Consider the following 124,439-nt stretch of genomic DNA (forward strand, 5'->3'; position numbering starts at 1 on the left):
ATTTCGTGAATCATAAGAATCTTGTGACACTGAAAAGTTTCGAGCGCTGAAAATTCAGCTTTGCCATCACATGAATGAAATATGATCATTTATATATCATGAAAAATGTACATAGTTATTATATACATTATGTAAATATAAATGTAGCTTTGATTGAGTATGAGCTTCACTTAAAGCGTTTTGCTGAAGTGTGCATATGAAATCCCATTTTATAACGCACCTCATGCTTCCTTCTGTTTTATAATGAAGACCAATATTAAATATTAGACCACTATAAAGCTGTTTTCACAGAAGACATTTATTACATCATTTCAAACCAAAAGGAAAAACTCAACCGGACATTAAAGTGGAAAGCAGTACTTTATTTCTAATTATGCTACAAGTCAATGGCAAAACAAACAAAACAAACAAACGAAAAAAAAAAAAAAACTTTAACCAGTTTTTTTTCATCTTTTTTTAACCCCTGAGCACCACAATCCAGCTTTCCCATAATGCACTGGATTTATCCAAAGTGAATAAAAGGAAAATAAGCTTCATACACAGCGTATAATAGGATCTAAAATCTACCAGCATAGCATCGTTGACATCATAGCTAAACAAGGTAAACGACATGTTATTCTTTAAGCACATGAGTGAATCTTTTTTTTTTCTTAACCTTTATTAAAATGATAGTCTTTTCTTGTTTGTTTAACGAACAAATGTTCTAACATTGTCATCAGTAAGCCTGTGAGAGTGGTTTGGTTAAAGCTTTGGTTATGGAATCGCTCTGACTATGCTTTCTCTCTCCAGAGTTCGTCCAGGATTTGCGCTCGAAATCTCTGCAGTTTGGTGAAGAGACCACAGACAGTCATGTGAAGGAATAGACTGTGCCACTCCTGGGACAAAATAAGTCTCTTCATAAGCTGATCAAGAGGTAAATTACATCCAACAACAGGAATCAGACAATTGTGCATTGATTGTGCCCTCTGTAATTCCACATAAATATAGACTCTATATCTCCATTAATCCTCGCACCTATACAACAACAACAACAACAATATGATGGTCAGGTTTACTCCTTAGGTTGTGCTAAAATCCAGAAACGGCGATTACATTCTTAGATTGCCATTCGTGCGCTGAGACTCACTGAATATACAGCTTGGCCTTCTCTAAAACTTTTAGACCCAAGTGCTTTATAATCATGTTTTACCACAGCAGGATCAAAATCGAAACATTTCTCTGCTGTTTGAGGGTTAAAGTTAAGACCGACAATTTGAGGTTGGAAACTGTCAACCTGACACTATTGTCTCATCTTTGGTATTTGTAAAAATAAGTCCTGTTCTGAACATGTCTCAACATCAAATCCCATTAAAAGAAACTAATAAGATTTAGTTTGTTTTGATTTAGAATAGGTAAAAGCCACATTAGGTTGTGAAGAGAAATGAGGACTCAAACACTGGCATCGATGGAACTGCTGCAAACCGTGAGCTAAAACACTTGCCCGAGGTCGCAGCTTGAAGGATTTGTTCACCAAAATTGAAATTCTGTCATCATTTTGCTCCACCTTATGTCATTCCTAACTCATCAGACTATATGGAAAAATCTGATCACACTTTACAATAAGGTTTTGTTTGTTCATATTAGTAAATCTATTAAGTAACATTAACTAATACAACATAATACAACCTATAATTTCCATAAAATATGATACATTTATGTCCTTTAACTGAAGGTCTATTCAACCAAAAACTGAAGCTTCAAAGGATTTATGAAGACTTCAAATTTTTTTTGCTACAAACTGAGTAAGTCTTATGCGTTCCACACCACTGAATAAAAAAAAACATTCATAAAGTTTTCGAAGCTTCATGGTGGTCACTTTTTGGGCCCTCTTCAACATTTATTTAATCTTAAGTCAAATGGAGGCCAGCTAGCAAAGTGCTTTGTTAGAGCAACCGACTCCCATGCAAAGAACCGCCAGTTCGAACCCAGCTCAGTGGGTTTCACGTGGGGGCTCGTCCGGGATAGGAGTGAGGTTGAAGGGGGTAAGTGTAATGAAGGCCAGCTAGCGAAGGGCTATGCAGGTATCCCTCACTCCTCTGACCTCTAAAGGTGCTCTAGCGACAGACACTAGAGGCTTTAGCCTCCTTGTTAGAGCAACCGACTTCTATATAATGAATCGCTGGTTCGATTCCAGCTCAGACCGGGTTGGGTGCAATTGGATCGGTGGGTTAAACGTTACATTAGCATGGATAATAATAATTATTAAAAGACTCTGTAATAGCTGCTTATTCTGCAACGTTTGCACAATAGAGAGTACTTCATATTTAATCTTAAATCAGCAAACTCCTAATAGTGGACACCCGGAGGGTTTAACAATGTATAGGCTAAACTAAATGCTTCAGGAATGACAGACACATAAATAGGAAAGTATATTGTCTAAATAGTTTGAAGCCTACAGAATATGACCAAACATGATAGTTGATAACTGATTGGCAGAAGTTTATTTACTATTTTTGACCAATTTAACATTACAACACCAAACCTTCCAAGATTGCATTGTGATTTATTTGCGCCTGAAGTGTTGCCATGTCTTTTTATTTTAATCATCCGTTGGCTTGTTTTTTTAAGCTCTGCTGATAAATCTATCAGCTTTAATTAGAGTTGCTAAAGTGGTCAAATGTGGACAGTGATATATTGGTATTGCTTTTAAATAATGTATTTGGATTTTCCTCTGTTTTTAATAGACGTGTTATTGATTGTGATTTTTCCACCAAGATCTGACAACAGAAACAAGTTACGGTTCGTACATCGCTCTGTTATTTCACACACCAAGTCTGTCCAGCTGATTGTTGTGCGCAAACAGAAGAGGTTTTCACTCTTTAATTATTGCACAATTTCAAATTCAGGGCTCCAAACTTGCTGATACAACCGGCATTGGGTGGGGTTGAGCTTCTGCTTTTGAACAATGTTAATATATGGATAAAAGCCCAAATCAATTCTGTTCATCATATAAAGCAGTCACGTCTCTTCAAAACCCTTGAAATATACTGCTTGATACATTTAGATTTATTTTACAATGTGGTTTTGTGGCATCAGAGTTTTGGGTGGACAATCTCAACAGAAACAATAATTATGTATTGCCTCTTCTTGCTGAATTGCTGAATGCCTCCTTATATGTAAGTTGCTTTGGACAAAAGCGTCCGCTAAATCCCTAAATGTAAATTACAAATATCTTAAACTGTGTTTCTAAGAAGAACAGAAGCTCTTATGGGTTTATAACGGCATGAGGAGTATAAACGATGACAGAATATCCATTTTGGGGTGAACTAACCCTTTAACTTAAGATATGTTTCAAGAGATGAATTTCAGATCTGACTCAACAAATATCGATACTGTACAAATGAACATCGATCAAATGAACATCGATCTGACCAGTTGTATACATAAAATAGAATCCTTCTGATAGTTTATTTTCCCATGCATAAAAATGCGATTGACAAAGACAAACAAGCAAAGCAGATGAAGCTGTGAAACCCAGTGTTCTCCAGCCTCTGGTTCACACAGGCGTGAGGGAATCTGGACCAGAAAGGCTATGGTTAAAAACTGGCTGCTGTGATTATGTTGTTGGCACAGTCTATAACAAATGAGGTAGATGTGTGTTCACTATATATTCCCTTCTTTGGTAAAACAATACAAATAGAAGAAAAAAAAAATAATCCAGTGATTAGTTGAAAAAACATCATTTTTCAAGTGGCTTCACAATAAAAATAAGAGAAATGAAATAAATGAGGTATATCTTGTTTTCATCATCGATCATCTGTGTACAGGTTTGCAGGATTTGTGAGGTATTGGGCTGTAATATGACTTTCCTTTCTTCTTTAAATAAAAGCGATGTTGCTGAAAGCAGCCCAAGGTTCAACACGAAAGCAAGAGGATAAAAGTAATAATAATAAATACGACTTGAAATCATCTACTGAATTCTAAAAAGAAAATGACACAAGAACATCCTCCCATTTCTCTGCCGCCGAGTGAAAAGAGAGGAAAAAAGAAAGAGTTTGAGCAACAAAACAAAATGGAGAATGGAATAAAGGACGAGAGGTGAACTCTCAAATGCAAGTGCATTGTTGAAAACTTGATGAAAAATGAATTCTATTCACAACAGAGATCTCGCCTCATGAACTGATGCCTACGATGAGCCACATTCAGCCTATTCACACCACATAATCTTCTTCCCAAGAGCCTGTCAGCTAGTTTTTATGATCAACGTCCAGCTCAGTCACACGCCCCGATATCTTTTTACCCCTGACTTCTGAAACCTGTATTAACCGGTGTGACCCGTTTTTCCCGTGTACTCAAACCATTTAATGAACACTTTGCTATAAAACACGAGCTGAGGTGGTGGAAAATCTTTAAACATTGTCGACAAGTGTTCCCCAAATAACTCACCAATCAATGGAATATATTTCGCCACGGCCGCAGGCCAAAACCAGTCACGAGAGCAGACATAATCCTGTCTGCTTTCTTCAATATCAAGATATACATCTTGCAAATACGGCAAGCGTTTATGATTCTCCCAGTCTTGTAAATGGGTGTGATAATAATACGTTAAATAACTTTTTCTCCCTGACGATTTGATGCCCAAGTTAAATGGGATGTGCTTTGATTCAAATCGAAACGCTTGATAATTACTGTAACTATGGCGACTGGTAGTTTGCAATGACATCAGATTTGTGTGATAAAGTAGATTTAAAAAAAATTTACAACGTTGCTCTTATTCTCTTTGGTAATAGCTGATAGTAGCTCTTGCTGTTTGATTCAAGAATGCAACAAGTGAAGGCGAAGAAGAGTATGGACTCCTGTGCCAAAAAATTCAGGATCTGTGTAGGAAAGTGAAGATGAAAGCAGGTCGGTGCCCGTCCTCTGAAGCATCACTGCGCTTCTTGTGTTCATGGCATTGTCACGCAGTTTAGTCGCTCCGCACTGAATACCGCGTCCTTAGAAAAAAACAAAAAGCTGCAACTTGCTGCATATGTAAATGTAACACACTTCAAATGTGCGGCTATTAGCTGTTTTAATGGAAGTTTTTTTTTTTTCGAGTGATGGACGCTCCTGTCCTGATTTGCAGAGGGAGGGTTAAAAAACAGTAAAAAGTGTACATTGTACATTGAAGGAGACAGAAATAAGTGGTCCAACAGAATGACCTAAAGACCCTGCCTTGTCTGCAGCCGGCCGGTGGGGGAGAGTGAGTGAAGTGAGGTGTTGTGGGCCGGGAAGGGGCTCATGGGGAGGTGGCTGGTCCGTGTGAGGAGGCGCTGGAGGAGGAAGAAGAGGACGGCTGAATGTGGCTGCTGAGCCCCGGGCTGTTGCTCTTTCCCTGAGAGCTGTGTTGGTGATGGACTCGCTGGCTGCTGGGCATGAAGCCAATGGCTGGCTTACGGGCAAACAAAACCCCTGGAGTCACAGGACAAAGGTGGAGTTAGTCTGAAGTTACATGTAAGATGTATGAACATAAACAACATCAGCGGCTTAAAGGATAGTTCAGCCAAAAAAAGAAAATGAAGTCATCATTGAACCACCCTGGAGCTGTTTTAATGGCATTTACCTTTCTTTTGTTTTTGTTTTTAACCACAAAATGAGAAATTCTAAATTGCTCTGCTTGCACTCGTCCTTTTAATGCTGTTCAAATATTCTGGTAGAAAATCAAGTTATTTTATTATTAAATTTCATTTATTCATTCATTTTCCTTTAGCTTAGTCTTTATTTCAGAGGTCGCCACAGCGTAATGAACTACCAAGTATTCCAGCATATGTTTTCACAGCGGATGCCCTTTCAGCTGCAACCCAGCACTGGGAAACACCCATACACACTCATTCAGACTCATACACTACGGACAATTTAGTTTACCCAATTCAACAATAGCGCATGTCTTGTGTGACTGTGAGGGAAACCGGAGCACCCAGAGGAAACCCACGCCAACATGGGGAGAACATGCAAACTCTACAAAGAAATGCCAAATGGTCCCAGTAGGGACTTGAACCAGCGGCATTCTTGCTGTGAGGCGACAGTGCTAACCACTGAGACATTGTGCCACCCTTATTTCATTTTATTAAGTATTATTTTGTAAAAATCAGGACTGTTTATTTTTGTCTTAGTCCTGCATTCTATCAATGGCAATATTAACTACAATTTGTCCCAAAAATCCCTCAAGTTGGGAGAAACCATGACAATTAGAAATCCCACACAAAATAAAATTCACGTTGATTTGTTGTGTTGACTGGTCAACTATCATTTGGACAAGTTTGGCGTGAATAAATTCATTTTTCATGAAGACCATGGACCATGCACATGTGAGCCTTTTCTGGCCAAACTGCAGCTCTAATAATTTTTTCAACAAACAGTTGTGCACAAGCAAGTTTATCCCCAGAACATTTATACATGTCGTGTGACATTGTATGGGGCCATTTTGTGATACTTTTAGTGCAAGCGTTTATTTTTTACATTTCTCATTTTGTGGACTGAACAAAACTAAAAAAGCTAAACGTCATTGCAGCAACCTCAGGCTGATGATGTATAAATAATAACTACATGTTTATGTTAAATAACAATTCAAAATATATCAAAAATATTATTCAAAATTAAATTACACATTGAATACTATCATGAAAACAATAAGGTTCATTATTATCATTACCACACACTTTATATATATTTATATATATATATATATATATATATATATATATATATATATATATATATATATATATATATATATATATATATATATATATATATATATACACACACACACACACACACATATACATACACATTATATATAACATAACACTTTAAAATGTTCTAACGGTACATTTCTGTATGTGGTCCATAATGCTAACAAACAACACATCACAGCACCCCCTTTATATTCCGTATATTAATGAGTATCTCACTTTTTATTTAGATCTAAGAAGATGCTCACTAAACACACACTAATATAGTGAAAATATGTGAAACCTAAATTTTTAATTGAAATATTTTTGCAATAATTGCAGATTTTTTTGGAAAACGGGCCTTAAAGTGCAAGTTTTTGAAACTGATGCCATCACTGATTACATACTGTACAGTGTTTTTTTATTTTGCATATCTGTACAAACAGAGATCAATGTGACAATATTGGCTGTATGCAAATCTTTTCAAAACCACAAAGTTTTTAGCACTTGATTGTCATGTAAACTTAAGATTATTTCACAACTTAAGAGTAAACTTAAGAGTATTGTAAGTAAGTAAAACACAATTAAAAAAAGACTGTTTTATTATCATAAACCTGCTACTGTATATTCATTATCTAAGTTTGTCAGTTTAAGCATCACATCAGCTTTTCAGAGTTTTCACTGGATTTAATGAATTGTTTTACTTTTATTTTTCTGAGTTCACTTTAATTAATTTAAACATGCGAGTTTAACTTTTAAAATAGCCACTTTTTTGTTCAGAGTCTGATAAATGTAGTATGTCTCTGTATAGTTTAGTTGTATTAAAATTCTAAACAAAAGCATTAAATCATCTGCAGTAGGAAAAGTTCCAGAGCTGTGCATCTTTACAGAGAACAAACCATCGAGTGGAAAAACGGATGCCACTTCAACTTGATCTCCCGAATTGTTCCCAGCAAGCTTATGAGGCATCTTCTAGTAATTACTGTCTCTCGCACATCAGGCACAAGCACTGTATCTTGCTAAGGCGCAGGGCCTTTCTCTCGGGCACGAAAGACAATAAGCTCCATCGACCTCCCGGCGCCCAGGCCCAATTTGAAGATATTTAACTTTTTTAACTCTATTGGACTTGCCACTTCATTACGATGGATTTTATAGCAAAGACATCAAATTGTGTGGAGGACTAAGCGAGGGGGTGCTGCTATAACTTATTGAATTTCCTGCCTGCAATTACATCAGCAAACGGCGCTCTATTTACCTGTGTAGACAACCCCATTTATTTCTATTGACATGTTGATGCTGCTAATGCCGTTGGTAGACAGGTTCAATGCAGTCTCTTGTCTATCATCTGTCAAGAGAGGAGCCAGAGAGCGAGGAAGAGAAAAACTCAATATGAGCATTTATAAAAGGAACACAAGAAGCAAGAGAAGCGTGCCACCAACTATCGGTGATAACTCATGAGTGACAGGATAAGGAGGGGTTTATTAAAAGAGTTAAAGGGGGGAGAGGGAGGTGATAACTGTCCAAAACACTTCTCCAGATAGAGAACTGCGTCATGCGTTCAACATTACTTCACTGTGATCACAATGTTAACATTAAGCACAATGCACTCATCACATATTTAAGCAGAACACCATATTTTCAGTCTAAAAGGGAGAAGATGAAACACAAAAGAGAATTCATATATACAAAAAAACTCTGCAACTGTCAGGACTTTCAGTTTTCACTCTGTCATTACTCTGCGTGAGGTTGCACAAAATAATATTTAATATAATCTTTAAATTGCAGAGTGTTTCTGTGTGAAAGTCTTGGCTTGTGTTCTAGAATTATGGTATATTGTCTCAGCATATAAAGAAGCTCTTGTTTTATGGGTTGAATAAGAGACATGAAAAAGACACATTGCTCATGAGAAGCCAGCAATCACCATACACGCACACTGTCATTAAGCATAGTGAAATCATCTACATTAGACAAAGCGCTCAGCAGACATCACTATTCTTCATCTGGAAAATTTCACCAAGAACATTAAATTAAGTTTGACTTTTCATTTTGGAAGACCGTCTTATAAACACTTAACCCTTTAACTACCACACCAAGAAAAAAATGTTTGGATTGCATTTCTTAACTCCTAATGTCGCTAGTTAACATACTCAATGCATTTTTTTCAACACATCCCATAATTTCTAAAATATCAGCCTCTATCAAATGGTTAATATGTCGGTTTATGGTAAAAGTGCTGGAGTTAATACATTTACTATGAAAAATCTGAAAATATGAAGTGGAAGACCAATTTATTAAAAAAATATAATCAGAATAAAACATTTTTGAATACTAAATCCCCTTTTTTTGTTAAGTATACTATAAAACATTTCATGTTATTTCATTTTACATGTTTTCTTGTTTTTTTGGGTTTGTTTTTTTTTTACAATAAACCCAAAATCAAATGTAGTAGTGCAACAGGATAATGTTTATTTGATTTTTTAAACCAACAATGCTGTGTGTGTAAACCATTATTTTAAACAGTCATTCTTTAAATGACCTTAACAGTCATTATTTAAAAACAGGGTCAACTGCTAAGTAGAAAGGCAGTCAAGGGGTTAACTTTAACAGAGACATGTTATTTTCTTTATAAATGTCTTCAATAGTGTCAAGAAAACAATATAAAACAAATCATTCATAACTGTTATCTTTGTATCAGAGAAATTATTGGTTTTTTATGAACAACTTGAATTAGTGTTTAAATCATTTTAATTATAGATTTCGTCTATATACTGTAGATGTTAAATGTTGTTTATTTAGTTTTAGTAATATCAAGTTGAAGTCAGAATTATTAGCCTACATTTGGATTTTTTTTTTATATTTCCCAAATGATGTTTAACAGAGCAACGAATTTTTTACAGTATGTCTGATAATATTTTTTCTTCTGGAGAAAGTCTTATGTGTTTTATTTCAGCTAGAATGAAAGCAGTTTTGAATTTTTTAAAACCCATTTTAAGGTCAAAATTATTAGCCCCTTTAGCCGATTTTATTTTTAGATAGTCTACAGAACAAACCATTGTTAAACAATAACTTGCCTAATTACCCCAACCTGCATAGTTAACCTAATTATCCTAGTTAAGCCTTTAAATGTCACTTTAAGCTGTATAGAAGTGTCTTGAAAAATATCTAGTCAAATATTATTTACTGTCATCATGGCAAAGATAAAATAAATTTTAAAACTATTATGTTTAAAAATGTGTTGAAAAATGTTCTCTTCGTTAAACAGAAATTGGGGACAAAAATAAACAGGGGGCTAATAATTCAGGGGGGCTAATAAATGTGAATTGATATAATTCAACTGTATATCTTTAAAACTAAATGAAAACAAGATATATTTCCATAATGTCAAGCCGAAACAAGTTTGAAAATGTCTCAAAGCTTTATTTGTAAGATGAGTTTTAAGAAAGCTGTCCAATAAATCTGATCAATTATCCATAAAAACTATCCAACTTATCTATCCTTCAGTTCGGTTAGGAAACACTAGTTGACTAATATTTAGTCACGTGTGTTTGACTTCTCCAGCAGCCGTTACCTATTAGTGGTCTTCCCTCTGCCCTAATCTACATCATCTGACCCATAATGCCCTCTAGTCCCATTATTGACTCAGTCAACAGGACTTTATGGGTCATTCAAAAGAAACACTACACTTCTACACTAGACCGTTTATTATGTATTTAAACAAGTCTACCAACTGCTGCTGTTTCATTAATCACCAATGCAGCATCTTTCAAGGAGAACACAGAAGTTTCTTAACTAAATCACACAAGAGATTTTTGTGCAACCATACAGTGTATAGGACAAATGTTCTATTAGCAGGCACTGACCTCTGTTGTTGAGCTTAATGTTCATGGGCAGCTGTGTGGCCATGGCGAAGAGGTTCTGCTGCAGTGCGTGCTGCATGATCCTCTGCTGCTCCTCTGCCATGAGCATCACCTTCTTCTCTGGTGGTTCTCCAGACTCCAGCTTCTCCCGCAGCTGTTCCAGAGCGGCCGCTTGGACCGCTGCTGCTGCTGCCGCCTGAGCTGCACTGTGATGACCGGCCAGAGACATGGGGATGCCCACCCTGTTCGTCAGGCAGCTGGAAAGCATAGAGTCCTCTGTGGAGCAACAAAACACATCTCAGTGAGAAGAACACATAACAAAACAATTATCTAACCATCGAAAATAGACACTCTTTAATGAATTACCTACAATCTGAAGTAGCGTACAGTTCACCCTACATCTTAAAATTGTTTTACTTTTACAATACATTTTACAGCGCATTTAGTTTACTGCTACTTTTGCTTTAAGATAATAATTTAACTGTTATTTTCTGATTAGTAGAACAAGTAAAAATAGCTTTTTTAACAGTTTAACACCTTTTAAAGCTTTTAACACTGTTTACATGTTTTTAAATAAGTCAGTTTACTATGAGTTCATTTATTTGATCACAATAGTAAAAACAGTCAAATATTATTACATTTAAAAGAGACAGTTTCTATTTTAATATGTTTTAATGTATTAATTAATCTAAGTAATAATAACAACAATGTATTATACTGTATATTACATTGAAGTTCAGTTCAGTTTCTGTTATTGTCATTTAAAACATCACAGCAGATGTAATGCAGAAAGAAATTACATTACGTCGATAACAGCAAGAACATAAAAAAGCACCAGAAAACCATTAACTGTTATTTTCGGTTTAGTTAAACAATTTAAAATAGCCTTTTCTATTTGATTAAAGTAGTGAACATGGTAATGCTCTTGAATTACGGCAACGTAATTAACGTAATTAATCATGATTAATCACGAAACGCCATAATTATTACAGAAATAAAAACACAGGCATGTAAGTGCCATTTGAATTTCAAAACAATCAATGCCAATAACAAACAAAAATGATTTCCATGTTGGATTAAGTGGACTACAAACAAACAAACACACGCACGCACACACACACACAGCCAATGCGTGCAGTACAGCGCAACCGGTGAGCAAGGGATCCCTTCAGATTCATCAACACGCACAATCGCGTTCATCAAATTTGCTTCAACTAAGCGTTCTAAAGTATGGCTGTATTTTACAAGCAAGGATTCTGACACAGCAACGTGAAGCAGACGCTTTACAAAAGTTGCGTGTAAGGGGGAAACACGTCAAACTTAATGAAACATTTGAGGACTCATGGAAGCAGCTTGAAGGCAGAGAAATGGTCTGTCTTTGACAGCTTTCGACTTCATCTGGCACTTTCACTAAGTACATTTACGTGGACACCAATACTCCGCTTTTATGATTAAGATACTCTGATTAAGAGTCTATCATGTAAGCAGCGATTTTTGATTACCTTAAAGGATCACCCGAGTCCCGAAATGCGAAGGTTTTTCTTTTCGTTCGCCATGAGGTAACAAATTCCATTAAAACATCCTGAGTGAAAATATGCTGAATGAGAGTGAACTGCTGAACTGCAGTTAAAGTCTAAAGATTAAAAATGAAACACTTAAAATTGCATGAAATGCTGGAGAAAAAGCTGGATAGCCTGGTGAAGCGACATTAATTGCTTTATACTGAAACTTTGTTTCTAAAAGCACGTCCTTGGTCTTATCCAAATTTCTTTACAAGTTAAACACACGTCGGCCCCAACAGGAAATAAAAAAACTGCATTATTTTTTTTATGCGTTAAATATTTCAAATTAATCACATGCATTAACACGCTAATTTTGACAGCCCTATCTTGAATATTATAACATTTTAAAGAACAGTTTCTAATGTAATAACATTCACTCATTTTCCTTCTGTTTAGTCCCTATCATTTATCAGGGTTCCTATCTATCAATCAACCACCAACTTATCCAGCATATGTTTTACACAGTGAATGCCCTTTCAGCACTGGGAAACATCCATATACTCTCGCATTCACACACATACACTACAGCCATTCATTCATTTTCTTTTCGGCTTAGTCCCTTTATTAATCTGGGGTCACCACAGCGAAATGAATCGTCAACTTATCCAGCATATGTTTCATGCAGCGAATGCCCATACACTCTCATTCACACACATACACTACAGCCAATTTAGTTTATGCAATTCACCCATAGCGTATGTCTTTGGACTGTGGGGGAAATGGGAGCACCCTGGGGAAACCCACACCAACACGGGGAGAACTTGCAGAAATGCCAGTTAACCCAGCCAGGACTCGAACCAGCAACCTTCTTGCTGTGAGGCGACAGTGCTAACCGCTGAGCCACCGAGTCGCCCACGGTTTCTATATTAATGTATTAATTAATGTATGTAATAAAAACAATGTATTATAAATAGGTTCAGTTCAGTTTCCTTTATTTTGTCATTCAAAACATCTCAAATGACGTTATGTTAACACCCAGCAAAAAAAGCATCAAAAAACACTATAAAAACCTAATATAATAAATACGCTTTTGTAATTTCATTAATATGTAGAAATGATGTGTATAAAATAAAAACCAATTTAAAATCACAAAAATGAACGTATAAATGCTAAATATATTTATTGCATAGTTTGTCATAATAGTTATGATGATACGACTGAAGTACTTATTTGACTGTTTGTGCTCTTTTTATTCCATATTGGCTATCAGTAAAACCAGAGAGAATCTGCAGACATCTTTAGCTATTTCTGCGCAGAATTTTGTAAAAAAAAAAAAAAATCTGCAGATTTATTTGGAATGATTGTGATGATTTTATTTAATGTTCACAATGCAAATCCAATTAGATCCACTTAATTGGTGAACAAAGCAAGTCTTTTATATAATATATCTACTAAGAGACAGAAAATATTACTGTACAAACTGTATTGTAAATAAATGAAATGAACATTTTCATGTTTGTTAATAATATGACTGAAATTAATTGAAAAACTGAATAAATTTACACAAGTAAATAAATACTCAATGACCTCAAATCCTGGTCAAAAGTAAATAAATACTCAATACTCAATACTCAATACTCAAAAGTAAATAAATACTCAATACTCAAATCCTGGTCAAAAGTAAATAAATACTCAATACTCAATACTCAATACTCAAAAGTAAATAAATACTCAATACTCAAATCCTGGTCAAAAGTCTTATAATAACAGGACACAAGACTGTCACAGAGCTGCACTGATCTGCTCCTTAAGCTTCGTTATCGAAGAGTAAGTGCACTTACACTTGTGTCAAAAATATATACAGTGCTCAGCATAATTGAGTACTCCCCACTTTGAAAATTAATATTTTTATCCATTTCTTAGTGTAAGTAGGCAATGTATTTAGGTGCATTTAAACAAAATAGATTTATTAAACATATTTTTATTAAAATTATATTTTAATCACCAAACATGTTTAGAAATTGAAAGATAATACAATTAAATTCAAGCAAAATATTGCCAAAAATAAATAAATAAATAAAAATGGCAAGCTACAAAATTTCAACTAAATATTCAATTTTTTTGCTTCTCTTGATTTTTCCTCTTTTTTAAAAAAATTAATATTTTTCTATAATGTAAATTTGGGTGTACTAGTTTTTGGACCGTTATTGTAAGTTATTTTGTAAGATAAGCTCCAGATTTGGCTTCAGTACTGACTAATCTAATGTATATGCATAAATATAATATTGTATAGCTTCCTATTAAAAATATGAATTTAAAATAGAGATTTGTGAGGGGTGTACTTATATATGCTGAGCTTAAATCCTTTATAGTTATAAAAGTCTTTGCTTCGAATGCAATGCTTCCTTGCTGAGAAAAAAAAGGTTTTGCACATGAAAAGGAAGTTAATCAGCATCATTTTATTTTATATATTCAAGTTTAGAAACATGCTGGAGTCATACATCCTCACAGGGAAGCATGAGCATGACGAATCATGCAGTGAGCACTGACATCTATTTTACCGCTGCTTTGTAAACACTATAAATACTGTCAGATTCGTGAGGGTCTTTGATCCTTTAAGACTTGCGTGACTTGTCTTTTTTCCATATGGGCACATTACTGAATCATGAAGCAGCCTGTGTGTCTTTGTGTTTCATTGCTCCTGCTGGTGTGATCCGGAAACTGGCAGAGTGGGCAAGAGGAAGTCCTGCAAGCTGTTTCCTGTCCACTCTGATGACCATTCAGGACACAACGTGGAATAAGCGTGAGTAAGAAATGGAAGTGCTATTGTGTCAGCGAGATGACTTCTCCTTTGGAGGTAATTTAGATTTGATGATTTATATAACATTCAATTTCCTGATGAGGAATATCCCCCCCCCCCTCCCCTTTCCAAAACAATCTAAAGTAAATAAAATGTTATTACATTTAGGTGGGTTTTTATTTAAATTACTTTTGAATATATTATCCATTGTATATTGGATTGTTTTTTAAACACTCAGTTTAACAGTGTGTTTTTAACTTTGTTTAATGCAGCAAAATGTGAATGCTTTTTTTGCTGTAATTATTTTTCATTAATAATAATGTGAATAATAAACAGTGAATGATGTTCTATGCTCTACATAAATATTTGCAGGACTTTGTAAATGGTTAGCAAACCAATAATCTTGAGGAAATAGCATCGCCTTCATCCTGGCTGGTGTTTTCATTTCTATTGTTCTACAGATCTGTTATACGAGGGTCATATAATGCTGCTGTTTTGATTGCGTTTGACACAGTTTCGTACAGATAATATCATGATGATCATTGTTTGTCTTGCCGAATGTAGTTTAATCAGCAATAAATTATCTGTGCCATATGATTGGAATTAAGTTCAATGGGTGAAATGTTGCCAAAAGATGCATTAAATAAGTATAATGTGATATAAACCTTGTAATTTGCAAAGAGGAATCAGAATCGCTTAATCTAACATCCTTGCTTCTACTTTATCAATTTTTAATTACTTAATTAAGTAGTTTAATTAAATATAAAAAATCAGTCCAAAAAAAAAATGCAGATAAATACTAGAACTGGCAACATGGCAGAGGTTCATCACAGTCATGAATTTATTCAATGACATCACGTGATTTTATATTTTAAGGTTTTCATTCACAGAACTTTACGTTTTATGTTTGTTCATGAAACATTATCTGAGGTCTGGAGGAGCTGGCTAAGGGCCTGAACAAATCTTTTCAATTTTTTTTCCCAATTAACAAAAATCCGTTATTCCGTTTTATTTTATTAAGAAAAAAAAATCCTGTGCACTTTAGCAATTTATATCTGTATATTTTAGTTCCAATACATACATTTAAAGGCTGTTTTCTCTAAACCAGTCAGAAATCTACACTCTAGCACCAAAATTCAGTTATTATTCATAGCTATATATCTTTACATTATCTTTATATACTATTTTATTATATTAAAAAGTGTAAAAACATATTTACTTTATATTTGTTTTTATTTATACTGTATAGTGATAAAAGTATACTTCTCAAGTCCAGTCTGTAAAATCTTTCACACTAACATGTCTCTAATATGGTGGCACGATGGCTCAATGGTTAGCACTATTGCTTCATAACAAGAAGGTTGCTGGTTCGAGTCCCGGCTAGGTCAGTTAGCGTTTTTGTGTGGACTTTGCATGTTCTCCCCGTGTTGGCGTGGGTTTCCTCCATGTACTCCGTTTTCCCACACAGTCCAAAGACATGTGATATAGGTGAATTGGATGAACTAAATTGACCTTGTATGAGTGTGTGTGAATGTGAGAGTGTATGGGTGTTTCCCAGTACTGGGTTGTGGCTAGAAGGGCATCCGTTGCATAAAACATATGCCGGGATAGTTGGTGTTTCAGTCGTCCCTGATAATAAAGTACTAGGCCAAAGGAAAATAAATGAATTGTATTAAAATTAGCTCAAATTAGCTAAAATTCCATAAAAAAAATTAAAAAACAAAAATGTTTGCAATTCTTAATGTCATCAATCAACTGGGGATGTATGGTTTTACCTATTAGTTATTTTTACCCTATTTTCCTGTAGTGTCTTGCCTTAAACACTACAGTGGCCTGTACAACAACAACAACAACATCAACTACATATATTTTGAAATTAGTAATATAGATGTGCTGTGAAAAGGGGATATCTAACCTTTCTTGATGCCGGGGGTCTGGGTCATGTGTCCACCATTGGGGGTAGGCATGCTGATATGGGGCATCTGGAGTTTGGGGGATGCCAGCAGTGTCGGGGTGCCTACGGGGGAGTAGTTGAAGAGGGTGGAGCCATAGCTCTGTCTCCGCCCTTCACGACGGTTGCTGTCGATAGCTGCCTGCAGCTCCCCAGGAGAGCTCAGCCCACGCTTTTCACATTCGTAAGGGTAGAGGTACTTCATATACCTGCAGGGAAGAAACATTCTGTGAAGGACAGAGCAATCACAATAGCACTGAGGCTCTGTTTACACTGGTATTAAGATGCATTTTCATTGATCTGACCATAAGTGGACAAAGGAGTCAAGTTACCATTCACACCTGCCATTCAATTGTGTCCCTTATGTCCATTTTTTTACTTTCAACCATATTCTGATGAGAAAGTGTCTGTGGGCTTTCTCTAATTTTTACTGCCAATGCTAGCACAACTAAAGATCTTATAAAAATCTTATTTGCTGTCAAATATGGACAGCTAAGAGAGCATTCTACTTATTTTTTGTCTTTTTTGCACTTTCGACCATCTCTAGATGTGTGGACCAGTGGACAAGCTCAATACGCTTCACACCTGCACTTGGCGTTACCCATTTGTAATCATATTGATGAATACGCATCTTAATATCAGGTGTAATAGTAGGTGATCCTAAACATTAATGCAAATAAAATAGCACATGCCAACATTAAGCCGCAGGACCCTACAGTGTAATGAAATGTAAGCCTGTACAACATAAAAAACATAATCCTTATTTCCTTTCGCTGTTTCTTGTCTACTCAGCTTTTGAAAGCATCAGCTGCACTGACCTAAGATTATTTGTCATTAATACAAAAAACATTTAGTTGGGTTTACATTTTTGGAGAGGTGAACTACTCTGTAACAAAACTTTTATAAGTTGTGCCAACTGAAATTTTTTTGTCTGCAGAACTAGAATGCCTGAAGTTGAGTGGACATAATCCTTATTTCCTTTAGTTTTTTCTCATGTACTCAACATTGTTTTTTAATTATTACTTTTCCATCTTTAATTGAGAGGAAAGCGTGGGGGAGGAAAGCAACCCAGGCTCATTCCGAGAACGTAGTCCCGGGGACGTTTCTGGAGACCGCGAAATACGTCCCGGGAGGTATTGGGTACGTTTTCGCGAGTCCGCGAGAGGCCGCTGTGCGCGCTTTTTCCCGCGCCGTTCTCGCGTAAACCCGCTGGAGGCTGCTGTCGAACGACCTTCCGCCCGTCTGCCTGTCTTCATGACGGAATGATTGACCGTGCGACCGGCCAATCGGCTGACCCGCCCTCCTCCGTCCCCAAACCCAACCAACAACGGTTCACAAAAGCCGTCCAGAAAAAGAAAAGCCCTCGTCCGGTTTTTACCACGTTTTCGGATTTTGACCACATTCTCACCCTGTGACGAACTTGTTCGCTTCATTTTTTGGATTTTGTTTTTGTTTTCTTACCTGATTCCTGGAACCGCTCTTCCCCGGACTCGAACCCGGTCGTCGTCGTCGTCGTGGTCAGCCCCTCTCTGCGCCTCAAGTACACGAAGAGCTAACCGGACAAACTGGTTGCAGCGGGAAAGCCCTCCACACGGAGGCGAGCGGCCGGCTGGCCGGCCGGCGAGCGCCGAAGGGAACGGCGTCACACCGCCCCGCAGCGTTCGCTTAAAAAAATGAAATGCAGCCGCACGTACCCCCGGCTACGTATTTCGCGGTCTCCAGAAACGTCCCCGGGACTGCGTTCTCAGAATGAGCCTGGGTTGGAGGAAAGAGAGGAAGGATCGGCTTAGGACCTTGAGGCAGGAATCGAACTCGGGTCGCCGTGAACACTGGAGTGCCATGTGTCGACACACTAACCGCTACACCATTGAACTATGACCTATGTTTGTTTGTTCTGATAATGTATTATTTCGTTGTACCAATTTCCAAAAGTTTTTGGTTCGGTCAACTTCAGACATTTTAGGTCATTAAAGTTGAGTACACGTCGGTGCAGGGGTAAGTGCGTTGCCACATGGCACTCCAGTGTTCATGGCGACCCGAGTTCAATTCCCGCCTCGAGGTCCTATGCCGATCCTTCCCCTCTCTCCTCTCCCCACGCTTTCCTGTCTATACTCTCTACTTTTCTTAAATTAAAGGTGAAAAAAAGGAAATAAGGATTATGTTTTTTGTTGATCACTCAACTTCAGGCATTTAAGTTTTGCAGACAGAAAATGTTCAGTTGGCAAAACTTAAAAAGTTTTGTTACAGAGTAGTTCACCTCTCCAGAAAACGAACAATCTTATGTTAACCCAACTAAAAGTTTTTAGTATTAATGACAAATAATTTTAGGCCAGTGCAGCGGATGTTTTCAAAAGTTGAAAAAGCGAAAAGGAAAAAAGGATTATGTATTTTTGTTGTACTGACTTTTCATTTTTTACAGTGTACTCAAAACTAACTTTACTTTTCTGAGGCAGTTTTTTACTGACATTGTTTACTAGCATTACATTGTGATTTATATAGTGGTTCTTAGATCTCCTCAGGTTCACACAGTGAACACCTCATGACACTGAGCTCACAATACTGCAATATTTTAAGCTATTAAAAAAAGAGGGTCTTATAATAATTATTGTTATAACATATTTTATTCTAAGATGAAGAAAAATTAACAAAGAAAGCACAGCTGATTAAAATGATAATAGTACGATGGACTTGATATGGTGGACTTAAATAGCCTTGAACATGTTCCCCAATGCGCATGACAATGGTGACACCACTATGTAAACATTCATGATTCTGAAAATTAATTATTAATTAAGTTAGACACACATGCCTACACTCTGTCACTGGCTACATATAAACATGCCCTTTTAACTGGTAAAATCAGACACTCAGCATTAAAAAACGACACCTTCCCTTATTAAACATTAGATTTAATGTTACATGCAGTATTTTAATTGGTTGCCTCATTTAAAAAATCTCATTTGAACTGGGCTTTGTTTTAAAATTTCTATTTAGTTTTGTTAGATTTAAATTTTATAAAGGAACATGCTGCATTAGCCTAATAAAATGACACTGTTTCAAATGTCTTCAGCCTCATTATGTAAAACATTGTGAGAAAATCCAATCATCAAAACTGTGAATCGTAATGAAACGTGAGCTGAGTGAATAGTCTCTAGGCATGACCGAATGCTTTATTTGCTCAATATTTATTTGAAGGCAACATGGATGTATTCTTTGCTGCTTATTATGTCCCACAACTGTGTGCTTTTGATTCCATGTCATATGAGCTTAACAACAAAGACAGCATATGAAGGTTATGGCTAGTGATCATTTTGTGCTTAAATGTATGTTTTGCGCGACTTTTTTCACTTTCGGTGTCATTTTTATGGAGAAATAAGTATTGTAGCTCAGTTATTACTATTGCTGCATTTCTGTTTTGTTAGATCATAAAACCATTGTGACCTGTCTGATTCGAAAGGTGTCTTTGTGTCTACATGCTGCCAGCAAAGTGATTCCTAACAGAGCAACATTGGGTACATTTACATGGACACCAATACTCAGATTTTAACATGATTAAGAAAACACTCAGATTAAGAGTCTACCATGTAAACAGTGATTTCTGATTACCTTAATCTGAAGTCATAATCGAACTAAACAGAAATCGAAGAGTATTCCTATTTTACTAGTCTTATAAAATCAGGTGCATTATAGACATGTAAACACCTTAATCAAACTATTAACGTTTTGTAGTACTTTCCACTATATTTTGCAACAGGACGCACACACAGTAGCTGTCAGGCATTTGACGACAAAATAATGAGAATGGCTTTAAGCAAGAGAGCACATTTTTGGTGCGAGCGGGAAAGGATGACTGCGCTGAGAATTCTGACGGAAATGACAGACATTATGAAGTGAAATGGCTTTAAAGTGAATGGGCACGAATGAAAAGTTAATGAATGAAATGGCAGAGATGGCCTGTTGCAGGAGAATTTGTTTCCAACCATGATCTGTTTGTACGAATAGTGTGAGAAATTAATTGCAGTTAAACTTGTTGCAAAATTAAAAACAAAACGGCCAATATCACATATGGTGCCCTGAAGAACACGAACTTTTGTCGTTTGAAATGACAGAGAAAACGAATTGCTGATGTAATGTTGTTAATTGTACTATAACATGAAAGGAACGGGATCACGAAAGAAACATTAAAAAAGCAACTCATGTAAACACCTTAATCACATTATTGTCTTATTCAGATTAAGGCAAATAATTTGATTACTGATGTCCATGAAAACATAGTCAATGAATCAAATCCAAGACTTAAATCAAGACCTAATAAATAAATGAAAATAAGGGAAAAAAATTACATTCTTGCCCAGTACTGTGAAATCCATATGTCCTGCATTCATCTGCGTACATGACCTGGATCTGATCTATTCAACTGTCTACAAAAAGAGACATTTTTACTAGGTTCATGACCAATCCTAATGACTGCGACTTCAAAAGTGATTATGTTTTCTTATGACCGCCTGCAGGGCTACAGGACAACTGGATGTCTTTGAGAGTAATGTAATTGTGTTAAATGACAGAGCTAGAAGTGGACATGCACAAACAAGTTCATGTGTTTCTCAAGCAGGTCAAGAATTTAAAAGAAAACAGAAACAGAACCTGAAAACTTAACATGTTTTTATGAAAACACTTAAATATTTGAGCAAAAAGTAAAAGGTAATAAAATGCATAATTATAAAAAAAACTCTTTAAAAAAATAGTTTTTTTTATTAATTTTTTAATCTCTTTATTAAGGGTTTAATAAAGTAATCAAACTCATATATAACAATTAATTAATTACATAAACTTCAAATATGACTGTTGAAAATTCTACTTTGCAGCCACAGGATCAATTTATTATTAAAATATACCGGTAACACTTTATAATGACTACACACTATGAATCATCTATTAAGCATTAGCATTTAGTTAATTCATTATCTGTTAAGCATTAACTCTGCATTAATAGACGTTAGTAAGCAGTTTAGAAATACAGCTACAAATGCTGTAATCTTTTATAATTTTTTAAATGTGCTTAATGATTGTATTTTTATACTTTATTAATAAATATTTTTTCATAATTAAGTACTGCATTATTAACAAACTAGTTAATCAAGAATAGTTGGTGCTATTTTAAGATCATTCAGAATGCGAAAGTAAATGATAAATAAACTATTTCAATTAACATATATCTTATTATTTAGGCATATACTAATAATGTATGTTAATAACTGCTTTATTAACTCAACTTCATCCAGTTTTGTGTTTGTGACCTAAAGTGAGGACTATTTATGTTTTGTAAATCCCTCATAAATGACAATTTAAGACTCAGTTATATATATAACCCTAACCCTAACAAGAAAAAGGTAAATAAACGACTTTATTAATTTAAAAATACACAAATGAAATTCTATCAAATGAAAACTAAACTTTTGCAATCTTAACTAAAATGAAATTACTGTACAGTTTAACCATCGCTAAATAATTTAAATATATCATTGCTGTATTTTGACACTCCTGTTATTCGGCTATGTTTAAAGTTTACAGAAATTAATTTTTTTAGATACGATTGCAAATGTTCATTGTTCAGTTGATAATGAGCCTTTAATTGTCATTTATAAGGGATTTATAAAACATAAATAGTCTTCACTTTAGATTAGGTCACAAAACTGCATGAAGTTGAGTTAATAAAGCATTTATTAACATCCGGAGTAACTATTACCATATGCCTGAATAATCATATATAAATGTTGATTTGAATAGTTTATTAATCATTTACTAACTCATTCTGAATTATTCTAAAAGCCACAAACTACGTTTAAATATAACTGGTTTGTAAAGAATGCAGTACTGAATTTAGTAATGAATATTTAATAAGTAATAAAGTATGAAAATATATTTATTAAGCACATAATAAATGTGCTTATAAGTCAAGAATACATCATTTGTAGCTGTATTTATAAACTGCCTACTAACTTCTATTAAAGTAGAGTTAATGCTTAACTATTTTCTAATGCTTAATATATGATTCATAGTGTGTATTATAAAGTGTTACCGTTATTTCTTTTAAAATATTAAGTTTTAATACTTAAAATTTCTTTTGAATATACTACTAGTATTTTATATTATTACTGTTTTATTGGATCTGTTACATGCAGGATTTGGAATAAAATTAAAATTAACCCAAACCATTTAAAAGGCAGAGAATCAATACTTTGCAGAGAACCCTCAAAAGATAATACACAAACACATTGTGTTATATATTGTGTTAGAGGAGTAAAGCGTTCAATAGGCAAAAAGCAGCTTTAAAAGTCAATATATTGTTCACAGCAATCTATTTTGCAATCAAGTTTGTCAATGTGTCTTATGTAGACTTACTGGGTCTTACTGATTTACATCATTTTACTATGAATGCAAATTTATTAGGTTAAATAAAATAAGTCATTAGTACTTTACTGTATTAAATAATACGTTTTAATAAATCTTTTTTTCTATTTAAATTAAGATTACAGTGCTTAATTAGCAGTATTTTTCATGGATCTTGGTTTTGCTATAAACTGTAAAAATATCCAAAAATTAAAAATTTTCCATATTTTGTGATTCTTGTTCTTTCTTCTTCTTCTTCTTATATTTATTTATGCTTTTGAATTGCATTGTGGGACCTTGATCTTTCCTCAAACAACCTTTGATGTTGAAAGGTTTTTTAAAAAGTGACTTTTATTGACATTTGTAATAGTTTGATGTGATATATTGCAAATAAAGGGTATAAAAAAGATTTTATATATCTATATATATATATATATATATATATATATATATATATATATATATATATATATATATATATATATATATATATATATATATATATATAATTTATTATACAATATATTGTTTCAAACCACTAAAACTTTAATTATAGTCACAGTTTTTTTTTTTTATAGAATCTTTACCATCATAAGTCGACAGAGCAGAGATCAACATCCCATAATACAATTCACAACTGTAAATAAACAGAAAAAAACTGTAAATCATGAAATACGAAACCTGTTAATTAACAGATTTTTATTAGAGCGTATAAATGCATCTCTGCGAACACTCTCAGTCTTACTTCTGCCACACACACGCAGGAAACGCTCTCCTCTCCACTCTCTCTATTTTAAAAGCAGATAATTGAATTGGACAAGACAGACAAGAATCAGCTGGCAGTTATCAACAAGTTGTTGGCGTGTGAAGTTATCTCACTCACTGTGTTCGGAGAGTGAAAGCCGCACTGGTGATGGAGGTAGGAAGGTTCAGGCCTTTGGTAATCTCGCGCCATATTTTCTTATTGATGACTTCCACTAAGCCGCCTTTTTCTGTGACAAGCTTGTAGAGAGTGTAGAGATCCAACACCTGCTTGGCCATGATAGGAATCCGATTCACTGGAGTCCCTGCAGGAGCCGGGGAAAAAAGCACAATATCCACAATCAATGCCATTAACTCAAGCTCATTGACGGGCCTCTCGGCCGCTTATAAGGCCAATCAGTCAGGCATAAGTAAAACGTCCGACAGCTTCCCACTCCACTTAGCAAAAATATCACTTTTTGCCTTCAGTCAAAGGTCTGCACTGTCTGTGCAGCAGTGAAGAGAAAAACCTTTATATCTAGAGAAAGACTGTGTTTATACAAGGAGAAAGTCAATTGTGCAAAACAATTTCTGGCTATTCGCTCAAACTGGATGTCATTTATCATGACCTAATATGTGCCATAAAGCACAAAATAATCGTTTGGACTATAAAGAGTAAATAGCTTTTTCAAAAGAGAACAAAAGTTGCATCTCATATGTCGATGGTTAAACACTGCCCTCCTTCCCTTCGCCAGTTCATTTGCTGAATGAAAAAAAAAACCTTGGTGATAATTTGTGCTCACGATTTAATGTTAGGTTGTAATGTGTGAAGAGGATAAGCCCTTTGTGTGCATCTGAGACCGCCTGACCTCAAGATAATTAACCTGTATTTTGCTGATAGAGTTCTATTGTGCCCATTGGATTTGCCATAATAGCAATCAATACGCAGAGAAATATAGAGCAAACAACAGCAAGCCAAGCCACAGTCTGAAAAGAGCAAGGAGAGCAGAGCTATGGTCTATCAAGGTAAAAACACATCAATTAAGACTTGTAATTACGGCTTCATTTTGCCTCTCTGGCATGTGAACTAAGAGACACTATTAAAACTAAAGATTTATCTGCCTTCTCTCTGAGACAATGCTGGCATTAGATCTAAAGTAGCACAAACGTCTAAAACAATCGATTGATGTTTCTAACTTCTCCTCAAACTGACCACACAAGTCACCCAGGCAAAAGTACGTATCAAGGGTCTTGATTTGGAAAAACTTCAAATGGTTCTGAGCGGTAGTTCCCAAATGGATTTGATTTAGAGTTTATACTTTACATTGAAAACCAGCAACACCAACATCATACAAACACAATCAGTAAATTCACATGTATATAACATGTATGAATATTGATACAGTATTATATAAAATCAGTATGACCATTATCTTCTCATCTATTGCATGAGGTTTTGAGTGTGTTTATGTACAGTAGAAGTCAGAATTATTATCCCCCCTGTATATTTTTCCTCAATTTCTGTTGTTTCCCAGACAGAATATTAATTTCTAAACGTAATAATTTGCATGCCATGATGACAGTAAATAATATTTAACTAGATATTTTTCAAGATACTAGAACTCAGATAAAAGTGACATTTAAACGCCTAACTAGGTTAATTAGGGTAAGTTACCGTAATTGGGCAAGTTATTGTATAACGATGGTTTGTTCTGTAGACAAAAATATTGCTTATAATTTTAATTATACTAATTTTGACCTTAAAATGTTTTTTAAAAAATTAAAAACTGCTTTTATTCTGGCCAAAATAAAACTAATAAGACTTTCACCAGAAGAAAAAATATTATCAGACATATTGTGAAAATTTCCTTGCTCTGTTAAACATCATTTGAGAAATATTTAAACAAAAGAAAAATCACAGGAGGCCAAAAAATTTTGACTCCAACTGTATTTATATTTCATGTTTGTGAAAAAAGGCAGAATTTAGCTGAAATAATGTTTCTTCATAATCCAGTGAAATATATCATTGAATAAATATTAAATAACATCTGATATGAACTCACTGAAATGTATTGAAGAACAAGAAATAAAGATATACTTTATTTTATTTAAAATAAATACAAAATTGTGTCTAGTCCTGTTAAATGTGTAAGACCAATTGTTTTAATTTTTCAGTTCAAGGTTTGAAAATAAAATCTCCAACAGATTGCTTTTCTATTTTATTTCACAAAGCTTAACTGGGATATAGAGAAAACCTTTACAGTACTTCTGATTATACCGCAAAAAGAGGTGATAATTTTGAAATCAAGATACATTTATTTTGAAATCCATATAAAGACATTAATAAAGAAAAGCATTATTATGTATTTTTTTCCAATATATAATAACTTTTATATTTCAATGGTTTATTTAAAACCTTTTAGTAATTAAAAGGAAATATTGTAAAAGAAATCACCTCTGCATATATATATATATATATATATATATATATATATATATATATATATATATATATATATATATATATATATATATATATATATATATATATGCAGAGGTGATTTATATATATATATATATATATATATATATATATATATATATATATATATATATATATATATATATATATATATATATATACCTATACATATACACACACACTGGCCACTATATAGGCATGTAGACATGATCAAGACAATCTGCTTCAGTTCAAACTGAGCATCAGAATGGAGAAATGGTTGCTGGTGCCAGTCTGAGTATTTCAGAAACTGATGATCTACTGGGATTTTCATCTCTAAGGTTTACAGAAAATGGTCAGAAAAAATAAAAAATATCCAGTGAGTGGCAGTTCTGTGGAGTGGAAATGCCTTGTTGATGCCAGAGGAGACTGGTTCAAACTGATACAAAGGCAACAAAACTCAAATAACCACTCGTTACTCAAATGGCTTCCACAGTCACCAGATCTCAATCCAATAGAGCACCTTTGGGATATGGTGGAACAGGAGATTTGCATCATGGATGTGCAGCCGACAAATCTGCAGCAACTGCCTGATGCTATCATGTCAATATGGACCAAAATCTCTGAGGAATATTTCCAGTAACTTGCTGAATCTATGCCAAAAAGAATTAAGGCCGCTATGAAGGCAAACGGCGGTCCAACCCGATATTAGTAAGGTGTACCTAATAAAGTGGCCGATATATATCCACACACACACACACACACACACACACACACACACACACACACACACACACACACATATATATATATATATATATATATATATATATATATATATATATATATATATATATATATATCTCTTCCCTCAACAAACGAAACCTTACCTCCTAACACACTTCTCACACTTGTACAATGTACAAAGTTAAATCACAATAATGCACAAATAATTATTTATTCTCAAGCACAAAAGCCTTAACTAAACGAGTCAAAAGCAATAAATAAAACCTGACTCCACAAAAGCCACCTTTGGTCTGAATCTGGACGAGGATAAGCGTCTTTACAACAAGATTTACGAGCGCTCGATTTCCTGAGGTGATGTATTCACCTCCTCTGGTCCCCTGAATAAGATGCAGTGAATAAAGGCCAGTACGAGCTTTTGTCATCCCAAACAATTTGATCTGGCCATGCATCATTATGACAATGAGTGATTGTGGAAGGCAGAGAAACACGTCTCGTAGCTGGCCGCTGTTAATTGCTCACTGGCCAAAAAGGTTTAATTGAAAATGTGCTGAAGGGAATAAGCTGGCGTTGGGGCCAATCATCTATGTGGGTGCCTTCATCAGCAGTCTGCGTTTTCATCATTCACCTCAGCCAGATAATAGACGGACAGTGCGCCTGCCATTGCTTGCTCTTCCCAAGCATGAAATGAAGGGCTAATTTGTAAACACCATGCTGGGAAATAAAAAAAACTTTATCCAAGTGTATAAAACAGGTAAATTGGACTGACCAACAAGCTTGAGTAGGTCCTCTAATAAGTGTTTGTTACGAACAATGGGTAGTTTTACAATGCATTCATTCAATAGACAGATGCTTTTATCCAAAGTGACGTTTAATAGACGCAATTCTTCAAGTTACATTTTATATTAGATGTCTTTACATTGGTCTTTTATTAAAAAAGGGTTAGGGATAATGGATTTACTGTACTGCACAACCATTTTGCTGCAAATGACATGAAAAGTTAGGGAAAGGTTTTGTAAAATGGGAAAGTTTAACCGCTACTGAGATTAAACATTTAAAATAATAAAATACGTTAAAATAAAACCCATAAAACTATAATACCCTGCCTTTTTCTAAATGTGTGTATAGTTCAATATAACATTGTTATTTTATTGAAAGTACAAAACACAAAAGTATTTCTAATAGGGCTGCGCAATATATCGATTAAACATTGATATCGCGATGTGCGATTATCCAATTGTCACATCGCTGGACATGCAATGTAGAGTCAGGATTATAGTCCAAATACATGCGCAATAGGTAAATTGGATAAACTAAATTGGCCGTAGTGTATGAGTGTGAATGTGAGAGTGTATGGGTGTTTCCCAGTACTGGGTTGCAACTGGAAGGGCATCCGCTGTGTAAAACATATGTTGGAATACTTGGCGGTTTATTCTGCTGTGGTGACCCCTGATGAATAAAGGTACTAGACCGAAGGAAAATGAATGAATGAATGAACATTTCAAGCTGACAAATGAGTAAAACCAGTCCTGAATATTATAAGGCACAATGCTCAAAATGTTGTATTATCAACATGAGCACAATAGGTGCATTGTATGAAATGAAAAATAAAAGTTTTTGTACATAGTAATTAAAGAGTCTTAAAATAAAGGCGGCCTATTCTTTCTAAGAAGTGAGTATACTGGTTTGTCTACATGCCTTCCATTTTAAATCTTGTATCTGCGTTGAGAAGGGTGTATAAAGTTTAAATACTAAGCAAAAAAATGCCTCAAAACTGAATTTGACATAAAATAATTAATCATATTACTTGCATTTTATTATTATAAAAATCAATCAGAATACATGAAGGTGCAATAAATAAATCTACATTATATACTTTGAACTGCACCAAAGAAGACAATCATTACATGCCATTTTTAAATACTGTCTACCTCTAGTATTGAGCCTAATGAAGAATGTTTTATACATGATGATGAACAAACAGCGAGACACAGTCAAAGAAACCCATTTAGAGTATTTATGTAAATTAATAGCAGCACGATGTGAATCGGTGCATTATAGTAAATAAGCAGCATCAAAATTCATAGTTTCGTTCGTGATGTTTTTACTGTCTGAGCAGAAGTTGTGCTTTGCAAGTGTTATTAAGCCTAACTTCGTTTCTTAGAACGGAAAATATGGGAGAAACTCAGAGCCGTTCTTGGCCTTTCATTCTCTTCATTAGTATTTCAGGTAACTATGAAAGCGTCAAATATTGATTTATTCAAAAGAAAGTGCTGATGCTGCCCTTAGATGTGATCAATTTATTGTTGCTTCCCTGTGGGAATCATGAATCAAAGTGGGAATTTATCAGTTTACAATGGGCAATAACACTCGCATTGTTCTATTGCTTAAAGATTAGGGGTCGTAAATGAGCCCATCACTCCAAGTCTCTTCCTCGATGGACGTATTTATTCTTCAGAAGGCAACTTTAAAGAAAAGGACACAATTAAGTGATTTACATCAGTTGTTTAAATCTCATTTCTCTTCATATAATGAGACAACCGCAGTGGAGCCTGTGTCGAACAAAGAAGGTTTTCATCCAGCCTCCATAAAGCAACGGTGCATGTTTCGCCAAACTTTCCTGGTATCATATGATATCTCCATTCTGACAGAGGCATAATTTGCAGTGCACGTTTCATTTACAGGTCTTAAACAGCTGGTCATAAATACTTCTCTCTATATAAAGCTCTCTGGGGGAGCAGCGAATATCATCTACATTCCTCCACGAGCGGAGTTAAACACAGGACTGTTTGTGTTGAGCTGTGAGGCACAGGCAGCCATTTTGATGTGAAAAAAGATACGGCCATCTCACTACACAGAGGGGCTCGCGACAAACGATTTGGTATTTGACAGGTTATGATTGATGATGGCGGGGTCCGGGGGACACTGGGAAGGCCAGCGACCTCTGGTCTCAGGCCAGGCCTACAGGGGACAACAGTCCTGGCACGAATTCACTCTCAGCGGGAGACTACCTTTCGTCTATTGCTTTTTAATGTGTTCCGGACACATAGTGAAGTCGAGACGATTTTGAGTAAAGTTTTCATTTTCTTACTATCATCAAGTTGATATTTGAGCTTGCGATGGAAATGATGTGGAACGTCACTCTGGAAGGGAAATCTTTAGCCTTGAGAATATTTTGCATTTTATGACTATTGAAAGATCTCTCTAAACAGTAAGAACTGGAAAATTTTTTACAAACTTTACAAAGTTTTTCCTAATGTCAATACCAGCAGTTGATTCATACCAATACTTGGCAATTTTATTATCAATACTGAAATTGCATGATTGCATACATAAGAACAGCAGTCTTTTGTAGCATTATAAATGGCTTTTTTTCACTTCTGGTCTATTTAATACGTGAATCAAAGTATTAATTTAAGACTGGCTTTGGTGAACCATTGCTTTGTTCATTCACCTTTCCTTACACAAAGCTGTCGTGTGGTTTAAACTGATATAGACTGATATGGATGGACTACTTTTCAAGTCATTTGGAGCGTTTAAAGGACATTTTTTGAAGCACGATCAATTAAATTCTTTCCATTGATGTAACTGCATGGGGTAAAAAATCAAGTTCAATAGAAGAAAATGTAGGAAAATGAAGACAGATTGGTCAGATCGGTCTTATTTTAGAACAAGGAACCATTTTTACTAGGGATGTCCAGATCCGATCATGTGATTGGTAATTGGGCCCATTCACGCGATTTCAGACTCCATCGGAATTGGACATTACCTCCCAATCAGGACTCAAATATATATATATGTGTGTGTGTGTATATATATATATATATATATATATATATATATATATATATATATATATATATATATATATATATATATATATATATATATATATATTCTCATTATTTTATTACACACCAATAGTTATGCCACCAAGAGTTAAACCTCTTTCTTGACTTCACACAGAAACAGCAACGTGTGCGGCATGACATCACTTTATTGGTTAAGAGCCGGAAAAATAGAACACGGAAGCAGCTTGAAGTGGAAAGTGCGAGTATGTCTGCGGTCTGGAGGTATTATAAAGTTGATGACGACAACATTGCCATATCAAACTGTGAGATATGTAAACTTGGGATTGCCTGCTGGGTATTTTAAGTTGAGGTGCTATTTGTTTTTATATTAGATTTTTTTTTTATATTTACTGTTGCACTAAAGTCCAAAAGTAACGAATTGATGTTATTTATTACTTGATTGTTCAAGCTACCTCACACAAGTGCTCTGTTTGTGAACAGGATTGTTGAATGTTAAAATAAAGTGAATTGAATAAAAAATAAGGTGCCTTCTGGATCTGTTTCTTTACTCTACTTTATTATTTTTTTATTTTAATATAAAAGTTTCGGATTGGGTTTCGGTATCGGTATATACTCAAAATCAAATGACTTGATGGCAAAAAAGCCTGATTGGGACATCCCTAATTTTTACTTGCACAAAGCCAAATATTAAAATTCAAAAGTTTTGCACTTTGGATATCTACGTGCCAGTCAACAAATAAGCCACTTATTTTCAGAGACACATGTAACATACACTGCTGTTCAAAACACATGTAAGATGGTGTGTCCTAATTGCATTCTGAAATCTTTATTAGGTTGAAGCTCAGATTGCAGTGTAACCAATACTTGTCAAAGCTCTAAATATGAACTTGGTATCACTGATCATTGACCTTTCATCTATTATAGTGTACTGCTTAAATTTACCTACCAAAATAACGGCAGGTGGATCGTTTTCATCCTGTCATTTATCTAACTCATGTTAAAAATAATGCTATTGATCTCTTTACATTAAACATCCAGTTAAGAGAAATCAAATGGCCAATTGTTTCCCTAAGAAGATAAAAATAATAACAATAAATAAAAAAATATGTATATATTAAACTAAGAAAACTCTTAGTGTTAATAATGAAATTATAACAAAATTAATTCTTACAATTATTATAATAAATCATAATTAAAATATGTCAATTGAATATGTTTGCATATGTTATTTAGCAAAATAACCAATACTTGGCAAAAGCATTACTACTCATTGAAAAAGTAGGAATAGACAGATGGAGAGAGCAAATACCTGTAGTATCAAAAATCAGCTATAAAATTTAGGGAAGGTCAGAAAGAGCAGCTTTTAATAAGAGCTGTAATGTGATAGCAGCTGTTTGTGTTTGCATCTCAGATTGCATCATGGCATTAATCTCATTCAGTCCAAATATGTCTCGAAATGCCATTTATAAAAGGCAGTATGTCATGTGTAATATGATCCTTACCAAGTTTTAAACAAGAAAAACCACTAACGGCATGCTGCCATGAACAGCCATATTTTAGTGGGGACGACGGGTTTCAAAATCTCACAGAAAAATAACGAAAGACCCCTATCCAAATTGTTGAAAACCTTTTATTTCTATTTTACTTTTGGATTTTACCCAAAAGTTTATCCATCACTATTCATCACTCTCATCCATCTGGAATCAGATAACTGATATTTATACAGTTGAAGTCAGAATTATTAGCCTCCCGTTTTTATTTGTCCCCAATTTCTGTGTAACGGAGAGCAGATTTTTTTCAACACATTTCTAAACATAATAGTTTAAATAACTCATTTCTAATAACTGATTTATTTTATCTTTGCCATGATGACAGTAAATAATATTTTACAAGATATTTTTCAAGACACTTCTATACAGCCTAAAGTGACATTTAAAGGCTTAACTAGGTTAATTAGGCAGGTTAGAGTAATTAGGCAAGTAATTGTATAACGATGGTTTGTTCTGTAGTCTATCTAAAAAAAGATAAAGCTTAAAGGGGCTAATAATTTTGACTTTAAAATGTTTTTTAAAAAATAAAACTGCTTTAATTCTAGCCGAAATAAAACAAATAAGACTTTCTCCAGAAGAAAAAATATTATCAGACAAACTGTGAAAATTTCCCTGCTCTGTTAAACATCATTTGGGAAGTGATCGTGGTAAAGAAAAAAAATCAAAGGGGGGCTAATAAATCTGACTACAACTGTGTGTGTGTGTGTGCATATGCAGAGAAATGAAAGTTTTGGTATCACTTTATTTTGATGGTCCCTACTACGCATTTTGCTGATTTTAAGTTACATTGTCTCTACATGTCAACTATTTTTCAATAGATTATAAGTAGACTGTTAGGTTGGGGTTAGGGTTATGGTTAGGGTAAGTTGACATAATCAAAGTTTTTTTATATTCAGTTAAATATCTGTTAAAGGAGCAGTATCGGCAGATATTAAGCAGACAGTCTACTACTCAAATGAAAAGTAATTGGCATGTAGTTGTAGTTGTGGCATGTAGTTGCATGTAGTCAACTTTTAGTCAACAAAATGTGCAATAGGAACCATCAAAATAAAGTCTTACCAACTTAGGATATGAACGTATCTGAGCCTAATTACAACATTGATTTTAAAACCTTTAACCACAGAAAACAAGGAAAAAATGTCATCTTTCTTTTCCCAATATCACTAATAAAATGCGATTTGTAATGTGCTCTTGTCCACAGTTTAAATCTCCCACACTACAGACATCTAGTCTTTTCTCTGGCAAAAACATTTCTGAAGTACATGTCTGCAATGTGTCATGTAATGTGAAAGACAAAGTCAAAAGCCTCATTTCTGAAGTGGATCATCTGCTGATTAAATTATCTTTGTCAGTCTGAAATATAGTTGTGGATATCTTTGGAAGCCCACACACATGTGCTCATCAATGTGCTTATCAATGGGTTCTTTTTCAGATTTAGAGACGAGGCGTTATCAGTGTCATCACCTTGTGGACAAACAAATTCATTAAAAATCAAAAATACATGTGCGAAAAAAGTTTAGCATATGCAGACTGTTCTGATGATGAGATTAGCATTAAACACGTCGCACATACTATATAAATATACACTGGCAAGTAACACTGAATAAAATTGTCTCCTAATAATGGTCTCTTGAAAATCCTCTTTATTATGGTCTCATCCCTGATAAGTCATACACAAATCCACACACTGAGTGACAAAACCTAATATGGAGGAGGAGGTTCTCACTCTATTCATGCTGTCAGTTAAAAACTATGATAACAGCAATGAAAGCTACTTGGCTACTTGACACCATGGACACATGATTGACAACACAACAGTAAAACGAGTACGGCAGGTAACCTGGATTATGTGCTGAAAGATTCAGTTATGACAAGCAAATCCATAATAGGCTTAATGCAAAAAGGCTTTATTTGAAAAACAATGGGGCAGATGTGTGCACGAACACTAAATATCTGCATGTTTTATTCAACCCCTGATGAGAGCGCTGGTTTCCTGAGTGCTGGAGTCAATACAGATTTAGACATCAAGCATAAGAACCGAGGCGGTGGGATTTAATTATATTTGATCTCATGCCTGAGCTGACGGGAAGAGCTTCACTTCGCTGCTTTCAGGCATTTTTATGTCATGGCATCAGTAGACTGGGTGACTCCTCGCTGACTGTCTCTCGGGTGGATTAGCCCGTGGCGCAATAACAACAGCGTGAACCACGATAAAACCTGCCCTGCATTCCTGTCATCACAAATTTAAACAGATGAAACAGAGCTAAATGACAACTCGGCCTTCTCTGTCATCTGTTGCCTCTCAGGGCAAATAAATCAGATATCCTGTGACCTGTAACCGCCTCCGACACCAAACCAAACCGCTGAGGTGGAGTTCTGCTTCAAACAAGAAAATCTGTTGCAAAGATGGTTTGACTAGTCAAAAATGGCCACACATGATGTGTAAACAAATCCATCACAAAAATGTGTCATTGGCACGGAAAGCTTCAAGAAAAGATTTATTGTGTATGTTGTAGAGCACACAGTCTGGAATATGGGCTATCATTATAATTAAGGATTATAAGTAGCACTGCTACAACTATTTAATTGTAATATTAGACTTTATACTAATATTTTTAAATAATCTCAGGACTTAATTCTGAAAATTATTCCACTACTGTACATTTTTCAAATATGAGACTGCTGTTAAAAATCTGGTTGAAACTACATCAGCACTGATAATATACCAAATAAGCACTGAGTGAGTGAACAGTCAGTTGTCATGATGTTGTGAGCAATTCAGTAATAATATATTGTGCTGCTGACAGGCTGCAAGGTCAGCAACACACCACAATACATCGGCACATAGATTTTGTTGAAATACTGCCAAGTTTTTTCAGTGTAACATGTAAGGAATCCTCAGCCACAGCTGTTGGAAAGGCACATCTGTCATGATCCATAGTTTTACAGACTGTTTCTCATTCAGTTCTTCTTCCTCATAACATCTGAGGTGTTTTTCTCTACGTTTTGATGAAAATTCTGCATGATGAGTTCATAATCCAACATTTCAGTCAATCGTGCTTTGAAAATGATTTAATCTTTGCTGTATTTTATACATTTAATATTTTTTTTCACAATAAACCATGTTATAAATAGCTGGAAATGATCTGAACACAATTAAATTTACTTCATTCATTCATTTTCTTTTCAGCTTGGTCCCTTTATTAATCAGGGGTCGCCACAACAGAATGAACCGTCAACTTATCCAGCGTATGTTTTACACAGCGGATGCCCTTTCAGCCACAACCCATCACTGGGAATAGATTTACTTCATTGTTTAAATAATATATTGTAGGGCTGCTCAATTATGAAAAAATCAGGGCAGCATGATATTGGAAAAAACCGACATTGTGATAATTTTTTTGCAATATCTATTGCGATATGAATATAATTTTACAAGATGATTTGAATAACTCCATTGGGGAAGAATTCATAATTTTACATTGATAGGGAGTTCAACTGCATAACATATAATAAACAAATTACAAGAATAAACTAATTCATTAGAAGAAAGTCAAACAGAAACAAACCTTTCAAACCATGCACTCCATTAGGATTAAACTTTGCTTGTATTCTGTTTTCGACTTAATTACAATCCTAACTCAACAATGCAGATCCTGAGGGGTGACTATTGCTGATTGCACACAGCAATATATCAATGCTGAAATATATTGTGCAAAAAAAAAAAAAAAAAAAAAAAAAATATATATATATATATATATATATATATATATATATATATAAATATACGCAATTATTTTGGTCAATTTTTAAAATGCATACAGTTGCAGTAAAAATATTTCCAGAGTGCTCTTTTATCAAGAACAAGATTTTTTTCAACACATTTTTAAACATATGACAGTACATAATATTTTAGTTATTTTGCAATAGGTGCTTAAGGTTCATTTTTAAGAGCTTAAGTAGGTTAATTAGGTAAACTAGGCAAGTTGAAATTAACAACTGAAACTGAAATAAAAATATTTTTTAATGCTTTTATTTCATACAAACTACAAGAAATAAGACTTTCTCCAGAAGAAAAAAATGTTGTAGGAAATACTGTGAAACTTTCCATGTTCCATTAAACATCACTTGGGAAATATTTAAAAAAGAATAAAAATATCTAATAATTTTGCCTTATTATAACTACATTATAATATACATTTTCTGAAAAAAATGTTTGCTATCACGCCAATACATTTTAGAAATTAAGAAATGCCTTACTTCATAATACCACAGAAGATGTTTTACCAAATTCGAACTAAGAAAACCAAACAGAAGTCTTAAAAAATATATTAAAAACAAACAAAAGAATTAAAATATAAAAATGAAAAAGCATAGTGAGCATAGTCTACACTGTGAGAATTAAACTTGATTAGTTTCTTATTAAAGTTCCAACGGTCCTCCAGTCAAGAGCAGAGAGTGAATTTAACCTTGTCTTTTGTTGTTTGATTAATAATGTTAGTACCAGGAAATAAGAGCCACACAGATCCAATTTATGTATATATTCATTCTCAACTTTTTGTTCTTTCATTGCATAACAAAGGAGTGTTTATGTGAATAATCACTAAGTGCTGCAGGTTTTCTGCACGTTTCTGACCATCTGGGAGCAGAACTTCAGCTAAAAGATGACTTTACATGTGTGTGTTCTGCTCATCTCTGAGGCACAACAGCACAAGCTGCTATTCACGCCTGTAAAAACATAAAGAAAATGAATGCACTTCCATAAATCAAGCACGCCCCATGTGGCAAATGTCACGTTACATGATTTTACTGAAATTTGGCTTTGCGAAGGAATGATTGCAGGCTGCTGGAAAGGGGAGAGACATGATGCAATAATCGTTTTATCTCCAAAATGTAGGAAAAAACTCTATTATAAAAAATGTAAATAAATGTTTTATTTCAGATTAGGTTAGGCTTCTATTGTTCAATTCTTCATATTATCATTATTATTATTATATGCATGTAAAATACGGTAAATGATATGATATAGCACTTTATTGTCAGACAGGTCTGGGGTCGTAGACACATCTGACATTAAACATTTAACCTTAACTTTACTATGTTTGTACAGCTACATCAAATTACAGCACATGTGGATTGAATTATATGGTTAAATAATGATCATACGGTTAAAATACACCATACTGTATTACCAAAACAAAGCCACATTAGTGACAAAAACAGCCACAAGAGCTTAAAATATCTGCCTTGGAAAGTCTTCAAAGGCTGCAAACTTCCTCATATTATGCAAGGCCTTTAAAGTTCCTCTATTTCCGCTATAAAATATGGAGGGCTGGTGTCTGCTGAAGCACCTTGGTGGGAAAAAGCTCTCAGATGATGTACCTCCCTCTTCAATAAAGCTGAAAATTCATTATGCTAACATAATACCAGGATGCTGCCTTCCCCACTGTGGCAAGGTCATCCCCTCAGGGATGTTTTCACATAATCTGAGAGTAATTATAATACAAACAGCAGAAGCCGTTGTTTTAGATAGCATCAGGGGCACAAACACACCACGGTGGCAGCAACACTTCAGAGAACTGGACGGGTCAAGCAGGAAACCTGGAAAAGCCTATCACAATAGTATCTACACATTCTCAGCCTTTACCAAAACAATAAAGCCTGCAATTCTATTGTTGGTGAGACGGCAGATGGGTGGTTGGGCATTTATGATGCTTTGTTTTCCAACACAGGTGCCACACATTTATACACAAATCGAATTATTGCAGTTGTTCAGATGACAGGAGATGCTTGTTTTAGAATAAACTGTTTAACTCTTATATTATGCTACAGGTCAATTTGACCTGCTTTAACACAACACCTGCATCAGAAAAATACTAATACCAGACCCGTAGCCAGCCTGGTGAAAGAGGTGGTTCTATTTTCTCAAAAAGTGGACCTTTTTGCAATTATATGCCTCATTTTCGGTTGAATTATGACTTTTAAATACTGCATTTTAGTGACACTATTCTGAATTAGCTTGTTGGATAGTCATCAAACTACACTTTGTGACTATTTTAGCCAAAATAGTATCCAAATCAATTTTATTATGGGCCACTTTTGGTGCGTCACTCGTTTTGATTAGTCATTTTTTTGTTTCAAGAACAAGGTCCAAGATTTACAATAAAAGCTACTTGTAAAATGTTTTCTTTATTTTAAAACAATACAGTAGAAAGAAGACTTCTCTTACATCAGATTGTAGGTTTTCTTGTACAGCTGGATGTTGGACTCATGAAAAATAATTGTTAGCACTGGCCAAAACTGATTAGCAGAAGTCACACCAAATCGACAGCCAACAGAGGATTCCGCTTGGTCTTAAAGCATTGTTCGATGGGTTATTTTCACCATGATGGCATAGCAGTCAAAATAGGACAAATAAGCTCATGTATGGGACAAATTATGGACCTTTGTCAGTGAGGGGTGTGTCTTCCGAACCACCCGAAGAACCCCCCAACCCCCCTGAATAATAAAAATAAATAAATCCTAGTCACAATTTAGGCCATACAGTAAAACTACAACAACAACTGCGAACTGTCCTTAGCAGCTAACTACATTTATGCATTTAGCAGACAATGTTGCCAAAAGAAATGTACACTGCTTTTCAAGGCATACAATTCTGGTTTAATCATAGTAAAAATAATAATAATCATTTTAAAAAGTACTAATAAAAACTAATAATAAAATAATATAATTTTAAAAATGTAAATACACAGTAATAATAAAATAAAAATGTAAAAAATGTTACAGTTACAATGCTGTTTATTTAAAAAAAAGAAAATTTAATATCATACAATTTTAAAAAATCATACACTGCAAAAAAAAATGCTAGTTTTTGTCTTGTTTCTAGTCCCAATATCAAAACATTCTTGAATCAAAATAATCTGCCAATGAGGTAAACAAAATTGACTTGTTTTAGCGTTGAAAAAAATATTTGACTAAGCCAATAGGCAGATTACTTTACTTGTTTTAAGGAAAAACTCACTTAATTTTGCCATATTGTTTCTGAAAACAAGACAGTGTTCTTTGCTTGTCTAGAAAATGCTTCTTAATTTAAGAATTTTTAGATATTTGGACTAGAAACTAGACAAAAACTCAAAATAAGAAAAACTATTTTTGCAGTGTGTATGTTCTAATGTTTATTTGTGCAATGTGTGAAAAGTATTAATGTCAAATGTGTTTTTATGGTGTGGGTAAAACTGACAAGTCAAGTGAAGACAGTATATCCTGTTTCATCTTAACTGGTCATTTTCACCCACACCATTAAAAAAAACACACCCAAAATTCAAACATGAACTGAGAGTTAAAAATGCTTCTTTGGTTATTTGATGAACACAATTTCACCTGACTAAAAAAGCATCCACAAATCCAATAATTGCCCTTATCTAAACATCCCCATCTAAAACCAACATATGGTTTTGCGGCGTGGGTGTGAAAGGGTGTGTGCTTCTGATATTTGCTATCTGACCAGCTCCACAAAACAAGACTCACCTCTTTTCTGCATGAAACTGAAGAGATCGTCAAGAAACTCCTTCCTTTTCTCATCATCGTCCAGTTCGTACAGCTGTGGAAAGATAAAAATGATGCTTTGTTAGTATTTTGAACAGCACTGTTGTCTTGTTTCAAGTCTAAATATCTAAAAACTCTTAAATCAAGAAGCATTTACTAGACAAGGAAAACAATATTGGCTTGTTTTTTTAAATTATAAGTCAAAACCTAATAATGTGACAATGAAGTAAGTCAAATAATCTTATTTCAAAATAAAAACAGAATTATTTTATTAAACCCATTCGCAGATTATTTAGCTTGTTTCAAAGAAAAACTCAAGTAATTTTGACTTACGATTTCTATAAACAAGACAATATTTTTTTTCTTGTCTAGAACTAGACAAGACACATTTTTATGAAGCTACGGATTATGACACACACATAATAAAGCAAATCTAGCGTTAAATTTATTGTATTAAACCTAGACGCTGATACACTTACACCAGTGGGAAACCGCATGCATTTTAAGGGCGCTTTTGCCTGTATTGGCATATCCATTATGTTTTCTCATCCTGTCCCCTCTCTCTGAATGGACATGCTCAAAAGAGCCTTTTAAAAGCCGTCTCGTGAAGGAGAAGACTGCAACCTGATGGAAATATGCTCCTCAACCTTCACTTTCAATAAGTCTTAGGCCACGTTAACAGGCGAGCAGGTCGATACAGGAAGACAGAGGGATGACCTTTGGAAACAGCGGGGCACATGGAACAAGGCCCCGGAGATAATAACCGATCATTTAGGAGTGTATTAGCTGTCACCAATATTAAAGGACCAATGCAATCAATGCCTCGGAGAAAAAGGTACAGTGGGTTTAAAGTGTGAATACAACACACCAGGCTTTTACCCATGTGTGACATTTCCGAGACGTGCAGCACGAATAAAACACATTTCAGTCGAAGTATGACATCTCTCATCAGGAACCCAGCTCTGAAATGCTGTAAAGTCAGTCAAGTCACCAGCATATAGATGACATCTGTTAACGTCTGTATGTGTCATACTTTTCGAAACATATAGAAACGAGAGCGACATTTGAATCTGTTTGAGATTGTTTAAACAAACGCATCAATGCTAAATGGTTGAGCAGATACTGATGCACAAGATATGAACGTGCAAGACTGAATGTAAATCCTGATGAACAAGAGTGTGTAACATGAGAACCCTGCTCCTCTGAATGTATGGAGATTTAAATGGAGATGTCGCGCAACATTCTGAGGCGGGTCACACACCAGACTAGAAGTGCAATGCTGTGAAATGTCTGTCAAATATTGTTTTATGTGAGCGTATGTCACGTCACATTATTTCCTTCTGGGAAGTTCGTACCTCACAGATAGTAATTATGATGTCAAGTGCATTTAAGTCACTTTTGATGATTGTTACAAAAAATTGCATTAGGCGTGTTTTGCATTTTCATTTTTGTTAAATAATTTACTTTAAGCCACTTTAAGCTAATCATTTTAAACTTTTATATTGTTATATTACAATCCTGTCATATTCAAAAAGTTGTTGTTTTTTTAGTAAACGCATGACAAATGTTACATCCTTCAATTTCACTATGCTATGTTTCCATCCAAAAATGCGAATTAACTTAATGCACAAAACAGGAATATTGCATAAAAGACGTGAGAATACAGCAGCGTTTCCATCCAACGAGTCAAAGAGAACAAAATCGTCATTTCCTAATTAACTGGCGCCAACTATCAACAGTAAAAATGTAATTTGTGGTAGGAGAAGCTGCGCGAATCTTTTCCTTATTTAATAAATGACTTGAGCCTCAGAAGATGATGTCGACAGCAATGATCTCTAATAACAAAATCATATAACCTTTTTTAATGCGCATGCTGGAATTTGTTCGGTAAAAGTGTTTCCATCATAGTTTTTGCGTATCTTTTCTTATCAAATAAAAAGTTTATCCCACTCAGTTTCGCAAATGTGTTTTTTATGCACATTTTCAAAATTAAGAAAGCAGTACAGGACTTTACAGCCAAAGTTTTGCAAATCCCATTGGACAACACACCAACACTATACCTCTTTGGTACAGAACTGAACAAGACACTTGATCCTACTTCTATTGACCTCTTCAATGCGGAAGTGCGCTCCTTTTTGCGATTGTTTTAGAACTTCCGATTCAGTTGCCTATGGGAGAAATGACTAGAAATAATAAATGGCAGAAAACGATCAAACTACTTGCTCTACAAACAAGTGTTTGCATGACAATACAGACTAAGTAGAATAATACAATAAGAAAAGATCAGTTTGCAACATCAAGCAGCAGAACGAGCTGTTTTTAACCTCTAAAAATGAAGGGAAGTGAATGAGACCGGAAGTTTCGAGCCAAAAAGATTCAAATGGCTGCGCCCGCTCATACGCGGAGAATAAGGTGAATAAAGAGACTCGGCATTATCTCTATTAAAAAAATGCATTTTGCTCAATTGGAACCAACAAAGACCTCCAACATTTGAACTGTTCGTACAACTCTTGAATGAAACAATGCTCTTGGAACAATATACATACTACTTAAAAAACAAAGGGGATGCCTTTCAAAAAATATGGATGCCTCTAATGAACCTCTGACTCTCTGAACACTTCTGATGCATTTTCATAATATGCGTGACCTTATTCAATCACAACATAACTTTAATTGTGTATCACGATTTTTGTATTCAGTTTGTATGTTTATTTATTTTTATTTGATTTATTTAATTAGATTTTTTTTTCTCTGACGTTTGCTGCTATACTTGTCTACTGATACCCTTGCCTTTGTTCTTTTTGTTTATGTTTGTATGTTCATTAAAACCAATAAACAAACAATTAAAAAAATAATAAAAATTGATGCGCATCTTGCTGTTTCCATCAACTGATTTTTATGCGCATATCTAAAATGCACATCAAAATAGGTGGATGGAAACGAAGCTAATGACATTAACTCAGTAACTCTGGAATTAAAGAGAATTTTGAGTTTTAGATTTGTAATGATGACTTTGTAGTGCTATTTGTGTACGACTTCAACTTATAACTATTGATTTATGACTTGAATGCACCAACAGTGCACAATCTGCATGGTATCATATTAAATAATGTTATACTTGCTTAATACAAGGCTGTCTAGAATTCTCGATTTTGATTGGATAGTTGCGACATTCCAAGGTATTTTATCCGAGATAACAACCACTGAATAACACAGGTCATTCGGGAACTTCAAAATCACCTTAACCGTCAGTGAATACATTTAAATCCATACATTTGCATCCACATTCATATGTATCTGCTTGTCTGTCATGCCACAGTTTTTGATGGTTTGGTGAATAATACTTTAAAAGATTAGTCTATGCTTTATTCAGCCAGTTTCGTTTCTGTCTACTTTGTGTTTTTGACTGTTTGCCTCCATCTTGTGACTAAATAAGTGCACAGGTTAGTATATACTCCATTAGCTGTTTTCGTTTCTGTCAGCTTTGCATTTAATTAAGGATTAGTTAATAAATAAATTATTAAGTTTTAGATCAATGTTTTATGTCTATTTTTAAGTTTTTCTGCAGAATAAAGCCCTTCAGTTCTACACAAAATAAGACTGTCAGGCTTAATTCTGCAAAAACAACCTACTGGATGTACTTTATCCATAAAGTATAGAAGGTCAGTCCAGTGTGTGATACCTCAAGCTGTGGTGTTTCTTGTCAAGTGTTTGATGCGCATATTGTGACTTATAATCATTTTCCTTCGGCTTAGTCTCTATTTCAGAGGTCGCCACAGTGGAATGAACCACCAAGTATTCCAGCATATGTTTTACACAGCGGATGCCCTTCAGCTAAAACACAGTACTGGAAAACACTCTCAATCATACACTGCAGCCAGTTTAGTTTATTCAATGCTCCTATACCGCATGTATTGTGGGGGACACCGGAGCACCAGGAGAAAACCCACGTGAAACACGGGGAGAACATGCAAACTCCACACAGAAATGCCAATTGGTCCAGCTGGGACTAGAACCAATGACCTTCTTGCTGAGGTGACAGTGCTAACCACCGAGCCCCCGTGCTGCCCTAGGACATTCTAAAATTATCTGAAAATATAAATCGATATTTTAATACATAAAAAGCGAGTTGTTGCTCATCTTATATTCATTTGTCCATCCAAACACCTGCAGTTATATAAGTTAATTAGACATTGATTAAGACTGAGCTGATGTAATTGTGACACTGTCAGCTACCGAGGTCATCAGTAAGCTGGAGTGACCAGTAGAGGGGTAATTAAGTCAAAAGCGTAATGACGTCTACATCATTGCATTAAATATTAACAGATGGAAAATACATTAGAGCTCTGCTTCACCTCTGAGTGGTCCATTACAGTCATATTAGTTCTGTTCCCAGCATTATGACTGCAGGAATGCAGAGCGCTGATGCATGTCGTCTAACAAGACTCGCATGAAGCTTAAATCTCGATGTGATTGGAATGAGTCACAATCTGAATTCACTGATTATATGGTCAAATTGATTCGTTAAATTATATCCAGAGGTGTTTACATTTTTCCACTGTTCAATGACTGCACTGATCAGCTGAAAACCACAGTTTAATTAATAATTGGATTAACTGAGTTATTTGAGTTCACTGAAATCATTTTATAAACAAACAGTTTTTCTAACTTTTGTTAACTGAAAAATCTAAAATATCTAAACTCATAACTTATTTAATCTCTACTAGTTGCCGAAGAAATAGTTCAATAATTCGTTTAACCTAAAAAATTATAAATAAAATAACAATGAGGCTACACAGAAATATAAAATGCTGTATGTTAACTGAAAAAGTAAACTATCTAAAACTAACTTATTTTATCTCTGCTAGTTGCCGAGGAAATGTTTCAATATTTTGTTTAACTTAAAAAAATGAAATCGAGAACAAACAATAAGGCTACACAGAAATAAAAAAAAAAAATTACACAAAACAGTAAAACAAACAAAAAAACCAAAGACAAAACACACACAAAAAGCTTTAAAACTAATTCAAACTACTAATAAAAACTGAACTATGACATTTTCCAAGCTCTTTTCCAAGTAAACAGTCTCAATTAAACTGCTTATTGATTTAAATGTCACTGTGCGCAGAAGTCTAGAGTCATTCACACTTTCTTGATTCAGTTGCTGAGCATGTGTTGTTTATGTGCGCGAGTGTGTTTGTGTTCATTATGAAGCGTCTCAATAGTTCGTCATAGTTTCAAATGACACAGCTGTTTTTAATGTCAAGGCCCTTGAGGGTGCTGTAACTATGTGATCACACCCTCACTCAAGCTTCAGCAACTATAGGTTTAATGTGTAAGGTAAAAAAAAGAAATGAAATATGCTAAGAATGTGAGTAATTTTTGAAAGGATTGTAAACAAACAATATATGGCATTCAAATATACTTACAAGAGTTATATATATGTTATAAGTTAGTTACAATTGTAAAACACAAACATTTGTATTTTTATGAGGCTCTCAATATATGACAATATGTTTACAGTGTGCATGTTGAAGACAGTATCACGCAGAGATTTCAGTAGAGGGAGCTCTTGACAATACAATATATTTTCCCACAGCACTGAAAAGTTTCACTTCTAGTAAGATATTTTTGTCAGCATTTTCAGAACAAAACCAGACTTGGGCTGGATGACATTGATGGGTCTGACAAAACAAGGACAACGATTCCCTGACTGGGACTAGAAAAAAAAACAAAAAAAAATGTTCTCATGTTTATACAAACAGTCATGCTATAGACATTGTTTCACAATCCTCAAATCAGGTAGGTGGGCCTGTGACAGGGTGACATTCTTTGTGACTGAAAACACACACACACACACACACCCCACACTTTTTGTAAAAGGCGGTGGAGGGGGAGTAGGGATATGACTTTGAACCCAGTTAAAGTGGAGCTTCAGGCAGTCTAGAGCTGCTGCTTGTCATACTAATACCTGGAGGCTCAACAGAGGGACTGACTGTTGACCTTAAAGTTTGGAAATGCTTTTACTTCTATACCTCATAACCTTTGTGACCCTGCAAATAATACACTCCCGGTGTTATACTCGTGGGTGTGTGCATTCAAAGTCTGCCAAACAGCATAGATGAAAGGCAAAAATGCAAGGTATTATTATTTAGAAAAAACTGAGACAAAGTAAAATAACTGGAATAACAGTAAATATTAGTGCTGGGCTAAGATTAATAGAGATTAATCGAATCCAAAATAAAGGCTTGTTTTGACACAAGACTGTATTAAATATATTTATTATGTATATGTAATACGTACACATACATAAAAACAAATCTATACAACACATTTTTTTCATATTCAAATGTATAAATATAAATAAATAAATATATAGGCAAAGAAAGCGTTCTTGCAGGACTCCCAGAGTTCTTAGGATTCATCTCCAATATCTCCTCCTTCATCTTACCCCAGACATGCTCAATAATGTTCATGTCTGGTGACTGGGATGGCCAATCCTGGAGCACCTTGGCCTTCTTTGCTTTCAGGAACTTTGATGTGGAGGCTGAACTATGAGAAGGAGCGCTATCCTGCTGAAGAATTTGCCCTCTCCTGTGGTTTGTAATGTAATGGGCAGCACAAATGTCTTGATACCTCAGGCTGTTGATGTTGCCATCCACCCTGCAGATCTCTTTCACGCCCCCATACTGAATGTAACCCCAAACCATGATGTTCCTTCACCAAACTTGACTGATTTCTGTGAGAATCTTGTGTTCATGTGGTCCCAATAGGTCTTCTGCAGTATTTGTGATGAAAAAAATCGGCCTTCTGTCACTTTTCCAAATGATTAACAAGAAGTCAAGTTATTATTTGTTGCTCTTGCAACTTGAATCGACGACGAGACTATTATCAGGTAGTATATATTATGTCAAAACAACCTTGTATTTTGGATGAGATTAATCGCGATTTTGTTTCACTTTGTCCAGCACCAGTAAATATATAGAACCTCTAAGTGTTATTTTTAGTTTCATATTAAATTTGTTAATTATTTTTTGTATTAAATTTTATATATATATATATATACATACAGTTGAAGCACATACAGTTGAAGTCAGAATTTTTAGCGCCCTCCCCCTAGATTTTATCAAAGCCCCCCAAATCATGTTTAACAGAGCAAGTAAATTCTCACAGTATGTCTGATAATATTTTTTCTTCTGGAAAAAGTCTTCTTTGTTTTTATTTTGGCTAGTTTTTAATTTTTTTTAAAAACATTGTAAGATCAAAATTTAAGCTAATTTTAGCCCCTTTAAGCTATTTTTTTTTGATAGTCTACCGAACAAACCATCATTATACAATAACATGTCTAATTACCCTAACGGCCTAGTTAATACTGTCATCATGGCAAAGATAAAATAAATCAGTTATTAGAGATGAGTTATTAAAACTATTATGTTTAGAAATGTGTTTAAAAAATCAGTAATTGGGGAAAAAATGAACAGGGGGTCTAATAATTCTGGAAGAGTGGAGAACATGAGACTGATTCCTGTGACGCTCCAGAGACAGACGAGTCTTCGCTGAGGCCAGCTTCCAGCCTCCGCCACTGAGACTGCAGCTCTGCACAAGACGTTTGGCCAGCGGAGAAATTAAAATGGTCGTGCCCAACTGAGCCTGGTTTCTCTCAAGGTTTTTTTTCTTCACTTCCGCCTTTAGTGAAGTTTTTTTTCCCTCTCCGCTGTCGCCACTGGCTTGCATGGTTTGGGATCTGTAGAGCTGTGCATCGTTGGATTTGCTCTTCAGTATTTGGACTCTCAGTAGTGATTTTTAAACCACACTGAACTGAGCTCAACTGAACTGAACTTAAACACTACAAACTGTTAAACACTACACTGTTCCTATTTACTGTGACCTTTTATGTGAAGCTGCTTTGACACAATCTACATTGTATAAGCGCCATACAAATAAAGGTGAATTGAATTGAATATATATATATATATATATATATATATATATTCAATATATATATATATATATATATATATATATATATATATATATATATATATATATATATATATTCAATATATATATATATATATATATATATATATATATATATATATATATATATATATATATATATATATATATATATATATATTCAATATATATATATATATATATATATATATATATATATATATATATATATATAGTTTAAGACAGTCAGACTTTCTATGTCTAAAGAAGTTGTTGAGGCAAATTAAAACATCTTGATTTGAGCTAATTTTCGTTCTTTATTGTATGTTTTAGCTCTTTTCAGTGCTTGGTTTGTCTTTACTTTCCATCATTTTAAGTCATCTTGTGTGGCCTGCGTATTGAGAAGTTTCATGCTAAACTGTGTAATTGGCTGTCTTACCCTGACAAATAACTTCCTACACTGGCCAAGTTTCATTGCTCGCAAAGCACTCTGCAGTCTCTTTATTCCCACATTATAAAATACTTCAAATAAAAATCGATATCTCACATCCATTTATTCATTCATTTGGTAAACAACTGCACCAAAAGCAAGATCGTATAAAGTAATTTGATCATTATAGCGAAATAAACCTCTTCACAATGATCTGACCACTCTGTCTGGGTTTATTTAGTGATAATGATATTTTCCCTCATGTACAGTTGAAATATGCCTAGAAGCACAGAATTCGTTTCTTTAAAAAAAAAAATAGATAAATAATAAAATAAACAGAATTTTTTATTTTTATATGATTTATAGAGATTTTATATTTAATATAAAAGAAGTATGGAATAATATTCATAATATAATTACATGATATATTTAATATATCATAATATATCAATATATTAATATTTATAAATCAAAACAAAAAATTGGATAAACAAATAATTCCAAAGATAGCCCTCACCACCTGTGCTAACAAACTGCTAATTAACCAAGCATCACTACTGTGAAAAAATAAAACCCATGACAACAGGATCGATCACAAGAGGCTCCTCATTGTGTGTAGTGCTGACAGTGTGTGTGTGCAAACGTGTGCCTTGTATTCCTACAGAACGACCCTATGTCCCCACAAGAATAGCAATACTAGTAAAGTTTGACATTTAGTCCTCATGGGGAAACAGCTCATAAATCACACAGAATGAAGTACTTTGAAAATGTAAGAATGGAGAAAGGGAGGGTTGGGGTACAGAATATTCAGTCTGTACAGTATAAAAATCATGACGTCTATGGGAAGTCCCCATAAAGATAGCTGTACAAGTGTGTCTGTGCGCGTGTGCACTGTGTCCCGGAGCTCCTGGGAAACTGCTGGGCTTAATGTGTCTGTGTGTGTTTGAATATGAGTGTGTGTGAGAAGCTCAGGCGCAAGGGAGCAGGAGTTAATTAGAGAACAACACGACTGGTCACGTTGGCACTAGTCCAAACTGGCCGACTGCCAGTGCTGCTTCCATTCCTTCACACACACACACACACACACACACACACACACACACACACACACACACACACACACACACACACACACACAAGCGCGCACAGACACACACATTGGTCCTCAACTGTGCGCCGCTCTGCAGTGAGCTCAGCTGACATAATGAGATGTGTAAGCTAATATGAAGAGCTGATCTTTGTCTTTCCTTGATGGAGTTCCTCCTAATGGGATTTGCCCGGGTACTTGAGCTGACGGACTGGATTAAGTGGCAGTGAGTTGAGCGTGTACTGGCAGAGCTAAGTGTTATTTTACAGGGCCGGTGCAGTGTGGCCCTGTGAGGGAGGTGTGAGAAAGGCCCTTCTGTGGTGAGCGTGGACCAGACTAAATCAGATTGTCAGTGTCACCGTGTACGGCACTGCTGTGGGAATACAAAAATCTGTGTGTCGCAACTAACGGTCTGCAATACTGACAAAAATTGATATAAATTTTTTTTCTGGGATTTGTTTGATAACTATATCACTGAGCAACGTTTTGCTGTGTGTGCTTTTGTGCACGAGGGAAGTCGAGGTCTGTCATGGATAAATAAATGGGCTATATGCACAGCTAGTGTTTTCCAGTCAATGACAAACTTCCTGTGAAGCTTAATGTGACTATATTTTCAATCGATGTTGTAATAAAATTCAAATATAATGAGATAAATAGTCTTAAGCATCCAAAGAGACGAAAGACCATTCAAACGGAGGCGGCGTCATTAGCAGCAGGCTAGCACAGAAATTCCATTAAAAATACTGGGGTAAAATTAATTTCCATAGTTTAAAAACATGGTGTGTAAAAATATAATTTAATGCAGTGCTTCTTGTTTGGTCTGATACCCACTTTATATTGCATCTCAGCCAGGCTGTGAAGATTTTTGTTTCAGACCTTAAACGCTGCAATTTTGTATGGGATGACAATTAACCGGAAGCCCTGAGGTTGGCTGACTGAAATTAAAAGTCTGTGTGCATAAATCCCATTGTCAGTAGTTCAAAACATTCAAAACCACCACTTTTTTTTTTTTTTTTGCAAAATTAGAGCCATACTTAATTACATCAACTTAAAATATTATTGTAGTTGATAAATATCTTCTGCATCTCTTAAAACTGCACCGTTAAACTGAAATACATAATGTCATCACATCTATATTTAATTTGACATGGTTGTACGTACACCAAAACATGACTAAAAAAACTACTAAAGTATTTGTTAGTAGCATGACAAAATGTTGACAATGTTTTTCTAAGCTACTTTTCTAATGACTGCAAGAGCTAAACCACATTTTCAGTAGCTATTATTGATCAAATACAGTCCTCCCTTAACATTAATGTTAATTATTGTTCTGTGATTTAATAAAACTTTTTTAGTTTGCATGTTCTCCCTGCATTCGCGTGGGTTTCCTCCGGGTGCTCTGGTTTCCCCCACAGTCCAAAGACATGCGGTACAGGTGAATTGGGTAGGTTAAATTGTCCGTAGTGTATGAGTTTGAGGGAGTGAGTGTGTATGGGTGTTTCCCAGAGATGGGTTGTGGCTTGACCGAGGCTGTGGTGACCCCGGATTAATAAAGGGACTAAGCCAAAAAGAAAATGAATGAATTAGTCTCTGCATTATCAGAAGACGTCACAGCAGACTGATAAAATAATACCATTACTCTAAATAACATGCTCAAATTTATTTTATTTAATTTTTAATTTCAAATTATTTTATAATGTCTCTTTTGGTCTCATTGTTCATGTATACCTTGCTTTCATTTTTAATTTGCGTCTCAGCCAGTTCCATTATGATTGTAAATGTTATTCATGTACAATGTGCCTTTTATTTTATTTTATATAAATCGTCCACAAACATTTTGATCAATATTAGTTGGGTGGGAAGTCCTTTTTGTAGTGAAATTCACTGTGATCGAGTGCTTCCAAGAGAACTTTGATATATGGTCCCTCTCCTTGTAGGCGGTACTGTGTGTGTGTAGGTTTTTTCAATGTAAATGAAAATAAAGAGTTAAAAATTTACAAAAAACTAAACAGTATTTAAATAAATTTATTTCCCATTAGCTTTAACCTGATATGAAATACTGGATGGACGAATATTACCGCTGATATGTGAATATGTCCATTACTTTATCCTAAATAAATCAAACCAAATCCTGAATACCAGCTACATTCCCAAGGGATGACTTCTGCACAGAGCTGTCTGCTGTTCTCTCACACATTAATCTTGACCACCAGAAACATTCCCACTAGGTTCAGGCACTCTTTTGTCATTTAAAGACTCTCATGATTTAGAGAAGCTGCCTGCCGTCAACCTGAAAACCACTTTCTCCTGCCTTCACAGTTTTCTAGCATGTGTGGATCAAAGTCAAGATTGACATCCAACTATCCGTCTATAATTTACAGTCGAAAGAGATCCCTCCCTATTCTGTTCAGTTTACATTTTCACATGTGCAGATTGGGTCAGTAGCCCTCATATCATGCAATTCAGGTTCAGAAACCGCAGCTTCTGCTTTTCATGTGGATGGTGACGCGCCACAATGGAGAATGTGGGGATGGTCCACCAACCGTCCTTCACCATTGTGTTTACCATGTGATCTGAGGACTAGAAGATTGCAAAATAAGCTCTGAATGACCTTTTATTGAAAGTATTGAATGTAAACTGGCAACTGTGTAAGACATTTTTTGTTATATCCTGACATCTGCTTCTGATAATTGTACCTTCGGCATGAATGAATTTCAGTTCGCCAGAGCCACAGACTGACCTCATTCATGCACGGCTAAGAGAAAGAAAAAAAGGGAATGCGGGTTGTTTGACAGAATTTAAGACACTTTAATGGCTAACCCCCATAGTGCAATTAAGGGATTAGGCTGAAAACTGCTCAGCACTCACATTTCCCTCTTTAATTACAAGTGAAAAACACAGCAAATCTTCATAGTCACTCAAGTAGAGTCCTATGAATTATACATCGCGGGCCCAGGACGGTTTCTGCATGTGCGTTTGTTTTCCATCAATAATTTAATGTGAAAGCATGCATACTGCACATCCATCAAAGATGTGTCTTAGCAGGACGCTGGTCCGGGATTACAGTTAGTAGCTTCTAGTCTGTTTCCAAATCTGACCTTTGAGAGGATGTATAGAGTAAGGTCCAAACTGACAGATGCTGCATCATATATTTATCAGCTTATGCATACAGTATCATATAGAGGAGATTGTTGGCTTTTTCTTAAAACTGTTAGAAGCGATAGGGCCATAAACTTGCTAGTGATGACCAAGGAGCAACTGATAAAGATTTATTATACAGAATAAAATTTGAATGTATAGCACATTCTTGATTACAGATTAACTATATAAATCAATAAAATGAGCTTATGAAATTGTGTGTGTGGGGTGGGAGGTTTGGGGGGGGGGTTTGAATTCACAAAGTTGTGCAAATCGAGAATCTAAAGAAGTAACGATGTGCTATTGGGAGTGGAGGGTACACTGTGTTGTTTCTGTAATCATCTGATTCATCTGAAGCTTCTGTCACATTATGTACAAACTGAAAAGGCCGCATGAGCATTGGCAAGCTCTAATCTGATTGGCTGGCTCTATGCTCACAACTTTTTTTATCAGTCCTTCTGAAAACATGAATCATTTATAAGTTATGGGACTGATAAAAATAAGTGCTTCTGAGGAAGAGCTTAATTTTGGATTCATAAAAGTTTATTAAATTACATGCACTTAATAAGAATATTGTCAGATAATCAGAACTTGGCTTATTGCTAAAGGAAGGCCAGAAATTGTGATGACTCATCATGTATGCTTATAAAAGATCTTAATGCTATTTGCATCAGAACTGCCCTAATGATCCAGTTAAATCATTTAAACAAATGACTTCGTATTCCCTAGGACTGATTGTTTTATATGTATGTAAATGAGACATTTTCTTACAAAACAATAGGATTTGGAAAAAACGAAATAAAACACACAGGTACCAATTGAATCTTTTAAAAAGAATTACAAGATGGAGCCATCACCAAAAAGCATACCAATTGCTCCTGTCATTGACCTGTTAACATTCAACAGATAAAAGAGAAATGAGAGGCTAAAATTAAAACTAGGGCTGGGCGATTTGGCCTAAAATGACAATCTCGATTAATTGAACATTTCAACTCAATAATGATTACTGAACGATTATTTAATTTATTTATTTTATTAAAATTGTTTTGCCCTCATAGTTAAATAGTTCACTGACAGGTTTTGTACAGTATATATTCTCACATATTACAAGTGAGAGATTTTTGAATGAAGGTTGCATTACTTAATTTTAAAATAATTGAAGGAAACACACACTATCTACTATCTATGATTATTTATTGAACATCCACGTTAAACAACTGAAATTAAAACACACACTACCAAAAAAAACAACAGTCCCTTTTTTCTTTTAAAAAAGCGAAAATTAATAACTTGCACTTTTGGAAACCAAATTCATTATTTTCAGTGTTTTTCTTATTAAAAGTAGAAAATAAGCAGAACCTCTTCTAAATAAGATAACTCTTGTATGTCCTGTAAGTGATATTTTAAACAGTGCATTTCTTGAATCTTCTGTAAACAAATATTTTAATGTAAATAATCATTTTAATGTCATAGAAAATATGCCATCTCAAGGCATCTCTGGCGCAGCTTTCAATCATCGTCTGTGAAGTGCAAAGTAAGGCTCAAGAATGGGTCCATCGTTCTACTTCACCTGAGATCAGATGTGGCTGCAAAGTAGCCGCAGAAGTAGAAATCAGCCACAGTCTTTAACAGAGTGGGGTCACGTAGGGAAAGTAATTCAAAAAATCCTGGAAAAATTTGATTGATTATAGGTTCTGAATGCCGATTTTAATTACTTTTTGATTAATCGCCCAGCCCTAATTAAAACCATTATTATTCTCGAAATTGAGTTTGTGGGGACCTCTTTCATATGGAAAGAGTTAAAATGTAAGGTCTGATGAGTTCACATTTAACCAAATGAACTACACTAACAGAGCAAACACTCAAGAGTTTGTTTTAATCTAACCAAAACTCCAACTGTGAACTAGGCATGGGCCAGTATAAGATTCTGACGGTATGATAACCTTGGATAAAAAAATCACGGTCTCATGGTATTGTGATTACTCTAAAATATATTCTTTTTAAATGTCTGGATAAAACCTAAAGTTTTTTTCCCATTTGAACACAATATAGTTTATTTTAAGAGACATTTATAATATTTTGTAGCAGTAAACATGTTAGGCTAAATTATTCAAATGAATCATTGACTTCGGCTCTCTTCATTCGTTTCAAAAACACAGATTTCTTTACAGTTTCAAACGGCATCTTTGGAGATCTTTTCTGCTGGATGAAAAAAAAGTAAAAAAAAAATCTTACATATATCTTAGAACGGTATAGCAGAACTTTTTGGCAGTTTTAAAACCTTAACTTTTCCAAACTGCGGTAAACTTGAAAACGGTTATGGTCCTATGTCTATTGTGAACACACCATTAGTTATTGTTTACTGAGTTTCCACTTTCTGTACAGTGTATTTAATATATCCTTAATACAGAACAACTGGAATATTAAAACAAGTAACAGGTATTAAATAGCTTTTGTGCTTGCGTGCACAAGTATGAAAAGGGTTTGTCAATGACTATGTCTGGAAAGGTTAAAGGTTAGCAAAGACTACCTATCTCTCCCACTCGTTCGTTCTTTTCATATTTCGCCTTCAGTTGTCATGCTATGACTCAGCCCTAATATTATAAGCTTCGCTTCATCGTAGTTTCTTCAAACCACATGCCCTCTGGTTGCGTAAAATACAGATTCAGTCATACACAAAATCATTTGAGGAAATCAGCTTATCATCGTCATCAATTTAGTATTCTGAGAGATATCCTGTCTGATGTTCCCAGTCTTAATTACTAACAAAACAGATTTCTTTCACGTCATTTCTCGCCGCTCCCTTAGAATTAATTACGACCCACGCGAAGCTCTTATGAAACCAGGTTTTACAACATAGCATTCAACCTGTCTCCCATTACCAATAAAAAATGGGACATCTAATCTTGATAGATAAGCAGGCTTCTAGGTATTTAATCCAACTCTTTATGCAGCATTTTATTCAATTATTCAATCTGTCCCCACAAATGGGCTCAAAGGAGAACCTTTTGAACACAATTCATGTGACAAATGCGTTGGGCGTGTGTTTGATGGATGTCGTCCACTCCCAAATATTTTCTTTACATGTAAAAGAAATGCTGATAGGAGTCATGCTTTCAGATGAAATGGCTCATAACACATCAGGCAGTCTGGTGATAAATTACAAATCACAGGTTGGGACTACACTGAAAAGATAACACAATGACAAACAGGAAAAAAAAGAAAAAAGAATGAGTCATTGCACAACTGAATACAGTTAAGTGCTTTTTAAAAAGACAATAATTACAACTACAGATAAGTGAGTCATAGTTTTTAATGTCATAAATATTAGTCAACTTTTGTGGTGCTGATGTGCTGTTTTCTTAAGAGTTTGAATCAGTTTTTGTGTTTTTAACAAAGGTATATAAACGTGGCACCTTTTTGACATTTTAAACATTTTTAATTCAGATAGAATGTCATCAGCAGTTTAAAGAACGTTCAAATTAATTTCACGCAACAGAGATGTTTTTTTGGTTAGCTATAATAAGTCTATAATAACAAACAATTTTTGAAAACCACATTTACTAGGGATGTAACGATTCACCGTGAGCCAGTTCGAATCAAATCAATCGAATCAAATCGTTGAACGAATCGTGACACATTTTTTGAACAGAGGGGGTGCTGTGTTTACAAACACAAACTTGCTTAACCTGCACATCAGGGGTGAGCAAGAGGTGGGGCGGAAGAGTAATATGACAGCGGTGAAGTGCGCCAGACAAAACACAAACTGTGTGCAAATACTGCAAAAAGACGTTTACATACACTAACAGAACAACAAATGTGATGCACATAAACCATCAGCACACTGAAAACTACTGCCACAAACGTCTATACATTTAAAAAACTATTAATAAGTCAAACCACGTGGACCGGATGACTTGCAGCTCCGCTTGCTCTGACGAGTGCTACGGAGATCACACAGTGCATCAGTGTCTTCATAGCGAAAGTGTGAAGATGTAAGGCTGGGCGATTAATCGAAAAGTAATCGAAACCGACATTCAGAACCTATAATCAATCAAATTTTTCCAGGTCAATTTTTCAATTACTCCTAGTTCTTTTCTGACTGTTCCTTTTAGGCAATGTGAGTTTTAATTTCAGCTGTTCAACATTGATGTTTAATAAATAATCATAGATAGTAGATAGTGTGTGTGTTTTTTTCCCAATTATTTTAAAATCAAGTAATGCCCCCTTCATTTAAAAATCTCTCAATTGTAACAGGAATCTTTTGTCTGTAATCCTTCTGTCCAGAACCTCAAGCTTCTTCTATGTTAACCTACCATTGTAAGATAGCACAGCATTATCCCTGATCGTATCACCCATTACTGTTGTCACTCTTATTCATGTATTTATTATTATTTTATTTATTTATTTTTTTTTAATTGAATTTTTTTTTCCTATTTTTATTGCTTTTGTTACTACTTTTTGTTTTTACTATTTTTCTTTAGGCAGTGTATTTAGGGTTTGTTGAAGTGGGTTTATATATATATATATATATATATATATATATATATATATATATATATATATATATATATATATATATATATAATCTCTGTATAAACAATGTAATTTGTACTTGGCATAAAAATAAAGAGGAAAAATAAATAAATAAATCTCTCACTTGTAACTGGAATCTTTTTTCTGTAATCCTTTTTTTGTCTACAAAACTTGTCGATGAACTATGAGGGCAAAAAATTAAAAACAAAAAAATAAAATAAAATTATCGTTCATTAATCGTAATCGAGTTAAACTGTTCAATTAATCAAGATTTAGATTTTTGTAAAAATCGCCCAGCCCTATAAAGATGTTTTTCAGACTGACAGCGAAAGTTGTTCTGTTACAGAAGCAGGTATTAGATTATTTGTACCCTCCCCTTTTTAAATTAGTTTATGCATATTTTATTTATTAGCTTATTATTTTAAATATTTTAAAATGTTCAAGACTATCTCTTCTTAAGTGTATCTCATTGATACTTATACTAATTAATTATACAAGTAATATTAATTATTCACAATTATTTATACTATATAATTAGTCATTTTATAATCAGTTTTTTTTTATGTCAGTGGCCAGTCTCCTGGGGCAGAGGGCCTACTGACCACCTCTGTACACACTGCTCACACCAGCCATCTCAGTCCCCAGTTAAAGAGTTTTTCATCAGCAGGGGACATTGTAAATGTGCAAAGACCTCAGCTTATGCCAGAACACATAGATATGCTGATATTTCTTTTTAGAAATGTAAAATCCCAGCACAGCCACAGTTTTAGTTTGTTTATATTAGTTATAGTCTTCTTAAGTTTGTATTATTATTATAATATTATTTTGGGGAATTTATTTGTTTTTAAAATAGCAGTTTAGTTATGGCAGAAAATATATTATTTAGCAAAAAAATGGTGCAGCATTTAAAAAAACAACAACCTTAAATTCCTTTAAAATAAATTCATAAAAAAATCATGACTAAATCGTAAATCGTGAGATTAGTATCGTAATTCATATCAAATCGTGAGTCAGGTGAATCGTTACATCCCTAGCATTTGCCAAGTCTACAAAATAAAAGTCATGTCCACAAAAAGGAAAACAAACTAGAAAACAGAGCACGAGCCTACGGATGCAAAGTCATGAGAAAATTCATCATATGGATTAGCCTTTAAACGCTAATCAATAATTGCATCATTATGCTGTAGCGATGACCCGCACAGAGATGCTGCTGACATAAAGACTGTACAATTGATATATCGATCGCCTCCTCCAATCATTAATTTATGGAAAAATGGACTCTGCACAGCCTTGTACAATAAAGTGCTTGTGAGAGACGAGGGCGAGGTGATGGGAAAAGACACGGCTCTGTAGTGATAATAATGACATCTGCTGCCCTCATGATCTTCAAGGTCTTCATGGGGAATAAAGGGCTTGAGGTTTGTGTGTGTGTGCCATGGGGGAGAGTCCTGATCTCTAATGCAGACATGACATGAGAGGAAGCTGCATCTCTGGCCTTCACCTGTGTTTGAGCCAAGACAAGGGTCAGAGATGATTTATACTATAAACCGTAATGAGGATGCAAGGAGTCTTACAGTCTGCATCTGGAGAAGTCTTTTTATCTAAAGCTGCAGTATGTTCAAAATTAACTAAATGTATTTGCTTCTGTCAAATCTTCAATCATTTTAGCGGCTTAATAATGTTTTTTGGTAACTCTTTAGTTTAAGTAACAATTCTCACTATTAAATAGTGGCTTATTATTACTTGCTTATTATTAAGATATTGGCTGTTTATTAATTCATATTTCTTCGGCTTAATCTCTATTTCAGAGGTCGCCATAGCGGAATAAACCACCATCTATTCTAGCCTAGGTTTTACACAGCAGATGCCCTTCCAGCCGCAACCCAGTATTGGGAAACTATTTACTAAAACTATTTAGGCTGTTTACTATTACCTATAATGTACATATTCTTTAAGATCTTATTTAATATCCCTAATCCAGTTATTAATAAACAGACAACTTAAAAAGCGTTTATTGAGCTAAAACTCATGGCTAATAGCTTGTTAATTGGAATATTTTTCTATAACATAAAAATTTGGCTGTACTAGTTTTTGCACCGTTAGCTTAAGTTATTTTGTTAGATTAGCTCCAGATTTGGCTTCAGTACTTACTAATCTAATGTACAGTTGAAGTCAGTTATTAGCCCCCCTGTTTATTTTTTCCCCAATTTCCGTTCAACAGAGAGCAGATTTTTTTTCAACACATTTCTAAACATAATAGTATTAATAACTCATTTCTAATAACTGATTGATTTTATCTTTGCCATGATGACAGTAAATAATATTTTACTAGATATTTTTCAAGACACTTCTATACAGCTTTTATAACGATGGTTTGTTCTGTAGACAGTCGAAAAAAATATAGCTTAAAGGGACTAATCATTTTGACCTTAAAATGGTTAATAAAAAAATTTAAACTGCTTTTATTCTAGCCGAAATAAAACAACTAAGACTTTCTCTAGAAGAAAAAATATTATCAGACATGCTGTGAAAATTTCCTTGCTCTGTTAAACATAATTTGGCAAATATTTAAAAAACAAGAAAAAAAAAATCTAAATTCTGACATCAACTGTATATGCACAAATATAAAATTGTATAGCTTCCTATTAAAATATGAATTTAAAAGAGAGATTGCTGAGGGGTGTACTTACATATGTTGAGCACTGCAAATAAAACTTTTTATAAAGGAGAATAGAATAACCTACACTTAAAGACTGCTCTAAAATGGTGTGATTGTACTTTATTTTTTACCTATTTATGTTTTTTTTATATATATTAATTCCTTTGTTACTTTCCATTTTCAAGACTGTACACTCTCTGTAACACATTTATACGTTTTGATGTTAATATTTTGTGAATGTGGGCATACAATAAAAATAAATGTAAAAAATAAAGGAGAATAGAATGTGAAAATTCTATTTCTATTTCTCCTAATGTGACTCTTACTGAACTACAAAAGTAATTAAAGATACATACAGTATAGATAAAGTAGAAAAGAAAACACACATACTAAATTCTATTTTTTACTAATGTAACCTTTACTGAACTACGAAACTAATTCCCTCACATATTACACTTATTCAAACAATTCGTGCTCTTAATTATTTTATCTTTAGTAAAAATAGAAAATAAAATTAGCTACAATCTTAACAGGCATTGCTTCTTACTATTACATTGGTTTTCAACTTTTACAGTGTTGCTGCAGGTTTCTTCAAGTCAAAACTGAACTTTTTAAGACCCTTTTAAGACCATTATGAATAAAATTTTAGACTTATACAGGTCTAAACATTGAGGGTTTTTTTCTAATAGGCCAGCTAGTTCTGTAAATATTTTTTTATTAATGGAAGATCATGTAAAGCAGAGATGTCCAAACTAGGGGCTGTGGGCAAAAGTTGGCCCAGGTTAACCTTTGAATTGGCCCACCATCACATCTGAGAATGATTTATAGATTGTAATTTCAAATTTAATGTAACTTTTTATTTGTTTATATTATTGTTAAGCTACAAAAAAGCTATCTGAAATTAAATATTTCAATTTAAATGGTGTTAAGTTAATCAGACTTTGTTTAAAATGTACATACGACAGAGACTTTGGTGAATGAAGGCCGATTCTGCTTGACTAGTGAATTCAGCATTGAACTTCACTGTGTTATATATGTGATTATGTTTTGTAGTTTAGTTTGGTATGTGTATCTTGGCCCACAGCTCTCAATGATATTTGGTTTTTGACCCTTCATACGAAGTAGTTTGGGCACTCCTGATGTAAAGGGATGTGTTGCTTTAGCTTTCTTTCCCTGATTAGGGAATTTATTTATTTATAATTTGCAGAATTTGTAGTAAAATGTCTAACAGCTGTTGTAAATAGTGAATTCTAATAAAAAACCTAATAAAATTTTTTTTTGAGATGGATCACTGGTGACTGGGTGTCGGCTCTATATCGTAGTTTTATCTGGACATAGGAAAAATAAGACCTGTTTAAGATTATTAAAGCCCCACAATCCAATATTTCAGTGAATTTTAGACTTTTTAAGGCCTAAAATCTTTTCTTTTTAAATTTAAGCCATTTTAAATCTTTAAGACCCCGCGGATACCCTATTTTACTGATAGATAATAACTATGGTGCCCATAACATTTCCCCCTATTTCCCTCAGACCACACCAACAGTAACTGATGCCTTGGACACAATTTTTATTATTTTGGACATAGCATTTACTTAAATCTCTGACAAGTGTTCCCTTCCTGCTGTAATAAAGAATTGCAATGACACTAAAATGTGATTGGCTTTCCTTTCACTCTCAAACCAACAATCAAACATTGCCTTCAACCACGTAATCATATTTACACCATTCTTCTGATTCCAAAGACTAACAGCATAAAGCAAATGCATGACAATCAATGGAGTTGAAAAGGAAGCGTATGATCGGCTGACACGAACAGGCCACGCCCAGCCCTGTGTTCAGTGACACCATCTGAAAACAATGCAGAGAATGGCTGTGTGTAATTTTGCTACACAGCACATTTAAAAAAAAAAACCCAGATCCTGTAGCTGATAAGAACATCACTGCTACATCTATGGGGAACACGACAGAACATTCAGTTCTGTTCTGACACACACGGACTCTGTGTGTCTGGACAAAAACATGGGCTTTCATTTTGGAGTTTGGCAGTTAGCAGTGCCGTGAGTTCATAGGATCTCGAATCTTTTCCCACACCATCCCGTCATTAAGCGTTTTCTGTCCCTCATCATTTCTTTCGTCCAGTGACTGGGGCCCCTCCTCCATCCTGTTGTAATTGTGTGATGTTTACCCTCCAAGCCCAAGGCCATGTCTCTAATTATCCCCACATGAAAACTGGAATGTCCAGCACTGTCATTAAAAATAGAGCTAATACCCAGAGCCCCGCTAGCAGCAAAAACAGGTGTGATCGTTACAAGCAAACCCCGATTCCCTTCCTATTTAACTTCACACTTTATTGTGGGGTCAGGTAATAAATTCAAATTCTCTGTTAATCTTCCACCGCATCTGTAATTTGTAAAAAAAAAACAAAGTTTGCGATGCTAACATGCTAAATATTCTGTTTTGTTGAGAGACATTACAGTGCGCTTCCTAGCTCAGGTCAATTACGCATGCCGAAGCAGGCAAATGTTTAATCGTTGCAATACAACACGAATGGCAGAACGGGGCCACATATCCAGAGAACAGTGCAAATGCAACGTCAGCAAGAGCACTCAATGGTCCAAACAATGAGGCCTTTTGGCCCCAGTTTGCATGGAAGCTGCTCCATATTTCAGTTTTGCTTAACGCTTTCCCCACCATTGACAGAATTTTTTGTCATTTATAACACAACGATTCCTGCCATTGACAGAATTTTCTTTCAATCCATATTTTCACTGTTATGTGATAGAAGGTGCTGTTATGGATCAATATCATTACATTAAAAAACAAGTAATAGAACCATTGCTTATGCACATGTAAGCTAGCGCAATCATCAAACATTATGAAATGTCAAAGTAGACCATGACTGATCAAGCTTTGGCAAGGCTGATGTCAACTTAAATATCAACTTAGTCTTAATAAAATGTTTTTCCTCAGATTTTTGTTCAAAACATTGATTAACGAAATTGACCCACATTCAAGTGTCGACAAAAAAGTTTAAACATGAAGCTATTGACATTATTTTACAATGCAGAAGTGCGCTCGTTTTTTACAACTAGTTTTTAGAACTTGCCTATGGGAGAAATGACTAAAAATAATAAATGGTAGAAAACGGTCAAACTACTTTCTCAACAAACAAGTATGTTCATGACTATACATAAAAAGTAGAATAATATAATAAGAAAATATCAGTGTCCAACATCAAGCAGCAAAACTAGCCGTTTTTTGTGTAAAAGTCCAAGGAAGTGAATGAGACCGGAAGTCTCAAGCCATCAAGATTCCAATGGCGGCTCCTGCTTGTATGTGAAGAGGTCAGTAGAATAAATATTTAGCTTTTTTATTAACAGAGGCTCTGTTCTTAAGACTTTGTTCAGATCTTTAAATAATAAAATATTGTGGGCCCCACAAAGTTATGTGAAAAATTAAAAATGCTGCTGATGGCTGACAGTTGTTTCAGAACACACTGAGAGGGAAGTATGCGTATGCGTAAATCACACCGGTGTGATTTGATGTTTAGTGTGTCACGTAATCAATTGCTAAATTTAAACCTGCTTCCCAGCATTGGCTGGAGTTGAGGCAGAGATGGACACAGAGATTCAGTCACTCACTCTCCTTCGGCACAGTCTCTGATTTATCAGGGGTTTCCACAGTGGAATGAACCACCAATAACTCTGGCATGTTTTATGCAGCTGATGCCCTTCCAGCCGCAACCCAGCACTGAGAGTAAACTCGTGAACCCCCAGTGCTGGGAATCACCCATACACTTTCTCATTGACACACACTCATACACTAAGGCCAGTTTCATTTATTCAATTCACCACTTTCATTTATTCAATAAATCACTAAATTAATTATTTAATAAAACAAACTTTGAATAATTAAATATCCTTTAATGCTGTACAATCCCATGAAGCATTGCGAATTCATGACATTAAATGCAATGAAGTAATATGATTATACATTGTACAGCACCACAGGAAATGTGGTTGTTTTTTTAAGAAACTCGACCATTACCAAATAGTTTAAATATATGTTCAATTACTGTGAACGAAAAGGATCAGCAAAAGTATATAGGATATATTAATTACCTCGATTTCAAGTCTGTTTTAAAAGGGTTATCATTCACTGTTTTTTTTTAAATAATTACTTGTTCTGGGTTTTCACCTTTAATGGATAGGACAGAGGAGAGTGTTGACAGGAAAGCATGGGGAGCGAAGGATCAGCATAAGACCTCAGGGCAGGAATCGAACTTGGGTCGCCGTGAGCATCGGAGTGCACTAACTACTACCCCATTGGCGCCAAATCAATTACTGTTAAATATCCTACTAGTGGTAGGATCATGAAAATAGTAAACTACAGGTGTCTAAAAAAACAAAAAATGTAAAACTTACATAAGAAAGGGCCAATCATCTCAATCAACATTCTCTCCAATTCTAGTTCATTAGCTTTACTGACAAAGCTAAAATAACTCCATTATAAAAGCAACTACGCTGTTAAACATTCATTCAGATTTTCAATTATGATATCGAAAAGGCCTAAAGGACATAGATTTTCACAAATAATCACAAGACTTGGCCAACTGGAGCCTAAGTCACATGCTAAATTATAGCCAGTTCCTCTGAATGACTAACCTGAGCAGGCACACAGAACACCCTGGCCAAATTAAAATGTTAATAAGTGTCAGAGAATCAACAATTAAGCATTTGATATTGTGATTTGGCTTCACGCTAGCTGCCTGTAAAGAATGCAGGCAGAGCTTAATGTGCTCATTCTGTTAATTCTGTCCCCCCTGAAATGCTTCCTGTCCTGAATGAATGTGTTGGGACAAAAGAAAAAGGTTAACGCTAAATGAAAAGCATGTGATGTCTGGACAAATGCGGAAAATGCAGAGCTTGTGTTAATGCCTTTCCAGGAATATTGAAAATGTTAAAACATGGTTTCGATCTTTCAACTTTCAGTGTTTTCTGTGCATATTCAAAATTATAAAAAAAAACAAGAACAAAACAAAGCAACCGGCTTTAGACACTCGTTAAGCCTAATAAAGACTCTTTAACAAGCCTACATTAAAATACTTGATCTATTTTCCCGTTTCAGGCATGAAATGTGAATTCAAACTGGAAATGATCTTTTTTTGTTGCAAATAAAATAAAAAGAAGTGTCTGTATGAGTGAGAGAAACACTTCAGCCTGTGGTCATCATGTCAGAGTCCTTACAGCATGTAACATCTCTGAGGATAAGGTGAGAAACCACTGTGATATGTTTTTCAACATTTACGTTGACAAGCATTCCAGTCATGTGAAACCATGATAACGGTAATTATAAATAACGGTTGCAAAAATGAAGAAGTGGGTCAGAAAGTGTCATTGCAGCTATGGCTGCATCACATGGTTCAGTTGATAAGGGAGCAGCAGTTCTGACCAAGTTGGCACTTTTCTTTTAATAGGTGTTAACAGATTGACAAATTTCTGATTGCTGTGATCACATGAATGATAACTCATGATAACTCAATGATAACTCCACAGTTTCCTCAAACGGAAGATAAAAGCTATGTTCTGTCTTTTAGCTGAAGGAATATTTTGTCTTATGTAACTTTATGTCACACAGAGAAATTTTACAATATCCCGAAACACTATTTTATCTGTAATGTTTAAAATAACATCTCAAAATATTGGTGAAGTAATGATCTATCATCACTCAATATATCAATAAAATAAGAATGACATAAAACTTGTATTGATAAATAGATAAAAAAACATCAGATTGAAATAAGTGTTCTGGTATATAAAACTCAAATTAAAATCTAAGCCTATATTTATTATACCAATATAATTCCAAAAGTGGAGTGTGGCTTTTACATACTTTGATTTCAAATAATTACTTCAATTTTTAATCCTAAAACTTTCCATAGGATTTTAAAAACATCACAGGTCTACAGATGAAAAAAAAACATTTGAGGAGTTTAACAAACTGACAGTGAGCAAGTTTATACTATATACAAACCAGGAGCCTGAAATGTCACCCCTCCCCCACCAGAGCGATGTGGCACATCATATGTCATACACAACCAACAGAGCAGATGTATGAGGTTTTAGCTCTGAAACACTTCAACTGGCCCCCTTTCATATAATATAAATATTCGACATGTTCAATGGCCTGCGAAGACCTGTACTGGGCCCCTGTTTGCAGAACTTGGGAATGCAGTTGCTTATATTTAGCCCTACATTATAAATCAAAATGAAATGTTGCTCTAGTAAATCTAAAACACTAAGGGCCCTACTATACACCCAGCGCAATAAGACGCAAGTTTGGCGCGATTTGTTGCTATTTTCAGACCAGCGCAACCCTAGTTTTCATGTTTTGCGCCACATTGTTTCAATAGCAAATCCATTTGTGCCACTTTATGGACTCATGGTGCTCCAGTCTAAAGGAGATGTGTTTGGGTACATTGCTGGCGCATTGCTGTTTTGAGAACTGAAATAGTCTGCGTCACTGACTAACTAAAACCTGACCTAAAGTCCAGCGCAGAGCACGTTAGTTAAGCGCCTATGCAGGTCCAAACGCTTACACGTTGCTTAATACTTAAAGGATGTACAGCAATACACAAATATCTTTACAAATGAAAAAAAATTAAGGATTAAAATGTTACAAAATTATTATTTTCTACATAAATATAAAACCCCCTACTTCCATGCCTTCTTCACCTCGGGGGGCTTTTTTCAGTTTATTCATGACAATTTGCATTTGTATAATGTTATTATTATTAGCAGTATTATTTATTATATGCATATTTATATTTGTTTTATTAAAAACTAGTTTAGATTTGTCCACCTGTCAGGTTTTAGAGACGTCTGCATCACCATATGGGGCATTAGAACAGGATGTGTGTTTAGATATAATTCAGTTTTTTGACCACAGTTCATTATTACTCTTCATTTATTCATTTGCTGGAAATTAGAACTAAAATTAAAAATAGTTTTGAAACAAGTCTTCGCGCTTAACGAAATTAAATATGTAGGCTAATAGATGTCTTCAGTGGAGTGCGTATAGCACCGTATCCTTATCCACGAAAGTAAAGGAGTAAAGAGTAAAAGTAAAGTAAAGAGGCTGAATGGAGGATGCTTGTTCTTTATCCTCACGCAGACAGTCTGTTTAACTGTTTTCTCGCTAGTGAAGCTTTCAGGTTTTCCACTTACAAAGTCCGCCATGTAAATAGCAAATGCACCATGGCGCGACGCAACTGACTCTTAAAGGGAATATTAGATGAGATTGGTTTAATGCACTTTATGCTCAAAACACAGCCATATCTCATTAAGAGAATAAGCGCAGCCATGCTAGACCATGCACCAGGGCGCAAAACGTATTTTTCCATCCTTAATGCTTTTGCCCCATGCGCTTTAGACTTTGTGCCTAGATCGTTAAAATAGAGTCCTAAAACAGTGCATTTTGAAAATGTGATGCAACTATTATTATCTACACAGCTGTATGCAAGTGTTTCATATGCAACACTGCTTTATATAAACATAACGTAAAGAAATTAAACTCTCTAAAATGAAATACTTTCTATGAAAACATGTTCTCGGAGCCAATATGTTCCACTCCACTAATGTATTAATGAATTTTTTTGCTAATGAGAGACCACAGATCATTTGCTGCGGCTTAAACCCAACGACTCTAGGGATGATTAGTAACATCAAAGCCTTCCGCTTTCTGTACATACATGTGTTTTTGAGGCCAGTAACATGACGGCATAGCTAAAGCATTCATTCAGCATCCCCCTTAACTCTTTCCTTTTTTGTAAAAAAAAAAAAGACATAATTATAATTACAATTGTTTGTACTTTATTTTTCAGTCTAACCTGCCCCAACCCTCCAAAAGCCTTGACATGCATTTTTTTTTAAACAAATTTACATATAAAGACAATAGTGCCTTCTAAGTTTACATTACACATTTATTTTATCCCCCTCCGGCCTGATATAAATGTCAACAACCCATTGTGTATAAGTGGGTTCATTGCTTTAGCAGGCTCCACAATAACATGTCTAATGTTTTAACTCCTAAATCCAGAAGGTGGTTTAATGTGCTGTGATAAAATATTCATTCGTGTGCTTCATACAGACCATTAAACCTACAAAAACGTGGTTTGTATATATCTGAAGTACACGGTGACCTCTGCATCACCTGATACTAACCATACTTTATCCTCAAATATTAACCTGGCTGAGCAGAAATAAGAAGACTTTCATCGTATTATGCACTGAATTCATGTAAATGTATGCTGAGGCGAGCAGAATGGCTTTCATTTGATAACACTGGCCAAACGCAACAATGTTCTGTGAATCAGACCTTTGAATAACAAATAGAAGGTGACTTTTTCTTATTTCAATACTCAACTAAATGGGAAATGGGCTTGTTCTGATGGATTAAGAGATCAACTGCTGCGATTAATAACAATCAATCTAGATTACGCACATTTTATACAAGACTAAACAAAATGTTATCTGATAGAATATGCTGACGTTGTTGTAGGATAGTAAAGCTCCATGCTGTTTTGTGCATTTCAGCGACAGATGTTTGAGTTTTATAACGGCTGTATAGAGAATCGCATCATTATAAAACATGCCTTACTCATATCATTATTACTTCTGATGATCCATGTTGTTCACTGGCAAGCCTTACATCATTACCTGATAACAAAACACGGCTATTTTCTTATCCTGTCACTCAACAATTTTATCAAAAAAGGAACTCCGAATGAACTTAAACATATACATTAATTCTCATTTTCTCTGACAGGTGAAATTTCAAAAGGAAAAACAAACTGAATGACAATGATTACAAAGTAGCACGAATGAATAGTCTGATACTTGTATTTCTGGACAAACCGGGTCTGAATGGATTACTAAAAATCAAAGAAAAAATGCAAAAAAAAACAAACAAAAAAAAAAACATAGGTGACGTGTCTTTAATAACATTTTTGAAGTGATCTAATGACTTTTCTTAACTTTTTTTTTTTAATTGCTTAATAATGTGATTACTGACAGCCTATAGATTAAAATACTTAATCGGATCGGGTATTTGATTGATGGTGTTTTTGCATCTTTAAATAAATTCAGTCATCTGTGAAGGTTTTCCATAACTCACACTTTGTGCATTCACTACACTTTAATTTCGTACAAACAGTCAAGTTCTGGCCTGCTCTACTGAAGAGGCATGGAGATAATGTAGTTCTATCACACTATCACAACATTCAGTCCAATCTCTTCACTTTTTTTAGTGTCTAAAACACTGTACATAAAATGCAATTTACTGTAAAATATACATCAATTTTATACAAAAATATACATATACTGTAAATATACATTTAAGAAATTGTTCAAATTAAGTCTGAATACATTTTATATGATTAGTAGAAATTTTTACAACCCAGGCTCACTCTGATTATGTACCCCTATATACGTTTCTGGAGAGAGTGAAATACATCCCAGGAACTACTTTTTTTTTTGCTGTTTTTGTTTTCACGAATCCACCAAAGGCCGCACTGTATGCTTTTTCAGATCTCAAATTTCTCTTGCGAGTACCATTCACGCCTGCTGTTCTCACGTTAAGTCAACAGAACCTTGTTCTCGCGGTCGACTCTGCTCTGCTTCTCAAGTCCGCAGAGTTCATGTTCATGTCGAGCTACCAGTACTGTTAAGAAACTGGTAACAGCAGAAAAGCCGTCCATTTGGAGGTAAGCCATCAGCTGGCAAGTGCGAAAAGGAATGGCATCATACCGCCCTGTAGTGTTCGTTTTAAAGACGAAATGCAGCAAAAGTAGCTCTGGCTACATGCCACACAATCTCCAGAAATGTATATAGGGCTACGTTGTCAGAATAAGCCTTTGTTACATTTTTAAGAAATTAAAAAAGCTAAATGCAATTTAGAAAAAATATAACAGATTTCACAGGCTTTATACTGACACAGTTGATTACCTTAAACAAGATGTAATTCAACAGAGATTACCTGACAAATTCTGTAAAACAATGTTTTTTATTTTATTTTATTGTACATTTTAGTTGATACATTTTTTTAGAAAGTTCTATCCTTTAACATACTCCCAGATAGGTTGCTAAAGAATAATTTCTATGGCCAAGATTGTTTTAACTGTGGTTTTTGATCGGCGCTCTGCACTCTTAAACTATTTACCATTCATGTCTACACAGGAAAAGCTGGACATACGAATTCCTTATCAGCAGCCTAGATAATGTCTTCTGTGGCTGTGCAGAGGATGGAAACCAGTCAATATCCTTCTGTCAGCGCTGGAATGTGAGTAACAGTAATTTACTTCAGTCTAGCGCCGTATCGGCCATGTTAGTGCGCAAAAAGCTACAACTATGCACTTCCACAACTAAAGCACCAACACCAACTGCCTCTATAATAATGAAGCAATTCTGTTATCACAATACACATAATTTTATGGGCTTCTCAGGGCAGACTGAGCTACGTGTGTGTGTGTGTATGCGTTTAGCCAGACAGAGACAATGAGCCGTCTAAAGAGAAAATAGCTTTAATATCCGTCTGAGAGAATTGCTCAGCGCATTAAACATTTACACACTCGCGTTCAGGAAAGCACAAGCGACTTTTCTTCAAGCCCTCTTGTGTGTTTGGGCAGATTTGGAGAGGTTTAATTCCTCAAATGGAATCAAACAGCACATGAATGGGGGACAACTGCAAATGGAGGATGTAAATTGAGACTACAGGATGAGACTGTGGCTAATTGCACTGCTATAAAAGCCCAAAGCAACAATCCAGAGGCTTGATTTGGTCAGTTTTCCCATTCCTCCAGCAACCACACCCACACACAGGCGAGTCAAATGCTGCCTGCTACAACCATAAACATGCCCCGCATGCTTGATTGCTTCTCGGTGAATACTTAACTTAGCAGTGATAATGGAGGTGTCTAGTCTGAAGGTGCAAGCGGGGGATGTGTGTTTGTGTGTGTGTGTGCGGAAAAAGAAAGAATCCTATCAGACTATTGCCTACCACTGGTTTTTATTTCATCGCTTTGATGTTTACGGTTGGACTGTTTTTGGTAAAGCTCAACACAATAATAAAGCCTTATGATGTCGGCTGAAAAATGTAAGGCATTCCAACCCACCTCCGACTTGTATAAAAAATATTTACGTCTGGATCTTGTAAAACTATCCTCTGCGCACAATACATGCATTGACAGAAGCTTGTAAGTTGGTGGCTTTAAAATTAATAGAGCCTATCAATAATGAAAGTTACTTGTCACGTCGTAAAAAGCTTTCAGAAGTTTAAAATGATCCCCGAACACCTCGGAAGGTTCCACTTGAAGCCCAAGAAACACTCAGGTCTTCCTCCCCTGTCTGTGTGCTTGTTTGAACACGCTCTCGCTGCTCCTTATTAGAACACAATAAAAGACAGGAATGGAATGGGAGGCCTCCCCTCACCCAAAAGAGCACTCAAAGCCCTGGAGATGGAGACCAGATAATTAGGCCTTGGTCTTTGATGCTCCACCATGGCAAAAGGTGAGTTACCGGCTCATTTGTAACACAAAAGTTGGCAGAGCAATGCTGGTTGGAGTAGAGCGAGGGTAGAACAACAAATTGAACGGTCATTTAACTGCATCCTGTTGAGGGCCTGACACTAAAACTTCTGGCATGTAAAGGCTAAAGAAGTCCATGTTTCTTCTGGGGTTTAGATGGTGTCATCATCATCCCTCAACTTCTGCTACCACTAACCAAACACTTCGTGCAGACGACTTCTTCAGAAGTACAGAGATACAAAACACAAGCAACTGCTGTTTCCTAGAAAACAAAACACAGCCGAGAGTGGATCATTTCCTGCATGAAAGCCTATCTTAATGCTGATTCAATAGGTTGAACGTGGAGCTACGCATAAAAATAAATCCTGCAAGTCCTGTGTAGAATTAGATTATAAAGCCACAGCATCCCATTTAAGGGCCTCAGGAGTGACTTTAAGACCTGTGCTGTTGGGGCCTTAAAATTTGTGTGTAAATCCAATAAATGTCAGAGTCGTAATTAAGAAAATGTGCAGGGCTTTTCTGCATGGCAATCCTATACTGGTCATCCATTTTTTTCTCTAGTAAATGTGATGTAAAAAAGATGTTCAAAGCATGCAAACGTATCAGAAAACTCACCCAAATCCAAAAGCAGACAAACAAATCTGCGAAGCAGGAATGCAAACCGAAAGGCATGCAAACAAATCACAAAACACCGAAAGCAAATCCAAAAAACAAACAAGCTCTGTTGTGGCCCACAAGCTCCGATAACCAATTACATTAAAGTGGAAGTGCAGCAGTCGGTCAAGTTTTTTGTAAATTTTGTAAATTGCTTACCGCTTCAATGAAAACATATTAAACAAACTCGATTAATATAACCAGGGCTTGACATTAACACCCGCCAACCTGCCAAATGTGCGGGTGGATTTCAGCTGTGGTGGGTTAGACAGCTGCTCCCACTAGCCACTTTGGCTAGTTGCAAATAATTTTTAAAATGTAGTTTTCTTAAAAGCAGGGTTCGACAATAAGGATAGATAGACCAATATTCGTGCAAATATGATCTTAGAATCAAGAAGCAGCACGACTGACAAAAATCATTGTGTTCGTGGAAGCAAAAGAAAGCAGGTGAATACCGAAGAAGAGGATGAACACTTGTGCATACAGGTGATGTGATGCGCGCGACTGTTTAGAAAGCGTGCACACTCCCGTTTACTTGCGCGAAGCAACCGTGCCTAAGGGAATCGCAACTGATGAGATTGGTTCTCTTCGAAACAGACTGGACAAAAAGCGATGATGGTGCACCCACGGTCCTGCTGCTTTTAAGAGCACCAGATTATAAATATATTTATATTTTTTTGCAAGTAGCAGCGGTTGCTGCTTTTGCTTTAACCATTCTTTGAACAGATTATTAACAGGCCTAGCATTAACCGTGAGTGCGTGATTATCCTTTCATTATCACACATGGTATGTTTTTTCCCTTTTTTTTGCTTAGTTATTTTTGTTAATATGGTTGAATTATCATTTTTTACAATAACAGTGCTTTAATATGAGATTTATTCCCCATTTATGTGTAGTTAACTGGTGATCTGGGACCTTTAGCTATGTCTATTAACTATTAATGTGCATATTCTAGATACATGACAATAATTATTTAAAAAATTTTTTTTTTTTTTTAAAGAAAAGTGTTGTTGAATTAAAAGTGCATGTATACAGCTTTTGCTTGTTTTGACACATTATTTAAAATTTGTGGCTAAGAAATAATCATTTATATATTTTTGGTGTCGTCAGAGACAAATTTGGTAAATCCTTAATTTTGAGCCCTGAAAAGTCATTTGAAATAAAAACTAATTGCAATGTAACACAACCCATTTGCTCATGAACATTGAGCAAGCTCATACACACAAAAAGGCATGTGGATATAACACAAATTCTAAGTAATTTTAGCATGTCAAAGTCAAATTTATGCATATAAAATATATTTTCCCCGCAACAAAATTGTGGCTAGTGAAAATGGCGAGTGGCTAGTAACATTGAAATCTACTAGCCACAGTGTCAGGTGATCAAAAAAGTTATTGTCGGTTTGTTTAATATATTTTAATTTAACTGGAAACCAATTTACAAAACAATGTAAACTTGACTGACTGCTTCACTTCCACTTTAAGCTATATTTCTTAACAAACAGGCTTCAAATTACATGATTGTATCAAAATAATTTTTTTTTTTAGATTTTACTTTAATATGTTACTTTTTGGGCTTTTTGTTAGAATCTGCTTAGGTAATCTATGTGCGATCTTTGATTTGTTTGCTTGCCTCGACTACACCGAATACTATACTAGGTCAAACAAAAAAAGTCAGAGGGAAAGTCCAAGAATTTGAGGAAAAAGTGAACCTTGAAATGATGACACACATTCCCAAGCCACGCCTTCACAGCACCTCTCTTTACAGGCTTCTCGTAAAGACAAAGAGCAGCAATCCATAACCCTCCACCTCTGTGTGTCTCTGCATGTATTTACTCAGATGAACAGCTAAGACTCAATGTTTTTCTTTTTCTGCCTCTGCTGACAGGTCCTTCGACAAAAGGAGCCCGCCATGGTGGGAGGTCTACTGTGGTAAGTGGCTGCCCCTGCCTCTGTGCTGTCAGCCTTAGCGACATGTCCGCTCGCCCCCTGACACCCGGGAATAATGATATTAGTGGAGAGTTGAGGAGACAGGACGTCAATGGGCAGATTTGTTCAATTTAACCCCTCTGACCCCGTACAGCCCTTCAATCTGTCAGCCAGGCCTTTCCCTCTCGTGCTAAGCAGCTACACGGGGACAGGAACAGAGAAGAAAAGGGAAAGAAAAAAACCCCAAAAAATACATAAAAAGGTGAAAAAAAAACTTAAAGTGAGAGGAAAAGAGACTGATTGAAAGGAAAGTACAGGAAGGAATACTAGGATGTTAAATAAATGGACAGGTCAGCAAAAACTGTCATTATTTACTCACCCTCATGCTGTTACCTGTACGTTCCACTACAAATCAGATTCAATGTACTCGCTAATCCTGTCAAACGGTTAATAGCTGGAGGGCAAGTTTTTCACGTAGTGAATCAGGATTTAAATTTGAGCCTGTTTTTCATACAAAGCTGCTGCATGACTTTAGAAGAATTTGAATACAGGAGAGGGTCTCTGTTGAATAAAAGTAATAATAGATTAATCTATTTATTCATTAGTGACCCCAAAACCTCTGAACTAGGGCTGTGATATATTGAATAAAAATGTGATTTGTGATAGCATATTACTGTAAATAATGCGATATTTGATATATACGATGTGATATTAAAAAAATAATAATTCAATTACAGCCAACATACACTCACCGGCCACTTTATTAGGTACACCTTTCCAACTGCTCGTTAACACAAATTTCTAATCAGCCAATCACATGGCAGCAACTCAATACATTTAGGCATGTAGCCATGGACAAGACGATCTGCTGCAGATCAAAGCGAGCATCAAAATGGGGAAGAAAGGTGATTTAAGTGACTTTGAACGTGGCATGGTTGTTGGTGCCAGATGAGCTTGTCTGAGTATTTCAGAAACTGCTGATCTTCTGGGATTTTCACACACAACCATCTCTAGGGTTTACAGAGAATGGTCCGACAAAGAGAAAATATCCAGTGAGCGGCAGTTCTGTGGGCGCAAATGACAGAGGTCAGAGGAGAATGGCCAGACTGGCTCGAGCTGCTAGAAAGGCAACAATAACTCAAATAACCACTCGTTACAACCAAGATATGCAGAAGAGCATCTCTGAACACACAACAGGACACGCACAACACAAATCATCTCAGACTGTTTTTTTGAACATGAAAATTAGTTCACTGTACTCAAATGGCCTCCACAGTCACCAGATCTCAATCCAAAAGAGCACCTTTGGGATGTGGTGGAACGGGAGATTTGCATCATCCGACTAATCTGTAGGAACTGTGTGATGCAATCATGTCAATATGGACCAAAATCTCTGAGCAACATTTCCAGTACCTTGTTGAATTTATGCCACAAAGAATTAAGGCAGCTCTGAAGGCAAAAGGGGGTCCAACCCGGTACTAGTGAGGTGTAGTTCTAGTAACTTCTGTAGTGAACAGCCATATTGTACTGTAAATCAGGCATCTTAACAATGTACACAAATCAAATAAATAAGATACATTTGTCCACCACTTGCTCCACTGGTATATATTTTTATTATATATTTATAATAACAATCAGAAAACAAAAACTTAAAACACAATCGATTATCATTGCTTTCTTAAAATGGCTTGATTGGTCATATTCCAGTATCCAATCTAAAAACATTTTTACCAATTACAAGCATGTTTACTGGAAGAAATTTGCTAAAAAGTAGAGATGCACCAAAACGAAAATTCTGAACCACAACCAAAAAGCTTTGTAATAATTGTTTATTTTCTTAAGTAATATAATTTTGTAAGACCTTTTAAATTTAACTCAATACCTTATATTTGACCAATTTCAATAAAATGGCAATAAACTATCCACATTTTAATGACAGTGAACGAGTTGAGAGGAGTCTCTGTACTAGCGCTGCCATGGCAGCATAGTAGCGTTCTTGCAAACAGCAAGATCAAGTAAACTACACTCCCTGACAAAAGTCTTGTTGTCGATCCCAGTTGTATAACCAACAAATAATACTTGACTTCTACTGTAGTTGATCACTTGGAAAAGAGGCAGAAGGTCGATTTTTCCAATGAATCATTTGTTGAACTGGATCCGAATCATCACAAATACTGCAGAAGACCTACTGGAACTCGCATGGACCCAAGATTCTCACAGAAATTAGTCAAGTTTGGTGAAGGAAAAATCATGATTTGGGGTTACATTCAGTATGGGGGCGTGCAAGAGATCTACAGAGTGCATGGCAACATCAACAGCCCGAGGTGTCAAGACATTTGTGCTGCCCATTACATTACAAACCACAGTAGAGGGCAAATTCTTCAGCAGGATAGCCCTCCTTCTCACACTTCAGCCTCCACATCAATGTTCCAGAAACGAAAAGAAGGTCAAGGTGCTCCAGGATTGACCAGCCCAGTCACTAGACTTGAACATTATTAAGCATGTCTGGGGTAAGATGGGGAGGCATTGAAGATGAATCCAAATAATCTTGATGAACTCTGGGAGTCCTGCAAGATTGCTTTCTTTGCCATTCCAGATGACTTTATTAATAAGTTATTTGAGTCATTGCAGAGATGTGTGGATGCAGTCCTCCAAGCTCCTGGGAGTCATACACAATATTAATTATTTTTCCACTGCACCATTACTTAATATTCTATACTGTACATTATTTCTGTTTAGTGACAAGACTTTTGTCTAAGCAAAGTCAGACTTTACTGTCCTATTTAAATCATTAAAAATCAAAATGCATGATCATATTTTATTTTGGTAAAATAAGTGTAATCTAAAGGCCTTCGCCTTTCATATAAACCACTTCTGATACTAAATGATCAACTAGAAGTCAAGTTATTATTTGCTGTTCCTAAAACTTTGATAAGCAACAAGACTTTTGTCAGGTAGCGTACATAGAAATGTCCTGTGAGCCAGTTATTTGAGTGGACTTTGCTTTTCCACTGAGAATGTGTGGTTCACAGATAGATAAGTATGGGGTTCATGAACAGAATATACACAGAGTGAAATATTGAGCTATTGTGAACTTTGAAACACGTTCTTCGCTGCACTTGTGCTTTGAAAGCTGCTTCATTCTATGAAGAGAGTGACTATGGCTGGAGGAGAATGAAACCAGTGTGCTGAGCAGCATAACCTTTTATCAGCTCATATTTACAGGTTTTTTTCTGTTTCAGCCATAAAGAAATGCCATTTCAAAAATTTTTGGTGGCCCGAAAATTTTGTGATTCCCTACTGAAAAGTCTTTCAGAGGGCGTGCTAGTGGCAGTCACACAAATATATTTTGTAATAATTTTTTAAAACCATTGTGATATGTTGTGCAAAACTTCGATAATTCCGATAGACAGCCGAGCAGACATAATTCAGTTACACATCCAAGGCGAGCATATCTGCCAAAGCAAACGACTGTTTTGAACAAGACAAAGCAAATCTGCAAAACATGTGCCCAAGTATGACTTTTGGGGTGTGTTTTCTAAAAGCCAAATTTCAAGTCAGGTCAAGTCAAATTTATTTGTATATTGCTTTTCACAATACACAATGTTTCAAATCAGCTTCATCGAAAATAATGGTAATAATGTTTTTAATATCATCCATATCGTCTTCAAGTTTAGATTAGAGGTAATGATACAAGCAATCAAGCAGTTTTAGGGGTTTACTACATAAAATATCAGCCCTCACATGAACTATTTATATGGGGATAAATAAATATCCAACTTTATATAAAGATCAGAGTGATAGTTTGTAATTAAATACATTCAACTGTCTCAAAGAGCAATGGCCAAGATTATTTGACCTAAACAAATGCACCTAAACAATATCAAGGTAATGAATCTGCTGATTGTGTATTCAAATGAAGCAGTGCACCTTGCTCATGCTGCTGTGTTTGCTTCCTCTCCATTCTTGCTTTGCTCATTTGTAAAGCATGAATCTTGCTCCAGACATCTGTAAGAGATTGTCTGCATGCTGCTGCAGCACCGTCAGCCAGCTGGAGCCAGGCCAAGTAAACGCTGCCAGAAAAGTCAGCAGGCCACGCGTGTGAACAAACAGTATGGGAAGAGGTCAGTGAAAGTGTTGTGTGACGCAGACCTTGGAAAAAGAGGGGGATTGAAGGGCGGGAGGGGGGGATGACAGAGACTCTCGGCACATGAGCCTGCTTTATTTCCCCCATTATGACGAATGGCTTCTTCATACGACGGCAGCTGCAGCTGCTTTTGGAGAAGCTGAGCAAACATGACACTATTGAAGAGGACGGGCCGAGATAACAACCTGAAACAACAAGGAGCGCAAAATTACGGTTATCTCACCACTCTGTTGGACACTACTTAAGGACAGATCGATATGGACGTGTATGACAAGAGCACACACAGTTGAAGACAAAATTATTAGCCTTCCTGTGAAATTATTATTATTAATATATTTCCTAAATGATGTTCAATAAGCACATTTTTTCACAGTACAGAGTCTTCTTTTAGCTTGGCTGGAATAAAAAAAAGTATTATTAAAAACCATTTAAGAAATAATTTTTGAAATATTTTTTAAAAAAAATTAAAAACTGTTAAGTGCAATATTATTATTATTATTATTATTATTATTATTATTATTATTATTATCATAACTATTATATTTAAAAATCTGTTGAGAAAAATAATTCTCTCTTTTCAAAAGCACTTGGGAAATATTTTTAAAATGAATTCAAATTTCTCAGTAGGGCTAATATTTTTATAAAACTTTATGTTTTTCTTGATGTACGATTTATTTATATTTAATTCAATTATCATTATTTTGCCTTATTCTAGAGACTAATGAGGATGTTTCAAAGGATCTACTGAGAAAGGTCTACTGAGAATGTTTACACAAAATAGTTATATGCTTAAATTAATTTTAGACAACACAAAACTGTTTTAAATTTAGAAGAAATAAAAAAATCAATATAGGAAATAACCCTGATTTTTCACAACAAATAAAAACAATCCCAAAAAGTGCTCTATCGGACAATATTTTGTTATTGAAGAAATTTTATAAGACCATTCATTTATTCATTTTCTTTTCGGCTTAGTCCCTTTATTAATCTGGGGTCGCCACAGCGGAATGAACAGCCAACTTATCCAGCATATGTTTCACACAGTGGATGCCCTTCCAGCTGCAACCCATCTCTGGGAAATTTATCAGACCATTATATAATAAATAAACAAATAATAGCTATTTACTCAAACTTACAGGTAATAAAAAAATGATGGTTTTCTTTTTTTATAATAATTAAATAATTTCAGGGGGTTTAACCTTTATTATGATATAGGAGAGTGGAGATTTCAGACACAAAAGCATGAAAGCAGAGAAAGTTGCATAAAACATATGCTGGATAAGTTGGGGTCGTGACCCCAGATTAATAAAGGGACTAAGCCGAAAAGAAAATGAATGAATGAATAATTGGTTGTTCAGTGAGGGAAACTGAAATACTTATTTAAAATGTTCATAAACATTTTAGTTTTATTTAGTGCTTTACTATTTATTTAAATATGAAATATGACCTGTATATTTAACATCAATGCATGATTGTGGATTGCAAAAACATGCCTGACTATTTGTTATTTAGGAGGTACTGAGGAAAAGTGTCCCACTCGTGCATGCATTTTGAAAGCTTCTCAAATATATAAAACCCCATTTGATCTAATGCTACCAAATATTTCATATTTGAATGCTGTAAAAAATGATTCTTAACATGAAACTTTGGTTTTTAAAATCCATTATTGAAACAGTATATCTCTGAGATCTGAAGGTTATTAGCAGAAACTGATTTCTCAATTCAGCACTCAGAGCGGATTAGTCATTAGATTTTCCTCTTCCTGACCAGCATATGGCTCTAATACTCTTGGGTCCATGAACAGTTAATCAAAACGGTAGTATAACTTAGACTCTACAGATGGAAATGCACATATCAGCCTCTAAACCAATATAAAGCTGCGTGAATAAATCATAGGTAACCAATGTGAGGTAGTTGGAAACTGTTCTCTCTGTACAAATAAATAATGCAAAGCAACATGACCAAGCAGTAAAACCAAGAAATTCAGACACATGGATTCATGTTAAAAAAATTTAAATAGCTCTGCATGGTGCCTCTCTATTTCTCTATAACAATGTTTTTTTTTCTGTCAGTTTTTGAATTTAACCCTTGCTAAGGTCCACAATCACAATGAAAACTGCACTGGAACAGACCAAAGCAGTGAATCATTTTTATTAGTATGTTTGTGCATGCACTAATCTACGGCTGCATGCACATACATTCTTTTACACCACTTTATCCCAGTTTTCCCCTTTGGACAAGTGTAGGAAAAATCTTGCTTTCTGAAAAATGTATTATTTTTTACAATATTTGTGCAGTAGACATAAAATATATGAAGTATTATGCGTAGTTTGGTGGTATTTGATTTGAATTTAGCCCCTAAAAAATCTTAACATAATTTTACAATTAGATTGTTGTAGCAAAGTAATGCATTATGGCATTATAGCATAATTTTACATGTAGATTGCTGTACCAAAGTAATGCTTTAAAGCATTATAACATAATTTTACATGTAGATTGCTGTAGCAAAGTAATAACATGATTTTACATGTAGGTTGCTGTAGCAAAGTAATGTTTTATGGCATTATAACATAATTTTACATGTAGGTTGCTGTAGCAAAGTAATGTTTTATGGCATTATAACATAATTTTACATGTAGATTGCTGTAGCAAAGTAATAACATAATTTTACATGTAGGTTGCTGTAGCAAAGTAATGTTTTATGGCATTATAACATAATTTTACATGTAGGTTGCTGTAGCAAAGTAATGTTTTATGGCATTATAACATAATTTTACATGTAGATTGCTGTAGCAAAGTAATAACATAATTTTACATGTAGGTTGCTGTACCAAAGTAATGTTTTATGGCATTATAACATAATTTTACATGTAGGTTGCTGTAGCAAAGTAATGCTTTATGGCATTATAACAATTTTACATGTAGATTGCTGTAGCAAAGTAATGCTTTATGGCATTATAACATAATTTTACATGTAGGTTGCTGTACCAAAGTAATGCTTTATGGCATTATAACATAATTTTACATGTAGGTTGCTGTACCAAAGTAATGCTTTATGGCATTATAACATAATTTTACATGTAGGTTGCTGTACCAAAGTAATGCTTTATGGCATTATAACATAATTTTACATGTAGGTTGCTGTACCGAAGTAATGCATTATAACATAACTTACATGTAGATTGCTGTAGCAAAGTAATACATGACTTGTAATCTCGTAATATATTAATACATAGATGTTGCTCAGTAAAATATTAAAAATCACTCAACTGATGTAGAAACTATACATTTTACGCTTTTGAATGATATATCGATTGTCTTGATTGCTTCATGTTTAGACCATATTATGGTTTAAAAATGTAATCCTTAATGGTCTCACAGGTTTTAAATTTGTTTTAATCTATTACCCTTTTTTACGTAACAAAAAACTAAAAACTGTGATAAATTATGTATTCAACAGTCTTCGACCTTTCCAAGGCTATAGTTTGTCATGATAAGTTTAGGATTTAATTGCAAAAAAGTGGTGTAAATTTAAGTGTTCTGGTGGCGGGATGGTGACAGATAACTGAACTTCAACTTTGACATTTATACAAAACTAAACTGAATACGTTTTAATTTAACTAGAACCAGCATTCAACCATTAATCTCCTGCCTGCCTGACATGCTGAAAAGTTCCACTATCTGAAATATTGTTATTCTTTTTATTCTCTTTTCATCATTTATGTTAAGCTCCTACAAAACTGTAAAAGCGCTACAGAAATAAAGACTGACATTTGAGGGAAGAAAACCTGTGAAGATTCTCCTTTTGTGCATCAGGCAACCAGACTGCATAATCTATTCCGATTTAAAAAGCAGCCATATATCATGATTAAAAACTCCAGTATTGTAAGCCCTGATTTAGCTAACTAGCTAGAAAAAGCCATTTGGCAGTGTCTGATGTAATCTTTGTGAGGGACTAGACATGCAAATCTTCAATGTCGGTTAGAACGTCATCTTTTTTCATTTGACCACATACTCAGGGAAACTGAATGATGCCAGTATTTGGACAGTGAAAGTGTCCATTTACAAGTACCAACGAGCAGGAGCATTACAGCATCAGTACAGTTTATTACCCGAGACCACCAGCAGTAAGTTCATATCACTTTCACCCACAGTAACGCTGGCCAACACCAGCAAACAAAGAAGGAGCCAGAGCCTTGAATAGATCTGTGATGGATGAGCTTGTGTTGACTGCCCTGTGCAATAAGATTTGCTGTGTTTGTGTGTGTGTGTTTTGTGTATGTATGAGTGTGTGAGGAGGGGCTGGTGTTTCCCACAGTTTGTGTGCACTGAAGGCAAGAGGCTCTGTCATATCAACAGTGCAGCTCCTGTGTGAGCAAACCTTTTATGGTCTTTGACAGCCAGGCTCAAGATGGCTCCCATACCACACAGGGCCGTCTGTATTAACCAAATGCTAAACCTGACCACGTTACATTAGCCAAAATACCAAACAACCATAACAGCAAACATCAAGATACAATTCAGCTCACAAGTAGCCATGGGACTGCTTTCAAGGTATACCGGGGTTTGGAAAAGTCAAGTTTTTAAAACCACCAAAACTTTCTGTTATACCGTTCCTAAGGTATGTGTAAGATTTTTTGGATTATTTTAAGACAACGGTTTCTCCAGCAGAAAAAGATTTCCAAAGGGGCTGTTTTAAATTGTAAAGAAATCTGTGTTTTGAAACTAATGAAGACAGCAGAAGTCAATGATTTATTTGAATTATTTAGCTGGACATGTCTACTGCTCCAAAACACTAAATGTTTCTCAAAATAAAATTCATTGTGTTCAAAGGAGAAAAAAGTTTTTGTTTTTTTACTCAGACATTTAAAAAGAATTTATTTTAGAGCAGTAATCACAACATCGTGAAACCATGATATTTTTATCCAAGGTTATCATACCGTCAGAATCTTATACCGCCCCATGCCTACTCACAAGCCAATGATATTTTATGCTCTAGCCATCACGGTATTAGCACTATATGTAGATACTACACACATATGAATCAAATTTTAGCAAGGTCTGCAATACGTCAGAGCTGGGTAGATCACTTATGAATTGTAATCAGTTACTGATTACAACTTGCATGACAAAATTTGAAGGCAGTGCAGTCTCTTAAATTAAACACTTACAGTATGGTAACGTAATCTAACTACTTTTGGATTACAATTAGATTACTTTTGTGCTTACTCTTATTTGATGTCACATATAATAGTAGGATAATCTTGTACTATTTTGAACAAAGAATTTTATAACCAACACCTTCTTTTAAAGATCAATGTATGGACAGATAAAACTTCAAAATGCTAACACCTTGTTCTTATTTATGCTGATAGTAACGCGTAATTATATAAAATAACATCTTATGATTTTAAATAATTTACCCTAACATTAGGTAAATTTATAAAACAGCAACATTACAATAAACTATTTAGAAAAAAATGAAATTCGTAACAAAATATCTAAAAATAAATAAATAAATAAAACACTACTAAAAGTTTCTTCATAAAAAACACTAGAAGTGTATATGACTGAAACAATGAAAGACATACTTCAGCAACTTTGCAAACCAGAAGAATCAAAAACATGCACTGTATACGTAGCAAGTTTATTATAAAAAATAAACATTATATAAAAAGAGAAAAATCAGGAGAATCAATGATTTGTGAACTACTTACTGCATTGTATAAACAATATGTAATCCTGTACTCCATTAAAAGTAACTGTAGTCTGATTACGAGTATTTAAAAAAGTAGTTTACTTTAATCAAAAGGACTTGATTTTAGGAATCTGACCTCATTATCTAGATTGCTGTACATATAATCTGTTACTAACCAGCTCTGTGTGCTATCTAACCTTCTAATAACCAGTATGTTTGGTTTAAAGGATTTGGAGTTTCATTTCTTTCCACGCAAGGCTTATTGTTTGTATTGTCAGCTCCGACAGACACATTTTTCACGTAGGCTACAGTGTATATCCCTTGGTCATGTCTTGTTTGGTTCAGCAGACCTTATAAGTGGGCGAAATATGTGGCAGTGTGTGTGTGTGTGTGTTCGGTGAAGCTCAGCAATTCATACAATAATGCTGACGTTAACAGTGCACTAGTAGAGTAAAAGATGACGGGGCACATGACTGTCTACATGTCTAGTCTAAAAATGACTACTCCTCATTTTGAATCCTACAAAATCCCAAACTAAACTGCAAGTTTAATTTGTAAAGCAGTAGCTTTAATACCGGGTATAAAGGTAAATTACTGAGTGTTTTCAGAAGCTTATATTGTGCTGACACACACAGTCGAATGTAAACAAAACAAAGAGTATTGGAGTATGTTTTAAATTCAAAAATACATATTTCAGATTATCTAAAACTTGCAGGGGTTATTTCTTTGTTTATGAAATGTACTAATAAAAATCCTTTTTCACTTTTTTTATTTTGAGATCTGTTTTTTTTTTTTTTTTTGCAGAATAGTTCACTTGTTCTATTTATATATAAATTATCAGGTCATATCCAAACTACACAACAAATTTGAACTTACTCACATACACAGAATGGAAAAAAGTATTTCTCAAAATGCGTTCTTTTGTTCTTATTTCCATGAAAAAAGAAGCCAAACAGGTTTTGAAAGACATGAGGGTGAGTAAAGGAGTGTGTTAACATACATGTTTTTACCCTTTTATGTCGATTATGTTGGATAAGCCAAGCTTTTTTGAAGAGGAATATATCTTAAAATGTTTCTGGACCCAAAAAATTATAAAACATGTTCTCATCCGAATTTTTGTCCAACACATTTTCATCCAAACACGTTCTCATCCAAAAATGATTTCTTAAAAATTGTTGCAAACAATTTATATGGGTTGAATTTAAATAAATTTTATTTAGTAATGTTCAAATTACAGTTGAAGTCAGAATTATTAGCCCCCCTTTTTAGTTTTACCCCGATTTCTGTTTAACGGAGGGAAGATTTCTTCAACACATTTCTAAACATTATAGTTTTAATAACTCATTTCTAATAACTGATTTATTTTCTTCGCCAGGATGACAGTATGTAAAATTTTATTAGATATTTTTTAAGACACTTTTATACAGCTTAAAGTGACATTTAAAGGCTTAACTAGGTTAATTAGGCAGGTTAGGGTAATTAGGCAAGTTATTGTATAATGATGGTTTGTTCTGGAGACTATCAAAAAAATATATAGTTTAAAGGGGCTAATAATTTTGACCTTAAAATGTTTTTTAAAAAATAAAAAAACTGCTTTTATTCTAGCCGAAATAAAACAAATAAGACTTTCTCCAGAAGAAAAAATATTATCAGACATACTGTGAAAATTTCCTTGCTTTGTTAAACATCATTTGGGAAATATTTTTAAAAAGAAAAAAAAAAAATCAAAGGGGGGCTAATAAATCTGACTTCAACTGCAGTTTGTTTGTTTAAATTCAACAAAAATAAATTGTTTACAACCACTTAAATAAAATGTACTAAATTCAAGGAATTATCTTTGAATATTTTTTCAGTACACCCGAAATTAACCAGATTTTTTAAATAAAGTTATATAAAGGCAGTTTTCGTAGATTGTTGGCTTATTAATTAGCACTCACACTAGTAAAAACAGGTTATATATTGAATCAGCTGATTTTTGATAGCTATCAGCATACTAGTGAGCATCAGTGACAATATTTGTCTGAACTGTCCCTTTAAGGTATGTTTCATCATTCTATACAAGCTCTATTAGAAAAGCATGCATCTCATCTAATTGCTATCTAGTTTCCAAATCTGTACCTAACCTGCTTCAGCAATAGTTTAACTTCATTATAATAACCTAATTTATATAACAGATGATCATGAAGCTCGCTATAAATCAACGGACATATGGAGCAAGTCTTTAAATGGCAGGAAATCACTGGCTTCTTCTCATCAATTCTCTTCACCTGTCAGCGATCACAAAGGGAGGACTGCACTGTCACATCACAGCGTGCGGCAGGAGGGGGCGGGGCTTGAAACAACACGTCCAATGGGCTCCTTTGTAACAAATTCTTGCTGTACAAGTAAGATGGATAAATAATTAAAGGGATAAGGTCACTCCTGAGAGAGAGGAAGGGGACTATGAAGGGATGGAGAAGCAGGAGTGGGGAAACGAGGAGGGGGTCAGGCTATTAAATTTATGACTCAAAGTGCCACATCATCAGTGGGGGATGCCATTTCCTGCCAGAGGAGGGGGGCCAACTAGCATTGCAAAAGCAGATGGTGAAGATATCACCACAATTTATACCTTCAAACACAACTCGCATATTATCTCCCGTGACAACACAACAAGGCTCTTATTTAAGAGTAGAGAAATATAAATAATTATGATCAATAATGTATTTGTCACAGCTCATATATATGTTTAAGTAATAAAAACATTCATGGTTACAGTGTTAACTTTAAGAAGATTATATAAGTCAAAAAAACAGTTCGAATCCCAGGGAAAGTAGTAAAATTGCGTAAGTAATGGCATAACAGTTATGAATAATGTAGAAGCCAAACATGTAATAAAGAACAGTCTGCACACAACACATCGGAGAGAGATTGCCGGCAAATGTGCATTTAGTGTGTGGAAAATGTCAAGTCAAAAATATGCCTGTAATTTAATGCTAACCAACCCCATTTCTCGTACTGTAAATATGCTGATATCAGTGGAATCATGATACCACAGCCTAAACTGAAATATTCTGTGTTAAAACCCATATTATCACAACTTTTTTAGCATATCTTATTCAGGCAAAAATAGAGAAGTGTAATTAACCATAGTTCTTATTTGAAGGCATTTCCAAAAGCCATCGCTGCTGGTCTGATCCACACACATCATTGCTTTTTTTTTCGCTAAACTTTGCAATTATTTGATGCAAAATTTGTCTTTGATATTTTAATATATTGTAAAAGTTCAAAATATTAGATGTTATTCCTGTCATGGAAAATCCTAATTTTTAAGAGTCGTTAATAACAGCAATTAATGGAAACAAATGCAAAAGTTTTTACTGTCATTTTTTATCAATTAAATGCTAAATAAAGCTTGTTATTTATTTATTTTTTAAATCCTACTGGCCTCAAACTTTGAGTTTGTTTGTTTAAATTTAACCCAAATAAATCGTTTACAACCACTTAACTTAAAGAAAATAGTAAATTCAAGGGATCATTTTTGAATATTTTTTTTTCAGTACTCCAGGAATTAACCTGATTTTTTTAAAGAAGTAATATAAAGGCAGTTTTCGTACATTGCTGACTTATTGATTAGCACACAAACTAGTAAAAAATATTTTAATATATTGTAAAAGTTCAAAATATTAGATGTTATTCCTGTGATGGAAAATCCTAATTTTTAAGAGTTTAAGAGTTGTTAATAACAACATTTATTGGAAAAAAATGCAAAAGTCTTTACTGTCATTTTTTATCAATTAAATGCTAAATAAAGCTTGTTATTTATTTATTAAAAATCCTACTGGCCTCAAACTTTGGGCTTGTTTGTTTGTTTAAATTCAACCTAAATAAATTGTTTACAACCACTTAATTAAAAAAAATTGTAAATCCAAGGAATCATCTTTGAATGATTCTTTTCAGTGTACCAGGAATAAACCAGATTTTTAAAATGAAGTTATATAAAGGCAGTTTCTGTACATTGTTGACTTATTTATTAGCACAAAAATAATCAATCAACTAGTGAAATAATATATATAATATATTGTAAAAGTTTAAAATATTAGATGTTCTACCTGTGATGGAAAATCCTATTTTTAAGAGTCGTTAATAACAGCATTTATTGGAAACAAATACAAAAGTCTTTACTGTCATTTTTTATCAATTAATTGCATCTTTGCTAAATAAAGCTTAAAAAAAATCTCACAAAATTAAGTATTTAATGAAGAAAATTAAGTATTTAATGAAGGGATCAGTCCAAAAATTTTATGAGAAATGGCAACCTATGATTACATGTTTTGGGAAAAGGAAGACTCTCTCCTTTAACTGATTTATATAAATAAATATGTGCAAACAGGTTTAATTGTGACCAATATGGTTTAGTTTGATATTTATGTAAAAGACCACTATAAATGTAACAGAATATTGATTTGTATTATCATGTACTGTAGGTAATTATTTATTTGAATTTTTTTTTTTAAAGTTTATTTATTTATTTTTTATTAATTTACTATTATTATTATTTTATTATTTTTATTTATTTATTATTATTAACAATATTTTCAATTTTGCTATACTTTTATTTATTCCTGTTGTAATTGTATTTTAATTTCATTTGTTTGCTAATTTATTTCGGCGGCAATGTTCAAAAATGGGGGGAAAGTTACAATTCTAAATGTACAAAATGTTTTGTTAAAGCTTGAGAAAATCGTTCACAAATAAATGTTTAAAAAAAAAAAAAATCTCACTTGGCTCAAACATTGAAACAGTATACATAGTAGTAATTCTATATTACTATTTTTTTCATTGGAAAGGACAGTGGAGGATACAGAAAGAAAGTACTAGGAGCAGAGAGGGGGAAAGGGTCGGCAAAGGACCTCAAGTCGGGAATCGAACTCAGGTCGCCATGAGCACCACGGTGCTATATGTCGGCACACTTAACCACTAGGCTTTTGGCACCATGTAGTAGTAATTCTAAGATGTTGTTCCTGTGATGGAAAATTGTTTATAACATTACATTTATTAGAAACAAATGTAAAAGTCTTTACTGTCATTTTTTTTTATCAATTACAGGCATCTTTGCTAAATAATGCTTGTTATTTTATTTCTAAATCCTACTGGCCCGAAACTTTGAGTTTGTTTGTTTAAATTCAACCCAAATAAAAAGTTTACAACCACTTAACGTTAAAAAAATTTTGTAAATCAAAGGAATTATCTTTAACTTTCTTCAGTACTCCAGGAATTAACCTGATTTTTTAAAGAAGTAATATAAAGGCAGTTTTCGAACATTGCTGACTTATTGATTAGCACACAAAGTAGTAAAATACATATTTTAAATATTAGATGTTATTAGATGTCTAAGCACGGCATACAGTAGTAGCTAAAACATAAGCAGTGTGTTTACTTGTTATAATCTTAAATAAATAGATGTATATATCTCCAGAATGCATGTCACGCTCGCTTCTGCTTGTAAAGGCCATCTGGAAATGATCTGCTGCACAGCATTGGCCTGTCAAATTTACTGTTGATCATAAAACATTTGTCTAAGCAGATGATACACAGCAGGAGCGCAACATATAAGCCAACAAAACGACACTGACGGAAGAGGCCTTTAAGTAACAGCTTTACGGCACTGCCTCTGAATTATTAAAGAGAGGGAATATGAGTCGTGGTCAGCTCTGAGCAATACGGCACATTTCTCCGGCATTCAACAAAGAAGTGGAACAAACACGAGCTAGTCAGAACGTGGAGACTCAGTTGAGCGGTGAGTGATGAGAGGTGAAAGGTGAGCACTATATATACACACGTCCACACACACACACACAACACGCCATCGACAGACATCACACCCTCCTAAGAAAGGCATGTGGGATTATTCATACATTACACACTCGATATATTTTCATAGTCAAATGGCACACTAGTAAGCTTGAAGAAGGCGAGGATTGTTCTGCCGATCACCTTACGGGACAGTGTGTGCCGCATTGGGCTGATCGTTTCCCTAAACCCTTTGATCTCCTTAATGATCAATGACCGAGTGAGGAATCTATGCACAGCAAGGCTGGTTTTATGGCGATGAGAGGGGGCGAGCTCCACAAATAGGTCAAAGGTCATCAGATTCTGCTTATGCTAAACAGAAACGAAGAGTCAGCAAGCCCATGTTAGATTTCACAGAGGCAAATGCTGATTAGAGAGGATCATGTTTCTCTGGGAGCCATCTTAAAGTGACAGTAACAGTTTATTTTTTCTGAGTCTGGTTTAACACTTAAAATTAAAGGCACAGATCATGGAAACTTCTGTGGAACATAAATGATATCCTGAAAAATGTTGTTAAGTGGCAGCCATTGACTTTTTGTTTTCCTACTATGGATAGTAATGGATGCCAGTTTCCAATATGCTTCAAAATATCTTTGTTTGTGTGCACTGTAAAAAATGCCATGCAATCGATTTGTGTTGGGACAACATGAAGAACTTAAGTTAGCTTGTTAGTTTTTACAAATTTAAGTGGATTAAACATAGGACAATTAAGTAATTAAGTAATTAAGTAATTTTATTTTAGGAAAGATTTAAAATATTTTGAAACAGTAAACATGTCAGGTTAAATAATTAAAATAAATCATTGACTTCTGCTATCTTCATTAGTTTCAAAACCACAGATTTCTTTACAAGACATAAAAAAAAACCTTACATATACCTTAAGAACAGTACAGCAGATAATTTTAGATCATTTTAAAAGCTTGACTTTTCCAAACTGCTGTAAATTTTTTAACTGGTTACTGTCCCATGCCTAGTAATGACTGCTGAAAATTCAGCTTCATCACAAAAATAAACACAAATGGAACATTTTAAAACAGACTTCTTTTAAGTGAAATTCTCATCTTTGAAAAGTAGTGTAAGTAATGACACGTAATTGTGTAGTAAGGTCTCTGCACAAGCTACTTCCTCTCTGCTATGTGCTGTAAATTTTTATTGGTCAGCGTTCACCCCCCAAGGACAGGACAGGCCAGATCCAGCACACAAGCCTTATGCTTTCTCTGACGCCAAGAAGAAATCAGTTTCTAACTTCAACCCAAACCATAGAGGTCTTTACTGGATGTTTCCTTTTTCTCAAAAAGCTTCATTATTGATCCTTCATCCCCCTCACGAGCAGCCTTGAATAATCCTTTCCCTCTCAGTTCTTTTCTACACAGTTTATCATGAGCGCTGAGGGGGAGCGAATGGAATCAAGGAAGGTAAACAAATCCATTATCTTGTCAAAATTCTATTTAACTTCATTAGGCCTCATCCTAGGAGAAGTGGATAATGTCCTCCGTTGATAACATTGGCTGCTTTTTAACAGTGCGGTCAATCATGATTGGACATGTTTCGACCCAAACGGCTTCATCAATACGCAAAAACTATGCATGGCTGCACTTTTATTTGTATACGGCTAAAAATCATCGGACATTATCTGTAATTTCAGCAACTTTTGCTGCTTTTTGTTTATTGTATAAACGTGTTGCGGACAGATCCTCGCTCTGAGCCCAATTTAATGTGCTGCTCGGTTAAAGACAGGCAGGAAAACCACACTGAGGATGTACAGCTCTCTAGGTCAGCGGTGGATCTATGGCATTACGAGATACATCTGGTTTGTATTGATTTAGCGAGGACTTCAATCAGAATTTACTGATTGCTTCCCTGTACCTCTCTGAGGGAGGAAGGGGCCAGAAAGGATCTAGAGTATAACACGGATATGACTTTTAGCTCTATTAATCCAATTGTGTTAACCTATATATAAACCTAGATACCTGCTGCACTGCCAGACTATTTGAAGGAATTAATTCTCACCTGTGAAACAAAGAGAGATGAGGATGATGAAGCTATCAAACACAGATTAAATCTGAGGGGAAATTATGGGGAATAATATGCTTGTAATATAACTATTTTTATTTAATGTATATGTACTTTTTTACATACTCAACTAAATATTTACATCTACACAATAAGCCTGTTTCAGGCTGTGTCTTCCTATGCAGAATTGGCATTATTTCATGTGAATACTACATATAACGAGGCACAAAAAGAAGTGCAATTGGTAAACACAGGCATTTACTACAAACATTCAATAGATGCAATCACAGGATCCCGACACGCTTACTTAAGACTCTTACACAATATTGAAATCTTCCACAAATGGTGTGGACAAAAGCAGCGTCTGCTCTTTACTTTATTGTGAACTGAAGGTCAGAGTCCGCTTTCTTTTTGCTCTGCTGACAGTTGGCATTTGATTGGTTCAACATGGTCTGTTGTTACCATAATTCCCATTTAAATCTTTATATTCTTAGAATTCATATGTGTTACTTAATTTCCTGCTGAAGTCTTCATTAGCACTCATACAGCTATATTACATGACATATATGGCCCCTATCAAAAGGGAAAATGATGATATATGTTACCTATAAGGCCATATTTCACTTACGTACATTCTTTCGGTTGATAAAAAACATGTTTACAACATATTCCTGATATCATCTCGCTCTTTTCCTATCGCTTTGTTTGTTATCCGTTGAAAAAAGTGTGAAACAATTATAATGAAATTAAAAATAAAAACATTTAAACATATATGCACTAGCTAGATATATATTCATATTTGAAACTGTTATATATTATATTATACCAGGGGTGCCCAAACTTCTTCTTAAGAAGAGCCAAAAACCAAACTCGATTGAGGCTAGTGGGTCAAAGGTAAATATAGTTGCCATGGGTAATTTCCTAATTTATTTTATAATATTTAAAAATAACTAGAGAACATTGCTTTATATTAACTAATACAACATATTTTTTACATTTTATAACAAACTTATTACAGTAAAAACTATTTAATTTATAACAGAATGGAGTTACACTACTTTTTGCCTTGATTTGCTCACTACATAGTCCTCTATCCATTCAGTGACATTATTTACATTTTAAAAAATCTGATTCCTTTACAACATTTAATTGATACACTTAATTTCAGTTTGATTTTTTTTTTAGCTCGGCAACAAAACAAACAAACAAACAAACAAACAATCAAAAAATGTTACATCAAATTATCAATGACGATCTCTTTTAAAGGCATTCGTCCCAACACTTCTCACTCACTTCTCAGATGGGATGGTGGGCTAAATAAAAGGTTACAATCGGCTAACTTTGGGCATCTCTGTGTTATGCAGTTATCTATTAACAGCAATATAGTAAGTAAGGCTGAGAGATTTGACCTAAATCAAAACATTAATTAATTGAATAGTTTTCCTCAATTACAATTATTGAATGAATATGTTACTTTAACTACTTTTTTGGCCCTTATAAATTATTATAACGTTTGTACTGTGAATATATATTTAAATATTTAACATGGGATTTTTTAAATTTCTCATCTTTGTAATATTAAAACAGCTGAATAAAATAAACAGTTTATGGTTTGTGTAATTTGTGTACAAATATTGCCATTTTGAAAATAACCAGCATGTGAAAAAGATCAAATAACTTGTATTGTATGAATCATATTTAAATAATGCAATGTTAAAAGTAAACGTGCTTCTCTTCAAAACTATGTACATTCAAAAACTATAAACATTTATTTGATACAGTTTGAAATCATAAAAAACTATATAATTAACAAAAGTTCAATCAACTCCATATTTTTTTATTTTATTGTAAAAAATTTCATCCATTACAGTTTCTTATATTTAGTTAATCTTTCCTTTCCGATTAATCAGCCAATTGTAAGTTAGATCCTTCAAAGACTTTTAGAGGTTTACGCTAAAATAATCAGTATATGTTAGAAACGCCTAAAGATAATACTACCAATACATAATTTATTAAAACTAATAACAATCAGGACAATCCTTCTTGTGCATTTTTGGTCAGAAAACATAACAAATGACCTTCTTTTTTAAGCATCGTGTGAAACAATGCATTTACTCAAACTGGCAAACTGGAGGAAATTAACCTTCCTGCTTCTGAGGATATGTGCTTGAGAAATTCTCTCCACAGTAAAAAAAAATGGACATTTCAGATTAATTTAAAAATACCCCATGTCTCTATTTTTCTTCACATTTCCTCACAAACCACACTTCTCTGCCTGTTTTCCCCCCTGTGGGTGTTCACTGTTGCTTTTTATTTCAGAGTGTAAATATTTTAGGTTACGGCCATCTTTAACAACTGAACCAGACCAAAAGAAAACACAAACCCTCTGAGCAAAACGCAACACAAGCTTGTTTTCATTTCAAATATTTCATAGCTCCCTTCAGACCTGATAAATCATCTTTACAGCAGGCGGAAAGGGACTGGGTGCAGGGCAAAATCTGTAAAATAAACAATCCTTGGTATCCAGAGGCATCTGATGCCGTTTCACCTATATTAATTGTTGCCTGTTTCTCCTCTGTCATGGCACCAGCAGCAAGCGGGTCTGTTTTACTGACCTACAAATCTTTTAGCAGGGAGGTGTGGACGCCAGTTGGAAGTCAATGACAGCCATGGCAAAAGTGCTCTTCTTAAATGAGTGAAATGATCAACGGCTGGAAAACCGAACTGTCATCTGCATTAAAGCGTCCGTTGTAATTGAGCCCTCTTTCATGAAGGTGGGGAATGCTGTATCACATGCCTGTGGAATTCAGGCTCTAATTGACCCTTGAATTCATTGCTGGCCATTAAAAACAAAGCAGGCCTTCTATGCCTCATGTGGGTTGTGAACTATGTAGGGCACTGGCCGGTCAGTTGAGTAGCACTTATTCATGAATGCAGCAACTGGATTAAATTGGACCTTGATAGTATCACACTTTGGAGTTAAGACAAACATTACATTGTCTCACGAGTGGCTTGCTAACGTATTTGCTGCTGAATACATACTTGACTGGAATGAAGGAATCGTGTTTGCGTTTATGCATGTGTTTTACATCTACTTCTAAAAACCAAAAGTTAACAAACCACACCCAGATATGAACATTCGGCCATCATTTACTCATCTTGATTTCCAAAATGAATTTTTCCACTTTAGCAAACAAATTAAAATGTAATGTTTTGAGTTTTTTATTATTGAAAAAATGTACTGTGAAACTTCAATTTGAGTCTGACATCTTTTGGAGAATCTAGTGCACCAACAGCATCCTAAAAGTGTGGCGATAAAGCTAAAACTTGTGTATCATGACCGTTTTTACTTACAAAAATTAAATACATGCAATCAAACCAAATTTTGGAAATTTTAGAATGACTTTTAAATGCGAAATGCTGCAAAAGACACAAATGTAACAGTTAATCGTGTCTGACTAGCATGTGTTTACATAGAAAAACAATGGGAAGTCTATGTAGTCGAATAAATAAAAGATATTTTGTGTCAACATGCCCTTATTGGGTTTTTTGTCCTAAAAACAAAAAGCTAATGGTCTTCAAAACCACACTGGATACTAAGGCTGCACGATCTTCAAAACTGAATCGAAATGAATTCTGAATTAGGGCTGCACGATATTGGAAAAATGTAACATTGCGAAATTTTTATATTTTGCGATAAATATTGCGATATGAACACAATTTCACCAGATAACTTAATATCTCTTAATTGAAAAGAATTTATAAAGGTTAGATCAATTGAGATTGCAGAGGAAGTGCATCTTCATAAAATCTAATAAACAATCTATAAACTTTTTGGGTTCGCCCGATATATTTTCGATTACTATTTGCAGTGCATTTCTGTATTTTCAATCTATGAAAACAATCAAGAAAAAGATACAATTAAAAAAGTGTTTTATCGTTTTCTGAGTCTAACAGTATTTAAGTACATTAACTGAATGATAAAAATTATTCAATGAAATTAATCATTGTTAAAGTCACAGATGGTACAATTTCTTATGGCTGAATGCTTTTAAGGTCATTACACGATCACAGGCATCAAATTATAGGGCATCAACTATAATACAAACTCAACATTGCACATCCTGCGATGTGACGATTGCGAAGCATCACATTGCGATATCGATGCCAAACTGATATATCGTGCAGCCCTATTCTGAATCTTGATTAATCAAAAACTGCGACTGCCATGTACATCTTGTCAGGGAAGCATGTTTGTGATCAGTAGTAAATGTCATTTGAAGGCCAGAGGGCGCTCAGACATGGAAAACTCCAATGAAATAGAAACCCAGGAAATCCCGCATTATAAACAGAAGATTTAACTGCTTTCATTGTTTTAGCGTGCTTAATCATCAGACGATTACAGAATCCTCTCACCGAAGGATTTATTTCAAACACTCGCCTAGAGTTATGAAGTGAGTTTGGAGAAAAAAATGTTTTTAATTGTGGTATTTCCAAATGCTTTCAGATGTAGAAGAAAGACAGCCATAGTTCACTGAGAAGCTATGTGCAAACAGCTGTCATTATCACAGAACGCTTATCTTCAATAATCAAAAATCATCGGCCAATTAAATCAGATGGGATTATGAATGTGTTTTTGCGTAGCTTGTCAGTAAACTACGGCTCTGTGTAGCCTAAAAGCACGTGCTGGAGATTTACTGCTAATATAAGAACCGGCTTTACTGATCAAATACACACACGATCTTAATCCATTAATCGTGCAGCCCTATTGAAAACCACTGAATTTCACTATACAAACAAACAAAAATAACACTTTCTGGTTTGAGTCCCGTTAAAAGACAGTAGTATGAACAAAGATTGCACACTATTATTTCATCTGCAGCGAGAAGAAAAAAAGGTCTTTGTTTTTATAATGTTGTCATCAGGACAGGCATAAGTTCTCCAGACTGTCACTACTGTTTGGGTGAAAGGGTTGTTATAGAGAGGCCCGGGGCCAGTAAAAGGGGGTGTGAGTGCAATTTGAACGAAGCAGAAATGAAGAATGGGGGGTTGGGGTGATTACTGACCTCCTGAATCAGAGACGAAGAGCCACCGCCACCGAAAGCAACACTCGAATCTTTCAGCTTCCTCCCTGGCCCGCTGCCTTGGCCTGACTGAACACATGTCAAGGGCACAACTCAAATCACAGACTGAGACGTACAAACAACTACATTTGACTCATGCTAATGAAGCTGGCAAAGAAAGACAGCATTTGTTTTAAACAAAGTAAAGTTCACAACACAAAACATTCTGGTGTTAGTTGCTTTAGTAGCAGACGTTGCGCTAACAGGCAGGTGAGTTGGATTAGGCATAAAAATGTTGATATTTGCATTCACATTCACAGACAACAAGCCTTTCATTTTTTCTTTCCACCCCTAATTTTGCTCTTACATTCTTCTCCATTTCTATTCTCTTAATACGTCTAGTTTTTCAACCCCAAAAAGCTCCCCTCTGTGCTCCATTATCCAAAAGTCTCCTGTGGGATTAAGCAACAAGCTAATTTACTAATGTTACATGTGATCTTTAGCCCCGTGTGTGTTTCTGAATCCGACTCAATGGGTCAGGCTGAGATTGCCCTCCATCTCATAAATGGTTCAACAGCCGAGGAAAACGGTGTTACTACTAGCCTTACACTTTTACAAAGACATACACAACTAACATAGAGATATCTCAAAGAGACTCCAATAAATAAACAGATAGTCTGACAATGCTATTCAGCTTAAGAGTGCAAAATCTTTCATTTAAATTCTGATTTTGATATTTTCCACAAATTTAAAGAAGAACATCTGACAGTAGATCCTAATTAGGTGTAATGCAAAAATAGTAAGAGCAAAAATAAATCTTTTTTTGTTGTTCTAAATAGCCATGGCCACAACAAGTAATAGAACCTTTTATCAAATTGTATTTAGCTTCAAGTTTCTGTTCCTACAAGGCCTACAACTACAACTCCTACAACTATCTGTGATAAACGAATAAATATACAATAAATAAATAAATGCAATAATTATTTAAAAAATTGCTGTAGAAATGCACAATTTGGCCCAAATATTTTGACTAAAACTTTATATGATTTATATTACAGAATTTATTTTATGATTACAAAGTACTACAAATAATATTAATAATTTATCCTTTACAGTACTCTGTACAAAATTATGTCAGCAAATTTTTTCATGTTGTTTCAACTATCCTTTTTAAGCTATGAAGTGATAACTCAATCATTTTAGTCCGTATGAAGAGTTCAGATGCAAAACCCTCTAAATCCATCAGACCTCTTTTTTGTAAATGAGCATTTTCTATCAGGCTCCTCTGGTTAGGTTCAGAAGTTTCTTTCATAGGTAATGATTGGGTTATTAGCTAGTAAACAAAATAACTTTTTTTTTTAATGTAACTTTAGACATTTCTTTGTTTTTTTATCAAGGTAGACTTTCTTTTGGGTCAAAACCAGCTAAATCCACTTCTGCTTTTTTGTGCAAAAACCTCTAAATCCACCTATTGAGACAAAACTAGTGTAACTAGTTGAAAATCACTAAAGATGCAATTAGAGATTGTTTTACCAAACATTAAACACCTAAAATTAAAAATATTTAAATCTGTCAAGTAAGTGGCGGTTCAATCCGCTGTGGTAACCCCTGATAAACCAGGGACAAAGCAGTAGGAAAAAGAATGAATGAAATCTGTCAAGTGCATTAATCAATAACATTAAAACTGACATTAAATACATTTTAACAATCTGTTGTCATTTCTGATATTTGGGATTTAGATTTAAATGTAAGCAGAACAATGTAAACATTGGTAGATTATTTACTTGGTAGCTTGGTAGATGTCCATTAATATAAAAAGCTTATCAGACGTATAGGTATTATGAAGTAATATAAATAATGTATAGTTTTATACATTATATTTGTCTTTTAAAAAATAGTAGGCCTACTGGGCCAGAAGGGGATGTCTCTTAGAGAGTTTTAGAAGCTGTCATTCATTCATTCTCACCATACTTAAGGTCTTGGTCTCTTGTTTATCCTCAAAGCATCCATATGGGATAAAAAAACGTCATTTTAACTCTTTCTTTCGTGAAATGCAGTTGCCGTTTAATGTATAGTAAATTGGACTCATTCAAAGTAGCGTCGCTGCGAAAAAAACGTTATGAATGCATGCTACACTTCCGACTGTACATTGTGTTTTCTTTTTCTTATAATGCACAGAGTTTTGAGGTAAGGGACGTTTTCATTTGCCATTCACTGAGAGTCGGGCAGGCTCATCCAGTTCATCAAGCTACATCTTTTAAAATCGGAAGTGGATTAAAACGCTCTCCTCAAAAAAGCCGGCGTATAAGCGCGCCGTTACATTGAAAATATATGATTCGATTCATGCCTTATGATTCTCGGGATATAGCAGCTTTTGCTGCCAAAGGCAAGTGGCGTTTATCGGCTTTTGCCAACAAACTGTTATTTCTGAATGCGCTGACACTGCAATTTAGATGATTAGAAGCTAATCTATTTGTTGATGGTGTACTACGTGCCTAAAGCATTCACTCAATGTCATTATCTCATTTTTGGCGGAAGTGGCGTTTAGCGGCTTTTGCATCTGAACTCTTCATATATATATATATATACATACACAGTTATATTCACTGAGAAATGGATAAAATTATTCATTTTCAAAATGGGGTGTATTCAATTATGCTGAGCACTGTGTAAATATATGCTGTGTATTTACAGTAAAAACCACTTTAAAATAAATAATAAATATATAATAATTAATAATTAATTTTCACATGTCATACACTGAACTTTTATTCTGTAAGAAAACCACTAAGACCCCTTAAACCTTTTCATTTGTTGGCAATGGCCGGTTTCTAACCACTTCATTACACGCATGGCCAAATTATACAGCAAACTAGACTTTGAGCCAAGCCACCAACTAGTCAATTTTGCACATCCCTAACATTAAACACATCTTCAGGATATGATTGTGTTTCATTACACAGCAGTTTCATCCTCGGTGTGGTCAGAAAAACTGCGTGTCATTGCAAACTCGTTGCATCACACCGAGATATATGATTGTGTATTATATAGATGTGTCTAAACGCTTGACCAAACCAACCATGCAGTAATAAACTCATATAAACACAAAGAACGCGCGTGTGTGTTTGTGTGTGTGGGCGATCATTAGGATGGGGGGATGTGCAGAAGCAGCTAATCCTGTAAAGAGAGTATCTGATTCTGACCGTAAGCCCAAGTCACTCAATGCTTGATTCCTTGCTATCTTTCATTACAACTCTTCACCTTAATGAACGCTGACACGTGAGGCCATATGGGCCAGGACTGATGACATGAGACCTCAGCTGCTGCCTGCTGCCATCTAACACTCACTGCACTGACACTGACACAAGCAGAAATTACAACACTCTAAGTAGCACCGAAAACCAAAACATCAAGCCGCTGCTGCAATATGATCTAAACTGCTGAGCTTCAGATTAGCCTAAACGCACTGCAAAAGATTACGCATTCCTTCACTGGCAATTACTCTCGGACTGAGGGTAAAACGTCTCTGTGCGTCCATTAATAGCTCATTTACTTCAACTACCATGAGAAATGTATGATGAACCTTGCACAGTGTGTGCAGTGAATGACCTTAAAACAATACATCACATGCACAGCTAATGATTGTATATGACATTTCTGCACTCAATATGAAAAGAAAACCTGCACGATTATCGCACCATATTCATAGATGTCAAAGTTCAGTCACCATACAATCATAGAATGTTTTTATTGGCTCAGGTAATGTATATAGACTAGCAGAAGGGAACAGAATGTTTTGTTTATATCCTGGACATAATGTTTGCACAGACTATGTCTGGTAACCATGATCACAAAGTGTATTGTGAAGTCAATCTATAATGACTCACTACTAATAAACTATATTCCCATGTTTTAGATAACAGTGACTGAGCATTTCTCAAGCTTCGTGAAGCTATGTGTGATGCTGTTTTCAACTAATCTTTCAAATAAGTGTATAAAAATACGCCGTTTACTGTTTGGACTAGTTATTATTTCAATATTCCAAAATCCAAATCATATGGGCCATCTTCTGATCACTTGACTCTGGCGTACAGGAAATCACGCACTCTAAATTGTGTGTCTAAATGATGCCATGTGGTCTGAACACAACTGCTTGAAATCACACCTCATTCTTCAGATTAAGGGCAAAGTGTTGAAAAGCTATGGAGACCATTAACAGGGTAATGGTATGTATTACAGCGCACTGCAAAACAGTAATAGTATGCTCTTACTCTTAAGGCGTTACTTCTTATAAACGCAACGGAAGTGAGCGTGTGTGTTGAGCAGGAGGTCTAGTATTTGCTGAGTTTGTTTATTGTGTTTTGACTTCTGCTCTTAAAATGTGGTATACATTACAAACAGCTAGGCAAACATATTCTTTAATATGCACTGTAAATGTATTGTCAGATAACATAAAACATGTGCTTCAGGTAGTAAACTTTATATAACAAAATGAGGCAATATTACCATACTAACATGAATATTTGCAATGCAGTGATAATAAAATGTAAAATAAAGTAAAAAGCTTGCTGTTGTAATCAATGGTGTTTAGCAGTGCACTGATAATATTACTTTCCCACCATAGAAATTTAAACATTTAGCTCAATTCAACAATACACACTACAATTGTAAACCTAAGACACCTGCTTTTGAAATTGTGAGGTCAGTGCCTGGGTTGAATGATTAGTCAAAACTCAAACACAATCGTGATGTGAAAAGTTAGGATTAGCTAATCACAAAGAATGCAATAGGACTGGAATATAATTTTTTAAATAAAGTAACATCTATTTTCTGCTAACATTTAAGCTCTGTTGAGCACGTTCTTGAACACCGCAGATTGGCCACTGTGTTCACATGCTCAACAGTGGTGAAGAGTGGTGAAGCGATGATTTTTACAGCCAATCACAGTTATAACTGTTGCACCTGAGCACAATTGCCAATCAGCAGTGTTTAAGAATTTGCTCAACATTGCTCAAATGTTAGCGGAAAATAGACGTCTTTTAAATATCAATCTTTATTGGTACTAAAGTCGATACTTTTGACAACCCTACTATACATATATGTACATATAGTATAGCGTAGTATGCAACCATGCATAATATCTCTCCCTATAGAATCAATGATTATGATATTTACAGTAAAAGTAAAAAATGTGCGTGCATTCAAAAACTATAATAATTTAAACACTCTGCATAGCTCTGATAGCTATTCCCTGGCGAACATACATTCTATATAATGGATATAATGTCATAGACATGCAACGCAAAGACACAATCTGTCACTCTGACTCCTTTAAACAGCAGATTTCTGAGAAATATAATACTATTTTTTTTTTTTGGTATTTTAATGCAAAATAAATGCTTGTCTATGTAAGCTTTTGCATATGCTTTGCTTGCTTAATGCGAACTGCTTTATAAGTTGCTTTAGAATTACAAAAAGGTTTCATTAGTTGATGTTAGTTAATGTATTTACAAACATGAACTAAAAATAAAGGGTGTAACAGATCACGGTTGATCTGTAAGTCATAGGGATCACAACCCGCGGTTCGGAACACACGCGGCCCACGGATTAATATTTTTTTTTCAGGTAGATTAATACTAAATTTGGAACGATCGCAGAGAGATAGTCTCTCATGTCATTTAAATCCCATGTATGAAAGCATTTAGGCATTCCTGTAAAATATAATGATGACGGAAGAAGTTGTGGTAGGTTATTTGGGATGTGGTGGGGTTTTTCATTAAAGGTGTTTTCTGTCATTTTCCTGTTTAGCCTGCATTAATGCATTCAGTATAAGCTGCATGATTAATCATTAAAAGATCGGGATCTTAAAAACTATGCAACAAATTATAAATGATGGTGATTTGCATATGTTTATTAATCCTCGAATCGCTGCATTCTAATCTGAAAATGCAAAAATCAAGAAAGAGATTCAGTCTTAAGTCTTTTAGTTATGAAATTACAAACAGTCCAACAGCACTGAAGTACTGGGATAACAGTTTATAGCTTAGATATAACCACTGATGTTTATTGTAAAGAATAAAATCACCGTCATAAGCATTAACCGACGCTCACAAATGAAAGTTGCAGGCAGCGATTACATTATTTAACCAATAGGTGGCGACAACCAGACATAAAAAATATGCCACTGAATAATTCTTCAAAAATGACACATCTAGCAATGAAACATGAAGTTTTATGAGTGAATAACAGAATCATTTATTAAAAATGTGACTAAAAATAAATATGGGTTGTACAAATTATAATGTTAGATGTATAAATTTAGCGTTATCAGCAACAGTAGTAGTAACAGTGAATTTTTCACAGAACTGAATATTTTACAATTTATTTTTATCCAGCGGATTATTTCTTTATTTTATTTGGAATAAAATGACAGTTTCTCAGTTCTGTTTGTTAAAACCAAAAAGTGTCTTGCAGTACTGTTTGTCATAAATGGAAAGCAAATTACATTTGTCTCCTCCCCTTTTTGGCTGATCCGAAATATGGTCCGATCCGTGACTAAAAAACCATAATGTGATCCGAACAGTGAGTTTTGTGATCTGTTACACCACTACTAAGAATAACCAATACTCGTGTGGCATATATTAATTAATTAACATTTACTAATGCATTATTAAAATCTGAATTCATGCTTGTTAACGTTAGTTAAAATATAATGGAAATTTAATTTTCCATTAAATAACGTTATTAAAGATGAATAACTACTGTAACAAATGTAAATACATCAGCTAATGCAATGTAATTGTTTGCATTCTGGTTAATATGGTATAATCAGAATCTGATTCTGAATGCACAAATTTATTAACTAGCTTGAAAAAACAAGAACAACAACCTGCAATCACTAAATATCAGAGTACGAGTAATGACTGAGGCAGAAGCAAGCACAATATTAAAGTGGGGAAAAATGTGTCCCCGTTTCTGTTAGTACAGTCAGTGAGCAAGATGTTTATGTAGCTCTAGCTGTGGGTCTGTGACCCGTTCTAAATGTTCAGTATGTTTAATGCTCACAGGAGGATTATCAGATCTCTTCAAAACTGGCAGCTGATGACATGTTCAACATGGATTTTATAACAGCCCACCAAGTGGACACAGATAAAGTAGGTGATCTAAAACTGAGACGACTGGAATTCTATTAAATATTTCCACTGACAGCACACGTCTAAAATGAACCTGCCACAGCTGTCGGAAGGCCTGCCTTAGCTTATACCGCACAAGGCTAACGATAGTGCTGCTGGATATAAAAAAAAAAAAATCACAACCTTTGAGCCATATGGAGAACTGGCTCCATGCATGTGTTTTAGCTTGAGACTGCATGCTGTGGAACTTAATGGCTCTCCAGACCCCAAAACATATGAGCAAAGCAGTGCAATCAAACAGAACGGGAGACCATAGGGGTGGAGCAGGCCTGTAAAGTTAAGGAATGTCTTATGTTGACATTGGAGTTACTGTGTGTGCTGTGTGTGAGAGAGAGTGTGCGCATGTGTGTCCATTTCAAAGATGGGGCTCCAAGCATTTTTATGACGGTATTAATGGGCTTGAATTGAGGTGTGTTACTTGAGAAGAATTCAGGACAGGACATACAAGTATATCAACAGACTAACTGTAGAGGCTGTTTCATGTAGCCTTTCTGTCTCTCACTTGCACACATTTGTGTGTGTGTGTGTGTGTCCAGCAAAACAAAGAGGTGTATATCTTTAAACTCCTTCCCAATGACAACGTTTGTTTAACCACAAAGACTGCTTCACCTTCCTGACTAGGGGGGGGGGGGGGGGGGTTGTCTTCCTTTCAGTGATTTCACAATTGCCTCATTTCCTATTTTCTCCAAGAGATGTTTTTGCTTAAATGTGAGTGACTTCGAGTAAATTAGGTCACCATTAGGTGCTGGATGATCATCCCATTTTTAAAATGATTTTCTAGCTGTTCCTTGTATAGGATTCAGTGCTGATCTGCCTCTTCTGAGAACAAACAGAGTTCAGTGTTAATACGCTCAGTGCCAAAAAACAATACATTAGACTAATTTTACTAAAACGGGCTGGAGAAGGAAAGAGAAACCTTCTTTTCCACAAGCTTATGTAGTGAAACCAAACACCACCACCGGGTTTCCTCCACCCCATTCAGCCCTCCCCAGCCCCCCTCTATAGCCCTGTAAAAGCCTTGTTATGGGAAAAAGCCATTCTGTGAGTTTTTTATGTTTGCAAAACATGGCAGAGGGAAAGAGAAGGGGGATCAAACATACGCCCAGAAACCAAAGTGGAGGTCATACTGAGTAATCAAAAGAGTGATATTTGCTGAGGGAAAAGTACACTCTGTATTTAAGTGAACATTTGATATGTGCTTCAAATAGGTTGAGATAAAGCCTGCTGCTCCCGCTATTAACTCATATAAATATTAACTAGTATTAATACTAATCATTAAATGATATCATTTTATTTATTAAGCATGCTTAATTGTTCAAAAGTAAATGTAATGACTTTATACTAGGCATGGGATGATATGGTTTGGAAAAGTATTTTCCTTGTTTTTCTGACAATAGTATCTCCAGCAGAAAAGATATCCAAAGATGCTGTTTTAAATTGTAAAGAAAACTGTGCTTTTGAAACTAATAACGAGAGCAGAAGTCAGTGATTTATTTGAATTATTTAGCCTGACATCTTTACTGCTCCAAAGCATTATAAATATTTCTCAAAATAAAATCTATTGGGTTCAAAGGGGAATTTTTTTTGTTTTTACGCAAACATTTAAAAAAAAACATATTTTAGAGCAGTAATCACAATACTGAAACTGTGGTATTTTTATCCAAGGTTATCCATAAACTCATATTATATCAGAATCTTATACTGACCCATATTTATACTGTAAAATAATGAATAGGGGAATTTTAAACAATCTATTAAGATAATCCTTTATATTATGGTTTACACAAAAAAAACATATTAAAATTATATTAAAATACATTTTAAAGTATGCTTTGACCATGACCAATTGAGTAATGACTACTGATCATCCAGTTTTGCAATAGCCAGAATTAATTTGATGAATTAATTAATGAATTTTAAGTTACATTTAAATAAAATAAAAACATATTTCAAATTGTACTCACTAATTAAAAACAATACAGTTTATTATACTCATTTTGTTTTTAAACTCAGAAAAACCTCAGAATAAAATTCTGCAATAATGCTAAAAACACATATTGTGCATAGCAAAAAAATAATAATACTAAAACTTCATGTATTTCAATGCATGTGCACACATTTAAACATCACACAAATATAATACTGCAATAATATTTAAGTGTAAAACTATGTTGGGGTAAAATGTAATTCTCTTTGTAGACACATGCGCACGCGCTCAGATATATTTGCCTGGCTAGACTGTACTGAAGTATGCAGTTTGTTCCTATTTCGTAATGGCTTGGCTTGAAGCCGACCCATACGCAGCCTGAGAGGGATATCCCAGCATTATTGGGAGGGAGCCAGGTTGGAATGCCACCAGGTCTAGTTTCCTGCATTCCTGCCAAAACTCTACGCAACTACTTGCTTTTTTTCCCCTCTCCCCTCGCTGTTTCTTTGACAATAAATGGCCATATGGCAACCGGTTTAACTTTGTCTCTTCCGACCCTTCCCTGTCTGGCTGGCTCTCTCCTATCTATTCTGTTTTCCTTTGATGAATGACTCATTTGTAATATCAGTGCAAATAGAAGAACTACACACATCCAGCGCAGGCTTGACTAAAAAAAGAAATGCACTGCAAGCCATGTTGCACAACAGCTTTTCATCATTACGAGTCATTTATTTATTTTGGCTTTAGTTTTGAATAAAGAATTTCAAACAGAAACAGAAATGAAACATAATGAGCTGGCTTATAAAGCTCTTCCAAAGCTAACCAGTAGTCTGTATTTAGCGTTCAATTACTTTCCTAAATACAGACACCAGGAATTTGGTCACAAGTGAGTTTAATGCCTCAGTCTATTTTTACATTCCTCTAAACAGCTTTTCTTACTTCAAGAAAGCATTTATAGCATTTAGACTTTTTTTAAAGTGTTGAAAACAGGCAGTACACTGGCTCCAGTCAGTCTACCAAATGCCATCGGCATCCTTTCATTGTTTCTGCATTTCACTTGATTTGTCTAAATAGCTCAAGAGCGATTACAAAATGCATGTCCTAGACTTCTGCAAAACAACATTAATTGTGTTGCGTAACAATGTTCTCAGAGTTTCTTCTTTTTTAACGCAAACATTGTAATTGACATTCATTTTTATGATAAAAATTAATACACCAATTTGTATTTTTGTACTTTATAAATCTAAAAAATACAACTAAAACTGATAAATGCATTATTAAAACAGCTGAACTGTACATACATTTGCATTGAATTTCTTCAATAGGCTTTAAATGACTTATTTTTCTCAGTTTAATGAATTTCGATCAAAGCAGCTGTTCTTATTCAAACGACATAGTACACCTTACGTTAAGCCAGTGCTTACACTAATGCAGCCGCTAATGTGCATGTCTCATTTGGCCTCTGAATGATCTATCATAAATAAGGAATGACAAGTCCATCCAGGCTCATTCTGTATAGATCTGTGTTTGCTTAAGAGCCTCACTTTCAGTGTATCACTCTAAATTATCCCCTGAGAAAACAGTGGAACTAAACTGCTGCAGCATAACTCTGAAGCATTCTTGCACATAAACCTGAACGTTCACAAACAGTAAGTAATCTGAAAGCATTTGTTCTCTGTGCACTCTTCAAAGCACATTTTAGACCTATATCATAAAAAGGCTTTAATCATTTAAATATTTGAGGAAATTTCTGAAATGAACAGTAAAGCAAAAACATTAAATTGCAGCTTGCTGTTAAAGGTTGTAAGTTATTTTTTTAAATTAAAGTATAAGCAGCAATTAAACTTTTTCAATGCAGACTGCTAATATTTGGTGCTGATGTAGTAATTAAACCTGATATTTGATATAATGTGATTGCATAATGAAAGTGTCTGGACCTTAAATATTATATTGCGATAACGTATTCATGTCCACTGAAGGAAAAATTGAGCTACTTCCATTTTTTTCCCTAATGATGATGACTAAATGTGTAACATTAGTTCTGAAAGATGCTGTTATTCAGCACAGAGTTTCTCAAAGAACTGAACCCAATCTCACTTCATGCTTTTAAACTTTTCACATTAGTAATCACCAAACAGTTCACCAGGGTGCACATTCACTGGTTATGAGAGGACATGACTAAACTGCAGATCTCAGTGATGGACATACCTGTTTGAACTGTTCCTCATAAGTCCATTCGTGGTGCTGCGACTGCGCTTGTGGAGCCAAAGCACTCGGCGATTCCGCCTGTCTGGGAGCTGGATACGGAGGTTGGACTCTGGATAGATGTATCGGGGTACTTTTTGGACTCTGGCCGGCACCCGGATAAACAGCGTGGCGAGGTGGGTAATGAGCAAGGGGTCCTTCCAAGTCTTCATCCCCTCCACCCTCGTTCATACTGTCATCTTCGTCCATGTCGCGCTCTTCATCGTCCATGCCGCGGTCTAGCTCCGGGTCGTCATCCTCATCATCTTCATCATCGATGTCGGACTCTGCTCTTCGCTCAAGCGGGTGCCCGGAGCTCGAGTTCGGGACTCCCGCGGCGAACGCTCCCCTGACGGCTGCTTGGTAGTGGCGGAAAGCCAAAGCTTGCTGTTGAATCTGTGACTCTACCATAGACCTGATGTCTTTCTCCTTTTCGGCTTGGCGGAGCTTTTCCTCTAGGGCGAGTCGAGCAGCCTGCTGCCGCTGCAGGTTCTCCATGACCGCCTCCAGCTTCATCCCGCCGCCACCGCCGCCCGACTGACTGTGCGCGCCGGGTGAGCTGACCAGCAGAGGAAGGCTGCTCGCCGACGAGAACGCGGCTTGCTGTGGGCGACACAAAGCTAAAGTTACTATAGTTTTTGGCTGAATTATGGCGAGTTTTGAGGGAAGTGTGCGAATTATGGGACGTTATGGAGAGTCGGAGAGCATTTTTAATACCTTGACCCCCCCGCCAAAATTTGTGGGGGATGGGAGAGAAAAGTAACTGTTACATATTGGTTTTTTATATTAAAGTACAGAATATCGATTGTCATGAAAATAGATGGCACTACTACCAAGTATAAACGTTCACTTTAAGCTAGCCAGGACTCCTGTCATCCTAAAACAGTAGGCTAAGGACTAAAGTTAGTCTGCTATTATTGACGTTTCTCACGCGATGCCAATTTCCGTTTCAGGCGGTACAGTAAGAATAAAAACTTTATACTTTAGGCTACTTTATTATGGTTTAACATGTTTAACGTATAACAGAATATATATTTCTTGGTTTAAAAATAATTTCAGATGGGTCTAATTATTGTTTAGCTAATGCCAATCTAGTGGCGCCAAATTACATTTTCAGAGCATCGACGTGACAGAAGAATACACACACACACGAAAATTACATACATTTTATGGTTCAGTAATATTTCTTTAAAATGTGTGCATAAAAATGTAATGCAAATCAAGTATTTGTCAAACCTTTAGTCGAGAATAGCCTTTATAATATTGTAATAGGCCTATTAATATCATATTAGTTTACTAACCTATAGGCCTAAAACCCGTGGCTTATTTAAAGATTGAAAATGAAAAACAAGACTGAGTGTCCAATAAAAATATTGCCATAATGTTAGCTGTCATAACTTTGTTTTCATCTATTCATTTGTCATTAATTTGCCGTTTTTATTTACTTGTTTATAATTTTATTTTTTGCTTTTTTATAACTTACAAAATATTCGGGAAATGGAGCTAATCTGCCTTTTCGGCGCCAATTTGTTAATGCAGCAATTAAACATTAGTGAACTGTTAAAATATTGTTTCTAATATTAGCCAACACCGAATAATAATTTAATCACAATTGATTGGAGAAAGGAACTTTGCAGGTCTGTCTCCGGCAAGAATAAAGATTTCTCATGGATAAAGATTCCACAAAAAAGTTAAATTACACAAACTACCTGGCGGTCATCATCAATGAAGTTGTAAATAAATGCAAGCTAACATTTCAGAACCAACCTCGAAATATTCAGTGACAGAAATATGACAGTTGTCTGTATGTTTGTATGTATGTATGTATGTATGTATGTATGTAGCCTATGTATATTCGCTGCGTTGCTACAGTAGCTATAGGTCGAAGGGCAGCGTGTGCATTGTAGCCCAACACAACATTCGCTAGGCTAAAACAGCAGATAAGTGCACTAAACAATGAAATCCAGTAAATAAACTAATGTAACACACTAAACATAACGTTCCCTCAGTTCTACCCAAGGAGCAAAAAGCGCGTGCTTACCAGTGCAGATTTAGTCGCTATGCTTGTGTTGTCAACCATGCTTCTCCCGTCAAATGCGACGAATGTGCTCAAAAGTGACCTTTTTTCCCCAAACAAAGTCAGAAGTGGTTGTAGTCCCGTCTTAACATCTAGATGTGTGCCGCGAACGCAAAGAAATCGCTCTTTTTGAAAACAGTTTCGCGACGCGCTCGCGCTTTCTGAGCGATTTGGCAACAAGTGGCTGTAACTGTAGCGAGAATGACCTCTGAGGACTAGAGATCAGATCAGTCCCTCTGCCTCCATCTGCTCTCTACACGTCAATAGACATGGATATAAGGCAATCAGGGCAGGGTCTGCACTCAGCCAACAGAAATACAGCTGAGCCGCTTCCTGCGCGCGCTTCTCTTCAAACGCTTCGCTTTAAACTTTATTTCAAGCGAACTCAACGTTTTGACAATGTTCACGTTTTAACTTAGAACAAAAACTCTCAGGTTGCTAGTTTAAAAAGTTAATATGTAGAAAGATATATGTCTGAGATTAATTTGAGCTTTTTGTGCGTAAAACGCAAAACTAAAAGTAGGCTATTGCCTAATGTATAGCCTATGCAAAATTTAATCCAATTAATAATCTGCTCCTCAAAACAAATGCATGCTTACATTTATAGCCGACGTATTCTATATCTGTTTCTGGACAAGACTGTTTCTATGTGTGATATATGAACTGTGGAAACTGTTATTAATATGGGCTAACATTACATTTTTATCATTTTCTTAAACATTTAGTGTTAAAAGTATGTGAGCAATTCCGAGCAAATGTTAACCTTGCCATGTTTTCAAACAATTATATTTCATTAACCAAAATTGGAAAAGTAACAATTTCACATCCATAATGAAGCTTTTTCCTCATGAATGCAAAAATGTAAAAAAAGAAAAGAAAAGATTTTTGTTCTATAGAGTGCTAACTCGTATCCTTTTGATTAACATTGTTTCTTTTTGGTTGTGCAGTTTAATTCACAGAATTTCTACAAAGTATGTTGTAGACTGTAAACTCTCAAACGTTTTTATTCACATCCGTAACACATGTTCATTTTTCTCATTTAAAATCTACAAAATTTTCACAGATGAATATTTTTCTGATCACATAACTCTGTGGTGAGTTGTTTTGGAAAATCTAAACAGAAGTTTCATTATGATGTGAACATATACATTCTTTGTGGATTTATATTTTGAGTTTTTACTGCAAATGTCACATCCGTAATGCTGGAATTGCTCATGTGCTTCTGATCTGTTGCCATTTCTGTGCTTTTTCATTTGAGGAGTTGTGCGAAACAGAATGATTAACAATTTACTGTAAGCAACAGCTCACTGAAAATACAAGAACTCCAGATTTTAATTTGAAGATGTGCAATTTAGGCACCAAATTAAATTGTACTGTTTTATCATTAATGTTTGCTCATCATACTGAGTAAAAAAATCTATCTTTTGAATTACACCAGCATCTACACAGACTTAAATAGTATGGATAAATATCACTATGAGTGTTGGTCTTCTGTAAATACACCCTTCTGACTGCAGAACGTATAATTGCCATTCACCCTGCAATTATCCAAGATTTGTAATTATATGAACCGATGAACAGACCTACAAATGAATTCCATATAATTTCAGAAAAGTACATTAGTCATTACCACAGTTCTTAGGGATTTAAACTATTATGTGGTGATGAAGCCAAAGGTGCATTCGTAACATCATCTGAATCTAAATCATGGCTGAGAGACAGGCACATAGGCAGATGGATGGATGGATGGATGGGTGGATGGACGGATAGATAGATAGATAGATAGATAGATAGATAGATAGATAGATAGATAGATAGATAGATAGATAGATAGATAGATAGATAGATAGATGTGTGAATGGATAGATAGATAGATAGATAGATAGATAGATAGATAGATAGATAGATAGATAGATAGATAGATAGATAGATAGATAGATAGATAGATAGATAGATAGATAGATAGACAGACGGATGGATAGACGGACGGATGGATGGATAGATAGATGGATAGGTGGATGGACGGACGGACGGACGGACGGATAGATAGATAGACAGGTAGACAGACAGACAGACAGATAGACAGATAGATAGATAGATAGATAGATAGATAGATAGATAGATAGATAGATAGATAGATAGATAGATAGATAGATAGATAGATAGATAGATAGATAGGTAAACAGATAATAGGTAGACAGACAGACAGATAGATAGACAGACAGTTAGATAGATAGATAGATAGATAGATAGATAGATAGATAGATAGATAGATAGGTAAACAGATAATAGGTAGACAGACAGACAGACAGACAGACAGACAGACAGACAGATAGATAGATAGATAGATAGATAGATAGATAGATAGATAGATAGATAGATAGTGGGTGGATGGATGGGTGGGCGGATGGATGAACGAATGGACGGATAGATGGATGGACGGACGGACGGACGGGTGGATGGGTGGGTGGGTGGATGGATGGACGAATGGACGGATAGATGGATGGATGGATGGATAGATAGATAGATAACAGGTAGACAGACAGACAGACAGACAGATAGCTAGATAGATAGATAGATAGATAGATAGATAGATAGATAGATAGATAGATAGATAGATAGATAGATAGATAGATAGATAGATAGATAGATAGTGGGTGGGTGGATGGGTGGGCGGATGGATGAACGAATGGACGGATAGATGGATGGACGGACAGACAGACGGGTGGATGGGTGGGTGGGTGTATGGATGGACGAATGGACGGATAGATGGATGGATGGATGGATGGATGGATGGATGGATAGATAGATAGATAGATAGATAGATAGATAGATAGATAGATAGATAGATAGATAGATAGATAGATAGATAGATAGACAGACAGACAGACAGACAGACAGACAGACAGACAGACAGACAGACAGACAGACAGATAGATAGATAGATAGATAGATAGATAGATAGATAACAGGTAGACAGACAGACAGATAGCTAGATAGCTAGATAGATAGATAGATAGATATATAGATAGATAGATAGATAGATAGACAGACAGGGGAAAGGATAGACGGACAGACGGACGGAATTTGACCATCATGCATCTGATGTCTGAATTAGCCATCTAGCACTGAACAGCAGGTAATTTCTCCCATGACCCATGCTCTCTTATTATGATGAAATAACCCATTATCTATTGACCTCAATAACTCCTGCAAGAATTCTGTGTTGCTTTATGCCCTCGAACTGTTGAGCAAAATTGATAATCATTCCACGGTTACAATCCATTCAAGTTAATGCAAGGCTAAGGTCTTCCACTGCCACTGATTAGGCTAGAATGATGGTTAATATGTTTGACACAGTGAACTACGCACACAGAGATTTCTCAATGATAGGATTGAATTCACACACTTTACACAAAAAATAACAATGTTTGCATATCTGATAGCGACAGTATTTTCAATTACACCTATGAAAAACAAGGTATGCGGGGACACATGGCAGAAATGTAGCCTGAGGATTAAAAAAATAAAAAGTACAACGCACTATAAAATAGCAAACATCCCAGTGGATTAAAATAGTCAACATGAACCGAAATGTTTCCTGTCAGAGGTCGGAGTAATGCGTTGTTTAACATCGCCACCTGCTGTTCATTATGTGTGAATACATTAAAACAGTATTCTTCAGAGATGTGGTTCATTTGAGACTTTTTATAAGGCACACTCTTAAAAATAAAGGTTCTTTAATGGCATTAATGGTTCCAATAAAAGCCTTTAACATCCACTAAACCTTTTAATTCCACAAAATGTTCTTCAGGTAATGAAAATTTCCATCCTGCTATGAAAAAAAAGTTATTTAAAGATATTTTGAGCAAAAAGCCACTTAGGGTTATTTCATGGCACGACTGTAAAACCTTTTTTTTTTTTTTTTTTTCCAAGCGTGCAAGAGTAATGTTTATAATAATAAAAACAAGAGATTGTACTGTTGTTTAACACCAATTATTCAGCTTACTAAACACGTTTCTTAAATATTTTTTAAACATTACTTCACAAAAAATCCCTTCACAAACAAATTCCATAAAAAAAAATATTGAAACTTGTTGTAAAAATTCATGTAAATTCATGAGAGCTTCAACCTATATACAGGGTGTACTAAGGCTGTGCGATTAATTGAAATCAAATTGCAAATGGCGATTTGAAACGTTGCAATAAGCTAATCGCAAGAGGCTGTGATATGAAATATGTTTGTATTATTTAATTTCCACTGCCCAGAGCAAATGTGTGACTACCGCCTGTGTGTGATAGTCTTACTAGCCAATTGTGTGAGCACAATTGAGTGATGAGTGTCTCACTCTAAAAGTCAACTGAAAGTATTGCCAGTGACACTCAATTTTAGCAGCAAGCAAGAGCAAAGTACAATTTCAGAGTTGTTTCAGCCATGTTAGTTTGCTGAGTGTTCTGTATTTTTATAATTATTATTTTTGTTTGTTTTAATAAGCTACACTATCTCCCTAATTTGAGTTTAACTTGTTTACAGAAAGGTAAGGTCATTTTATTTGTGTTTACTGTATAAATGTATTTATGTTATATATGTTAGTATAAATGTGAATAAATGTTTAAGTAAGTTAATATCTTTTCAGTTCCTTTTTTTAACTAACACTCACTGCCCTTTAACAGTAAGTAGCTACTAAACAGCTTACTGAGCTGAAGCTACAAAATTATATTGCAAATCAAATCAAAATCAAAATATCTATGAAAAGAATTTTGATATTTTCCCCAAATTGTACAGCCTTGGTGTGTACCATTGTAAAGATTGCCAGTCTGTCCCTCCCAATCTGTGTCTAATTCAATATGGAGTCTAACTATCTAAGGTGCTGTAGGAAATTAATGGCAAAATCTTTTAAGAGGATAGATGTAGCCTTCCCTAATGCTAATCATAATAATTATTCGTTATCATAACAATTTTCATGATTGAGTTTCAGCTTTAAAATGATGCTATAAAAATGACTTAGCATAAAATGTGCTGTCAGATTATTTTTCATGGCACTCACGTCTTTGGAAACACTTAGCTAATGAAAACATGAAAGTGTTTGAGCTCTAAGCAACTGAGTGAATTCAATAACAGTAATACATTGGGCTGCTTGATCACATAAAGCAACATGTTATGAGTGAGAGAAAAACAATAGCATCTCCACCAATTCAAAATGGCAAATGATTCACTTACTGTACATTCATTATAAGCACACAATAACAACTTTATTGTCAGCTAAAAATGTATAAAAAATTATGTTTAAAAATAATTTATATCAACAAATTCTACACAACCTGACCTTGGATTGGTTTTATCAAGAATCAATTGGCTAAAATCAAGCCAAATGTGAAGTGCATTTCAAATTGATGTATTTTTTTATTTATATAATTAATTGTTTGACATGAATGTATTTGTCTTGCTGTCTTTTTAAAGGATGACTAAATTACACTCCAAAAATAACAGCTACTTATTTAAATTGAGTTAAAACAACACAATTCGAGATTTTTGTTGAGGGGCGGGGGGAACTTTGGTTTATGTTCAATTAACTTAAATTTGTGAAAACTAATAATTCCTTCATGTTGTCCCAACACAAATCGATTGTGTGGAATCCTCTTTTATATTTTTTATTTTAAAAAATCATTTTCATACTCTAAATAACAAAATAAAAACACAACACATTTCCACACATTTCTAAACATAATGGTTTTAATAACTCATTTCTAATAACTGATTTATTTTCTCTTTGCCATGATGACTGTAAATAATATTTTACAAGATATTTTTCAAGACACTTCTAAACAGCTTAAAGTGACATTTAAAGGCTTAACTAGGTTAATTAGGTTAACTAGGCAGGTTAGTGTAATTAGGCAAGTTATTGTATAATGATGATTTGTTCTGTAGACTATTGAAAAAAATAGCTTAAAGGGGCTAATAATTTTGACCTTAAAATGGTTTTTAAATTAAAACTGCTTTAATTCCAGCCGAAATAAAACAAATAAGACTTTCTCCAGAAGAAAAAAAATATTATCAGACATACTGTGAAAATTTCCTTGCTTGCTTCCTTGCTTTTGTTAAACATCATTTGGAAAATATTTGAAATAATAATAATAATTGTGACTTCAACAGTATATATATATATATATATATATATATATATATATATATATATATATATATATATATATATATAAACATCTAGTAAAATATTATGTACTGTCATCAACATGGCAAAGATAAAATAAATGAGTTATTAGAAATGAGTTATTAAAACTATTATGTTTAGAAATGTGTTGAAAAAATCTCTCCGTTAAACAGAAATTGGGGAACAAAATAAACAGGGGAGCTAATAATTGTGACTTCAACTATATAAATATATATAATTTTGGAACAGACAACAAGCACAAACAGGCAACTTAATGAGGTGACAATTTTTGTTTTCTTAACAGTGAAACTTTTGATATATTTTGGTAAGTAGAAAAAACAATGATGTGTATTTGGCTTCGAAACATGAAAACTTTGAAACACGTGAAAACTGAAAAGTTTCTACAGGTATGTCAACTTATTTGAAAAGCAATCTTTGCAGCCTGAAAAACCTGTATTGTACTGGAAATGAATCTGGGTGGTGCATCACCAAACATTCTTTATGCTAGAGCTCTTCTGAATGCAGTCCACATTATAGTTCATTGCGAGTGTTTTGGATGCTGCTCTGCTGTAGTCTGTTGTGAACTTTCACTTGTAACCAAGCAACTGCAGCTGTCACATGATAAGGGTTACAAAATATATGCTTCGAAGGTTACAATTGATGAATGGTTCCATGGCATTATTTCAATTACAGATAGAGTATATGCATGCTACTGATAATTGCAAAGTCCTTATTTAGGACTGATTGACAAACTGATTGAATTATGATCATATTTTACAGGAATAATAGTTACTTGTCTAGTAGATAACATATAATCATACCCGAGCAGACTAGACAAGTAATCCCCAATCCCCCCCATACAGTACATCAGGGGAAATCTTAAATCCGGTGCTGTCTAAATCTCAATTTCCAAAAACTCTTGACACTTATGACTGATTTTGTGGTCCAGGGTCAAATATGACAGTGGATAAACCTGTTTAGAGAGGAGATGCAGCAACCGCAGCAATACTACGTTTTTTGACAATCTACTGGAAAATAGCTAACAGATAAGAAGGAAATAACAGATCCCAATCATGTATTGACACAAACACGAGAGGAAGCCAATGTGTTGACCGAGACCTGCATATTCAAGTCAACAGTTGGATGATTCAATCAATACTGATCAGGGAAATTGATCCTTGGAAGCATGGCTCAGTCTAAGAATTATTGTGGATCTCACTTTTTTCCTAATGTGTTCCAATAATTCTTTTGTATTGAATGCAATGCAAGCATCACTGAATAATGTTAACAAAATCCATCTTTTCAATTCAGATGACATGCAACACATAAGTGATAATGAACACATTAACTCATTCTTGTTGTGTTACAAGTTTTTGAAACGTTGTTGTTCAAATCAATTTAAGCAAGTGTGTTCCTTCATAAAGCTACGTCCAATAACCCGTTCCTCAATTTATGCAAATACTGTATGGCACGTGTGTGTGCGAATGTGTAACGGTAGGTCTACAAATGTGTGGAACACAGCCATAATTAGACAGTATTGATGTCATTGTGTTGAAAAGTCTGTGGGTTAAAAGGAAGCCCGGCTACTGTAATTACATCTCCTGTCCTCTATCAGAGCACATTTTGGCTAATTATTCCCCCCTCATGACTGCAGTAGCATTTCATTTAAAACTGTGCTCTAGTTATTCATCACACAGGTGATGCTTTGAGAAGAAAGCATTATTGTATACTAGGGCTGGGGAATATTACAAGAATCTCATGTCATGATATAGGTCATCTCATATCCTGATAACAAAATATATCACGATATAGTACTATTTCTGTAAATTCAAACATTTACATATATTTATATATAAATATATACACTACCTGACAAAAGTCTTGTCGCCTATTCAGGTTTTAGGAACAACAAATAATAACTTGACTTTTAGTTTATCATTTGGATTCATTCTAGATTACGCTTATTTTACAGGACAGTAAGGTCTGACTTTGATTAGACAAGTCTTGTCTCTTAACAGAAATAATGTCCAGTTTAGAATATAAAGTCATGGTGCAGTGGAAAAAGAATTAATATTGTGTATGAGTCCCATGAGCTTGGAGGACTGCATCCATACATCTCTGCAATGACTCAAATAACTTATTAATAAGGTCATCTAGAATGGCAAAGAAAGCGTTCTTGCAGGACTCCCAGAGCTCATCAAGATTCTTTGAATTTATCTTTAATGCCTCCTTCATTTTACCCCAGAGATACTCAATAATGTTCATTTCTGGTGACTGGGTTGGCCAATTCTGGAGCACCTTGGCCTTCTTTGCTTTCAGGAACTTTGATGTGGAGGCTGAAGTATGAGAAGGAGCGCTATCCTGCTGAAGAATTTGCCCTCTCCTGTGGTTTGTAATGTAATAGGACAAATGTCTTGATATCTCAGGCTGTTGATGTTGCCATCCACTCTGCAGATCTCTCTATCACGCCCCCATACTGAATGTAACCCCAAACCATGATTTTTATTTCACCAAACTTGACTGATTTCTATGAGAATATTGGGTCCATGCAGGTTCCAATAAGTCTTCTGCAGTATTTGTGATGATTGGGATGCAGTTCAATAGATGATTTAACAGAAAAATCTACCTTCCACCACTTTTCCAAATGATTAACTAAAAGTCAAGTTATTATTAATTGCTCTTACAACTGGGATTGACAACAAGGCTTTTGTCAGGCAATGTAATGACCACATGTAAAGAACTATTTATTTTTTAGATTTTAACTTTCTCATGATGCTGTTATTCATGTTTCCTTTCATATAAATTATGAAAAAAGTACTGAAGTAAACAATTTATTTTATGACACCACAATACATTAATACAAAATTCTAGACTTTATTTTGTTCATTCCATAAACAGTCACATTGCACAGTCTTATAGTGTACAGTAGAGTGTTGGGAAAGGCAACCAAATACAAAAAAAAATAATAATGATATAGTGGTACAAATGAAATACTTGCAATTAAACATGTTCAATGTGTCCATATGTATAGGTTTGCTTGTGTCCCTTATGCAGGCCAAATGCATTTATTCTGCTCAGCCTTACTTAAACTGAAAAATCAGAAGTGCAGTCTTCAATAATTTAATGAAAGAATAAGAAAATGTATCTAACTCAGGCACAGAAGTTCAGTTTCAGTCTACAATAAGTTAATGAATGAATAAGAGAAATGTACCATACTTATCCACATTGATGTTCAGAAAACTCAGTAATCTGACACTGCTGATCATCTAATATAACATACTGTATAGACAGACAGTCATGATTAAAACCAATCCACAAGTGAGAATGTGTGACTGATCATGTTTTCCAACAAAATCTACAATGAAAAAAAGATGTTTGACAGAATTTTGTCCAACACTCTGTATCAGAATAACTCTGACTAATATGGCTGTGAATCGATTAATATAAAAACTAAGTCCTCCTTCCTCTTAGGCACTGAGAATCGTGAGTTCAGAATCAATTCCATCAAGAGGAATCAAGTCCTCTTTCAGTTTTAATGAACAATTGAATCATGTGACTTGCTAAAATGATCAAAAGTTACTTGCTAATAATGATTAGCTTGCTATATATACATTACCGCAAACAGTTTTGGACCTACTGCAACACAATAAGCAACACAAAAATCTCAGGAGTTTGATATAATTTTTATTTTATTTTATATAAAAACAGGGACTATTTAATAAACAATCAATTGTGCTCTTCTTAAAACTAGCAAATAGCTAAATTCTCATTTTTAGGTCAATTAAATTTAGTTTTAGTGTTCAACTAAACTTTCAGTACAGTAAAGCTGCTTAGAAACTATATGGTGTAAAAAGTGCAATGTACTGTAAATAAACTTGACTTTTTTATTTGTGTAAATACAAAGTATTATTTGTGTTTCAAAACAGATTTTTACAAAAGAAAGTGAAGCCAAAAAAATGTCAAACGCCCCTGCATATGAATCAACAGGACTTGAGCCAAAGAAAAATCAAAAAAAGTATGAAGTCTGAAGTACAAGCCAATGTTTGTTTGTGTTCTGTGTGTATATACAGTGCATCCAGAAAGTATTCATAGCGCTTCACTTTTTTAACATTTTTATGTTACAGCCTTACTCCAAAATGGATTAAATTTGTTTATTTCCTCAAAATTCTACACACAATACCCCATAATGACAATGTGGAAAAATATTTTTGAAAACTGTTGCAAATTTATTAAAGATAAAAAAGCTGAAGAAACACATGTACATAAGTATTCACAGCCTTTGTCGTGAAGCTCTAAATTGAGCTCAGGTACATTCTGTTTCCACTGATCATTCTTGAGATGTTTCAGCAGCTTAAGTGGAGTTCACCTGTGGAAAATTCAGTTGATTGGACATGATTTAAAAAGGCATACACCTGTCTATATAAGGTCCCAGGGTTGACAATGCATGTCAAAGCACAAACCAAGCATGAAGACAAAGGAATTGTCTGTAGACCTCAGAGACAGGATTGTCTCGAGGCACAAGGCAGGGGAAGGTTACAGAAAAAATTCCGCTGCTCTGAAAGTTCCAATGAGCACAGTGGCCTCCATCATCTGTAAGTGGAAGATGTTTGGAACAACCAGGACTCATCCTAGAGCTGGCCAGCTATCTAAGTTGAGTGATCGGGGGAGAAGGGCCTTAGTCAGGGAGGTGATCAATAAAATAGTCTGAGCTCCAGCGTTCTTCTGTGGAGAGAGGAGAACCTTATAGAAGGACAACCACCATTGCAGTAATCCACCAATCAGGCCTGTATGGTAGAGTGGCCAGATGGAAGCCACTCCCCACCTGGAATTTGGCAAAAGGCATCTGAAGGACTCTCAGACCATAAGAAACAAAATTCTCTGGTCTGATGAGACTAAAATTGAACTCCGCTCATCACCAGGCTAAAACCATCCCTACAGTGAAGCATGGTGATGGCAGCATCATGTTGTGGGGATGTTTTTAAGCAGCAGGAACTGGAAGACTAGTCAGGAAAGAGGGAAAGATGAATGCAGCAATGTACAGAGACATCCTGAATGAAAACCTGCTTTAGAGCGCTCTTGACCTCAGACTGGGGTGACGGTTCATTTTCCAGCAGGAAAATGACCCAAAGCACACCACCAAAAATCAATGTAATGGCTTCACAACAACTCAGTAAATGTCATTGAGTGGCCCAGCCAGAGCCCGAACCTAAATACTATTGAACATCTCTGGAGAGATCTGAAAATGGCTGTACACCATCGCTTCCCATTCAACCTGATAGAGCTTAAGAGGTACTGCAAAGAGGAATGGGCAAAAGTTCCCAAAGACAGGAATGCCAAGCTTGTGGCATCATATTCAAAAAGACTTGAGGCTGTAATTGCTGCCAAAGGTGCATCAGCGAAGTATTGAGCAAAGGCTGTGAATACTTATGTACATGTGATTTTCAGCTTTTTTATTTTTAATAAATTTGCAACACTTGCCAAAAAACTTTTTCCACATTGTCATTATGGGGTATTGTGTGTAGAATTTTGAGAAAATGAATGAATTTAATCCATTTTGGAATTAGGCTGTAGCATAAAAAATGTGGAAAAAGTGAAGCGCTATGAATACTTTCCAGATGCCCTGTATATATATATATAAGCTTAAAATAAAGTAGTTAAAAAAAGAAAACTGAACAATGAAGTAAATAATGTTTACCCTGAACTAATTTAACAACTCATTCATTCAGTGTTTGCAGATGTCTGATACCTTTCAACATTTTAAAACTTAGGCCTTTAGGAAGTAATTAAAGTGACAACACCACAGTGAACTGATGACTCAAATGCAACATGCCACTGCTAAATGTCTAAAAAACATTAACAAACTCCACTCACTCATCCACTCAGAGGCTTCAGTCACCTCTAGAAACCGAGAGGATGAGGTGGCACTTTCTGCATGACATCCCATGGCTATTGGAAACCATGACTTAGACGGGCAGGAGCTGGAGACATTAATCTAGCATAATCAGGATTAATGCAGAACACAGCCCTCTTACTCGCACTGACAGATGGCTTCAATTACGTGAGCACTTTAATACATTTAAGTGAGCACAAGTCATAAACTCATCGATTAGATTAGCAAAACCCAAAACAAGTACAGATCTGTTCCAGGAATTACACACACAAAAAAGGCAGAAAAAGAGAGAGATTTCCTTCATGAAAACTATAAATCTGAAAATCTAAGACTTCAAGATGTCAGCTTACACAAGCAGCATTTGGAACTGCAATAAGATGCAAGAACGTAAACATAATTATCAGCGTTTTAATGGCCAGGGAGCATTTTGGAACAACTTTGGAGTAAGTAACCAGTCTCACGGGAGAACTACACCCAGGATCGTGAAATAAAAGACACTCTCAGCATATTGCATCTCAGGAAAGCAGGGGTCTGATATTTATGTGGGAGTACAGTAGGTCTGCCAGGGCCGTTGTTGTACTTTGGCTATTAGATAATTACAGGGGCTGCAGTTCTCTGAATGGATCTTTCAGTCGCTGTTATCTTTATATCCATTTTGTTTATTCAGCCTGAATGTGTAATGCCTATGGGGGCAATCAAAAGAGCTGGGATCCAGAACAGTCTCATTGACTGAAGCCACAGACTCAGCGCACCATTTAGCAGTGACGTGAATAAGAAATATTTCGTCTGGAGTGTTTGGCTGAGTCATTTTTAATCTGCTGCTAAATCTGTCCTGCTACAACGCCTTCTTATTCTAAAATGTGCACACTTTTACTCTCAATTTTGCTATTAAATTGACTACTTATATAAATTAAAACACTATATGTTGATTTATTATACAAAATGTATTTACTCAATTTGATAACAGAGATATATTCTACACGGATCATATACTGCATACATCATTACTGTTCCATTACAACATCAATATATATATTTTTAAAATCCTGTAAATAATATGTGATGTGTTGACGAAAGTCTACCACTAGATGTCACTATGATGACTTGGAAAATTTAGGGAAAAAATTCCATGTAGATGGACATGCAGTCCAGACAGAGAACATCAGACAAACAAAAATCTCAAAGATTACTTATTGACGATTTAATGTTTCTTTAATATACATTTAGCATATTTACTGGATAATCAAAGAGCTATATTTACAGTGAATTCTTGTTTTACATCACAGATGTGTACCATGATTTGGTGGATGCTAATACTGGTCAAAAGTTGGTATTAGGAACATTTAAGACACGATGTCTTGTTTGTGAAATTGCTGTACAGACCTTTTTTCTTTACACCAAAGAAAGTGTGGAATCTAAAGGCACAAAAAACAAAATAAATAAATAAATAAATAAATAAATAAATACAGGCCAGCTTTTTAGATTACAGAACACATAACTATGTTTTTTCCTGAGTAAGCTCCTAAATTGACTACTGCTTATTTATAGAAAGTAAGGTAGTTGTAGTTTCACACATTTATTCAGAACAAGGTGTTATTATGTGCTTAAACTGAAGCAGATTTAGTTTACTAGAACTTACAGAGCTAATTTGACACCATCTACATTGTAAAAAGCCCCATAGAAATAGAGATTAAATGAATTTATAAGAACTAATACATCGCAAGCTAGTAATATGTATGTGAATAAGCATCTGTTCATAAACACTTAACCTAACGGGATAATAATTAATAAAAAAATAAAATAAAAAAAAAAGATTCTCATTTAGATTAACCACCAAAACAATAACAACAAACAAACAGTGGGAAGGAGGAAACAGTTGATGTGCTAAAAAAGCGTTGGCTTGTTCACTATTGCCTCATTTATTCCACAGCACAGATAATATGTATGATTTTAGATCATTTACAGTACGTGTGATTGTTTTTGTTACTATGAAGTGTGATGTTTCTACTTTAATTCTGATGCAATTAAACTGTGATTAAGTAATATCTCGCTGTATATATCCACAGGTGGCGTTGGATGAATTATAACTGGTGCAAAATACTATGGCCAGATTTCTAACAGGAAAATGAGTTTCACACTTCTTCACTGGATGTCTGTGAAAATATGTATAA

General features: G+C 34.9%; 1 protein-coding gene across 2 annotated transcripts; it reads right to left on the bottom strand.

Moving 5' to 3' along the window:
- Positions 1-280: 280 nt before the first annotated feature.
- On the bottom strand, positions 281-110,490 carry arid3c (AT rich interactive domain 3C (BRIGHT-like)). 2 transcript variants are annotated; one of them, XM_056458259.1, is made up of 9 exons: positions 110,173-110,490; positions 108,096-108,734; positions 96,771-96,857; positions 40,028-40,100; positions 24,076-24,259; positions 16,767-17,011; positions 10,553-10,825; positions 7,948-8,037; positions 281-5,430 (listed from the first exon to the last, which is right to left on the bottom strand). In XM_056458259.1, exons 1-9 carry the CDS (start codon positions 110,209-110,211, stop codon positions 5,258-5,260), a joined length of 1,803 nt encoding a protein of 600 aa, XP_056314234.1. In that variant the 5' UTR covers positions 110,212-110,490; the 3' UTR covers positions 281-5,257. The 2 variants fall into 2 exon arrangements, with proteins under 2 accessions (XP_056314234.1, XP_056314236.1); XM_056458261.1 differs by lacking the exon at positions 96,771-96,857.
- Between the last annotated feature and the right edge of the window lie 13,949 nt (positions 110,491-124,439).

Source organism: Danio aesculapii, chromosome 5 (genome assembly GCF_903798145.1).
Source record: "Danio aesculapii chromosome 5, fDanAes4.1, whole genome shotgun sequence".
Taxonomy (NCBI): Eukaryota; Metazoa; Chordata; class Actinopteri; order Cypriniformes; family Danionidae; genus Danio; species Danio aesculapii.

What these genes read in the sequence shown, in the direction of transcription:
- arid3c (XM_056458259.1), bottom strand. Translation starts at nt 110,211, where the DNA reads ATGGTTGACAACACAAGCATAGCGACTAAATCTGCACTG. An exon ending in CTTCGTCTCTGATTCAGGAG is followed by an intron (nt 40,101 to 96,770) that starts GTCAGTAATCAC and finishes ATCTTTCCACAG; the next exon opens with CTGTACGAACTGGACGATGA. An exon ending in CATTAAGCTCAACAACAGAG is followed by an intron (nt 8,038 to 10,552) that starts GTCAGTGCCTGC and finishes CTCTCTTGACAG; the next exon opens with ATGATAGACAAGAGACTGCA.